General features: G+C 44.9%; 3 protein-coding genes and 1 long non-coding RNA gene across 6 annotated transcripts; 3 read left to right on the top strand and 1 right to left on the bottom strand.

Annotated features, from left to right (window-relative positions):
• Positions 1–4,019: 4,019 nt before the first annotated feature.
• PDLIM4 (PDZ and LIM domain 4) lies at positions 4,020–47,024 on the top strand. The gene is made up of 7 exons (XM_062502556.1): positions 4,020–4,143; positions 15,595–15,746; positions 24,138–24,222; positions 37,566–37,744; positions 41,744–41,901; positions 45,624–45,744; positions 46,641–47,024. Exons 1-7 carry the CDS (start codon positions 4,051–4,053, stop codon positions 46,843–46,845), a joined length of 993 nt encoding a protein of 330 aa, XP_062358540.1. The 5' UTR covers positions 4,020–4,050; the 3' UTR covers positions 46,846–47,024.
• Positions 47,025–55,222: 8,198 nt separating this feature from the next.
• On the bottom strand, positions 55,223–59,282 carry LOC134049426 (uncharacterized). The gene is made up of 2 exons (XR_009933613.1): positions 58,090–59,282; positions 55,223–56,321 (listed from the first exon to the last, which is right to left on the bottom strand). It is a non-coding gene; the product is annotated as an uncharacterized LOC134049426 (long non-coding RNA).
• A 48-nt stretch (positions 59,283–59,330) lies between these two features.
• On the top strand, positions 59,331–83,978 carry LOC134049425 (solute carrier family 22 member 4-like). 3 transcript variants are annotated; one of them, XM_062501848.1, is made up of 10 exons: positions 59,331–59,794; positions 65,833–65,936; positions 67,579–67,733; positions 71,319–71,490; positions 73,420–73,546; positions 75,529–75,623; positions 76,659–76,873; positions 77,534–77,716; positions 80,136–80,271; positions 81,510–83,978. In XM_062501848.1, exons 1-10 carry the CDS (start codon positions 59,402–59,404, stop codon positions 81,583–81,585), a joined length of 1,656 nt encoding a protein of 551 aa, XP_062357832.1. In that variant the 5' UTR covers positions 59,331–59,401; the 3' UTR covers positions 81,586–83,978. The 3 variants fall into 3 exon arrangements, with proteins under 3 accessions (XP_062357832.1, XP_062357831.1, XP_062357834.1); XM_062501847.1 differs by having other exon boundaries at positions 75,523–75,623; XM_062501850.1 differs by lacking the exons at positions 67,579–67,733; positions 71,319–71,490 and having other exon boundaries at positions 59,332–59,794; positions 75,523–75,623.
• Positions 83,979–85,485: 1,507 nt separating this feature from the next.
• LOC134049662 (organic cation/carnitine transporter 2-like) lies at positions 85,486–111,499 on the top strand. Its single transcript, XM_062502241.1, has 10 exons — positions 85,486–85,878; positions 94,307–94,410; positions 96,984–97,138; positions 98,489–98,660; positions 99,609–99,735; positions 104,562–104,662; positions 107,444–107,658; positions 108,924–109,106; positions 109,604–109,739; positions 110,293–111,499. The coding sequence occupies exons 1-10, from the start codon at positions 85,486–85,488 to the stop codon at positions 110,378–110,380; spliced, it is 1,674 nt and encodes a 557-aa protein (XP_062358225.1). The 3' UTR covers positions 110,381–111,499.
• Positions 111,500–121,896: the final 10,397 nt, after the last annotated feature.

Raw genomic sequence — 121,896 nt, 5'->3', positions numbered from 1 at the left:
TACCAATTACCATTCACTACAAATTATTTTCAAATGCAAACCATGAGCCTCTGGTGCACAATTTTAACAGAAGTGTGGCTGTTGGCAAGGCCAACACACAGGTTAACAGCTAGTTTCCTGCTTAAAGCTAATTTTAAATCATAGAACCACAGAATTTGGGTTGGAAGGGATCTTAAAGCTCATTCCAATCCCCTGCCATGGGCAGGGACATCTTTCATCAGACCAGGTTGCTCTAAGACCTTTCCCACCTGGTGTTGAATACTTCCAGGAATGGATAACTCATGACTAACTTCAGCCACTGAAATGGCTCTAAGCAGAAACAGCCAGAGCCCTGATGACAATTTGTACAAGCAAGAAAATCTCCTGACCTGTAGAAGAACTAAGAAGCCATAATGATGCTTTAAATCACTCTCATATGGACAGATGTTGAAAAAAAAAGCATTGAAGGGTCATTATCAGGACTCTCAGATAAACACAGATCTCTGCTAAATATTGGGAGGGTGGCAGATGGAAAATGTGAATGTTCATTCAAAATGGGACACAAAGATCTTTAGTTTACCCAGTTGGTCTGTTATAACAAAGGAAGGAAACTGAGAGTGTCACCGGTGGTGAAGTAGAGCCTAAATGGAATAGTCAGAAAAAGAAATAAAGAGGTGATAAGGCTTTGGGGTGGAAAAATCCTGGAAACAAATATCAAGGAAAATATCAGGGAAGGGCAAGATAAAGTGACCGGAGTGATGAGATTGAATTCATGAACCTGTTTGACCTCCCTTTGAATTATGTGTGGTCTTTGTTAGAGCTTTCAGCACTTAGCTGAAGAATGGGCACATTGGCAATAGTGTATTTCAGATGGGTGTTGAGGCTTGCTGCCACAGCAAGGTTCAGCTGCTGTTGGTCCCATTAATTTCTCTGAAGTAGAATTCCAATTAGTTTGTGGAAATGACCTAAAATAGAATTGAAGAATTCTCACTGAGCAACCTGTTCTAGAAGAATGTGTCCCTGTAAGTGGGGGTTGGAATAAGTTGATCTTTGAGGTCCCACCCAACCTAAATTATTCTGTGATTCTATGATTCTATCAAATACAAAACCAGAAATTTATCAGCCCACTTTAGATGCTTGAAGTTAGGACTGACTGGGTCCTTTGTAGACTGTAGAGTCGTGTTTGCTTTGCTCAAAGGAAGAACAATGTGAAAAGGCATGTGAGCAGCTGAGAGAATATGGGGCACATATGAACCATGGACCTCTTTAGCAAATGTTCTCATTCCCTGCATCCTGAGGAAAAATGTCTATGACAGAGGGGTGCAAAATTAGTTCCTGATACAGTTCTGAATCCTGAGAGCTGCTCTGCAAGTGAACACTTCCCATCCGGAGCAATTCAAATGCATATAGTTTTATTCAAACTGTCTCTACTTCACACAGTGTAGTGTATTCTGAAATACAGTCTCATTTGGAATAAACACACCCACAAATTTGTATCAATTTGGCTAATTTTGTTTTACTTGGGTTGTTTTAGATTAAGACAGCTCTATGAAGAGTGATCTGGGCTGAGCATTCAAAAAGCCTTGAAGAGAAAGTGCCTCAGAGCCAGCAGTTTCCTGTCTTCTTTTGAAATGAACACTCTAATAGAGGAGATTTCTGCGTTTTGATCATCTGTTGCCTCTGCCAGCAAATTACTTTGAACCCCTGAGGCTCTGCTGCACAGCAGAGCTGCCCTTCACAGCAGTATGCAGTTCAGAACCCACCTAGGGAATGGAGCTCCAGTGAATGACAGTGGGAAATGTCTGACTCTACAGAACTCTAGGGTTTTTTATATTTCTTTTCTTTTTTTTTCCCCCCCCCCATATCTTTGGTTTATTGTTGCTACTTTCCAGTAAACTTAGTGCCTTTCATAGAAAGAATTTTTTGTTTTCTCTCCTAAGAGAAAGGAGATGCCATTGCTGACACACTGCATTTGTGCACATTTTTAACTCTGTCCTTCAGAGAATCCTCTTCATTGCTGAACAGCAAGAGCGGGAGAGGTGGGATATCAAACAGTCCTCCAGGTCTCTGCGAGAGGAATTTTACTGTTTGGATGGGAGGATTTTCCATGACAAGCGAGGAAACTTCAGAGCAGCCTACTCCCAGGCTTCTGCAAGCTGGGTGATATCATGCAGGAATAAGGAGGTATGATTCATCCCCCAGACAAAAGTCAGACTGTGTAGCCTCTGTTGGTGAAGGCAGGTACTTGTGAGGAACAAAGAGTAAGGGAAAGCTCTGCTGGTATTGGCTGCAGCTGGACCTCCTCTGCAGGCACCTTTCTAACAAAGCAAACCAAGTTTACTATGTTTCAGGTTTGTGACACAGCATGTAGACTGTACTCATGCTGCTATATCCCAAAGCTGCAGGACAGCTCAGGAGCCTATTTTAAAGTCACAGCTCTGACCCCTGTCCCAGATTAAAGCCAAGCAAATGGGCACAGCAATGAGCCAGTCACACAACCCTTCCCATGTCATGAGCAAAGAGCCTTTGCAGCAAATGGCACATAAATCAAATTTGCAGGAACCAGGCCATGTGAAAGTGCTTAACAAAACTGGACTTTTTAAACAATGAATCCTTTGTTAGGTCCTTTTTTTCAACTGGGATATTCTGCCTTTTCCAGGAAGAAAAGGAAATTTTACAGATATTTTGAGAATTTTTTTCTCAGCTTCTGGGGGACATGCTGAGCAACTCTGCTTACTGCCCCCCCCACCTCCAACCCACCACTCTGTACCTGCAAAGCATCCCATTAAACACTCACTGGCAGCATGGACATCACCATGGTGCTCAAACAGTCACTGATCCAGCTGTACCACCAGGAAACTGAGATCCTCTGCAGTTCTAGGTACTGCTCCAGAGACCCCTGCAAGGACACAGAAATATTGGGGTACAACGGCCATGAAGATGCTCTGAGGGCTGGACCACCTCTGCTGTGGGGACAGACTGAGACACCTGGGAACATTCAGCCTGGAGAAGGCTCTGGGGACAACTAAGAGCCTCTTCCAGTGCCTAAAGGGGCTCCAAGAGAGCTGGAGAGGGATTTGGACCTGAAGAGACAGAACAAGGGGGAATGGCTTCAAACTGACAGAGGGCAGAGGTAGATTAGACATTATGAAGAAATTCCTCCCTGTGAGGGTAGTGAGGCCCTGGCACAGGTTGCCCAGAGAAGCTGTGGCTGTCCCATCCCTAGAAGTGTTCAAGGCAGGTTGAATGGGGCTTGGAGCATCCCGGGACAGTGGAAGGTGTCCCTGCCCACAGCAGAGGGTTGGATTGAGATGACATTTCAGGTTCATCCCAAACAAAACCATTCTGTGATTATTTTCTTGGAAGTTTATCCTTTGCTCAGGTGATGACTGTGAAAGAGTCACAAAATGCTTTAAACCAAATCCCATTATTTTCTTGAATTTCTTTTTCCTCATTCAGGAGACTTACCGTAATGAATAAAACATAACCAACGTTTGCTGACCTATTGCATCATTTTCCTCCTACTGTAGAGGACGAAACTGCAGTTGAGGGGGACTTTGAGCACACCAAACGTATGCTTTACTACTACGTAAAGTACTGCAACTTTATCACTGCAAGCAGCGGCTCCAAACCGCACTTACAAAAGGCTACGGGGGAAACCCGCGCCAAAGGTCCCCCAACGACCCCGGAACGGGTCTGTCCCTCCTTCCCGGCCCGGCCCGGTCCGGTCCGGTCCCTCTTTTCCGGCTCGGCCCTATCTCTCTTTCCCGGCCCGGTCCCTCTTTCTCGGCCCGGCCCGGCCCGGTTCGGTCCCTCTTTTCCGGCTCGGCCCGGTCTCTCTTTCCCGGCCCGGTCCGGTCCCTCTTTTCCGGCTCGGCTCTATCTCTCTTTCCCGGCCCGGTCCCTCTTTCTCGGCCCGGCCCGGCCCGGCCCGGTCCCTCCTTTCCCGGCCCGGTCCCTCCTTCCCGGCCCGCCCTGCGGGCGGGGCGTGCCAGGGAGGCGGGATCGCTCCTTTAGGAGCTGCCGCCGGTGATCGCGAGTGAGACTTGTTGGGAGAGCCTCACCGCCGCTATGTCCCATTCGGTGGTCCTGCGTGGCCCTTCGCCGTGGGGGTTTCGTTTGGTGGGCGGTAAAGATTTCAGCGCCCCGCTGACCATCTCCAGGGTGAGCTCGGAGGGAGAGGGGCCCTCCTCAGGTGATGGGCGGTGTGGCGGGCGGTACCCGGAGTCGGCGGGCTTTACCCGGGCCCAGGGGGTAGCGGCGCTTGGGCTTTTTTGAACTCCAAATTATTCTATATGCACCAAATACACTCAAATAAGTGTTCCCCTCTGAGCTTTACGCTGTTCCAGCTGCTTTTCCCAGTATTGCAGCGTTCTTCATGCTTTATTTTTTTGGATGTTAATTCGTAAGGATCTGCTTTCAAAGTTTTTAATGTTCGCAGGGTTTGGATTCGTGCCCTGGACTGAGTTCATAGGCTGTTGGGATTTTTAAAGAAGGCATGAGTTAAGTCAGCAAGAAGTTTTTCCGTGCAGGCTGCAGTGTTCTGGAGTCTCTGTGGGCTGGTAATAATTACTGTGCAAGTGTACTCACACTTGTGTTTGACCTCACTAATGTGCATTCTGGAATATTCTTTGCTCAGATGCCGCAGATAGCTTGAAATAGGCTTTGTGCGTAGATGTATGTGAAAACAAACCATCCCCCGTGCGGGAAGGGTGGCGACGAGGTGGCGTGATGGGCTGTGTGATGGATGAGGTGCTGTGTGTGAGCTGGGCACACTCCCGCCATCGCCGCCCGGCTGCCCCGGGAAAGGGCTGGGTGCCCTAAGCTGCTTTGCTTTCTCGGCATGTCGGGCTTTGTAGGATTGCCGAGCTCCCCTGGGCTGCTGAATTTCTGGAACAAACACTGAGTGCGTTTGAAAGGAGCTGTAACCTAAAAATACTGTTATAATGCACACAAGCTGTTTGCCGTGACAGAAAAGAGAAAACACATTCATAGTTTCAAAGAAAGAATTATGGAAGAGAGCATGTTTTAAGGAGATTTAGTTTCTTTGAGTTCAAACATGTCTGTCCCATGGCTTTGTTTCCGTTTTTACTTTGGACTGCCCCTTTCCTAGTGCTCCTCAGTGAGGGCTGTTTTGGAGGAGTAACAGGAGGAGATGGATGGAGGAGAGGGAAGGCCAGGGTGGCACAGGTGGGGCTGGCTGTGCAACCTGGGGGGCTGTGCTGTGAGAGGTGGCACGTTTCTTTTGGGGTTCAGCCTGAACCTCTTGGACATGGAGAGTTCTGGTTCTTCCTTGGTAACATGGGATCCACTTTCTGGCAATTGTAGAAATGCTCTTGTTGTGGAAATGAACATCTGAACTTAGTGGAGGTAGCCAGTTTCCTATTACTTTGAAAAAAAAGAAAAACTGGGTTAATATGAAACAAGAAAAACCTAAGTCTTTCTGATTCAGCAAACTCGGGAGGTATGAGGAGGGTGATTTTCCTCAGGACAGTCTTGCTGTGGATCACTAGGAGTTGTAACTCAAGAAGCAGATGTAGGATGTTATTCCATTTGGCAGCCTTTTAAATTGGATCGTTTTAAAATTTTCCTCCCACTGAAGAGGGGGCTGATGCTCTGATGTGCTGTACTAGGATGTAAATATAAATGTAGAGTGCTTTTGCTTGAGCTCTAGTCTCTAAAACCCAAGAAAAGATCCCACTTGGTTTGCAAATAGTACCTGAAAATGTTAAAGCTGGGGAAGAATTATCTTCTGCTACAGCTTCGGGCCATGGGGATGCAGGAGGCAGCTGCTGGAGGGCTCCTTGCAGAGCCTGGGCTTTGCTTGGTGGTGGTCTCTGCAACCCTGCTGCTGTGCAGAGGACTGATCATGGCTGCCATATTCCCTTTTATTCTGTAATTGTCTAGGAAATCTATTCTTTCTGGCTTGAAATATGGGCAAGGGGGCTGGGGGCTTCCTGTCTCCAGGAATGAGAACCTCCATCCACTTTGCCTGGCCTGGCTCACAACAGGAGGGAGACTCTTGCTGATTGTGGAGGCTTTTGGTTGACTTTTGCTTCCTTCAGTTGCATTTCTTCTTTAATTTCATTTTTATTTGTTTTACACTAAAGTGCCATTAAATCACAAACCTCTTTGGAAAAGGAGAAATTCTGCCATGTGACAGGACCACACTCTCAGAATCCCATATCCAGCTGTGGGCCCAAGATGTCAGCATGTTCTGGGTGTGCTAGGCTGCCTGAGGGGATGTGGAATTGCTGCATCCCACTACTTGGCCCAAAGGGCCATTACATGTCACAAGGTGTTTGGGCTGCACAGTTCTGCAAGCATCTTACCTGGATTGGTTATGTTGGGAAATAGCTTGAGTTTGGGATTTGAGGCATCCAAGGCCACCCACGTTCAGTTCTGGGTGCTGGAGGCTGGAAATATTCAGAGGAGCTGCCAGGGTGAGCTGAGGAAGAGGCACAGTGGTGCAGGGCAGGGAGGCGTTGGGCAGGGAGCAAAACTGAAGGTGGTCCACAAAAGTGTCTTGTGATAATATTGTCAAGAGATAAATGATAATATATGGATTTGATAGCATGGGACATGACAACGACCCTGTCCTGCTTTGGGATGGAACTTGCCTTGCTCACAAGGGTTTACTTTGGCATTAGTGCCTGTGAGGTGGCTGTCTGTGCAGGTGCTGATGGTATATTCAGTCTATCTCTTGCAGCTGTCTCAAATAGGTTCATTGCATTAAGCACTGGTCTTTTTTTTCCCGAAAACAAGTCACTTCCCTCTGTGACTTGGTCAGTCTTAAGTGGCAAGGGGTAAAGATTTGATTGCCCTGCTGAGCTGCTGATGCTAAACTCTGCCCTGGGGAGGCCAGGGCTCTGGGTGGGGTGTTGTGCTCCTTAGTATTAAAGATAAATGCAAATCCAGAAGGGCGTGCTTAGGACATCTTTCATGCAGTCACATGAAAAGTTAGGTGTACTATATCCCCTATTTCTTCTTGTATATTCAGGAGTACCCATATTAGCTGGGCTGGAGTTTGCTCAGCTGGTTTTGGGGCACACAGCCCTGGAGGGTCATACCCCGGTGTGTTGTCAGCACAGTGCTAGGGAGAGAGTTGTAGCCCCAGGCTATGCTCTGTGGGGGAGATGTAGTTTGTTTTATACCCAGTGTTACAGTGATCTAACTCTAGATGTAGGACATCACATCATTAACGGCTACTCCTTCTAGGGATATTTATAAGGGTAGGAAATGATCCAAAAGATCTGCTTTGAGATCCTTAATGACTTGATAGAAAGTGGTTTAAAGACTTAATTCAATTTCTGGTAGCTGACAGCTGTTGGTTGAGCAGGCTAATACTGGGTGCTGTGTTTTCCCTCTGTGGGAAAGGGGGTTCCCTGTTGCTTTTAGTCCAGTGACAACATTTCTTTTGACCAGCAGCCATTGCTCAAGAACAGGATGGAATAACTCACTTGGCTGTTTTCAGTGTTGTGCTTGTAACCACATCAGTGAGTGCTGTAGTTCTGTGTAGTTCTGTCACAGTTGACCTACCCCTTGCCTGGGATTAAAAAATAATTGGTCATTAGGTGTAAGTAGAGGAGCTGAATGCATTTAATCATTTGAACTTGCTTGTTCTGCTCCTGGAGCAGCCGATGTTGTCATCTGCCCAGTTCTGCCAGCAGTAATCCATGCACTTGCCGTTTTTGAAATCATAGATAAATTACTTGGCTAAACAGATAATTGACAAATCAACCAATTCCAGTGTGTTTTGAATGAGATTTTAATGCAATTTTTGCTTTATTTGCTGGCTTCGACATTAGTTTACCTGCTGGTCTCTAGTGGAACAGCAACAACGCAGTTTTCAGCAGTGGCTTGGAACTGTAACACAAGAAGGATGAGAAATAATTTGTCTGCAATCCATTATCCGGGTATTGTTTGAGTTAAGGTTGACTTTTAAACTTAAGCAGCGTTTTCATTTGAGCAGAGATGTGTCCTGTTAAAGGTTAGGATATTTGAGAAACAGTTCTGCTGAGGAAGGAGTTCCAATAAAGTAATTTTGTTGACTCTGTCAGGGCAACTGGCAAATGCCCAAGTCTATGCTGTGACCCTGTGTGAATGCAGGGGGAACCCACACAGTGGTATAATATCTGGGGAGGCCTGTGGGGTTTGTTCTTGTGTGAGTAGGGATGGCTGAGCCAGAAGGGGTTCCCCAGAGCTAGGGCTGGGAGTAACAGGTTTGGTTACCCCAGGAACTTCACATATGTTGGTTTGGAAGGCAAGGATCAGAGACAGCAGCAAAAGGAGCAGGAATTTTGTCTCCATTTGAGACAAGTTAGGAGGACTTTGATTTCCCTAAGGATTTTTTTGTTTCATGTAATTCTTATGTATTTGATAATTTATTAGATGGAAACTATGCACTTTCTATTCAGAGCTCCCAAATGGGCTGAAGAAGCCACTCTGTGTTGCTGAATCCCACCTGATTTCTGCTGACTTCTGGTGGGTTTACTGCCTGTGTAGAGCTGAGTGATGAAAGCTGTCCCTCAGTTGGTTGCATAGTAATGCTGTTAGAGGATTTCAAGTGGGATGGTATTTTTCAAGTGGAAGGAAATACTTCTGCTAGTCAGTTTTTGTATCATTCCTGTAAACTCGGGGGCAAGAGGTCTGGGTGGTTAAGTATGAAGCTGTGCTGGTAACAGAACAGTTAGTTTGAGCTACAGATAAGAACTAGCAGAAATATGTCACAAATATATTTGCTGCTGAAGTGTTTCTGTTGCTGAGGCTTTGTTTAATAACTGAAAGAGAAGAATAAATGCTTGTGCTGATTCAGGTGACAGTAATGGTGGAACGTGCTGGAATGAAAACTTAATACTAATTACCGTAATTAAGCACACTGATAATCCCAAATGGGAAAGCAGGTGGAAAGAATGATTCATGTAGATCCATTTAGGCAAGGTCACACCTTGGGGCAAGTTAGCAAAATAAACCTAGCACACCCGTGAAAAACACACCAGGCCTCTGCCAGGCTGGACAAAGCAGTATAGGTTCAGTGTCCCTGGGTATTTGGGATTAGGAATTTGTGGGTTTGGGGTTTTTCTTCCTTCCCCCTTCTTCTTGTTTTAAATGGTAGTGATGTCAGTTTTCCTTGAAGATTGAAAGATTGCCTCTTGGGATGGGTATTCAAAATTATTTTGTAGAAGTGTGCACTTAAATCCTACTTGATAAAGTGGGTTAAAGAGAATAGTTAGGTAACAGGTTTACTAGCACAGACAGCCCTGTTGGTGTAAGAAGCATACAGGAGGAAATATGTGCAATTATTCTTTTTTTTAACCTAAACTTCTTTTGCTGTGTAACACACCTGATGGTTATAATCCTGGTCCTCCTGCAGTTGGATGAGTCCTTGAATTTTAATACAAATATGCCATTATGAATTGTGTGGAACTAATGCATACCAGTGCAGTTTAATTTCATTTTTGGTGGCATGGGGATGAAATACATGTCATATAAAATCCTAGAAGGAACAATATAATATTTCTAACTGAACTTGTTCTATGATTTTTGAGCTCTCAAAATGCCTTGACTTGTGGTTCTCAGATAGCTAAGCACTTAGTAAAAACATTTTTATTTTCTAAATCATCTGTAACCACAGGTGCTGAAGTGAAAGAAAACAGTAGCTCTCTCAAGATCTAGCAGTGTTGATAGAAAAGGTTAAAACAAACAAGTTCACAGAAAACTACTCTGCTTGATTTGTTATCAGTGCCAGATGTGTGGTAGAGCAAACCCCATATCTCACTGAGCTGTTCATGTAGTGGGCTTGTACACAGCCCCTAACACCCCACTTGCCCCAGGCCCTGGTAGATAAGGTTGTGTTTGCCTAATTCTAAAGCTGGCTTGAGCAAAGCTGTTCCCCAGTAGAGTCAGGCAGTAGGCGTGGGGACTTTGCCCTGTTTTGAATGCTCTCCCAGCCCTGGCACCCTTCTGTGGCCAAGCTCCAGGGCAGAAGGTAGAACACTGTGTTTCAAGAGGAAACTTTTCTTGACGAATAATCTTGCTTACTAAATTAGACTGCACGGCTCCAACACTAACCAACTTAGCAACTGCCTTGTGCTTAACCTTCAATGTACTTTATTTTAATGGCCTGCCATTGCCTGATGCCAGCACTCAGTAAATCCTAGTGATCCTCCAGTGGCCAGAGAAGAGATCTGCTGCTGGCTTTGGGATTATTCCAATCTGTTTCATAGCATCAGAGTATCAAATTGGCTGAGGAAGGGAACTGCTGGAGGCTAGCTGCCTTAGAGTAGAGCGGAGAGGTGGATGGTAATCCTGGAAAAAGCAGTGGGGAATACAATTGGAAAAAATATTTCTTAAAAATTGGTTGTATTTGTTGAGCTAAAGTTCCCTGGTGGTTGATTTGGCAAAAGGCATAGTGTGGAGGTGATGCTTACAGGTGATACCATCACTGAACCTTCTGTGATCACTGAAGAGTCAGAGGACAATGAAAAGAGGGCTGTTCACTGGGAGCACTTTCTTTAAATTTGTCTTTTTCTTACTAGAACAATAGAGGGAGTTGAGACGGGCACCAATACTGGACCTCTGGTATTTTTCAAAGCACAGTGCTATGTGGAGGGCATAGAAAGATGTCACAAATGAGACATATCCTGAGGTGATTAGGAAGAATAATGTTCTTATTAGAAAAAGGGGGAAAAGGTACATTCTGGCTTCCTAGGGGAGAAGCCAGATTTGTTCCTAGGGGAATAAATCCCTGCAGGACACACCCTTCACAGGCATGCTGTGTGAGTAGGGCCTGCTCTCTGGGATCTTGAGAGCCTGGAGCTTCTCACCTGGGGCACACGCTCTGCAAACACCCCTTTGTGCTCCGCTCTACAATATCATTGCTGAGCAAGTGGTTTGTTTCTTTTAGTATTTTCTGTTTATAAGCATTCTCAAGCATCTTCATTTTTTTGAGGGAGAGAAGCGAGGAAGCAGCTGCTGCTTTTTGCAGAGGGGATGCACTCAGAGTGCTATATTTTATTTAATTTTAGGAGAGCAGTAAATCTGACAGGCACGCTGCATTCTCAGAGCAGTGGCCGAGCTGTGTGTGCATGCCTGCCTTGGGCAGTGAACACACCAGTGCTTCTGTCAGCATAAAAGGAGCTGTGAAAACACAAGTTACAGTGACCTCCCCAGCACATGAACTGGTTATGTACATATTTCATGCTTGGTTCCTTCCCGCTGAAAATATAGCGGTGCTTAGGTGGTGGGGTAGCACTGTGGGCTCTGTTTAACCATCTCATGAAGAGCTCACCACCAGCTCACTCCAGCCCTGCCATGGTCCCCGATGACAGGTCCATTGCAGTGGACCTGTTCCTTTGAGTTGCTTTGATTCACTCACAGAAAACTTGGGGAAATGGCCTTAAGATGAAGTAAGAAAGATTTAGATTAGATATGAGGAAGAAATTATTTCTGTGAGGGTGGTGAGGCATTGGTGCAGAGAAGCTGTGGCTGCCCAATCCCTGGAAGTGTTCAAGACCAGGTGGGATGGGGCTTGGAGCACCCTGGTCTAGCGGAAGGTGTGCCTGGCCATGGTAGGGTGTTGGAGCAAGATTAGGGTCCCTTCCAGCTCAAACCATTCTGTGATTCTGTGAAACCATCAGATCTTCTGGATTGCATCCCAGGCTGTGCCTCAGAGCCTGCTGAGCACCAGGGATGGCAGAAAGGAAGAGGCTGACTGGTACTCTTGGAATGGGAAGATGCAGAGAGATGACCCACTCCCCTTTCTGTGGGACTTGTCTGTGTTGGGCAGTTTCACCCCAAAGTCTTCATTAGTTGGCTTTGGATTTATGTTGGAAAAATACATTTGCATGCAGGGTAGCAGTAACCAAGAGTCTGAGTTAGCTGATGGCTGGGGATTCACCTCAGTGCTGCTTCAGTGTTTCATAAAGTTACATCTTTGGGAGCTCAGAGCTTCCACAGGAGGTGGGATTCTTGTCTGATTGAAAAATAAAAACCTTTATGGGGATTGTAATAAAAATATTTGTTTCTTTAAGCCTGTAGTGGTTTTGGCTCTTGGTACTGTACGCTTGACTGCTCTGAAGGTTGAAGTTGCTGTCACCCCATGGCACAAGCAGAGGTCTTTGAGAGCTCCATGGCCTCACAGGGAATGAGACTCCACTGTTGATGGCATGAGGGCTTAGAGCACCCCATCCATGCACAGAATTCCCCACCTAAAAGACCAACTCTTGTGTGGGGCCCTGCTGTCCTGGGTGTTAGCAGGATGTGAGGGACTGGGCTGACTCCTTGCTGGTGTGTGATTGCCCTGCCTGAGATTTTTATTGGAGAAAAGGACACAAGCAGCCCAAATCCTGGCAGGCACCTAGCCTGGGCAAGAAGAGAGGTGGAACATGCAGGGTGCAGCATGTGGAACGTAGCCCACATAAGGTCCTGGTGCATGAGCTGGGGCTTGGCTTTACTCTGCCTGTAGTGAGTAGATAGCTTGCACCACCCTGAGTTACATATCCATTAGTCTGGGCTTGGTCTGTGATCATTCAGCACTGATTTTTGAAATGGTGTGTTCTTGGGACAGATGAAGAGCTTTAAAACCAAATAAAATCTTACCACTGTTTTTCTTAATCTTCTCCTGTTCTCAAACATCAACTCCTTTGGAGGCCCCTTTCAAGAACACAGGACTGCAGTGACTTGATGCAGGTTTTCTTTGCAGTGTTTTTAACTTCGTAACACTTGATTACTCTCAGATTTGTGTATGCTTCCTTGATGTCATACACGTTGTGGTTTTGGCTCAGGGCAGACTCGAGGGCTCTCTGGAGAGAGGCACAAATGAGTGCCTCTGATACAAGCTCTATTGGAAAAATCTCTGTGCACTGCCAGGCTCATACAATCACAGAATGCTTGGGTGGGAAAAGATTTTTAAGACCATGGAGTACAGCTGTTAACCCAGCACTGCCAAGGTCACCAGTAAACCATGTCCAAAACAGGCACTACCCCTGCACTAGGATTCAGGCACAGCACTGACCCATAAACAGACTTGTCAGGCTTTCTGTGGAATGTTTGGAGTCAATGGTTTTGCACAGCTGTGGGTTAGGAGAACTTAGTATACAGTATTTTAAATATTATTCACTAAAATAAAAACTTGGGGCCTGACAGACATTACAATAATGATTCCCAAGGTGTTGAGACACCAATGCTGTATCTCAAATGAATTCTTGGAGCGCAGCTTCATTTCAAGCCCTCGGTCATCTCCACAGCTTGTATAAAATGCTAATATGGAAATATTGCTGAAATAATATGAAATAAAGCAGAAACTAAAAATAGGAAACAGCTAAGAGTTCCATTTGTGAGCAGTTTATTTTTCAAGGAAGCTACAACATGGTTAAGATCAGTACAGGGGGAAAAATCTATCAGACATCTAAACAGCACTGAATAGACAAGAGAAAAATACAGCTGTCCTGGGTCAAGTTGAATGTCTGTTAGTCTAAAGCCTGCTGCCCGCCAGGACTGTGGGTTGAACACTGAGGGAAGCAGGTAACAGCAGGCAAGAGCATGGAGGTGCTTCCTTGGAGTTCCTGGTTGAGCTTTAGGTTGGCTTTCTGATGAGTCTGGCAGCTTCTGTGGCTATAGAAAAACCTTAATGCCGTGTGAATGGAAAAAACCCTAACACTGCCAGGGGGGAAAATAATCCTATCTTGGCTTGAAATGTCCTGTGTCAGAACTAATGTGTGTGGAGCCTTCAAAGACATCTCCTGTTGATTGCTCTGAGCTGAGTCATAGGGCAGCCCGTGAGCCATTGGTCTGGGTGGGTTTGTTAGAGCCAAACAGCCCAGCTGAAACTATTGAAGAGCAAATGGCAAATAATGATGTACTCTGACAATGCACCAAAAGCTGTAATTTGGGCTGCCAGTTCTACTTAACTGTCAGTAGTGCTTTGGAGCTTCTCAAACACCTTCAGGTTCGTGTTTCAGTGGTGCGAGTAGCTGTGGTGAGTAGCTGTGGTCACGCAGAGAGCAGTGTAGCAGGCTGGTGTTATGCTGGGGGCTGTCTGCTTCTCACCAGGGACAGCTCTAGTGCAGTCCACAGGGGCTGTTGTTGTAAGACTAAATCCTCTTTGAAATCCCTACAACAAACAAATTGTCCCTGGAAATGTTGAAGGGCAGATTGGATGGGGCTTGGAGCAACCTGGGTGGAAGGTGCTTCTGTGTTAGAGCAAGATTGTCTTTAAGGTCCCTTCCAACACAAGCCATTGTAGAATTATATGATGTGAAGATGAAAGCTGGGACGTGTGCATGCCCCCTTTCTAAAAAAGCCACCTGTTTATTGACAGCCTGTGACTGAGGGGCTTCTGGGCACTGGGGAACTGCCCACTTCTCTGAAAACTGTATCTGGTTTGTCTGGTTGCTGTCATACAATGCTGTAAGCCAAGGGAAGGTGGTGGGTAGAGCAGTGCTCCTGTTACCTGGATTTCTCAAGGAGGGTGGGGCAGAGGCCTACCATCGAAGACAGGGAATTACATCTGTGTAAATCAAGAATAAACAGAATCAAAGTACCAGCTTGCTTTAATTCAGCGACACATGAATAACCAAAATTGGGCTTGTCATAACTTCTCAGTTGAGAAAATGTGTTTGGTTAGCAGATGCTGTGAACAAACTGAAGGAGAAATTAGAGGGAGAACACATAGATGGTAAGAGTTTAACCAGACATATTTAACTGTTCTGGCTATGCCTTGTGTCATTTAAATTATTGTAAAAATTAAAACCACATTTAGGATGATGTAAATGAAATGGTAATTTCTCAGGAACTTCTTTTATGGGCTTCAGGGTTGGTCTTGTTGCTGACCACAAGCAGTACCTGGACCTGTCATTAGTTTCTCAGGAAATAAGTTAGAAGTTTTATAAGGTTCTGGCACTACTGCAAAACCACAAGGAAAGAATTGTGGATGCTTAAAGAGTTGTGTGATATTTATAGAATAGACTCATGGAATCCTTTAGGATGGAAAGGATCTTAAAGATCCTCAATTCCAGCTGTTACCCCACCATTGCCAGGGCTACCACTAAACCATGTTCCAAGTGCCATATCTGCTAAATCCCTCTGGGGTTGGTGACCATGCAGGGTTAGAAAGAGGCAAGTCATTTGGATGTCTGACCAGAAAAAGTGATGTCAAATGTGAATTCTCCCCAGGCAGCAGTCAGAGGGCTGCTGCTTCTGTATGGGTGGTTAACCAGAGAGGAAGGTTTCATGTGCTACTTAGGGATTGATTCTTGCAGCATCATGAAAGGCTCTCAAGCCAAAGGAGTGCATCTCTCTGGAAAGACTGTATTACATTTATTTCAAGCAAGAGACAAATGTGGAGACGGGACCTGGTCACAGAGTGGCTGGAATTGACTGAAATTCCTTATTTTAGAGACTGTTGTAGAGCTTGGAGACCTGGGGCTTACCTGAGAGCTCTGACATCTACCTTAGGTAGGTGCCATTGATTTAGAGAAAATATATATTCTCTAGAAATAACTGTTCCTTTACCTGCATTTCATTCCAAGAAACTGGACTTCTTTTTTTAAAAAATCCCAGGATTCTTGTAAGTAACCCCTTTTTTTTATTTTTTTTAATTTTTTTTTTCCCCAGATTAACCCTGGTAGTAAAGCAGCCATGGCAGACTTGTGTCCAGGAGACATTATTCTGGCAATTAATGGGGAGAACACGGACAACATGACGCATCTAGAAGCACAAAACAAGATCAAAGCATGTGTGGACCAGCTGCTGCTCTCTCTGAACAGGTTGGTTCTCTCTGATATGCTCCTCTGTCAGTTTTGCTCAGAGGACTTTTGGCTGGCCCTAGAGCAGATGTCTAGGTAATTGTCCTGTGTTTTCTAAAACCGTAAAAGAAAATTATTTTTAATGGCTCACTGATAGCAAAAGTGGGTTAAGTTCATTTATAAACATGGATTATTATTTGTACCTTGTAAGGCTTGTCCATGCTGTGGTGTGAGTTAAGTCTTTGAGGTTGTGTCAATTCAAGGAAGAGTAGCATGAGAATCAATCTCCTTTAGACAAACCCTTACACTTTGCTAATATCCACCCATTATTTTAAGCATCTCTTCAATGAAAAAACATTTGAAGGTCCTGCCAAATTATTTTTTTAGGGTATTTCAAAGGAAAATGAAGGCATGAGTTTGGTATTGAGGACTTTGTTTTGTTTTTATTTTTTTTTAGTTGGAGTGTTTTTTGTGTGTGTGTTGTGGTCTTTTTGTTTATTTGTGGAGTTTTTTGTTTGGTTTGTTTGGTTTTCTTGGTATTTTTTTTATTTCTATTGGAATTAATTCTGTAGCAAAATCACAAATTATCCAGGCAAAATGCGTGCTCCTTATAAGGTTCACAAATGGCTAGTACTGTCTCTCGTAACTTTAAATAAGTGGATATAGTTTTCCACTTCAGATTAAAGAGGCATTTCCTGATATAAAGAGCTACCATTTACTGTTTATACTTTTCTTGGAAAACCATGTAGTTCTAACTGGATGCCTGGGCACTGGGGAAGGAGCGCTGCCATAAATGGAGCAAACCCTCCGTGATTCCTCATGGCTCCTCAGACAGGCATCTCTGAGCTGCCTGGCTAAAGCAAAGTCCTCTGAGCTCACCCCATAATGTACAGATGATGTGGCTTCAGTATTACAAAAGAAGGAAAATAAGGGAAACAAGCAAAACCCCTGCACAAAGGTGGAATTTCCCACAGCCATGGAGGGCAGTTGTTTTCCTTTCTGTCTGGAGCAGTTTTAGGGAGACTAGGTGATTTTCTACCCCTAAGAGAACCTGTGCCCAGGGCATGTTCCCTTCCTGACTGCAGGCTACTGGAGCACTCCTCAGAAGAGGTGCAAATGCTTGTGTAGTGACAGGAAATTTTTATGAGCCACCAGCTCTTGAGGTGGTCTGGCAGCAAAGCAGCTTCATTGGGAGTCAGAACCAAGTTTTGCTGAAAACAGCTTTCACCTGCAGCTTGGCAGTGTTTATTCTCATCGATGAAGGTTTCTGCTATGTGAATTGATGGCCTGAATTTTCCCACCTTTACCCTTCACTTTAGCCACTCATGTCAACTGGTGTTTAATTATTGGCTCAGATTAGACCCTTGAATATCTCTGTGAAAGTGCATCTCCTCTCTTAAGTGGTGATTTCTGCCCAGGGCAGAGGTTGTGGTCACAGTGGTCTCACATCAGTGTTGGTGTGTCCCTTGTTGGGGTGAGGGATGATGTAGCTGCTTGGTTTCCCTGAGACATAGAAATGTTTGTTCATGACCTCAGGGTGATCTGAAAGATGCTTATGGAAGGTCTGTGGCTTCAGGTTGTTTTTTCCCATCTACCAAGGTGTGGATATTTTTAACAGTGAGACGTTGTGGTTTGTCCAGAGGAGGTGAATTTTCTAACAGAGATGTTGCTGGTGGTGGCCCACAGCCTTTAAATGGTGCAGGATTTGTGGGTGACATGGTCAGGCTTTGCTAAGCAGTAGGATTGCAATGGTTTTGTCAGGCCTTAAAGTCTTCATAAACACAGATTTTAAAGACATTTTTATCTCATAGGCAAAAGTAAATGCTCAGGGCTCTGCAAGGCAGGAGCAGATGGTGAGGTGAGGAGCTGTTCAGGTTGGGGTGGCTCCTCTTGGAGATCACACTGTTGAGTCAGTTTGGTGGCTTCTCCAAGGGGCAGAACTCACCTTGGCTGTGCCCGGAGATGTCCATGAGAGTGGCATTTCTCTTGTCAGGAAAAACTGAGTAGTTTTTTTCTGCAGTAAGGACGGCAACTCCAGTGGTGAACTATTCGATCTATTTTTAGTTTAGCCCAAAGTGGATGCACAGTGTCTTGGTTCATGGATTTCTCTCCTGTCTCCCAAGTGACCTGTTGAATCCTGTTGCCCAGTTGGTAGTGATTGAAGGAAGCACATGTGGCATTTCCTCCTAGGTGTGAGTGGATCCCTGCTCCAGGATCTGCCTCCAGGAATGTGGGGTGACCCAGTCCTGCTCAGGGAGCCATATCCTAGAGCAGTGATGAGGTGTTTTGTTGGTTTGTGTGCATTTCCAGCCACTGCTGTTTGTCACAGCTGTGGATCAACACCCTGGACCCTGCTCTGAGGCTGAGCTTCAAGAAAGCCCTGGCTGTGGTGGTGTAGATTAGTATCTTTTCGCTTGGGCAGAGGATGCTCTTCAAGCAGCATTTCTTCTGTGCACTGCCTTCAACAAAATGCAGTTTGCAAGTCAACACAAAAAGATTTATTTTTAAATATGTCTGAAATACGTTTGAAATAACAAGCCTGTTGTGTGTCTTTTGTGGAAATGCATTAAATTTGGTGTTAACTCTGTTTTGTCAAAGCAAGCTTCCTCCAGCCAGGCATGAGTGTGAAGGGGAGGGCGGGGAACTGGGCAGTGCAGTGCTTCCATCTCCCTGGTGCCCTCTGGACTGCTTCATTATGTGTCCTTTCTCCATCAACCCTTGACATTATATGTTACTGAGATCGAGAACAAGATGGGTTTTGTTTTCAGACTCCATCAGTAAATTCCTTTAGACTAGGAAGTTCAGAAGGAAAGTCACTGGGGAAGAGAAGGGGGAGTTACTGGGTGGCCTGACCAAGACCAAGTATCATGCATCAGATAAAGGCAGCTGTAAAATTGGGTTGGAGCTGTGTTTTGCTGAAATCACTGCTTGACAGGACCTTGGGTGCGGGATGGAAAACCTCATGGCATCACTGTTCCTGCTGACAGAGACTGCCAGGGAACCTTTGGCAGCACTGTCCATACCTGCCCATCTGTGCCAGAGGGTCAGGGTGAGCCCCACAGCTTTTTCTGAACCTTTTGTTGTCTGCCAGGGAGGATGAAGGCTTGTGCTCCAGCTTTCCTGAAGAAACTGGCCCTATGCCCATGTTGGGAAAACTGCTGGCAAGGGGATGTCACAGCTTTTTAAGCATGCTGGGCTCCATGGCTCTCCTGTGCCCCTGGAGCCCACAGTCAGTGTTGGTATCTGTGAAGCTGCCCCGATCTCAGGCTGGACTAGCAGGTATTTCCTTTTTTTCAAATATCTGTCCTTTATCGGGGACAAATCTCTTGAGGGGGGGGTTTCCCTTCTTCTTCACACCCTTCATTTTCTAATTCCTTTCATGGCCAGACCACCTCTGACATCCCTAAAGTTAATGGTTGATTTGTCCCTGGATTTTTTTGGATCCTACTTTAACCCAACATGTGCAAATCTGTCTTTGGGCAGTGAGGCTGTGAAAGGCAAAGCAGCGCAGTGGCCTTACTGTTTTGAAACAAAGTGGTTGAAAATCCTAATTGGTTTGCAATAGGAGCTGATTAATGTGATTGATGTCTATGTGGGCACTAGTACAAGGTGTGAGGAATTATTTGGGCACCCCTGGAATAAGAGCTGGATGTTCAGACTGTGGTTAATGGCTCCAAAGAGGGGAGCCAGGAGTTCGCATAGGCTTAGTGAGGCTGCAGAGCAGGCAATGATGCTGCTGTTCAAGATTTAGCAGGATGGTTCAGGCTGCCCTGGTGATAAGTAAGGCAGCTGTTTCATCATCATCTTCCCAGCTGTTGAATCTCAAGCCAAGGTAGCACAGGATGTACTTTGCCTGCCTTAGTGCAGGAAGGGTCAGGCCAGTTACATGGCAGCTGATTGAAAAAGACCTGGGGTGTTGAGCAGCCCCATGAACTATTACTCACAGACACCTGGTGAAACTTGTTCTCTTTGCTCACTGTGAAGCTGCTTCCAAGTTACACAACAAATTCCTTAAGAGGCAAGAAGTGTGTTAGTGTGTTTTGCCAGGGGAGGTTTCAATTGGCTGTTAGGGAGAATTTCTTCACTGAAAGAGTTTTCAAGCCCAGGGAACTCATATCCCTGGAGGGATTTGAAAGACACGAAGACGTGGCACTTGGGGACGTGGTTTAGTGGTGGGCTTGGCAGTGCTGGGGTAACAGTGGGGCTTGATGGTCTAAGAGGGCTTTTTCAACTTCCCACACTCTTATGATTTCTAGCCCTTTCTTTTGGTTACAGCACTGGGGCTGTTGTGCACAGGGCCAAGTGGATGCTGGATGACTGGGAGCATCTACCCAACCCCCAGGTACAGCCAAGAGCCCCAGGGTGGTTGAACTGAGTTTATTTCCTCTCTGTGGTGTCAAAGAATAAATCTTCAAAGGTTCAGCTTTGATTCCTTCTATCTAAACTAAATCCTGGAAGCAGTGTCTTCCCCTTCAGTTTGATATATATGCCACTACAGAGTCTACTTGGAGAATTGACTGTGAAGATTCTCTTTCTATTCCTGTTCTATGTAAAGAGATGGAGTTTCTCTGAAAGTTTCTATGTGAGAAAGCCTGGTAATGAATCTGCTGGCTGTGTAGCCCCAAAAGTACCTGGAACCTCACGTAGTTGATGTTCCTCCCATTTTCCCCAGTTCCTGGGGATTTTATTGGGGTATGTTAGCTGTAAGCAGTACAGGCAAGCTGCTGGAAGCTGGGATGGATGACAATGTATGTTCTCAAGTTTTCAGTAAAAGTACAACTGAAAAAGTGAATCATAGTTTCCCCTCTTGAGCTCCTTGAAGTCTAATAGAGAGGAAAACTGGCAGCTTTCCAGAGCAATACACAATGGTTTCAGCTCAGAGGAATGAAGGAGGAGATACCCTGCAGCTTCTTGACATAGTCTGCATGAGCTGGGTTGTCAGCTCCCGTGCTGCTCACCTGCCTTGCAGAGGATTGATCCAACACCTTATGGTTATTGTGGTGAGGTTCACAACCCTGGGAAGTTCAAAGTATTGGCTGTAGCTGTTTCTAGACCAAGTTCAGCTTCTAGAAGGCTAATGGCTTAATAATCAGTTGTGATTGATAACAAACAGTTGTGAGCATACTGATGCCACCATGGGAAATGAAGAGCAGTCAGGAGATGGGCAGGACCCTGGAATCACCCCCCAAAGAAAAGGGGTGAAATACAGCAAAGTGATTATTCTGGTGGTTTGTGGCTGCATGGTAACTGATAGCAGTGACCTGGATCCAGGTTGCGACTTCTCCAAGTGATAAATGTTAGTTTTTAAGGGGATGGAGAAATGAGAATTTTGGTAAGACACAGGAATTCTTGCAACTTAAAAGCAACTCTACAAACATTGAGAGTGAAACTTGGCAATCACTACCAGGTGAAAAAAAAATTGTGATAAACTATATGAGCATATGCAAGTAATCTTTTGATAATTACTCTGAGACCTTTAGAAAGCAAATCGTGGGATAAAAGGTGTCTGCAATTTTGTTTTTTTAAAGCGATGTCCTGTTTATGAGTCCATTTCCTATGAAGCTCTGTGTGGAAGGCCTTGCATTAACCTAGGTCAAGTTATTTTTCTTGGGATTGTCCTAGATGCCATTAAGGGAGCAGAGTGGTGTAAGTGCAGGGTAATGGTTTCCACACAGCTGCCTTTAATCCCCTATAGCACATCTGAGAACACTTTTTCTGTCCTTGAGCTGTATATTAAACATGTATATGCCTGATCTGTTGCCTGTGATAATGTGAAAAATGCGTTGGGTTTTTGCTGTTGCCTAAACACAAACTTCTGACTGCTGGTAGGGTGAACCTGCTACTGGGGGGTCTCAGGTAACTCTGCTGGCCCCCAAGTCCCCACTGCTCTGGGACTTGTTCTGGGATGTACAGGGGATTCCTGTGCTGCTGGTTCTGTTGGGGATTTGAACATGGGATGTTCCTGGCAGCCAGGGTTGAGGCATGAGCTCCAAGCATCAGCCACTCCTGCAGTAGCTGCCTGTAGCATTGTTCTCTCGGGCAGAGTAATCTCTTAATTATTTTGGTTTATTTCAGATTACATGGTATTTTGCTGTTCTCAGGGAAAAGAGTGGGTCTCCCTGTGTAAGCATAAATGTTCCTCAAACTTACAACTTGATTTTCTTTTTGGTGAGGCTGGTGGTTCTCCCTTTCACCTTAGCTTTGCCTTTTAAAGTGCCAAGTGGAGACCAAATTGTGCTGTATCAGCTTGTTTCAGTGTACTTCAAGTGGAAGCTGGGGCTGACATGAGCCTGGCTTTGTTCAGACTGTTGCTGGAAGCTGCCAAAGTTGGTCTGTTATACCAAGAACTTCTGGTATAACCAGAACTGCAGAACTGATAGTGAAGTCTTGAGTTTAATCATTACAGCATTAATAACGAATGGACTTCTCCATGTAAACTGAAGTCTGTCCATGTCTGTCATTAAGTGCAAATATACCCATGATGACTTTTGGAAAGCACAGGTTTATCTGCTTTCTGGTACAGACAGTGTGATCTCTCTCAGGGTGATGGAGAACTGGGAAGTGCTGGCAATACTGGTGACTGAAAGCCATACTTTCACATGGAATGAATTTATTGCTATTGTTCTTATCTTCTGCAATTAGAATCACTTTCTGAAGCTCTGTTCTTATTTACTGGCAGGTTGAGGTCTTTGGGGATATGTTATGGTGTGTTTGGCATGTGGACTCCAGAGCTGAGTGGGGGAAAGTCATCATGGACCCTTCTTGGGGCACCACGAGCTCTCGTTGGGCTAGCTGAGTGCAGGGGAAAGCACAGAAGTAATCATAGTGATCCCTGCCAATGTAATTAGGCATTTCCATTGTTCTGGGTCTCCAGATTTGATTTTCAATGTGGAAGCAATGTACACAGCACCAGATCATGGCAAAAAGCAAGTCAGGGTTGCTGGAAATGCTGATGTTCCTGGGAGGGGCTGTTTCCTTTGTTCCAGTTGGAAACACCAATTTATAAGTGAATTATCCTAGCCTAAAATCAAATAACAATAGTAAAGATAATTTATCAGAACAAAATACCTAGCTATGAGAGTAATCACTCAAGTGTTGGAAAAGCAGTAATGATAATGAGGGAAAAAAGCTGAAAGGCTCAGGGGCTGAATCCAAAGTATGTTAAAGTCAGTGGAAGTCCCTGCATTGGGCAGGTTTTGGGTCAGACCCTAGATTTGGAAAGGCAGCTTTGTATGTTGACTTGTGTAGCGGCAAAATGCCGAAGGTAAAAATCTCCTGGAGAATTCTTGGGTTCAAATTGTGCTCCTTATTTTTCAAACTTAGACTCTGCAGATAATTTAACTGAAAGTGGATGTGGTATGTGTCAGGGGTGAGAATCCTTTCACAAAGGATACTTGGGTGTATTTGTACCCATGGAACAAAACCTGTTTTTGTGAAGTGGTGCATATATAGACTGTGATGATAAACAGAATAGTTTACATGTTGAAAGCTTTATCTTGAACTTAATGGAGTTTTTATCTTCCAACTTAACCTTCTTGCATCCTGAAAGGTCTGTGTATCTACCTGCTGGACCTTGCCCAGGCCCCTGCGGCTCCCTGATAGCCTAAGTGTTGGAGATCTGTGCTGGAGATCACATTCTAGCCTTTGTGGGGGAAAAAATGATCAGGCACATGGAAAATCTTTGGACAGTGACTATTCTGCTCTGACTTGGCAGGACTGAAGATGCATTTGAGAATGGAAACTGTATTTTTAGGGCTTTTTTCTATCTGGCAACCATTGAAAGGGTCAAGATGATTCATACAGGGTGGTGAAAGCCTTCTCCCTTAAAGGTGTTCATAGAATTTCTGATGTGGTCTAATAGACAGGCCTGACAGGGATTGCATGTATATATGTATACATATATCTGTGTACACATGTAAAGAGAATGCTTTCTGGATTCAGGACTGCAATGAAAGGACAACACCAGGAATATGCAAAACAGGAGCCACCAAGAGCCTGTATTCTGATTTCTTGAACCAAAATAAATTTGTCTCTTTAAGCCTAAACTGAAGACCTTGTAGTTCTGGGATGGTTTTGAGCTTCATTTAATAGGTTTTAATAGGATGAAACTGTAATCTTCTCTATATATCATTGTTTCTGAGGATAATTTTGGACAAATGCAAATGTAATATAAACCTGCCAGGGAATGCTATATATGTGTGTTTGGATTTTTTTTCCCCTTGTTTGTCTTTTTTTTTTTTTCTTTTTCGTTTTTTTTTCAAATTTGTTTCATTGCTTTTTTTTTTTGTTTTATTTAAGGAGCTTGCTTCTTTCTTAGGATTTTTGTGGGTTTTGTTTGTTTGGGGGGGAGCAGTTCAGTTTGGGCTTTTTAAAAAACAATTGAAGTAGAGTTAACTTAATTTTCCACTGCAGAGCTGAAGGGAAGACCTGGTCACCTCCTGTCCTCGAAGATGGCAAGGCTCAAGCGTACCTGATCAACATTGAGGCAGACCCACAGGTATGGCATCTGCAGCTTTGCACATCTGCTGCTCTCCCAACTTGCTTTTGAGGAGAGGACATCTGTGTTTGGAACCTGGAAAGCCCTGTGCTCTGCCTGTGGTCCTTCTGGAAGAGAAGGAGTCTCCATGTGTGGTTTTAAAGTTCTGTGCAGGTTTTTCTGTGCTTTTCTTGGGCTTGTACAGCCCTGGTTCCCAGGGTGAGCCAGATCCTGAGCAAAGCTGGCATAATCCCATTTGTGTCATTGCCTTCCACCCAAGCCAGGCTTTGCTGGATCAGCTTATTAGGGACACAAGATGGCTGGGCAACATGTGGATGGTGGAATCCAGCACTGACCCCCATGAGGCTGTGACCAAACTCAGAGTTAATGTTATTTTGGATGGAGCTGTTGGGAGTCCTCTGACTGTCTAGTGCCTGCCCTTCCTGGGGTACAGCATGCCCAGGGTCTGTCTGCATCTGCCTCAGCTAGTGTGCCTCTGCCTTGGCCACTTCCAAAATCTGTGGTACCCCCCCCAGTCCCATTATGGTTTTTATGGATTTTTTTCTTTCTTTCTGTTTTTTTTTGTTTGTTTGGGGTTTTTTTGTTTTGTTTGTTTGTTTTGGTTTTTTTTCCCCTCTGTTTGGTTGGTTTTTTTGTTCCTCTCTCACTCCTCTCTATTTTGCAGCTTCTCTCTTCCCTCTGTCCTCAGCTCTGTTCCCTGGCACCTTCTGCCTGATCCTGCCCTGCCTTACCCTGTCTCCTGCAGCAGCCAGGTGGTGGATGGAGCTGAGCAGGTCTCCCCATCTTTCCTACCTATCTCTAATGGCTTGTTAGCAGGGTCAGAGGTGACTCTTATTCTCCTTTGGCTTCTCAGTGGGAAGATAAATGGGGTTTCTCTTCTCCCTCTCTGCTTATGAGGTACAGGTTTGCCAATTTTTGCATATGTTGTCCATGTTGTGGAGATATCTGGGGAATGAGGAGGAGACCAGGGGGATGGATAGGTAGAGGGCAGCTCCTGCTGTCTGGCTCCCCTTGAATGTGTGCTGAGCTGGTGAACATGCTGCCAACTTTCCTAGGGCACCTGACGTCATGGATGGCAGGGCTCAAGCCTGCTGAGGCTTCTCACTGCTGTAGGTTGACCACTCCTCTCAGGGCAGTGGTAGAGGCCCTGGGGCTCCCTACAGCCTTCAGAACATTACAGTATGTCAGTTCAGCCTCACAGAATCCCCTGTGCTTGCTCCCAAAGCACGTGAGTGCTCTTTGGCTGATGCTGAGTGTTCAAATACTGCTCAGATGGTCTCCTTCTCCACAAAGGTGGTTTATGTCATATGCTGTTCTGTGCTTTTTCTCCAGCCCTTGCAAAGTGCCTGTGTGCAGGATCTGCTGATTCAGCTCAACTGCTCCTTTCCAGAGAGGCTTTTAGAGTGTCCTGATAAGGGTTCCAGGGTGCCCCCTCAGCCCTCCCTTGGCTCAATTCAGAAGAAATACAAGATCTGCAAGGGTGGAAGAGAGGGGATCATGCTACAAGGAATGGTATCTCCTTCTGTGAGGAATGGGGAAAAAGTACAGGCAGCAGAGAGCCCAGTGAGTGATCAGGATGAGGGTGAGATGCTACAAACCCCATGAGAAATGGACCAGAGTGTGAAGCCATTGAGTCTGTTGGCCATTCCAGTGATGTGGGATTTGCAGATATTCTGTGTTTCTGCCCGGGGACAGCAGGCAGAGGCACAGCACAACAACACTGGCAGAGCTGCCTTGGTACTGCACGCCAGCGACACATGGGGCTGTTTGTCTTTCCTGCCCTGACTTACAGCACAGGGTGATGTGTGAGGTTGGGCCTTGCTTTCTGGCCATCTTTGCTTCATTTATCTATTACAGCCATGTTTTCTGACAGATATTTTTTCTTACTAGACTTTACCTATGAGTAATATTAAATGAGGAACAAATGAGCAGCAGTTCCACTGCCAGATACAACTTTGAGGTTTAATGCAGATTGAATTTGAATCTGACTATTAATATATGTTACATATGGATCTTTCAAAAAAATAGACAGTTTAATAGTGTATAATGAAGACAGTGTGGATGTACTAGTCTGAATCCAGGCCTATGCTGAAAATACATAAATCTGGGTTGTGGGTGTGTTAGCAGATGTGTTTGTGGTAGGGCACCAAGAGAGGTGTGTGAACAAGGCTATACAAGTACAGGCAGCAGATTCCCGCTGTATTTTTTTTTTGGTTTTGCTTTTGTTTTTTGGGGGGTTTTTTTGGGTTTTTTTTTTTTTTTGGTGCCTGTATCCATGTGTTGTCTTCCTTAGTGGCTTTTTGGGTTTCCCAGAGAGGAGGTGAAGGTGGTTCCATGCACACCTCCAGGTTGCTGTGCTTGCACCCAAGATGTGTTTGTTGACTCTTCTCCCCCAGACTGCCTGTGCCTCCAGTGTGGTTCATGTTGACAGCCTGAAACAGATGCCAGCATCTCTGCTAACCCAAATGTTACCAGTGATGTCCTCTGATCTGTGTGCAGCTGAGGGTGACCATCAGCAGCACCCAAAGAGAGCCAACCTTTGCTGCAGGTATCCAGTATCCTAGGAGCAGAGCTTCCAGGCTTGGCTGGAGTCCCTGTGAAGCAATGTCAGGTGATGCAGGGCTGTCCTGTCCTGTGTCCATTCAGCCCCTCTAGCAAAGGCACTTACTAGATTGTGAGAAGGAAAAATCTTTGTAAAGTAGTAACTTGGCTCAGTATGTGCAACCTTTAGGTGTACTTCCTTGCATCTGGAAAAAAGCAATCTGCTTTGAAACGCAGGGAAAAATTTCTGCTGGAATTCTGCCCTCAAATCACAAAAAGAAGTTAGGGGTTTGTCCCTGAAAAAGGTTTTGAGAGTTTTACTGCAAGTGGCCTTTGCAGTAATGTGGAGCATATATTCTATCTTCCTCCAGGTTTTACTCTATATGCTTTTTCATCATACTGGGTAAAGATCTGTTGAAAATCTTGACTTATGACTGCAGTAACCCTTGCTTGAAACATGTGAGCATAAGCAGAATGCCTCATTCTGAATTATTTGTAGGAAAATCTGTATTTCTATTATTACAGTTTAGGGGGGTTTTTTAGGTGTAATCTTTGTCTTGAAGGCAATGAAATTTGTAATTATCTTTTTTGCAAGAGAACTTAGAAAGTATGGCATAGCTGGTGAGTTTTCCTCTCCCCTCTTTCTAAATCTGTTGTGGTTTCTCAGTTGAGCTTTCTGGTAAACCCCTACTCAGAATCCAAGAATGTAATCAATCCTTCTTGTTAAAACTTTGATTATTGCCATGACTGTGGGGAATAGCTGCCCGCTACCCTCAAACTGAAGAAGCTGCAACTGGAGAGCTGCTTTTCACATTTAGCAGAAACAACACTGAACAGGATGAGTGAGTCACTTTTGGGAAATAATTTTTTTTTTTTAAAGGAGATTTTGGTTATCAGTTGGTTTTGCTAGATAAGTCTGTCATGGACAGCAAGGACCTACAGAGGAGGCCACAAATGCAGTGACTTGCAACCTAAAGAAGTGGGCTGCCTGTCTGTTGGACTCAGAGGTGGGTGGAGGTGGGACCACGGGGATGCTGGAGACAGCTTGGAACTTTCCCAGCCAGCAGTGAAGATTTCCATCCTGCAGTCGTGACATCGCCACCGTCACATGTTGGGATCCCCAGTCTCCCTTGGCATTGTCTGAGTGTCCTTGTGGGCACTGGCCCCAGCCACTCCTCCCCGGCAGACAGGGGAGAGGGAGCACCTATCCATCAGTTTCTGGAGATCCCAGTGATTTTGGCTTCCTCTAGCATGAACTTGCTAGTTAAAATACTGCCATGCAGTGGTAATAAAAAGAGAGGATGTTTGTTTTCTTGTTCATTCCCACACTGTTGGAATTGGCAGTTCTCTGGCCCAGGGTGCCTGGAAATGTGGGCTTTGGGCTGTGGAGACCCTGTCAGTGCTAACTGACAATAAATCAAGCATGAGGGTGGGAGGATAATTGCAGCAGAAATTAAATTGGCAGCATGTAGCCAGAGCTGGAATAGGATGCAAGTCCTCCCAAACCTGAGTGCTTGGCTGAAGTAGCTACATGGGGTGAAAGGCTGGGTTTCCTCTGGCAGTGCAGACAGGAAGAGGCACATCCCACAGTAGTCAATTGGGAATGGCATCCTGGTGCTGCTGAGCTAGCAGAGCAGCCCCTGTGCCATTCTTGGGATGGATGAGTAAGGTGCACCAGTGCTCTTGGTCCTCTCTTGGGCTGAGTCCTACGCAGTGGTTTTCCCAGCCTGACCACCTGACTCAGAGGGTGAGCTCTGGGCTGTGGAGAAGAGCCACAGCATCAGGGGAATTGCACAAGTACAATGAGAAGGCTGTTTCTGCTCATCACTTAGGATTTATTTTTTTCTATATGTTATTCTGTTCTTGACACCCAGGTCTCAGTCCACAGAGATTTGTTGTTAGTTTGACAAAACCAGGTGCAAGGCACATGGCTTGCTATGTGAAAATGCCAGCCAGAATGGGGTGAAGAGACAAACTGGAACAAACTTGCATCTACTGTAACTGTTTGAGCAGCCTAATCCAGGCAGTGCAGGAAACCAAGGTGGTGCTGGGTGTGAGCCAGGCCAGTGGAAATGCAAACATATCTTTGTTTGCTTGTCGGAGGTGCTCAGGTGTGTGTGGTTGCAGAACATGCCACCTCTCATTGCACATGGCATCCACCCAGTGTGGGCTCTGCAGCATCATTCCTGGGAGTTTTTCATACTTGCCCTGACTTCACAAATAGTATCACTGCTGATGGTGCTTGCTCCTAATTACATAAATCACATGTGGGCTTCAGGGGAGTCTGAGCCTCTGATGTCCCAGCTCTGGGCACCCAGGGACAGCAGTGGTGTCCTTCACTAGAGCAGAGAGGGTAGTTTGCTGCTAACCTGTCCTTCAGCACTGATTTTAACACCTTTAAAAATGTCTTTAATATGCTCATATTTACTTTTTGCTAGGTGTTATATATATATATATATATATAATAGTTATATATATATTCACTATATATAGTTATATATATATTCACTAAGGGTGAATGTCTCCTTATTTAATTAACTGAGTAATGGATTTGATTTACATTAACTTTAATTTAATGGAGTATTTGTTTTAAGTTCTCTGTGGGTTGCTTCCAAGAAGGAAACTTCTATGTATTTCTTTGCAAAACCCTGGCGTAGACTGAGCTGAACTCTGTGAGCTGGGGGTTAAAGCCTCCTAGCTGGAGAAGTGGAATTTCCTTTCTCAAAACGACTGACCATCCTTCCTCCCCTGCTTGCAGGGAAGGATGGGCCATCCCTGCTTCTGGGAAAGCCCTTGCTGGGACCTCCCAGCCAGCTGGGCACCAGTGGCACTCTTCTGAAGGAAAGAGGGAAAATGTCTGCCTCATGCTTTGGGGAAAACAAAGGATGAGCTAATGCCCTGGCACAAACCCGAGTTCCCTTCCATGGGAACTCACAGCTTGTTGTTTGAGGACTGATTTAATAGCAGAAACATGCTAATCTTGACAGCCACTGTGGGTGCATCAGCCCTGAGCTCTGGGTGCTCAGGCAACATTTCACACCCAGATGCTGGGGTTTTACACTACAAAAAACCACTGATCTAATTTACTGGTGAAGAGGTTATGCACACATAGTGTGTGCACTTGTGTTTACTTTTGCCTGTGATATATTGCATCATTTGAAAGCAAAGGAGTTTTCTGAGTACCCCTGTAACATCTTGAAGCTGTAATCTTTTTAATCTGTGTAAAATGTAATCTGTGAAATTCTCTGTGTACGTCTTAGATAAATTATCATCTTTAAGTGAGTTTTGATAATCCTGGTATATGAAAGAGGCAAAAAGCAAAAACTATATTAAGGTAAAGAAGGGAAGAATAGGAATGGAAACTTCAAAGTAGTATTTTCTTCTGTCCAGGTGACTTGAATAATTTGTTCTCATTGAAGGTACATAGGAATTATACTGGAATGATAACAGTGGGGGTTGGTTTAGGACAAAACAAAATGCTGTTGGATTAAGTGCTAACACAGACGTATACTGTGTTATTTTACTTGATAACATCAGTTTCAGCGATGACTCTGTTAACACAGTTAAAGAAACTGCTGCTTCTGTACTCAGAAGTGCTGAGTGTTTGGAAGCACAGGTGTAGCTCAAGTGTTTCTGTTCTTATCCATCAGAAAAACAGCTTATCCCCTTTCATTTTTTCTTTGTCTCTCAGTTAAGAGGAATTAGTTGCTCTTGAAGTTTACTTGAGTAACCTACAGGTGTGAGAGCATGTGGAAAGAGCCATCCCCAGTGGTGTGAAGAGGGTTGCTCACTGTGGTCCCTCAGGATGATCAGGCTGAAGCAGTTGCTTCCATCCCTAAAGCAGCTTGTGCCACAGAAGGCTGGGAAAGGCTGAGATATATTTTTGAATCCACCTGGTTTTTTTTGTTGTTGTTGTTTTTGGGGGTTTTTTTTGTTTGTTTGTTTGTTTTTTTGGTAAATGAGGAAAAACAAAAGGTTGGGGCAATCCAAAGTTAAAAATATGTATCATCCTGTTGCTTGTGCTGTGTTTTCTGGTGTACCTTACTCTGGCTTTTACAGAAGGAGGTGTTTAGATAAGCTATGGAGTAGGCACACCTCTTGGTTTTAAGCATGTAGTACTTGTTGCCAGTGAAGCTTTTAGTTTCAATTAGCTGCTGATAATGATTATGGAAAAAATCAGAAAGTGTGATATGGTAATTCCTAAAAATGCAACAATTCCCCAGCTGAGAGAGAGGACAGCGAGAGTAAGATGGAAAACATGAAATCAGGACATAGTCTGTTAGTGTTAAGATCACCAGGCTTGTCCTATAAGCCAAACACCAGATGGTGAGTGATTCAATGGGAGCATGGACTGAAATGGGAACAGCAGCATCTTCCTGGGAGAAAGGGCGCAGACAGGATGGCAGGTGGACACTTGCTGTGATGGTTTCAGGTTTTTTCCATCTGCTGTGGATATTATTTTCTGTCGGGGGAAAGTTAATCCAACACCAGCCTGTGCATGGTGGAGGCATCCGTCTGACACCTGCATTGAGCATTGCCCTCCTGTTCCTGCAGGTGGAAGGTGACCCTGAACTCTGGGATGTAGAAGGCCTTTCTAGGGTTTAAACTGTTGCTGAGCCTAGCTCTAGTGAGGTAGCCATCTGGCAGGAACTTGCTGCTGCTGGGCAAAGAGGAAAAGTTCAAAGCTCTTCTGCTAAAATATTCATACAAAGCTCTCCTCTGTCTGATCGGTAAATGCCCCTTGCACACTGGATGTTAGAAATGTGCTCTCTGCACTGCAGCAGGCAAGATAAATGCAAACACATGTTAATCTTGACAGTCTTAGGTAACTCTTTTCCATTGCTGTGGAATGTTATCAGACTGCTGGGGAGCCAGGTAGGTTAAGGGATAAAGTCCTGGCATTGCAGCTCGAGTCTCTCCTGTGCTCTTTAATTTGCACGAGGGTGCAGCTTCTCCCTGGAGCTGTGAGAGGAAACCTCCATCAGAGCCTTGCTGATGGCCATCCACATGGCTGCTCCAAGGTGGAGAAATGTTACTGCTCTTTGATTGTGAGAGATTTGTCCCTGGGTTAAATGTGTGCTGGCCTTTGCTCTACAGAATCACAGAATGGTTTGGGTTGAAAGGGACCTTACTGCTCATCTAGTTCCATCTGCCTGCTCCAGGTAGGGACACCTTCCACTAGATCAGGTTGCTCTAAGCCCCATCCAACCTGAACACTTCTAGGGATGGGACAGCCACAGCTTCTCTGGACAACCTGTGCCAGGGCCTCACCACCTTCACAGGGAAGAATTTCTTCCTGATATCCCATCTAAACCTGCCCTCTGTCAGTGTGAAGCCATTCCCCCTTGTCCTGTCACTACATGCCCTTGTGCAGTACAGCCTGTCCTGGGAGTATGGGTAGGCTGGGACTCCACCAGGCTCCAGCTTAAGTCATGTGTCATGTGAACATTTTCTGCAGCCTTTTTACAGAAAAGATCATCTGTTAAGAGTTTGGTCTCTTACTTAGAGAGATCTGAAAAACTAATTTGTTGTTTAGCTGACAGCTGTGAAAGGAGCGTAGTGAGAAAGATGTGATAGATAAGGTTTTCCTTCAGACTGTGGTATATGTTTGTTACGATCCAGTTTAAACCCAGGAAAGTGAGGAAAGCTAAGTCTCTGTGCATAAACCGCAAAGAACTTTGAAGGTTTGAAATATACCCAAAAAAAAGAGATTAAAACCAAATAAGGTTAGATTTTGGGGCCACAAAACGATATATTTTTATTTAATAGTAAAGGAGGCAAAGAGAAGAGAGAAAGAGATAGAAAAAGAAGTGGGGTGGGGGAGGGGGGGAGAGAGAGAGTGATAGGTGTTACGTGGAAGTTTGTCCCCTATCAAAGGATCCTAACAACATCTTGTTGCTCCCTTCCATCTGGTCTTCTTGGTGGTGAGGGTCCCACCACCACATTCTGAAGAGTATAGAATTCAGTGGATTATTATATGCTTTGGGCCAGGTAGCAATGCCCAGGTGCCTACCTTGCAGGGGGACGGTTTGACACTGTCCCTTGCAACACTGAGGATCTGTTGCATCATCTCTGGTGCAGGGTCTGGGGATCCTTTTGGGGGGCCTTTGATGAGCCCTGCCACCCTCTCTGCTGTGAATAAGCTTTCCCCTGGGTGAAGGGCCCCTCTGCACATCAGAGGGTGGGCATTCACTTTCCAATACACACTCAAAGCCTCTCTCACCCCACCCTTTGGTGCAAGGGTCTGTGTGAGCCTGGCAGCTGATAGCCATGGGTCTGTGGTCTCCTCTCTGAAGGTGCTAAGCTTGTGCTTTGTGAATGTCCTCAGTTCCTGAGTTTTATCTTGTCTTCATCAGCGAGCAGTCCAGGGCCTCACTCCAAAGGCCTGTTTGGAGTGTGGTGGTAGTCTGTGCAGCTTTTATAATACAATTCTAAAAGTCCTTCATGAAAATGTGTAAGTCAAAAACTGTAATATTTCAGTCTCTGACAGTGTTGAAAGGGGAGCTTGGCAGAATATTTAAAGTCTGTCTTGTAAAATAACTCAAATTCTGTTTATCCACCATCAGCAAAATAGACCCAAACTTTTTTACTTATCTCTTAATCTTCTGAGCTGAACTAAATAATGGGTTCATACTTATTAAAGCTTTTGAAAGTTAGATTGAAGGCTGCTTAGTCTGGGGAAGCAATATATACACAGAAGATCTGAACTGTGCTTATAGGGAAATGTGTGTTAAAACAAGTGTAGCTTTTAAAATTTATCCTTTTCTCCATGCTTTGGGAACAGCCTTTGTCATAAGCCTGGGACTTTTCCTGAGGTTTTTGTTGAAGAATGAATCCTTTTCCTGTGGCTATTTGCCACAGTGTAAATCACTTACTTGGGTTGAAATGAAATCCATGCGGTCTGCCCCATATACCCCCCACTGTGGGGTAATGATCAGATTTCCATCTCTGGGACCTTTGAACTGGTCAGAACTCATCAGAGAGGAAGCAGTATCTTTACTGTTGAAAACGTGGGGGGAAGGAGAGGAGGGACCTGCAGCATTACAGTTGTCTTCCATGCAGAGGTTGAGTTTTGGCTTGAGCGTGTCAAGATATACTGGGATATGTCTTCAGGCTTAATTGGTTGGCACATTTGCATGACAGAGGACTTGCAGTAATGAAAGCAGTATAACTTCATCCACAGAAAGCCCTCTGCCAGGAGAGGCCAGAATCAGTTGGGACTCAATTACCCAAGCTTGGAGCAAGGGAGAAGGAAGCCAAAGGAGGAGCTCAAGCAGACAGGCTTGTCCTGCTGTTGCTGAGTGATGGATGCAGAAAAAGCAAACACAGTCACAAGAGGTGCCTCTTCCAGGTGACTCTGCAGCTGAGGGATGCTTTACCTCCTGATGCATAAATAACAATGTTTGTGTCTGTAATTCAGTGTTTTGGCAGCAAGAGTTCAGCTGACACCAGCCCATCGTCGTCTGGTTTTGAGAAGAGGGTGAATCTGAAGAACATCAGAGAACTGCTTTGGGTTGAGCCAAGCATGGCTTTTGGCTCTGTTTGAGTCTCTTGTGGTATGTGAGAGCAGGACCAACACCCCCAAGATTAGGGAAATATAAACAAGGTGCAGGCAATTCCTGGGGGAATGGGCACCCACATTGCAGGGACAGAGTTGCTACTGGTCCTGTCTGGGCAAATCTCCTACCACCATTGCACAAGTGGGCAGATGGAGGGGCTTGGAGGCATAATTTAGGAGATATTTCTAGCTCTGCAGCTGGTGAGTTTGCTCCCAGTGAAGGTTTCTTAGCTACACCAAAGCCATCACTGCTCAAAGCCCTTCCAAATCATGCCGTGGGTGGAGGGGCTTGCTTGGAGGTTCTAGGACCCAGTGTTGGCCTATCAAAATAGCAGTTTTCAGTTTTACTCTCTGGTAGTCTGGAAAAAAAGTCTTGTTTGTACTTCTGGCCTTTTAAAAGTCTAATTAATAGCACACTGAAGTAAATTAACTTGAAATGCTTTGGATCAGAATCTGAAGTCTGATGTTCTCTAAATATCTGTGGTCTCTAGAGCTAAGGACCTGAAAAAGGGTAGAAGAACAAATAGGACGTTTTGCAAAATGCATAAAAAAACAGCCAAGTGTGAGAAAACAAATTTGGAGTTTCTGGTTTGCAGGCTAAAAGAGTTCTCCTTGGTGAGAGTTCACAAGCCAGCTCTTAAGAAGGGTTTGCAAACTCAGTTTAAGAAAGGCCATAAAAAGCAGAAGAAAATCCAGCAAAAAAAAAAAGCAAATTAAGCCCCGAAGGGGAGAAATTTGAACTGATCTTGAATTTGACAACTGGAAAGAAATCCATCTGGTTCTGGGTATCTGAGGGTGAATGTGTGAGAGTTTGGCACAAAGCAAAGCCTTGCAGAGGTCTCACAGCCATTGAGGAAGAGGAGACTGAACTCTGGCCTGGGAACAGCTTTTTGTGCTACAGGAGGAGCTTCTTGATCCCTATGGGTGCTGTTTTGTCACCACTGGCTTTGTAACATGGCTGAGCAGGGGAAAGGTGAGCTGCCACCATCATGAACATCCTCCTCCCACAGGGACAGGGAGCTGATGGCAACTGGGGATGCCAAGTAGTACAGGAAGGGCTCTGTTTCTCCCTTCCATCAAGGGCCACCTTTTGGAGAGTGCCCAAGCAATACATTTTAGCTTTATAGCAACATTTGGTCTTGTACAAATTGCTGAGCTTAACAGGGCCAAAAGGGCAGTGCTTTACAAACTATCTTGGATTTAAGCATGTCCATGAAGGTGGTGGTCTGGAAGTCTTTTGCTGGAGGAGGTTTGCATTTTGGAAACAGCCACTGGTCCCATGCTCCCCAGCAAAGGTCTGTATGGCACCAGTGTGCAGGAGCACATGAGGTCAGGGGAGAGGACCTAGCCCTCTCCTCCAGCCACTCTAGACTGAGTGTGGATCTGAGTCATGAGGCCCAGATAATTAAAGGTAATGGCTTTCGAAAAGCATCGCTCTCAATGCTGCCAGCCATATGGGCCATTGCTTTTATCCCAAAAAATGTTTATGATCCTTCTTTTCCTCTCTGCATCATGGTTGAGTGTTTTCTTTATTTCCCTTGAAATAACAATCTAAATCTGGGAATTGGGAACCCATAGCCTGCTTATATATTTTTTCTAAATTTTTTTAAAGACTATAAATTGGGGAACAGTTAAAATTATATTATTCCTGGCAGCAAAAGTACTGTTTTAATAGTCAATTTGAAGTTATTATGTTGGAAGCAGTTTTCCCCACCCGTTTGTGCATGCGTAGTGTGGAGAGAAGTGTGCCAGGAGGGCTCTGGGCAACTTGTAAAGCAGAGGAAGCTGCTGGGAGCTTGCTGAAGGCTGCAGGTTTTCAGCTGATAGTAGGAAAAAAAGTCAAAGGCACCATCTTCCAGTTCTTAACTAAGCTTGATTTTATCAATGTACATTTTGCCTTAGGAAGAATTGAAGAATTGTGCTTTCAAGATCTTTTTCTAGTAGGATCTGGTTTTTTACTTCTCTTAGCTGTTTGTTCTTGCAAGGTTCATGAGTGCCAGTGCATTGTCCTGTGCACCAGGGATAGACATTTGTTTCTAATTAGTATTTGTTGGATTATGTTAGTAAAAAATAAGCTTTATATCAGAGCCTCACAATATACACTCTGTTACTTGTTCAGAGGGTAGTGTTTTCTTTCCCTGCTTGGTTTTTCATCAGCTTCCATCTACTGAAAATCTGGTGGAAGGCAGCTCTGTTGGGGAGTTGCCCTAGAACAAATGAAACTAGATTAAACAATTTCCAGCCTCTTACACAGCATCTATGTCTTTCATCAGTCCAGGCGTGTTTGTGACTCACGTAGCTGGAAATAGCAGCCAGCATGTGTCCATAGGCTATGTCCTGCTTCCTGCTGGTTTTCCCAATAGCTGGAGTTAGCTCCTCTCCCCATACTGAGTTTTTGCAGGTAAAGCCTGGCTCAGGAGACATTAGTGGTCGGTTTTGCTTGGTTTATGGGTGTCAATGGGACTGACTAATAGCACACCCATATACGTGGAATTTCATGTGTGTGGAATAACACATAGATAATGTTTGACATTGGTAAAATGGTAAAGTAATGTGGAAAATGTGTGGTTTAATGACATCCTGAGGTCATATGACTAAAATATTTCCACAGTTTACCTTGGGACTTAAAAAAACAAATGGAAGTATGAATACCAAGCTAAACCCTTGACTGATATGTTTCTCACACAGTAAATGACTGACCTTACTTGGGGAGAAAACCTCCTTAAATGAACATGGATCTGTGTGGAAAAGGGTAGCTGCAAGTGAAAATCCCAGGACAGGTCCCTTGGCCTCAGATGTTGCCCAACCTGCACGTGGAGCTGCCTAGCAGCTTATCCTGTTTTGCTGATAGAAATGGAAGGGATGGCCCTGAAGTCAGGAGCACAGCAAGTGCCCTCAGAGTGATGGAATGTGGAATAAGCAGACTCACCACCTTTCTTTTAAAGAAACAGCAAATATGCTTTTAAATATAAAATTAATGGAAGGAAAAATAAATGCAGAATATTTGGCAGTGGCTCACCATGGAGAAACAGCAAATTCATTTGGTTGGGGATCAAGGGGAGCTATGTAGATTCAGCACAATTTAATGGCAGCTCAAGCCTCAATTTTCCTTTTCCTGCTGCACATCCCTGTTTTCCACAGCACATGTAAAATGTTACTACTGCAAACTGCATGTCCCAACACAACCCCTCCATGTACATCACACACTATAAATTTCAGGTTTTCTACTTTCTTTCTCTTCCAGGACAGTGGCCCTGGCAAGAGCAGGAGGTTGATGCCCCATGGATCTGGGGGCAGCCTCATGGACAGCAAGCAGATGCTGAACATGGAGCATCACCCACCAACCCGGCTCTACACAAACAACAGCTCTGAGTTGGCACTTCCAGGCCAGCTGAGTAGACTCCACATCACTCCTGCCCACAGGTATGACCAGGGCAGGGCTTATGCTCTGTATCTGCTGCTTTTCCTGCAAACTAAGATTCAGGGAGTGCACCGAAGCTGTGATGCTCCAGAGAACATGGAATCTTAGACTCAGTTCAGTTGGAAAGACCTTCAAGATCATCCTCTCTAGCCATTGACCTAACTCAGCCAAGTCCATCGGGCTGCACCCCTGCTCTGTTGGTCAAGTGGAGGGGGGAGGAAAAAAGTAACTAACCAAATGAATAAAACAAAGCAAAAATGAAAAGGTCTGGAGACACCAATTTCTGAACAAAATGGCCACATCTATGTAGGTAACAACTGCAACATTGAATTGAATCTCGTGATGCTGAAGCAATGCTCAGGTGTGCATCTTGAAGGTGCTCATTCTGTAGATCTCTTAAGACCCTTCTATTGCTGATGTGAGTAGGTAGATTAGTGGCCTCTGGGTATGGTCTCCCAGATGGGATTAATGCTAAGGAAGACAAGAGGAGGAAAGGTTTAAATTGGATATTAGCAAAAATTTCTTCACCAGCAAGGTTGTCAAGCCCTGGCGCAGGCTGCCCGGGGCAATGGTGGAGTCAGCACACTTGGAGGGACTTAACAGACATGTGGATATTTCTCTTGGGGACATGGTTTAGTGGTGCCCTTGGTAGTGCTGGGGGAATGGCTTGGCTTGATGATCTTGGAGGGCTTTTCTAACCTAAACAATTCCATGGCTCTGTGAGAGTCACAGGCAATAATAATTTGTGTTTTCAAAGTGTATCTCCAAGGCAGGATGGAGGGTGCTGCCCTCCTAGGAGCGGGGATCACCTTGCCACCAACCCAGGAGCCAACACTTGCCCTGGAAGCTGGAGATATTGGCTGAAAAGATGAACTCCAGTAACTGGGATGTTTATAAGTGTAATATATGCTCAGTGCAGCTGTCCAGGAGGCTGAGAAATGAATAATGCTCCTAGGAAAGAAAAGGCTTTTGTGTAGCCAAGAACAGTTTGGGCAGATAACTCGACTTTGAGACAAGCCAGGTAGGGGACTGGGATGCTTTCACATGGCTTATGAGGATCTTGATTTATGTTCCTCCAAACTAACAAAATATGCTGCAAGAAAGTAATGTCTGTATCACATGCAAAGAGAGTTTATTTTCAGCTCAAGAACTCTGTGTCAGCATTAATCTGTATTTCAGTGATGCAGCAAGCCAGCTTATTCCCTGTGCTGCTCTGGGAAGGTTATTGAATTTGTAAAGAGGAGAACTGCACAAAAAATACAGAACAAAATCCGGTGTTATCTGCAAACGAGCCTAAAGCCAGGAGATTTCCTTGGGTCTTTGAGTAGAATTGGGGCAGGAAGGCATTTTCTTTGAATTGGAGTGCATTTTCTTTGATGAGGTCAGGCTGGTGTCATGGTTTTACATGCTGGCCAAACACCAGGCACCACAAAAATCACTTGCTTACCCTCTCTTGCTTTCAGCTGGGCAGAGGAGATGGGGAAAAAATTAACAAAAGGCTCATGAGTTGACGACTGGGGGAAACACTCTAAGGGCAAAACAGGTTTAAATTTAAAGGTATAAAGTAAACTTATTATTAAAATGAGTCAGGAGGATAATGAGAAGCAAAATACGCCTTTAAAACACCTTTTTTTACCCCCAACCCTTCCCTCCTTCCCACTGACAGCACAGGGAGACAGGGTGTGGGTGTTTTGGTCAGTTCATCATTTGAGATCTTCTTCTGTTTGCTCAGGGAGAGAAATCTGTTCTCTGCTATGCTGTGAGTCCCTCCCACGGGCAAACAGTGTTCCCAAAACTGTTGTGGCTTGTCCATAGGGTGCAGTCCTCTAAGGATAGGCTGCTCCAGTTTGGAAGCAAGGTCCCCCTCTCTGTATCAAGCAGCGGCCCTCTCTGTTCAGGTCTCCCACCATATCACAGCTTTCTCTAGCATCCAGCTGCTGCTCCATGAGGACTTTAACCATGGGCTCCAAGTGGATCTCGGCATCTCCCATGAAATTCCTGCATTACGGGGGGACAGTTTGTTTCATCCTAGTCTTTACCACAGTTTGCAGAGGAATCTCTGCTCCAACACCTGGAGCACCTCCTCCCCCTCTTTGTTTTTCCACTGACCTTGGTGCCACCATGTTTTCGCTCAAACATCCTCACTCTCTTCTCTGACTAGAAGGAAAAGTGCTGCTTATAGATACCATTGCCAGCAAGTTCCGCTAATTCAAAGATTTCTTGCAAGATCCCTCAGTGACAGGAGGTTGCTTTTGTGTAGGTTCTGTGTCGGGGAGTCACTTGTCATGTTCCCACTGCCGGCCAGGCAGCCCTGCTGTCACTGGGCAGGCAGTCACTGCCATGGTGCTGGTGCTATTTTAATGCCTCTCTTCATTGCAGGGCACTGGGAAGGAGTAGCAGTCGCTGTCCCCTGCCCTTGTGCCCACAGCATGGCTGGCCAGGTGTGGCTGGGCAAGCAAGGCTCACCGTGGGCCGTGCCGAGATGGCGGCAGCTGCAGCGCATTGCCGTGTGCCGCGCCAGGGGTGGCCCCTGGAAAAAATTGCCTGCACTGCTTTGATTTTCTTCTTAAATATGTCATCACAGAGGTGTTACCAGCCTCTCTGATTGGGCCAGCAGCATGTCTGTTTTCAGAGCCATCAGAGATTGGTTTGTCGGACATGGTGGAAGCCTCTAGCAGCTTCTCACAGAAGCTACCCTTTTGTCATCCCTCTCTCCTCTTACCAACAAACCACGCTGTGCCAAATTAACAAAGCTTGCCAAAACCTGCCCTTTCCAATGAAAATGTGTGAATTGATGTAGGAGTGAACTGTAGCAGGCTAAAGAAACAGTTGGACCACAGATGCGGGGTTTGGATTGGCTGGGAGTCACAGGGATGGATCCATGACTCTGCACCAGCATGGCTCAGCCCCACCACCCAGGCTGGCCCTCACCTCCCACAGGGAGCAGACCTGCTGGGGAGTCACTACCAGAATATGGAGCTCTAGCCATTCTTTCAAAGTGACTTTTGTCTGGAGGTTTTTTCTTTCTCTTTCTTTCTTTCTTGCTTTCTTTGAAAGTGAATGCTATGTCTTCTGTTTATTTGTTTAAGCAGACATGAATATAACACTGGTGGAGAAAATTATCCAGATGATGGCTAAAGTATGTGAAGCTGATGGAGTTCAGGACTCTTGCTATTTTTATTTGTTTTATAATGGCCTTAATGACCTGCTTTATAAAAAGGAAGAGGAGCCCCTTCTCCCAGAGCTGTGCTTGTGTTGGGGCCTCTTGAGCACAACAGCACTTGAATCCAGTTCTTCACAGCAGGACATTTAAGCATGTACCTGAAATATTTTTTATTCCAGACCATGTTTTTCATGTTTTGATGTATTGACTGGAATAATGGTTTAAATTGCTGTTTGTTGTCTGTGCATCCCAAATGCTCCTCATACAGACCAGGAGCAGCTCGAGGCTCAAGGTTGGAGATTGGGGTTACTGGGCAGCCCCAGTGTCTCCCTCGCTGGTGAGGTGGTTTTCTTAGTTAAGCTGTGGTCTATGTTTGTGATGTACCTACAGTAGCACCAGCTTCACAGGAGGCACTTGTGGGTGGTGAGGGGTTTTGCTGTCCTGCCTGGCACACACTTACAAGGGGTGGGTGCATGCCCTGGCCCTACATAGTTAACGAAATGCAATAATGAAATGTTTTTCCCATTTTTTCAATGAATTCCATAGGTGGCAAAGCATTTTACAGCATTTGCAAGCAGCTGCCCCCTTTCCTGAAGGCATCTGGTAACTGGGCCCGCCCTCGCTCTGTTGCTCAATTGGAGCCCAACAGGGAACAAGTTCAACCTCCTTGGTTCAGCAGCTGTTCCTTGGCCAGACATACCTCCAGGCAGGGAAACACATGGGAACAGAAGTGCTTAATTGAATCTGTGGGAATGTGGAGATTTCAGTACCTCCCTGATGAGCTTGACAGTAGCTGTTTCTGTTTGACTTGAGCCTTTCTTTCTTTGCTTTAAACCAGCATTGAACCCATGAAGTCTCTCCCACGGAACAGAAATGGGTTTGATGTGGAGTCAGATGTCTACAAGATGCTTCAGGATTATGAAAAGCCCATTTCAGAGCCAAAGCAGTCTGGATCCTTCCGGTACTTACAGGGCATGTTGGAGGCCAGTGAGAATGGTAAGGAGGTTTGCACCCAAGCACCCTTCTGTGAGGAGACCACTGGGATGGCTGGTTTCAAATCAGTGTTTCATATATTCCTGCTTACCAGATTTTGTGGCTGACTTGAGCACTATGTAAAAGCTGGATTTGTAACCAGTGTGGCAGCTGTTTTCTGAGATGGTTTATGAAATGTGATGGCCTTAAGCAGTTGTTTAAGATCACTGTTGAAGAACCTGATCTGGTTAAGTAAATGGCATTTGCATAAGGACATGGGATGGTCCTCAGCAAGGCAGGGATAGAGATCAGGAGCTCTTGGCTCTCTTCTCAGGTCTGTCACAGCTTCCTGCCAGTGCTGCTAACACATTAAAATAATAAGATCCCCAATCTATACATTTCAGCTTATTTTTTTATTTTTATTTGCCTTTCAACGTTAAGTATATTTGGGCTTTTATGTTCAAATTTGTAGGCTTTGCTTTACAATCTTACAAGGCAAGACTCTTCTTTCTGCTTCCTTCCAAGGGCCCCATGCTCCAATCATGTGAATCCAGGAATGTGTATTTTATGGGAAAATACCAACTGCTGTAAATCTCATTATGGAGCTGTAAGAGGTAGCAAGTTGGGCTGTTGCACTTCAGTTCCTGTTTATCTAAAATGTTGGAGAAGTCTGTTCTTTGACTAGAATGATGTTGGTTCTTGCTTCACAAGAAGCACAATTGCAGGTAACTTATGGTTGTCATGGAATTCTACCAGTATTGGTTTTCTCAGTGGGACTGAGCCATAGTTGCAAAACATGAGGTAGGATCATCCTCAGAAGCACTGGGTCTGTTATATTTTATATAGTATTACAGCCCCTGGATTGGCAGAAAAACTGATGTTAAATACAGGCCCCAGCTGGACCTTCAGGTCCTTCAAGACTGCCAAGAGCAAGGATAAATCTGCTGCTTCCCCAGTCTCCTTGTTTGGAAGAAGCAATAGGAAGTGACTGTTAATCCCAATTAGTAACACTGCTGCCTTCCTCTGTTCTCTGTGTCAGGGAAAGGGAAAAAAATTCAAGCTTGGCTGGTTTGTTCCTGCCTCCCCCTGCAGAAACCCCTGGGTTTCTGGGCTGGCAGAAGCCCGGTGCTAGGAGGACTGCAGAAAGAAAAGGCTGTGGAATGGGGAACAAAGAGGTGCCAGGACAAGCCCCTGAATCCTGGGACTATCCAGCCAGTCCTGGATGTGTGCTTATCTGCATTCTCTTGGCACTAGCCTATCACCAGTGCAACACCACATGTTCAACTGGAGCCTGAGAGACTGCTTTCAGGTACCAGCCAGTATGGGACAGGCTGGAACAGTCACTGTCACCTGGGTTCTCCTATTCTCCCTCTCCCTTTCAGGAGTATGGAGGGGATATGTGACTGCCTTCAGGCACAGCCTCATTTATGCCTTGGTCATTCCAGTGCTGTTTATTTCACAAGGGATGAGAAATTAGGTGAAAAGCATCTCTGCTTGGCATGAAGCTCTGTGATGTTCCAGCACATTTTCAATCTCAAGTGTTCCTGCTGGGTTTGTTTTACAGCTGCCACCCCTGCTCCTTTTTCCTTAAGCTTAAAATTACACATTTTGACCTGAGCTTGCTCTGCATTGTCCTTTTAAAGTCAAGCTCTCCTCTCCCAAGGAGCTGAGTGTCTTGGGCAACAACCTGTTTTACATGGAATGTGTTTCTACTGGAAGCATTTTAGCCCTATCTTACCCTTAGGGAGCAATGCTTTGTGCTGAGGTGGAAACTGGAGGAATGGAAGTTCCCACCTTTACAGGCACCCGTGACCCAGGAAGGACAAACACTCTGGCCATAACAGGGATGGTATGATTGAGGTTCTGGAGTTAAAGCATTTTGCTGCCCTGCAGAAGACCATAAATCACCATGAGACTGGGCTTGTAAATAGAGGGAAATTATACACAGTTCAAGAAGATGGGAAGCAGCCTTCTCTGCAGGGTTCATTTTGTTGTAAAATCCCTTTTTTTCCCCCTCTTTCTTTCCTTTTTTAAGCAGCTTATCCAAGCACTCTGCATGAGAGGCAGTGACAGCTTAACTGTTAAATGTTGGCAGATGAGAGTGTCTAGTCAAAGCACACTGGTGTCTCATGCTGGGGGAAGCCAGCAGCTTGAGCAGTTGCTTCAGTTTATTCCCAGCAAGGCAGCGGAAGGATTTAACAAGGGGCTTGGCTGGAGCCAGCTGAGTTCTGGTAGAACTCCTGGGGTGGAGTAACCCTCCTTTGCTCTTGGGCAGGCACGCTTGAATGTATGAAAGCTCTTGGCATTGCCAAACACTCTGTTGTGTTTTAGGGAGGTGGGGTCTTATGGGAGGTTGGTCCTTTGGTTTCACCCGCTTGCTTGGAACTGCTGACAGCACTGGCCTCTGTATCAGAGCCATGGCTGGAGAGGGGGGCTGTGGTATGAAGACAGGTGTGCACCTTCCTATCTAGGCCCAAGACAATAAGCACTCCTGAGACACAGTAGACAGGGGGGGAGCAGGGGTTTGTCCTTGGAAGAAAGCTTTTCCAACTAACACCCTTCAAAATCTATCATGTGACCCTGCCCAGGGTCTGTGGGCAGCCAGCAGTGATGATGTATCAGGCTCCAGGTACCAAAAGTTCTCTTTGGGAAAGGCAGAGATGTTTCTGGAGCTGTGGGAAGCATTACAGTGGATTTTGCTCTGAAGTTGCCAAAACTGGCACAGAGTACGTGCAGATAGCTCTGTCAGAAAGTGCTTTGCGCCATACTGAGATGTTCTGGGCATCAGAGCTTGAAGCACATGCTTACAATGGACCGTGGACTGAAACACCTTGGAAGCTCAGGGAGTGTGGCAAATTAGAACTCTGGAGAACAACTTGTTCATGCAAGAGTTCCTCTGCTGCTTCTCCAGACTGTGAGCCAACTGGTCCTTCTTCACAAACTTTTCCTTTCTACAACCTTAGGCAATCACGGAGAAACCATAGATGGATATATGCCAAACAGACCAATCAGTCGTTAGCTGTGGAAAACCATGCAGTCAATACTGGAAGCTTTTGAGTATCCCAGGGGTTGGCAACAGGCATGTTGGTGTTGTCCAGAATCAGAGGGCAGATGATCTATAGGGAGTGGGAGCAGCAACACTGAAAACTCTGCTATGACATTTATATTAATAAAATCTTCATTGCTTTCCTGTTGTTGGACCTTCATGAAAGGAGGCCCGGTGCCTCAGAAGATCTTATCTCTTATCAACTGTATTTTGGTTTAGATTATTTGAGCTTAAATGCATGTTCTAGGAAGAAAAGTGCAAATGATTCTATAATTGGTTCAATTTGCCTCATTGTCTGAAATGCTTTCATCTACATCTCCTTGACAGATGGTGGATCTACCAAGTGTACCTGAAACATTGGTGTGATGGAACCCTCTTTTTTTGGGGGGGGGGGGGGGGGGGGGGAAGGCCTGGCTTTTCTGACCTCTGCACTATTCATGATTCTTAACTCAGTAAGTAGTATTGCAGCCAAATTAACCTCTCATCTGTAGATCACAGTTGCTCTGCATTTTTACAAGGTCCATGTCTGTTGAGCTGGTGCTGTCCTGGAACTTCCAAGGAAGTTACAGGTCCTGTTATGAAAGGCAGACTCATTTGAATCCTTAAGAGAAAAAAGGAAAAAAAAGGAAGAATAAAAAGAAAAAAAAACTTATCCCTGAGGGACCAAGTTTTCAATTTGTGTCTTTATAATTCTTGACAGGTGAAAAACTCAGCAAACTGAGTAACCCCCAAAACATCAAGTCCCCAGTGCCAAAGCTTGCTGGTCCCATATCTGGGCTGCAGATGCTTCCTGAGTGCACCCGCTGCAGGAATGGGATTGTGTAAGTATTGTGCATCACCCAGTGCAGTGGGGACGGTGACACTGGGACATGGCTGGGTTGGGTCCTGCCAGGCACATAGTTTAGAATTTATAGCAGAATACCTTGAATCCCTTTCCGTTTTTTTTTTTTTTTTCTAACCATATCTAAACCTGAGCAATAGGGTTTCGATTGCCCCTTTTTAGGGAATCTTGCAAGGGATGATTTATGGGATGATTTGTGCCCTGCTTATGATAGTAGCTGCCCAGGGACTATGAATAGCACCACGGCACGAAGCACTCCTTCACTGCCTTACAAGGGTTGGTGGGAGAAACACCTTGAGTGTTGAGAAGAGAGCTGTTTTGTTTGTTTGTTAAAGTTACTCTCTGACACATGGATGTTTATTTCAGAAAGTATAGGTGTTTTTCTGTTTTGTTCTGTTCTGTAATTTATGACCTATTGTAATTTATGCTCTGCCGTAATTTACATCCTGCTCAAGCCAAATTTGATGGCTGAGTGTGAGCTGTGCAAGTACCTGCAGCTGTGTTCTTGCTGATGCTGCAAGTTGAGGGTCTCTGCTCCACAAGTCATAGTGCCTGCAAGTGCACAGCCCCAGTCCTTGCAGGATGCTAGCTCCTGATTTTCAGATCCAGGCTAAATGTAGATATTTTGGGCTCTGTTTTGCATCAAGCTGTGGAGCAGTGCAGTTGGGTGTGGAGCATCTCTTCCCACAGAAGCATAATGAAGCCACACCTGGAGTGAGGTGGCAGCTTTGGGTGGGCTGAGAACCCCTGATAACACCCTTACATGTCCTTGCATGCTGTTTTCCTCCACTTACTCTGTTTTACTTGAGGCAGCAGGAAAAGCTGTTCATGCTTGTTGTTTCTCCACCTCACTTGAGCTTTCCCGATCTCTCCCAGGGGCACCATCGTCAAGGCACGGGACAAACTCTACCACCCCGAGTGCTTCATGTGCGACGACTGCGGCCTCAACCTGAAGCAGAGAGGGTATTTCTTCATTGAGGAGCAGCTGTACTGCGAGACACATGCCAAAGAGAGGGTTAAGCCCCCCGAAGGATATGATGTGGTAGCTGTTTATCCAAATGCTAAAGTTGAACTCGTCTAAGCCTGGGCTGCTCTGGAGAGGTCGGGTGGCCACTCACCCACATCCTCCTGCTGGCTGCGAGCAGTGGGGCTGTAATCAACTCTCTTTACCAAAGCCCAAATTAAAATGCTTTTTCCTAGATAAAACTGTTTACACTGTGATCTCCGGGGAATGGTGTTGAAAGCATTCAAACAGGTTTTGCCCTTTTTTTGACACTCTGCTTTTTGCTCTGTTGGGTTATTAGTCTATGCTGTAATCTTATCCAAGATCTGTGTAAATATTGATTAATTCTCTACTCTCTTCTATATAAAACCTGTATTTCTTTTTTTTTTGTGCCCTCCTTCCACTGAAGATGTTTTAGAAGATGTTTTAAAAGTTCAAAGAAAATAAGGCACTTTAACAAAAGAAGCTGTCTCTTGTGTCCAGACCCTAATCTCCTGTCCTGTGGCTGCCCCAGTGATTAAAAACCAGCCCCTGAGAATTAGGACAATACCAGTGGGTACCTTGCTCAGCTGCATCCCAGTAGATGTGTGAGGGAAGGATGGTCTCTTAAAACAGTAATTATAGTGAAACTCTCTGGACCAGGGCAGTGCAGTTTGAGGCTGACAAGGTCTGATTCAAGTTCCCAAGAGATCTCCACACTGAGTGTGTGATGAGGCTTTTTTGTTTCTTCTACTCCTAATTCAGTTATTCTGTCCTCTAACCACTCAAGCACGCCTTGAAAGGGCACTATAATAGTCAGGAGCACCTTTTGATTATCTCCACTTCCTACATTTCTGCCCACAGCTGCCTTTGCTTTGGCCATTGTGACTATTACCTAGTTTTTCCTAAAATTTTGCTGCAGTCCTTTATTTCTGGATCCTCAGACTGCTGGTATCTGGGTCTGCCTCCAGCAGGGAGGGGGTGATAAAATCCCTCCAGACACTTGGGATTCACCCAGGCTCCAGTTACTCCCTAAGTCCCAGGGCAGCAGGATTGTATTTATACCCATCTCCCAAAGCTGCGCTTCCAGCCAGGTCCATCAATCCACTTTATTTGACAGGGGAAAGATTTTTGTGGATCTTGAAATATTTCTTTGTTAGAGAAATGTAGGGTTTTTTCATGTTAATACTTAGAGTTTGGGGAGAGAGAGAGTTGAGTTGGTCAGCTGCTGGGTACTGCTGTGCAAGGTGATGGGAGCTGTCTTTGACACCATGAGGTTACTTCAGCCTCACACTTCTTCCTCCTCACGTTGAGAGAGGAAGGCTGGGGAGAAAAAGAAATGCTTGTGCTTGCTTTCCTTCGATGGTAAAGAAAAACTAAGAAATGGGCTGATGGGCAAAGCACCCCTTCCTCCTATTCATAGCTCTCCATAAGAAGGAAAATAGGGGAGTGGAGGAGGGTTGGGAGCATGATCCTAGTTGGGGCTGAGTAGGTAATTTCTTCCTACAGATTCTGCACCCCAGAAGGAATTTTAGGGTGTTACTTGCCTCCATCTAGACCTCTTCCTGCAGTGCCTTACAGGGATGCAGCAGCTCCTGCCCCATGCCTTACAGGCTCCCAGCAGCCCCAGGCACCCTCAGACTGTTTACCACAGGGATGCTGGCTGTGTGCATTCCTGCTAGCAGCAGGGCAGCCACCTCTCCCTCATTCTGTCACCAGGATTTCTGAATTAATGAAGTACAAGAAACATGGACATTTTTATTACAGTGATGAAGCATGTTCTTGTATTTGCATGGCCTTGCTTGGTCAGTTGGACCCTCTGAAGGGCAACATTTGGGACAAGTGTAAATGAGGAGATACTGTAGCCTGGTGGGAAGCATTTCTGCCCTGATTTGCAGGGCTCTGCTTGGAGCTCCTTAGGTTGCCCTTGTCAGAAACATTTATTCTGAATTACTCTGTTATCCTTATACATTGCTGGTTTGAGCTCTGGTGGCTGTAGGTGGAGAGTTCAGGCTTCACTGAAATCCAGGACTGAATACAGCTTGGCTGCATGATGGAAGACTCACAACATGAGTGGCACAGGATCCCTTTCCCTGTTTTCCAGGCAGACAGTTGGAGCTGCGAGTGGTGCTGTTTGTCAATCCTTGGGGCTCTTGTCCCCATTTAACTATACCTGCATGGTGACCATGTCCTGCAAAACGCCCGCAGTCTGCTCCCTGATACAAGGAACACAAAGAAGTTCCTGAGTCAGTTCATTGCCCTCATTTTAAACACCCAGCTGAGCAGGCTGCTGCCAGGGCACCCTTGGTGGTCTTGCTTGGCTGCCATACCAGTACAGCACTAGGAATGCTGGGCATGGAACTGTTTTTTTAATTTGATCCCAAGTTCCTCAAATCAGTATTTCCACATGGCATCTCATGATAACCTTTCTTAGGAGTAATCGATTCACCTGGTCTCCCTGCAGAGCTTGGAGCTGCCTCACAGTCCAATCCCAGGGCACACGGTTTCCTGGCTTCAGACACCCTGTTCCTGTGGTGAAGCTTGCAAGAGCAGCCACAAGCGAGTGTCACCTTCTCTGTCACCAGATAATGCTGTTAAATGCTGTAAAATGTGGGGAGGGTGCTGTTAGTATGAAACAAAAAATAAAATTGTATTATGGGTTTTGTCTCACATCACTTGGCCTTTGCTTGGTCCATATGTGTGGGAGTCCCCTGGCATCCAGGTGAGGAGGACGCTGGATAAACTTCAAAAAGCATCTTGGAGATATGAACTGTGAATTGTGAATGTGGATTGCTTTTCACATTGAGAGCTTGTTGGAGGTTTGGCCTGTGTTTTGGGGAGAGTTAGTGTGGGGCCGTTTTAACTTGAGACCTTCCTGGGATCCTACATCCTATCAGGTGTGGAGGTGGTGGGAAAGGCCGCTGTGTCTCTGCCTGTTATGTGATCCCCTATTAGTGCCTGGCTTCTCTCCACCAGTGTGACCCAGCTCACAATCCTGTGATTGTCTAGAGCTTTGCTGCATCTGCCCCTACACAAGGCTGATGAATCAGTGATTTTGGTGATGTTTAATCAGCCAGAGTGCCACTCCAAGGGAACCTTCTCCCACCTGATGTCCCAGGCTGACATTAGACTGGGATCCACATTTCTGCAGTGCTGGGGGAATTACTGCTGGAGTGATCTGGGCCTTCTTCCCAAGGAGGAGTTATTGCTGACCCTTGGAGTACAGAAGCCCACTGGGTGGTGGGAGTGTGGAAGACTGGGAGGCGAGGGCAGGGTGGGGTTAACAGCTGTGTCAGAGGAATGTTTGCTTCTGTAGCTCCATCTCGATGAGTCTGGTTTTAATAGCTGATTGGGATTCAAATCACTGGTGTATGGGAGACTTGGAAGGGGTGTGAAGTATGTGCCTCGAATATTTAACCTGAAAGGTTTTATTTGGCAAGTGTTCATATATGGAAATTATTGTCTGTATGTGCCTAAAACATTTAAAAGACAAAAACTTCTGAGGAGATCTGCATGTGGCAGAAAAGGTTTCCATAGTGTGGGTCTGTGTAACTCTGTCTGATTAGTACACATATTCAAATAATTAGTGTGGTTATGACTCCCCAGTTAATGGTTTTTCTCTTCATCCTTGAATACACACATGTTGCATGTATTTCTCTGGTTTAGCCATCACTGTCCCCAGCCCCCTCCTGCCCTGGGCATTGATGCTGGGGGGCTTCAGGCCCTTAGGGTGATCCCCACTGTGAGACTGAGGGGTACAGAGAGCCTGGACAGCACCCCAGTCCCACACAGCTACTCTAAGCAGCCCAACACTGGGAGCCTCCTCTCTTTAGAAAAAAGGAGGCATAAGCTCCACTGTGCTGAAGCACAGCATTTATTAACTACATGAGGTGGGATCAGGGCCAGAATGATTCAAGTTTTAATTGTTTAACTTTTTCCATGTATCATCATTAAAGCTTCCTACTTAACTAGGCAATATTTCCACCACCACACCCCTGTTCTGCTGCAGCTTTTGTTTGGAGTTAACTTTGCTTTTGTTACTGCTGGTCTGCCCCAGGGACTCAAATCTCAGCTTGTCCAGAGTAAGTGTCCTATGCCATAGGAGGGAGATTGAGGGAAAGAGGCTCTTTGGAAAAGTTCCCTCTCGTCCCTTTCTCATGTATGAAAGACACTATTTTAATTACTTTAGGGAAGAAAAAAAATCTTCCCTACACATACAGTAAAACCCATAAAACTGTTCCTGATTCTAGGGAAACCTACCTGCTAGTTTTTTGTGTTTCTCCCCAGCAAATACTCTCAAAGCTCTTCCAGCCAGGACCAGCTTTTCCACCAGGATATACAAATATTCTGAATTTTTTGGTAGTCCTAAAGCAGTTGCTTGTGCAGGGAGCCCCACTGAGGGGAGGCCTGGGCTGGGGCCAGTACTGCTTTCAGAGCAGTTAATTACGGGGTTGTTGCAGGGTCACACGTCACTCCACAAAGATTCTGCTCGAGTCTGGTTCAGGCTTTTTGGCTTTATTAATGAGAATAACTATTTTCTGAAGAAGCACCTTTGTTCTTCACTCCTGAACCTGAAGAGTTCAGGGAGGTCAGTGATGAGTGTGTCCTCCCCAGACTGATGGACTCTGAGGAGATGCAAGCTGCTGGCACTGTGGGACCATGGGTTGGGAGGGCTTGAGCTCACCAGTGGGACATGGACACCATCACTGGAAAACCCAGCTGGAGGGGCTCTTGGGAGACCACTCACACCTCACCCCTCTCCACAGGCAGCACCAGCCACCCATGACCCTCCCAAGAGGTGTCTAATCTGTCCTTGGAATAGAGAAACACAGCTCCCAGGCAGCTTATCCCAGAGGTTTTCCCAGCATCTGGGGGAGTGCAGGGGATGTAGAGGAGGGCATTGGATGCACGATGTGCGGAGGAATGTATGGGATCAGTAGGGGAGATGGTGGTAAAATGGGTGTGCCTGGGATGCAGGAGGGTATTAAGGATGTGTGGGGGCAGATGAGCTGCAGGAGTCTATAAAGGACGTGGGAAGTGGATGAGGGGCAGAACTGTCTGGGTATAGGGCCATGGGGCAAGGCAGAGCTCCATCGGTGCTGTGCTGTCTCCTGCTCCATCTAGTGATGAAAACTGAAATATCCAGCAGCTTCAAGCAGGATGGGACAAGAACCAGCTCTGTGAGGAGTCCCGACATGGTGGAGTGGTTCCCAAGCGAGAATCCAGCCAGAGAGCAATGCTTCAGGAAACTTAAGGCAGTGATCTCTCCGGGAGGGATCGTTTTACACTGTAGTGATGGACTTGAGCATCTCATCTCTTCTGTCACTGACCCAAAGGCTGGGGGCCAGGGAATCAGAATGTGTTTGCCTCGATGTACCTACTCCTGCTGCAGAGGAAGGGTGTTCTGGTCACTGCCAGGGCCAAAGCTCCCTGGCTGGAGCAACATTACATCAGGCAAAATTACTGAAGTCCTTTGTGAGTGGTGGATAGCCTTGGGAAAGCTGACTGCACTTGAATAGGTGGGCACAGGGAGGGTTTGTCCCAAATCCTCACACACGCTAAAGACGGGCATCCTTACTCCAACTCTTTTACAAGATTCCTACCATAAGTAAGATGAAAAATCTTTCACACCAAATTCTTGTCTGTTGGGCTCTGCATAGGAGAAGTTCATTCACTACTACCAGGAACTGGTTAGTGATGGCCATAATGCCCCTAAGAGCTGCAAGTCCCACAAGTTGGATTCAAGGAGGCATCAGGCAACTCTTGGCACTGTTCCGAGGGGTACCTGCACTATATTGCTGAGAGAGCAGAAAGACTGAGATGAGTCAAAAGCCTTTTTAAAGGCTGCCAAAGATAAGTTTTTCCCACATGCTCTTGGTCCAGGGGGATGTGACCCTCAGGGATGTGATCACTCGAGCACAGGCAGCGGGTAGGCAGGAGGGCAAGGCCAGGGTTTGGCCAGAGCGGGGCTGTACCACACTCCAGCAGGGTGGCATGAGAGCTCGAGCATGTGGCACAGAGCCCCTCAGAGAACATACTGCAGGCTGACATGCAAAATGGGTGTTGCTCTGCCCTGTTGATAAGCAAGTTTCCATGTGATCCAAGTGCTATGCTTTCCACAGAACTCTAAATTATTGATGCAGCCACTGGACTCTAGCTAGCCCTTTTAGAACACCAGCAACCATGGCAAGGAATAATTCCAGAATAAATTCACCAGGAGCTGAACTGCAGAGCTGAAGCTCTACAGCAGGATTAGCTTTACCAGCATCAGGGAGAAGGGGGAGTTTGTGTCTCCTCTTCCATCCAACAGACTTTTCTTCTTTTTAGCGGCTACTGCAACATCTTTTTTGGTGTGTTTGGTGACATAGGGTTTAATCTGTTTTTGTGGGATCCACCTCAGGACTAGTGGAGTAGACAAGCAGGCATACCCACATTCCCGTGTTACCAGTTTATAGGTCCTTCGATTTTGGATGTGTGGGTCCTGGATGACGATGGGCGGAGGTTCTTTGTGATCTCTGTGCGGCGCAAAGTGCCTTACCACTAAGGGATTCAGGTTCTCAAAGGAACAGTTTAAGAAGTTAGTAGTAATGAGAGCTTTGCAAAGTTTTTCCTGAGGTGTTTGTGTCTTGGTGACCTCCTGTTGACATTCTAGAACCTGTTTGAGTGACCGGTGTCCTCACTAAACCACGCCTTGACCCGTGGGGGAGTGAGAGGTGCCTGTCTTATGCTCAACTCCCCATACCTGCAGGAATTTGTTGAATCCCTTGGAAGTGTAGGCCGGGCCATTGTCTATTTTAATTGCTTTAGGGACCCCCATTACTGAGAAAGCCTGCAGCAGGTGTTTCTTTGCATGCTCAGCCTTCTCTCCTGAGTGGGTGGAGGCGTAGGTTGCCCCAGAGAAAGTGTTAATAGAGATATGAACATATTTCAGCCTGCCAAATTCAGATATGTGGGTGACATCAGTCAGCCACAATTCGGAACTGCCCAGCCCCCTGGGGTTAATCCCATCTCCTCATGATGGAATGGTGGTTGACTGGCAGCTGGGACAGCTTGCCACAGTGGCCCTGGCCTGATCTCACTGCAGGTGGAATTGGCGGACCAGCCCTGGCACATTCTGATGGAACACCTGATATCTCATCTTTGCTGGCTGGAAAATGTCTGGAAGCCTTACTAGATCTACAGGGGCTGCAGCCAGGGAATTTGCTCTTTGATTTCCCTCAGCCACTGGTCCTGGCAGGTTGGTATGTGATTTCACATGCATGGTGTAAAATGGATGCTCTCGGTGGGAAACAGCACAAATTAATTTTGAGAGTATCTCAAAGAGAGTCTGGTTTGAGACCTCTTTCAGAATTGCATTCTCTGCCCTAGCTACTATTCCTGCTACATAAACTGAGTCAGTAACTAAATTGAATGACCCAGAAAACCTCTCAAAAGCTCTAAGGACAGCAGCCAACTCAGCTATCTGTGCAGACCCCTCCATATATTCTCTTTCCCACTGCTGAGTTTGAGGATCCTTCCAGGTCATTACTGACCTAAGGGATGCTCTAGATGCATCAGTAAAAACTTTCAGAGCCTTGAGTGGCCTCTAGCTCCTTTTCTCTCCAAGGATCAAATTAAACTTTTAATGAAACAATCTGTGGGCAGGACAAATGGACAGAAATCTGTCCTACATAGCTATCCAATTTGAAGGGTCTCATTTTCTCTAAATAGTTGTTTGAACATATCTACTGTCAACCTCTCTGGGGACACTGTATGCACAGAGAGACCGACTGGCAGATAAATACATGCGAAATCGCATCCAGCCAGTTCCAGGATTCTTACTCGTGTTTTCCTGACCAGCTGAGCCATCAGCTCTTGAGGCCTTGTTATACTCTTGGACCCATGGTGATTGAGGAAAACCCATTCTATGATCAAGAGAGGGTCCCTCTGGTCCTGGTCCTATTGGAATATTAAATTGTGTAAGTGTGGCAATTTTCCCAAAATGATAAATTTGAATGGCAGATCTATTTTACAACAGTGGGACTGTCTCTCTGTCAGTGATTTCTCTACTTGCTCTAAGAGGCAAGCTTTGCCTCTGGAGTCAGGGTCTTGAGAGAATTTAGCCCCTCTCCCCCTTTCAGTAAATTGAAGAGGGGGGCTAGGTCTTCTGTTGTGATACCCAGCTAAGGCCTGATCCAATTTAAAGACCCGCACAAGGAGTGGAGGTCCGCTAAAGTTTTGTGATCACTGTCAATAGCCAATTTTTGAGGAACAATGGTTCTCACAGCAATCTGAATTCCCAGATACTTTCAAGGGGGTACCCTTTGAATTTTTTCCTCCTGTAATTCAAAACCTTCAGTTATCAAAACATTGACCACTTGGTCAAGTGTGTGTTGTAGCATATTGTCACTGGGGGCACACACAAGCACATCATCCATATAGTGCAGGATGATGGCTTCCCCCACATTAGCATGCACAAGAGACAGCAACCAGGAGATGTACCATTGCCAAATGGTAGGAGAAGCTTTCACTCCTTGTGGCAACACTTTTTAATGGAATTTTCTCATGGAGCTTCTTGGGTTTTGGTTGGGACTGAGAATGAAAAACACAGGGCATCAGCTGGGTCAAGAGGAATTCTGAAAAAACAGCCTTTGATATCAATAACTGCCAGATTCCAGTTTTGGGGAAGCATCGCTGGGGAGGGCATCCCTGCTTGAAGGGGGTCTCATGTTGACAGTGACTTCATTTATTTTCCTGAGATTGTGGAGGAGCCACCACTTGTTCGTCCCCAGCTTTCTAATAACAAAAACTGGGGAGTTCCAAGGGTTGAATGTTGCCTCAATGTTACCTCGAGTCAAGTGCTCCTCCACGAGTTCATTGAGCGCCTGCAATTTTTCATTGCTGAGCAGCCACTGAGCTACCCATACTGGCTCATCACTGATCCAATTCAGCTTCTGGGTAGGACACTCCACAGTGGCCACTCTTAAAAATCCCAAGGGGTTTTGGGGATTTTAATGTGTACCCCCCATTGTGACATGAGGTCCCTTCCCCACACGGGAACCCTTTAATCTCCAACAGTTGGCCGTGTATTAGCCAATTGCCTTTACAGCCCCTCAAATTATATGACATTTTTTCATATTCTTGCCAATGGGGCACCCCCTATGCCCTGTATTTTGCCTGCTACGTTTTGCAATTCCCAATGTGACAGCCATGCCCTTTCAGGGATGATCGTCACATCTTCTCCTGTGTCTAACAAGCTTTTCATTCCCTGCTGAATGTGGCAGGGAATCATAGGGTTGTCCTCACCCACCATTTCTGCCCAGTAGACTTCTGGTGCCTGATCGTCTACTGGGATCTTTGATGGAATAGGAATAGCCTGGGCAATTACCTGGGCCCTGGCTAGGTAAAATGGTGGGTGGAAACAACGTGCCAAGAGAACAAGACCACTTGGATTTGCTAAAAGTGTCACCGGAACAATCTCGAGCTCAGGTGGTGTGTGGCTGGTATCACCCATGACAATATACTTACCACCAGGTTCTAGAGGCATCAATGTTTCCCCCAGTGGTTTAACATCTGTCAGCATCCAGTTTCAGGACCTGAAAAACATTTTGTCAGATGTTAGAAGTAGCAGTGGTGGCTGAGGCAGCCACACTTTAGTACAACTGTCAATATCAGCTGAGCGTGTGCCACGTCCGGTGTGGGTGTCATGTCCAGTTATGTTACGTAGTTCAGTTTTTATTTGTGCTTTCTTAATCCCCAGCTCTCAAGATGGCTACTGGGAGGGTGGCACAGCTGTCCCACCACAGCAGAGGATCCCTTCAAAGGAGCTTTGCCCTAGCAGAAAGAGCAGAGCTGCTGTGGGCCGTACCACCCCACTCTGGAGCAGAGCAGGAGCTCTGATGCCAGCAGCGGCAGTGTCATAGTGGGTGAGGGTAATGTGGCTGCACATGAGCAGGAACTGAGCTCCTCCACAGCTGGGAGCAGCCTGTGGCATCCAGCAGCCATTGGTACAGCTTCCTGCTTCCACAAGAATCAAGTGCCTGCACTAGAGGTGGTGTCTCAGCCATTCAGAGATTTGTACAATGAAGTACTCCTCCAAAGAGCTCTGCTGGCTCCTTGGCATCTGACTTCAGTTCAAGGGAATCTCCCTGACCTCATTTCCCACACAATGCTCTTCATCTAATAGCTGAAAGTGTGATAAAATGATAGAATTGTTTTGGTGAAAAAAGCCCCCAGCACTACCAAGCCCACCACTAAACCATGTCACCAAGTGCAGTATCTTCATGCATGTTAAAGCCCTGCAGGGGTGGTGACTCCACCACTGCCCATGCCACTGTCATGAACAAATTTTCTCTAATATCCACCCTAAACTTCCCCTGGTACAACCTGAGGCCATTTCCTCTCATCTTATTGCTTGTTCCTTGGGAGAAGAGACCAATCCTCACCTCACTACCTCCTCTTTTCAGGGAGCTGTAGAGACCAAGAAGGTCCCCACTGAGCTTCCCATACTCTAGAGCCCTCAGCTGTTCCTTGTCAGAATTGTACTCCAGCTCCTTCCCTAGTTCTGTTGCCCTTCTCTGGACACATGCACTGACCTCTTTAAGAAGGGTCAGTTGCAAGAACTAGGACTGGTCCTTCCCTTATAGTGAATTTGCTCCACAACAATCCAACCCATACACTGGCCACTGTTTCCATATGGTTTTCATAATTTCCATGCTTGGGTTAAAGCATCCCTGATGTTGGATCACAAGAGGGTTTTGCAAGCTGGGGAGCACCCAGCAAAAATTCTGGGCTATGGTGATTGCAGCAATAGCTTGTGGTGCTGTGGAAGAGCTGGCTAGAACACAAGGGATTTCTATAACTGCTAATTTATGCAGGTTCACAATATAAGAGTAACCCCTGTGGTGTTCTCATGTCACACATGTGAAATTTCAGTATGTTAAGCATGCACCTGCAAACCAGATAAACCTAAGCACATCATCTACCACTTACTGAGTCTGTGTCTACCACTTATTTTGATATGCTAAATTTGCAGCCTAACCACAGTTAATTTGGAGCTCTGCAAATTAGTCATCTGTAAAAAATTACTGTTGACTGAATAATTACTAAGATTGCATTAATATTAATGCTTAAGACAATACACTCCACATCCTTAATTTCCTCATGGGAGCAGGCATGCATTGCATTTCTTTAACTATGGTTCTTGCACAGCCTTAGGGCAGGGCAGGTGGAGGGCTGCTGCTGCCTGGGAACTCCTGATCCATCCCAGCTGCCCCCCACCCTGCTCTTATCACTGGGTACAGCTTAGACTGTTCAGTAGCCCAGGCCTGGCATGAGGATGTCCCCTCCAGGGACAGGAGATACCTGAATCTTCCCATGACACGAGTTCTTCATCTCACATCCGAAGCAGCAGCAGACCGCTGCCTGGCCAGATAAATATTGCCATATGTTTCTCCTCCCCAAGCACCACCGAACCATCGTTCCCACTCCGTGCTTCCTTCCCACATTCCCACGTCGCCCTCTGTGATCTCTGCTGGAGCCATGCTTTCCAGCTTGCCCTAGCACATCGCCGGCACGGGCATCCTCGTCTGGGTACAGCCTGACACAGGCACCCTGCTCACACCTCCAGGGAGCCGTATTGTCCGAGCAGGGCAAGCACTGTGCTTGCTTTAGACACCACCGGATTTCTGAGTGCTCCCTGAGTTATTTCAGATGACAGCGTTGTTCAGATTTCTGAAATGGCTTTGAAAGCTATCCACGTATCCGACTGTGGCAAAGCCAGAGTCACGTGTAGAGCACGAATAGTAAATGGATAGGAGATGGGAATATAAAAAGCTCCTCTCTCGAGGTAAGAGCTGCTACAGGCTCCTTGAGCAGGCACTGCTGACCTTGTCTGTTGCCCAGAGTAAACACTGTCGGGAAAAAGCACTGGGCTGAATTATGGACGGGATTTCAGGGGCTGTGAGAAGGTTTGATTCCTAAAGCTGTGTCTGGTCCTTGTTTTCTTGTGTGTAGCAGGGCTCCCATTATTGACGTCGCGACCTTTCGTGGGATGATCCAGGGAGAGAGACCACGCCAGCGCTGGCAGCCCCGCCAGCTCCCAGCTGATGGCTCGCTGTTCCAGTTCCCTGTCCATCAACTGTTCTCGTGATGACCGGCTTTGCTCCGCTCCTGCGGGAGTGGTGCGATGCTGTGCCTCCATCTTGCAGCAGCAATACGGAGCCTGTTTTGGGTCACCGAAGGGAGGAATTCCCTACAGGGCTCGAGGAAGGCTGGGGGTGGCGAAGCCATTGCCGCGCTCCCACCAGGCGCTGATCCCGCGCCAGCAGCTGCTGCCGCCGAGACAGCCGGTCCCACCGTCACCCGGTCCGCTCCGGCTGCGGCTGCCCAGGCAAATAAATGGGGGAAAAAAGGGACACGCCTCCTAAGAAAAGCTTCCGAGCCGGCGGCGCAGCAGAAGCGGTGCCCGGGGGCAGGCTCCAGGGATGCCGCGGGGAGGCGGGGTCGGCAGAGCCTGGGGCCTCCGCAGTCTCCCCAGTCCCCTCCGGCCGGGACCGCCGGGCCAGGACGCACCGCCCCGCGGGGGCTGGGCCGGGCCGGGCCGGGGCGGAGTCGCCCGCATCGCCTCCGCGGAACGCGCGGCTCCGCGGGAGACCCGCGGACCTCCGCGCTCGTCATGCGGGACTACGATGCGGCCACCGCCTTCCTGGGCGAATGGGGACGCTTCCAGCGCCTCGTCTTCTTCCTGCTAAGCGCCAGCATCATTCCCAATGGCTTCAACGGGATGTCGGTCGTGTTCCTGGCCGGTACGCCCGAGCACCGGTGCGTCGTGCCCCGCGGGGCCAACCTGAGCGGCGAGTGGCGCAACGCCAGCATCCCGCTGGAGCTGCGGGACGGGCAGGAGGCGCCGAGCCGCTGCCGCCGCTACCGCCTGGCCGCGCTCGCCAACTTCTCGGCGCTGGGGCTGCGACCCGGCTCCGACGTGGAACTGGAAGCACTGGAGCAGGAGCCGTGCCTGGACGGCTGGGAGTACAGCCGCGATGTCTATCGCTCCACCATCGTCACCGAGGTGCGCGGGAGCGGTGACACCCCTACCCCGGGCCGTGCCGGGACCTGTCGTTCGGTCTGGGGAAGAGCGAACAGGGAGCAGGAACCATCGAGTGAAGTGCCTGTGGGAAGGGGTCCGGATGGGCACGATGCTGCGAGGAGCGGGAGGGCTGTCGCCATTCCATCTGTGTTTTTCAGGTTGTTTTAATTCCGAGACAGGTTTGTGTGGAGGGGGTCAGAGGCTGAAAATTGAAGTCCGGTAGTTTCCTCCTGCCACACGCTGACCTTTCGCGTAAATTTTCTGTGTGATGGAATCGTTCGTCCTCAGTGTAGCGTTGCATGGGGACATGGACTCTTTCAGGTAAACACGCACCCAGCCTGTGTGGGGCTAGAGCAGAGTGGACCCTCGTTGGCCCCGCACCCTGCAATGCCAGCGGCTTCCGTGGTCGTCAGCGCTGGAATTGTTGGGAGGCAGGTGCCGTGGTCACTCCTGCGGGAGCCTGGGCTGGCTGCGGCCAGGCTGTCCGGTCTGTTTGTAAGGCTCTGCAGTGGCATCATTTGTACAGCGTGTCGTGTGGGAACATCGGCGCTACCGGCTAATGTAAGCACTTGTTTGGGTCTTCTGGCCATGCCATGGTGTGGTGGCAGGGACGTGCTGTTCTGTAAGGCTGGCACAGAGTGTAGAGCTCCGTTAGAGAAGGAAAATTGTTCCTCTGAAACTGCAGGAGTGCTGCTGCTGTTCTTCGTTATGTAAGGGTTTTAGGGAATAACGCGGTCATCCTCATGCCGGGCAATAGCAATTGGGAGGCTCCGTGGTCCTTCAGCCGCGCGTGCCCCAGGTAGCCAGGGGCTACCCTCCTCATGGCTCACCCTCGGGTGCATGGGAGGGAATGGCTGTGGAACCCTCACGAGTCCCTGTGACTCAGCAGCAACATCTGCCACAAAAAAAAAAAAAAAAAAAAAAAAAAAACATCGAAGGATGGCACAGCCTGGAAAGCTTTTCGTGATGAGGCAAGGAGTCTGTGCCCTGAGGACACAGGAGGAGGGTCTGTGCTAGGTAATGTGCAGACATAGGCTCAGCCACACGATAGGCAGGCAGGATGTGGGCAGGAGATGCCAGCCTGCTGTCACCTGTTCAAAGGGAAGTCACTGGCACATGTGACACTTGCCATCTGTGCTGGCACTCCTCGGTCGCTGGAGATCCCTCACAATATCAGATCAAGGCAGGGGTTCATGGGAAGCTTGCCCTGCTCCTGGCCATGAGTGAACTGAAGCAGGAGCCTGGCTGCTGCCCACATAACCCACAGGCTGGCACGGCTGCATGGCAAGTGCCTGGTGGCCACCGCTGGCACAGACAATGCCACAATGCCACTGCCAGACCGAGGTCACTTTATCCTGGTGTGTCTATGAACTTGTAATTTCTGTTTTGGAGTAAATTTTCTGTTTTATAATTTCTGTTTTGTTCTGGGAGAGGCAGTAAATGAAGCAAAATGAGGAGAAATGTGATTCATCTTAATGAACAGTAAATAATTTATGTTGGCAGGTGCCAAACGAGCATTCTGTGCAGGATTCGGATGGGACATAGCAGTGGGGTTTGCCACAGGGCCTGGGGCGTGCCAGAGAAGCAGTAGCACATTCAGAGATGGAAACCATGGGAAACTTACAGGTTCCCATCTGTAAGCCAGATGGAAAATAATGATACTTGTTTTGTTTCAAAATTGTCATGGACATTTGGAAAAAATGCAGAATTTGGTTTCAAAACAAGGAAAACAGGCACTGATTAAATGCTGGATAGAGGCAGTTTAGACAAATTTAAGATGCTTATTTTTGTACCCAACATTTTTTCTCTGCATTAGGAAAGACAAGCCAGGACATGCCATCAGAAGAGCTTAGTGAAAAAACAGCTTCAGTTCAAGAACTCAGTTGAAGAACAAAATTTGATGGTACAGGATTAAGTGCTGGAGACCTCATTTGATTCATTCAGTTGCACTAAATCCTGTTACTAGTGCTGCTTGAAGGGAAGTGGAAGATGCCAGCTCAGCACCTGTGTTACTTAGTCTGTGAGGACATGCTAAATACTGGGAACAGAATCCCAGACTGAGTAATTTTCATGGTCTTAAAATGGATAGAATGGGGAAAAGTCAATATGTGCACAGGCGATCTTTGGGCCAGGATGATGTAAGAAAGGGGCTGTAAGTGTAATGGTGAGCAAGTGGAAATGTGAGTCATTGTGGGGTCAAGAGTGATCCTTTCGCTAAGATGAAGAGGCTGCAGGGTTTCCTTTTCCTACTGGCAGGCTCCTGGGGGCTGTTATATTGGTATTCTTTTCTGGAACTTAATCTGTTTTGCTTTTACTTTCAGATAATGACACTCAGATCAAATACGAATTAGAGACTCAAGGACAAGCATTGATTTTGCCCTTATGTGTAGGCATGAGGATCCAGTTGGTTCCCTTGAGCCAGGCTGTCACCCAGCACTGCTGACACACTGAGCTGCTTTCCCCCACTGGGGCATGGCACATCCATACACCACTTTGAGGCCCTTGCAAAGGGCAGAGTGGGGGCCAGAGGCTCTACTGGGGCTACTGGTCTGTCACCTGTGTCATCCTGCTCAGTCCCTGTCCCAGCCCTGTCATTGATGATAGTGAAGGCAGAAATCAGGAGCTTTTGGGACTGGCAGAGGCAAGAGACTGGATAGGAATTGCTGTAGTTTGAAGGTATCTGAAGGTCTTTTCTGTTCTGTTATGGCTTTTTCCATCAGTGGAGAGCAGCCCTGCCCAGCCCTTGAAGCCCAGCCTGTGCTTGTGCCTTGACACTTGTGCACCAAGCAGAGCTGGTCTCATTGCTGGACCTGGTTCCGAGGGAGCAGGATGGGGCCATCTGTGAATAATTAACACTTCTTAAGTTATTTATCATCAGCTTTATTCTTGGAAACAAGTTCAGATTTTCCCTGTATTGCAGCCTCATCCATTTACACGAGGCTCCACTAGTGTTTTCTCCTCTGATGTGAATGGTTTGTACTCAGGATGTTAATTAGTGATTTCTAATTGACAGGGGGCATGCTTTGGGCAGACAGGGCACCTTCTCCAGAAATTTCAGTTTTTCATAAAGCTCATCCATCTATAGTGTTCCTACCAGCAGCACCTAGCAGAATTGGCTCTTCCAGTAGCTGGGAGCTTGTTGGAAGGGGTTGTAGGGATTTGATGGGCATAAAGTGATTTAGTAGCAGTGTTCATGAGCAGTTCTTATTCCTAACATTCAGAGGCTTTACTTGGGTTCTTACATGAACTTTGCTCCCCAGTCTGCTCTGCCAGGAACATTACAGAATTACTTATTTTCTGGTTAATGTATAATAAGCCCAGTAGAGACAGTTTGGAAATTGTAGCTGTAGGCAGTCCATCTGTGGCTGGGCTGTAGCTCCTGGAGCCATAATGTGCCTGGTGCTGTTTGTGATGGATGTAGCCTCTGAGGAAGGGGTCAAAGAAGGTGCATTTCACTTTTTTTTCCTATACAATGAAGCACTAGTGAAACCTCACCATGTTGATATGTGGTTGTTCACTGTGCAGTGCCATGGCATGAGCCTCAGTCAGAGTGAGTGCCTGTGAGGGGAATGGGAAGCTAGAGTTTGGGAGATGAGGTGTACAGTAGGAATGTATTGCTCAGGTACCATGTGATATTTGAGCTAAAATAGGTGGATTGTTCACTCAGCAGTTTCAGGTATACCTAAAATCAGATGGATTTGATGTGTTTGTGTGTCTTCTGGTCAAATGCAGTGAGTTCTTGTAAACAGTAACCCCTATTTGGAGAGCCAGCTGCTGTGTGCTTGTTTACATATCCCCCAAATCTGAAAGACTTGACCCTATGAGAACGGGTCAAGCTCTTTCAGATTCACCCAAATTCAAAAACTCACCCAGTGAATCTTTGAGGGGTGTGCAGTATGTTGTGGGAGAAAGTGGACTGAACACCTGGATAGGAGGCATTTGGCACCAAGGAGGTAATGCAGTTTAATGGGCAAGTTATTATTTAGCTGGGTTTATCTTACAGCCAAAGTGCCTTTGGCACCATGGAGACATTTTGAAAACACTGATCCTTAACCTCGAGCAATCCAAGTCTGAAGGTCTGGGAGCAGGTGCTGTGCTAGTGGCCCCAGACTGGGTGCTCAGTACCCAGATAATTAACAAGAGTTTGTATGAGCTGCAAATTCTACCATGCTGCTAGTCAACAGCTTTCTGGAGTGGTGAAAGGCAAGCACAGCAGGATGTGCTAAAAGACCTCTGCAGTGTACTTTGAATGCCATGGTTTTTGTAGCTGAATTTTGCTTGGTGTAAATATTGGACTTCTACCAACCTTCTTTATAGAAATGTTTTCTTTCACAGGTGAAGCAGATTCCTGCACCTGTTTTTCACAGCTAGCATCCTTGAATGTGCCAGTGCCCCACTGACCCACATGCTAACCTCCACCTTCTCAAAACAGTGCAGATAAGTGCAGATGTGTGCCCATACAGGCCCACACTTCACCACCTCTCCATTCCCAGCAGGGACAAGAAAATACCTTACAGACAATTCTGCCAGAAGGTGTTTTTTTAAATCTTAATCAGATTTAAGCCTTGGAGGCACATTTTAGTCCACAAGCCTCCTTGTTCGTGCACTGAAAACGTGTGTGTTCCTCGGGATGTGTCTGGTGTTACTTTGCAGGCTGGGCAAAGGGCAGAGGTACTTGACTCCCCTCTGTTGGCAGCATACTTCTGTTTTGTCTGAAAATAGGCATTATTTGCATTTCTTTCCTAAATTACAGTCCAAAGCAAACTGCATCAAACCATGCCACCTTCCCCCTTGTTTTGGGGTTTGCCTGGCTGTTCTGCAGCAGCAGTGAAGCTCATCCACCAGTCCACCAGTGGTTTGTTTTTGGCAGGGCTTGTGGTGCCATCAGACAGCACCTGAGTGTCTCTGTAAGACAAGAGATGCTCCTTGTTGCCTGCAGTTGAGTGAGGAGTCTGAGCAGCTCTGATGGCAGGTTTCTGCTCCATCACCAAGCCTTTGCCTGTGCTTGGCCCATCCATTCTCTGAGCAGAGGCTGACTGCTGGTACAGGCGATGACCTCGCTCTCTGATTGCATGGCTAATTATGAAAATTATGCCATACTTTAATCTGTGATCTAACTATCTTACCATTGTGGTAGAATTATCTGATCTGAGAGTGACATGTTTGAAGCCTCCCACTAAGTACTCGTGGCAGGCATGCCTTAACCAGGAGATTAGTCACCAGGAAGGGAGCAAGGCTTGGCAGAGGCTCATGATGCCATTTTTATTTTTTTTAAATCTTGTCTGAAATTACGAGTAGTTTCAGGTGGAACTTTCCACACTGGCTCCTGTCCTAAGTCTGCAGCCCTAGCCAGCTGCAGTTGTGAGGCTGTGAGTGATGGGTGACAAGTCATTGGTGAAGGTTGTGGGGTGGAGCCGAATTTGGTAACATGTCAGTGCAAGAAAAGAGATTTCATTCTGTGTATCTTCTTACTTATGTTTTGTCAGCCCCGAAGTTGTAGAGATGCAGCAGGTTTTGTGCTGGCAGAGGTAAACTGGAAGCTGTCCTTAGCTGGGATGATTCCTTACCCTTCTCTGTTGCTCTGGTTCACTGGTGGAAGTATCTTGGACTGTGGGGAGTCAGGTCCAGGGGTCTGGTGGGTACGTGATGGGAGGATTGTACTGGAAACAGGTCCAGGGCAGCCCCTGAGCTGCACACATGGGCTCCCATCAGGTTGGCATTGCTGGCTGCTCACCCCCTTCAGAGGTAATGGGGCTGTGTCAGACAGCTGCTGGTGTTTTGGCCTCATGGAGCTGCCTGGGGAGGCAGTCACTTTCCCTTCATTTTCCTGTGCTTTAAGCAGGGTGTTTGACAGTGACCTTGAACCAAGAAAATAGTGCCAGTATAGATGGAAGTGTGGGTTTGGGGAAACAGAATTCCATTGCATGGTAATGTGTGTGTCTCCAACCAGCAGCCCCTGTGCTGGATGAGGCTCGGTGCAGCATTGTGGCTGTGTCTGAGCACAGGCCTTTCTTTTGCAGTGGAACCTGGTGTGTGAGGACAACTGGAAAGCCCCACTGACCACCTCACTCTTCTTTGTGGGGGTTCTCATCGGCTCCTTCATCTCGGGGCAGCTCTCAGACAGGTAATGCCATGGGCAGAGCACAGCAGATCTGGGGGAATTTTTTTTAAGAGACAAAAGGAATGAAACTTCCAGTACTCTGAATTCTGATCAAAAATAGGTAACTGGCCTGGCTTCTTTACAAATCCCATCTTGGTCTACCGCAGGTGAAGGATTTCTGTCTCTTGGGCACATCAGAGCCCAGGGACTGATCTCCACACGGAGCTCATGTGGCTGCTTTGCAGGATGATGCAGTGGGTTTCCCTTCACAGCCCACTTCCCATTTATTTCTTTATCCAGCCTTTTTAGTAATTTAAAAGATGCTGGGTTTTGTGGCACATTAACTGATAAACCCTTGTTAGAGCTGCACGATAGAAACTTGCCCTTTGAATGGCATCTCTGCATAGGAGAAATGGTTTAGTGGAAATAAAGTATGGACTATGAGAGGAAGGAAAAAGGATAACCTGAAAATGATAGCAATTGTCATAGCATCTCACTAAGTAGATATAAATTTAAAAAGATCATTACAGTCATTTGGTAATTGTCTCAGCAGCACTGAGGTTTTGGCCTTACAGATGTTGAATCAGAATATACATTCCCTCTGCTAGTCTATGCTCCCCACTCCATAAAGCCCTCAGCCCCATGTCCATACTCATATGGTGGGATCTTTAATCCTGCTTGGACTGCAGTCTGGGAATGAGGTTGTCATAAGGTAGCGGTGTTCCTCTGGGTGCTTAGTGGAGGGGTTTCAAAACTCTCTGGAAGCCTTAATCTTAAAGCCTCCAGCATTAAATTCCATGTGACCTGAATTTAATCACCTGACTCCTGCCCCAGGCAGAAGTCAGTTGGTGTTACTGTTTGAAAGGGAGATGAGATAATCACTAAATCCCAGTGTTGCCATTTGCCCAGTGGGAGCATTTGAGGAAGTGTTTGTGCCCTGCTGCCTGTGGCAGCACAGCTACTGAGAGCCCCCCTTGTGCCTTCCTGCATGAGTTGCCTTGGGGATTATTTGGGGATTTTGTCAGTAAAGAGTTATGATCTGAGCCTGTAGCTAAGCAATTTCCCCATGACTACTACAGAAGCCTTTCCCAAGTGGAGGGCTGCTGCAGGCAGCAGGCAATGTAGCCCATGCAGCATCTGTGCCCACAGGTATGAAAATCTGCATGAGAGCTTGTCCTGCCTCTCCAGGACTACATGCCATGTAATCCTCATGCAGAGAAACAGATGAGAGAAAAGGTGTAGTATGCCTGGCAACTCAGACTGTAACTAGTTGACAAAGCTATTTAGCACACTCAAAGCACAATTGTGTTTCAAAGTATAGATGCCAGTAGCCTAAAAGCCATAATTTCCTAACTTTCAGGTGTGTGTGGCTTGCAGTCTGCATGTGTCCCCCTATTGTACTGCTGCCTAGTCTTCTTAATCTCTGTCTAGGGGCTCTCTGAAGTTTCTGCTCATAGCTTTTCTTCTCTGTTTGTCTCATAGGTCTCAGAAATTTTATTATTTTCATATGCACTAAAAATATTAAAATTCTTTAAGATGAACAGATCTTCATGTTGTGCTAAGATGCATCACTTGAGATTGGATATTTGTTCTCCCTTGTACCCTCTTACATGGCCCCCACCATAAATACATGCTGTTTCAGTAATAATCTTTTTCTTTACCAAAGGTTTGGCAGGAAGAATATCCTTTTTTTGACAATGGCGGTGCAGACTGGTTTCAGCTTCCTGCAGATCTTTTCTACCAGCTGGGAGATGTTTGCAGTTCTCTTTCTTATTGTGGGGATGGGACAAATCTCTAACTACGTGGTGGCCTTCATTTTGGGTATGAATATGTTTACATTAGATTAAATGTTTGCTTAATGTGCTGTTACTTTTTTTCCCTCTGAACCTGGATTATTTAATAAGACAGTGGTAAATCTTCACTAGGTAAGAATCCTATTTTAGGCCAGTACAAATTTCTTTTGCTCTGCAACTGTTCAAGCCTGTACTTTCTGTAGATTTAAAGAAAAAGAGGAGAGCAAGAAGAGTATGAATAAATATCTGTTTCATTCCTCTTTGGAGAAGACATTCAAGGCAGTGTTCAGGGTTTAGCAGCAGCAGGTCTGAGATAGAGAAGGCATTTGGATTCATCTTTGCCTCCCTCTGCATCCTTTGCGGAGAGGTCAGTACATACCTGAGTGCAAAGTCTTGAAGCAAACCAGCAATTTCCAGGCACAATGAGTGTCAGGGAGACTAGAGCAGAGGAGCTGGGTGGCTGCCAAAGCCCCATTAGCCATAAAGTCATTGCTCTCAATGTTGAGATCAGTGATAAAGTCCTAAGTTTTAGAAGGTAAGGTTTGCTTTCTTTTCTATGAGGAGTGTGGGAAGAAAGACCCAGCAGCTTCATGGCTACAGTTGCTGCCTAGGGGCCCTGCAGGGAACAAGGGACCCTATGGGGAAGGGGGTCCCACAGAGGCTCCCCCTGGACACGGGGGTTTCAGGAAAGGCACCTTCATGGGCAAATTATGGGAATGAGTAATGCAGGTCTCAGGGGGGGAAACAGGGATTTGCAAGCACTGTCTTTAAAGTGTGCACATATATATTTGTGGTAGTTTTTAAACTCCTGGTGTCAACATTACAATTTGTAGATTGTAATGTGAGCTAGATTAAAACTGTACATGACTAGTTAATGGTGATCTTTCCTACCCCATGTGGTTTAACAGGGAAAAAATAGTTCAGAGGAGCGTAATATGAAGTCATTGCTATGAAGAACATACAGCATTGTGTCACCAAGCAGCCACAAGCCACTGTTGCCTGTGGCACAGGGAGGATTAAGGTCAAGCTGTCAGTAAGGACATCCCTTGTTTTCATCATCATTATAACTGTTCCTGCCATTTCTGTCACCATTGCCACTTTCCTGGTAGTTTAATTCTTGTGTGGAGCTGATGGAGCAGGAGCAAATGCCTGCCATGGGAAGACTGGGAGGTACAGCACTGGGTAAAGCTGAAAATCCTTGTGGAAACATATGGGTGTTGTGTAGCACAGAGGTGCCGGTTCTGATCAGGCAGGAATTTAGCTCCCAGCTCCCTGGGAATGTGGGGCACAGCTGGATGTGAATTGGGATGCTGTCTTGGTGTTCAGCAGAAGCAAAGCTGGAAGGGAGCGCCAGGAACATCCCACTGGGCAAATGGTCCTACTGTTGAGAAGGGGGACTGGGTCTCCCCTGTTATCATTAGGTTTGTTTAATTGGTTAGCTGTGGTTTGCTGGCCCTTGCCCCATTTGTGCTGTCTTTTCTGCCATCTTCTCCTCTGTACAGCTGTTGCAGCAGCGATGGCTCCCAGGGAGCAGAGAGGCAGATTCATAGGGCAATTGCCAACAGTGCTGGCCATTTTCCAGCAGCCTTGATACTGGTTCTAAGGGCAAGACTAATCTAAACTAACTTAGACAGTTAGCTTCCTCATTTAAGTGAGCTGTCAGCTGATCCTCATGGGTAAGGAGGGAGGTACTTACAGAGGGTGGTCCACCCCACCCTACACTCGGTAGCCAGCAAGTCCCCATAAGCACTGTGACTTCTGCCTGTGGCACGGCAAACCCAGGAGCTTCCAGGAAGCTGCACACGATAGAGGCACTGAGTAAGAGAATATACCCGTAAAAAGAGAAGTAACTCCTTAAGAAAGCCTATCCTGATTACAGGATGTACTGGAAATGCTCCCCTTGTTTCATCCAAGAGCAGTGACACTAGCAGCTATAAAGGTCCCATTGACCCTGGCTGTGCTGCAGCCCTGACACCCTCCACCCCTAGTGCAGTGGGTTTTTTTCCAAGTTCAGCGCAGGTTTCTCTTGTCATTCAAACTTTCAATATCCAAACCCCTGTTACCTCCTCACGTACAGCTCAGACCCTGTTTCAGCATCCTTAGCCACCCAGGCTCATGCTGCCCTTAGTACTATTGCCCACCTTCATGGAAATAGTTCCTCCCTGAGCTGTTGGTGAACTGCTGTAGTCAATGTTAGGGGTTTTTCAACCACATGCTGTGAAATTTTTCTCTTAGCTTTATGTCTCAGTTGTTCTCTGTGCTCAAAACGGTTGTGTTCAGGTTCTGGGACTGAACTTCAGGTTCTGTAGTAAAACACTACAAAGGTTTGTGAAGGTATGTTGGGATAGTCCAAGAACTGTTACTCCATGGCTAGCAGAATGAGGGAAGAGGAAAGGCAGAAGAGGCCTCATCTCATACTGGCTTTGAATTGACACAAATTATAATGTAACATTTAACAGGCTAAAAACAATGTTTCAAGTATCGGACCTCTCCCAAGAAAGCCCCTCTAAACAAGAGCAAGTCAAGAGGAAGATGGTTTCATTTATCCCCACATGCTCATTTTAGCCCAGCAAATTCTTATTTTCATTTTTTTTTTTTTTTACTGTGACTTTATTTAGTTACTCCAGGTTTCTGAAATGAGAATTCATGTAACTATCAAATAGGGTTTTACAGTCTTGGGTATTTTTTTCCATCTTCTTTGCAATAATAAATGTTGAAGTTCTTGCCATGATACACAGTCCAAGTACTCTCTCCACACTTTGTGACCCTCCTGTTTGCTCAATTTCATTTGTGTTTTAATTGAGTCCAGATCAAACTCTGGCAGTTATGGACCTTGCAATGCTCCTAATTGTGAAGGAGAGCTCTGTAGACCAGGGGCTGAGAACTCAGAGAAAAGTGAGGTGGACTTAAGGGCTTTGCTGGATTCTATTAAGCAGTGGCTGGGTGATTTATTGTAAAAGAATATAGGTACTGTTGAAGGCTTAGAACTTTCTCAAGTTTTTATTACTCGGTATTAGGTTGCTGCATGGTGCCATGGCTGTAGGATGCTTTCCCTGACTGCTGCCTGGCTACTGGAGTAATAATATTACTAGAGCATGGCATCTTCCCTGGTTCTGTCCTTCAGCCCATGATGAGCCGATCCAACATTCCCACCTTTCTTCTGTTCCAAAAAATACATGGGAAATTTGTTTCCACCTCACCTCACTGTAAATTCACATCCTTCCATCCCATGTTAGTTTGCTGTGCTCAGACCTTTGCTCTTCCAGAAGTGCCCTGCTGTGGATTGCATCTTAAATCCGGACGGGTTAAATTAGAGAGCAGAATGTGTTCTAAGTGAGCATGTGGGGAAGGCTCTTGGAAGTCTGCCAGCTGTCCCCCATGCCTGCCCTTATCTGTGTCTGCCAATGCATTAATCAAAGTAAACAGAAGTAGCTTCTTTATCTGAAGGTTCCCAATACTCCCAGCAGCTTTACTGTAAAGACGGGTCTGTGCTGCGCTGCTCTTTTCTAAAATTGTTTAGCTTTCTTTTTTGTTTGTAAATGCAATAAAGTATTTAGTTATGCTTGACAACAAAGAGTTAAAATGCTAATCCAACCTCCCTTGTTTTAAACAGGCACAGAAATTCTTGGCAAATCAGTTCGTATTCTATTCTCTACATTAGGAGTTTGCATATTTTTTGCAATTGGCTACATGTTGCTGCCACTGTTTGCTTACTTCATCAGAGACTGGCGGATGCTGCTGCTGGCACTCACTGTCCCGGGGCTGTTCTGCATCCCGCTCTGGTGGTGAGTCCATGCCAAGGCCACACTTCCTACCTCCCCTCCTGCCCGATGCTCTTTGTGCTAGGTGCTGGGTAATGGCAGAGGGTCAGGGAGGAGGGGCACTCTTCTATTCACCATGTGAGAAGGCTTTGCCATGAGGGGGCTTTTTTTGTTTGAGTTTTTCTTGGCAATTTTAGGTCGGCTGTTACCTAGAGAGCCTCAGTGGTGCTGTCTGTGTATTTGAAGCCCTGCTCTTTTTAGCTGGATAGAGGCACTGAAGAAGGGCATATAGCCCTCTAGTTGCTGCCTTGGGCATCTGCTGTTTTCTGAAGGGGCAGGTGTTTAAAAATAGGAAAGGAAAAGCAAGGTGTCACTCACACTCTTAAAATAAGGATAATTCACATCAGGAAGAGTTCTTTCATATTATTCAGGGAACTCCTTTCTTTCTGCTATCTTGAAAAAGTTATATCTGTAATTGAGCAGTTAGCATCTTTATAACAATTAAGTGATTTAAACATACTCTTCTATAGTCTAGAAGACCTCCTGAATGTCCCAGTCTTGTTAGAAGTATCTGCTGATGGTTTGTTAGTTAGTTAGGGTTTTTTTTAACCTTAGCCTTCAAACCAAACCTTCAAAATGGTTTTGAGCTCCACTTCTGCTGTCATTGGATTTTAAAGACAGTCTGATTCTGTTTAAGGGTCAGTTTGCTTATTTCACTTGAAGTGTTCCAAACTTCTTCATCACAGCAGCATTTCCCTCCGCACCAAGCAGCTGTTTTCTGGGGAGGCTGCATTTGGGTGGGAGCCTCTCAGATGTCTGTTATAGAACCGACACTGTGAGGCACAGGAAATTTGTCCCCAAGGCATGGATTCAGAGTCCTGCTTTGAAATCTATGGGCTGGGAATTCCCAGGCCTTTTAAAAAACTTTTAAAAGCTTAAGCTTAAAAATGCCAAAAACTTCCTCTGATGACAGTTTGTCTGGGGCCTGTAGATGGGGATCAAGATGCACTGGCAAAGCTCTGCCAAGGTAGGCTGATGTCAGCTGGCATTTTGGCATGTGGACCCACTGCTTCCATGGGCCATGTGGCTTGCACATCCCTCTGCTTTGTACCATTATTCCTCTTTTACTCATTTCCCTTCCAAATTCTCCAGAAGGTTCCCTTCATTATCTCTGCAGTCTCAAGATCCTCAGCTTTCCCAGTAAGAAGAACAGTGGAGGCAGCTCATCTTACAGAAAGTCCCATTAGAGATTAATGATCAGATAAAAATAATCGGATGTTTGTAATTATTGTCCTGGCTTTGAGTCAGTCTTTAGGATTCATCAGAAAAGGAGTTTCTGACCTGCTTTTTTCCAAGGAGGGGAAAAAGTGCTGCTGGCTAAAGGGAGCAAGATAGCATCTAATAAGACCAAAGGATTTAGTTAAGAAAAGTTTTCTATCCTGTATTTGGTGCTAATTCATTCAATATGTGCCTGTAATTGATTACAAAATGTCATCAACTCTGCAAGGGGACACTGCCCCTGCCCTCTGCCTGGGAGAATCTGCCTCAGAGCTGTGGTAACATGGTGAGGTTTGTATATAAGATTCCTATGACACAGAACCTCTAAGTACATGCTGTGCATATTTAAAGCATTTCTACATTGTGTGCAGTTTCCCAAGAATATTTTTGATTCACACAGGCTAAGCTACCCCTGTCCCTTCTGTCTACCTGATGACATCTGGTGGACATCAATTATTCCTTAGAAAACAACCAGTGAGGACAAAGTATCTACTTTAGCATGACTATAGGTCCCATATATTTGAATTGCATTGCCCACATGGTTCTGTGCTGGCTGTCTCCTGCTGCAAGCAGTCTGTGAGATCTGAGTGTAACTCATAGGCACAATAAAGATGTTATTTATAACTTGTTACTTTTGGGAAAACATAGAGTCATTTATTCTGAAACTTATTGTAGGATCATTCCTGAGTCTCCTCGGTGGCTGATCTCCCAGGGAAGATATAAGGAGGCAGAAGCTATTATCCAAAAGGCTGCAAAAATAAACGGCGTTCCAGTCCCAGCTGTGCTTTTCGATGCTGCAGAGGTATGTTCCACACATCCTGGTACTTTATCTCACTAGCACTTCCCCATTTGGCTGGTTGACTTGTTGGGAAATGCCAGCAAAAAAACAGTTTGCACCAGCAGCTCTTGGGCTGGCAGTGACTGTTGGCCTGCGGTAAGTGCTGGGTTACTGAGATCAAAGTGAGAACCCAGAAGGAGGTTTTATCTGTTTGCTTTTCACAGTAAAATTCTCTTCCTCAGCAGTGGTTTATTGTGGTTTTCAAAGCAATGGTGACCCAGATTGCTTCATCCTTTGGGCACTTCAAAGACCCAAGTAAAATGTGTATGTGCCCATTTCAGTTTCATGCATTATTAGTGGTTTGCAGTTTAGCAACAGCCCTTTTCAGGGAGGGTCTGTGGGGGACCCTAAATAAGCACCCATATGAACTGGGACTATGTGGAGCCTGAGGGACCCTGCAGACTGCACAAACCAGCCAAAGCCTGTGAGTGCTACAGGGGGCCTTGAAAACCATGATGTGAGTGAAGACAGTGAAGAACATCAAGCTCTTCTTCAAAACTGTGGTTTTTTCTGTATTTCATATCTGTTGGTTAAAAGAAAGAAGTCTAGCGCAAACCGGGCAGCCCACCCAGCCAGGGAGCAGCACGGACACAGTGGAATGGCTGGTTCCTGTGCTCATCTCGCCCTCTACTGGCTCTGCCCTCAGTGAACCTCCTCGCAGAGACACAGTCTTCTTGTGCAAAGACACCTCCAGACTTGTGTCAGCAATAACCGTGTGTCTGTAGGTCGGATCTTCCTCTATTGCCTTATAAGTTACTGCCTTATACTGCTGCCTGCTTTCTGTGTCTGCATTTCTGATAGAGCAGAAAGCAAAGCACTGTGTGTTCCTCTGCAGTGTCTGCAGGACAAAGATGCTCTGAATTTTCCCTCCCCTGGGCAGGATCTGTCACTTGACTGTCACACTTATATTTTGGTTGGAGATCTCTTTCCCAAGTGGAAGTTTTAGTGTAAATTGAAGTGTGTGCTCCAATTATGGGAAGCTCATTCTACACCAACCATGGAAAAGCACTTCCGTTACTTCACAGGCCAGGCCTCAGATGTCTTTCAAACTGTGGATGAGTTTTTTGGATTGCAGCATTTTATCACTCCTGCATATTATGTTAAAACAAGAAGACACTCACCTGCTTCATGGAAATTTTGTGTGCCAAAGTTTCTGTTCAAAAAAGCCTGAGGATAATGTCTGCGTGCTAAGTCTTATGTTGGAAGTATTTTTCAAACGTTAATAGAAAGACACTGCTTGGAAACCATAATCTATTCCCAGAAAAGGGTATCTCCTGGTTAGTCCTGTAGGGAGAAGCAGGGTGGTTTGTTCTTTGGGCCTGAGGGAAGCCTGACCACAGGTTCTGGCTTTGTCCTAGCAAGAGCAAAGTGTGCAGGCAGAACGGCACCCTAATGCCACCCAGAAGATTCCTGCCCCAAGCCTCAAACTAGACCCTTCATCTCCAATCCGAGGTGGTGGATGCTCCTGTGATGCGCCCTGACCACCTCACCAGCCTTTCTCATCTGTTCTTCTCCCTGTCAGGGTGCTGGCAGGGAGGAAAATTGGGTGACTTCCTACATTCCTTTCACATCACTTACAAAGGTTTAAGAGAGTTGAATGCACAGTGCATAGAATGGACAGAAAAATGCCTTTAGTAATGAGGTTACTTCTGGAAGTACTGTGAGAGATCCTTAAGGAAGTGTTAACTCATCTGTCTGGTCAGCTGATAGTCCTTTCTAAGTAATCATCATGGTGCATTGGAAACTCCCATGAGTACAGCTAAGCACAGAGACAAGCTCCACCTAAGGACTGCGCTTCCTGGTGCAGAAGTGGCCCTTGGGCTGACCAGTTATTCCCTAATAGTCATAACTTCGTAACTGCCCAGATTATGGGTTGCAGAGATTCTTATACTCTTAGGTGTGTGGGAATTTTTTTGGTTTTGTTTTCCTTTTTCCTTCAGATGCAGGATTCGAAGCCTCAGCAGCAGCAGAAGGCTATCCTTCTGGACCTATTTCGAACCCGAAACATTGCAACTATTACTATTATGTCATTACTTTTGTGGTAAGGAAATGTGTATTCCTAAAGTACCCAGGCAATAGAGCAGTTTCTGATTTGAGGGCACATGCCACAGGCTTAGATAATAAGCCTGAGCCTTGGAGCCGTGCTCCAGTGGTCCTTGGCTGGTACATGGCCCTCAGTGTCCTCACACCCACACTGCATTAATACACAAGAATTTAGAGACAGTAGCCTTGACTCAGATGTAAAATAGTTTAAAAACTATATGTAACAACTTGTGTATTTTGAAGTAAGTTGCTTTTTAATTTTTAATTTTTTTTAATTTTTAATTTTTTTTTTAATGCTTCCATCTCTGCAATCTCTATTTGAAGAGAAATATTCTTCTTGAAGCAAAGGCAGCAACTCGTTAATATAACAAGAGCCAGACCCATGGCCAACATTTTTATTCCGTTTCTGTACTGTGGCCATCTCAGTGAGATCCTGGTCCTTGCCTGGGAAGCCACAAGAAATGAGGACCCAATAATGCCATACAGACAAACCAGAACTCTTTTCTGTCCATATTCCCCCCAGCAGAAAGGAACTGGCTAGCACATTTGGTAAAGCAGTCCTGAGATTTGAAAGCCGAACATCCAGCTCTCTGTGAAGATTAAATAGGATACAACAGAACTGCTGAGGGTGGGAAATCCTGACACTAGCTACAAGTAGGAATGTAGTTGACTTGGGAAACTTGCAAGAGTTTAATTGTGTTGTTGAGTCCATTGCAGTGAAATGAACAATTTGTTTTGGAATTTTTTTTTTTAAATGTTTTTTGGAATTGTGAACAATTTCCACAAAGCTTTTTACTTGGTGTAGAGTATGCAGGAAGGACAGAGAAATCTGAGGTGTCTTCAAGTGCTGTGGATATGATCACTGAATGGGATGACAGAATTAGAAAGAGGGGATTGCCACTGAGACTTTTTTAAGCCACAATGCCTGTGGTGGTGCTTTGCAATCCTATTTTTGTAACAACATCTGAGGCAACACTGGAGGCGTTCAGAGACTGCTGTTTCTGGAATAATTTCGTTTTATTGCTTTTCTCAGGTTTTTCACATCAGTTGGTTACTTTGGCCTGTCCCTCAGCACTCCAGACTGGCATGGAAATGCCTACGTCAACTGTTTCCTCTCAGCTGTTATTGAAGTTCCAGCTTATGTGATCGCCTGGATTCTCCTCCGCTCCTTCCCACGCCGCTACTCCTTATCTGGCACCTTTTTTCTGGGGGGAAGTGTTGTCCTCTTCATTCAGTTGGTTCCTGCAGGTACAAAATTAAATATGTGACTCAAGTATATGAAACATTCAAAATATGATACTTTGTAATAGTTCTGCAAAATTACTGGAAACTGGGATCAAATTTAGAATTTGAGGTCAAGGTTATGCTGATCCCTTGCAGGCCTAGGTTTTATTATTTTTCATTGGTATATGCTGAGTCACACTCGACTGTCATTTATTGTGTCAAATTACTGACCCTTATATAGTTCAGGGGGAAGCAGCTTCTAAAATGAAAGTCAAAAGTATACTGTGATTTAACTGACTGTGTTTCCAGGCTAAAAAAACCCTGCATCCAGATTCTACTGTGTGTAAATCTCCACAGGATTTTGTGAAAAAGGGATGGGTTCAAGCTTGTAGTTTACTGCTGTGTAATCCAGAGTTTTGTTCCATTTCAAGAATGCTGTTTTACTTGAAGACAACCAAAATCTGAAAAATACAAAATAACCTGAGCATCTACATTATGCTTAGTGTGGAGTTTGGAGTCATCTAGGGATGGGATTAATACTTTGTATAATTAAAAAAACCTAAAGCTCCAACCTCATGACCTTTTGGAAAAACGCAGCAAGGCTGTCTTTTGGATGTAGAAGTAATACAAGTAATAAGCACAGGGTATTGTTTATTCACCTTGATTTTGTTTTTTCTCCTCCAGAACTTAATGTCCTCTCTGTTGGACTGGTGATGCTTGGGAAGTTTAGCATCACAGCTGCATTTTCAATGCTTTATGTCTACAATGTGGAGTTGTACCCAACACTAGTGCGGAACATGGCAGTCGGAGCGACTTCCACGGCTTCCAGGCTGGGCAGCATCATTGCTCCTTACTTTGTTTACCTGGGTGAGATATCATTTTTCATGCCTTGCACCACACAACTTCCCAGAGAAGTTGTCTGAGCTTCTGCAGTGCAGACTCAGCTTTAAGTACCTTCACTTGTTGTCTTTCAGTTCTTTCTCTCAGCTTGGGTGTGAGTTCACTGTCACACATGGTAGAAATTAAGTGGAGTGTCCTGGGCTTCACAGAAGGATCAGGCGCTTCATTCCTTTAGTACCATTCATATATCACTGAAGGGGGTTAGAGCTGGTCCAATACAACAATGATGTTTATAAACTGTGCAAGCAGAGTGGCTGAAATGATAATCACATCTCCGGATGCCAGTTAGTTTCCCAGGAGAGTGTGACAAGGTGTGGTCTTGCAAATAAGGAAATGTAGCAGTAGGAAATTTATTGTATGGTACTGTCCCTGTGCATCCTGAGATGAGTATGTCAGGAGATAAACCATGTGAGAATCCAAACATTCCCAGGATTTGTGCTTTCTAAAGTAATGCATGGAAAACATACAGGTAAAGTAGCATGAAAGTGTGTTTACTTGAAGTGATTTTTAAAAAATTTTTTTTAGTTTCCGAGCCAGTCACCTCAGCATTAATTCATTTTGCTTTTTCTTAATTGCTCAGTATTTCTGTAAGCAGAATTACTGATTTCCTCATAGGCTTTTTTGACATTCAATGCCATCACATTCTGACTGCTGTGCATATATTAACTGACAAATATTTTTAGATTGTGTTGTTTTTTTTGTTTAATGCATAAAAATATTCCCCATATTGCAGACAGGAAAGAATGATAGAGGTTAGGGGACTAAGGGTGAAAGTATCTGTGAATATATACTATTCAGTCTGGGGTGCTCAATCTCCTCTTTCTTTCAGTCACACATTATTTATTTCCTTCTGCCATCACTGGACTCATGTCAACTCTCTGTACCTCTAACAAGTGTTGCTTCCTGCTGACATCTTTGATACAACATGAGCATGACTTTGCTGGCTCTGACAGAACATTGCTAGTGTACTGCTGAGGGCTTAGTGCTGATTCTCCCTGCCAGGAAAGTGGAGATGACTATCTGTAACTAATCAGTATTAGTTATGTTAATGCTCCTCTGCATTCCAGTGTAACTGGAACACACTGTGCCAAAAAATGATGAAAATACCTTGCCGTAGTTTCATACTTGTACAGTGCAAATGTAAAGTAAAAGGATCAGCAGTACTGTGTCTCTCCTTGAGGTCTTCAGTCTCCATTGCAGCACTAAGAGAAATGTACACAAAATAACATTTTTACTGATTGTTTTTTGTGGGTTTGCGGGTTTTTTTTCTCCCAGGTATCCATGGACTCAGTCTTTAAGAAATCTTGTTCCAGACATCAAAATAGTTTCTTAAACTTTAAGAGGTTTTGGGAGAAATTTGTCAGCTTCTGCTATTTGCTACAGCTAAATTAGGACTTTGCAGTTCATCCAGCTTAAAAAGCTCCAGATCACAAACTTCAGCTCTGTGAGACATACCCAGATGTCATTTCTTATAATCTGAGTTTATTCCATACATTATAAAGCATATTTCTTTATCCCGGCTATAAAAATAAAGCTGTCAAGTCCACTTTGGTACTTTCTCTATCTTCAATACTTTAACTCCTAGGTAATCCCTTTTCTGAAAGACTTTTTCATTGCTGTGCTGTTGTGACTTGAGGATCTTGCATCCTGCCTCAACAGTTGTAGTGCCAGCTTGAGGCTGCTGGCAGAGGCTGCTGCCTTCAAATTCAAAATAATTTTCTGAGTAGTCTAAGGTCAGAGCCTTGTGTGTGCCTTGGGAACCCTGATGTTCTCTCCCTTTGCAGTAAGGAAGGCATGAAAACATTTCCCCATTAATGAGCTGTTAGTACGTAACTGACCCGTTCAGTGACTTAATCTCTTCCCTTCTTTTGCGTCAGCCCAACAGGATACATGATCTCAGGCAGTGATGAGTGCTTCATTGCTTACAAGCAATTTTATTCCCTCATATTGTATTATTTAACAGAGGATTTGGTTCTTGATGGCAGCGTGGTACTGAAGGCTCCAGCAGAGCTTTTGCCATGCAAAGATGTCAATTATCCCAGTTGAAAATGTATTTAAAAAAAACAAAACCCATATAAACAAACAAAAAAACAGAAAACCTACCCAAACTTTTATCTGGTACACAAATGCAGGGGTTGACATGAAATGATGGTAGGTGTGGCCATCCAAGAGCACATGTCAAAGCTTTAAAACTGAGAAGTCCCTTTGACTGCTGGCAGGTAACAGATGTAATTCAGCTTTGGATTCACCTTTGATATTGATGAATCTTTCAGCTAATTATTCCAAATTAATTCTGCATGACAGCTATGTCTGGAATATAAACTTAAAATGTGGGTTTGTCAATTGTGGACGTTAATTACTGTTGGAATGTTCTGTGTTCTGCCAGGTGCCTATGACAGATTCCTACCATATATCTTGATGGGAAGCCTGACTGTGCTGATTGGGATCCTTACCTTGTTTCTCCCAGAGAGCTATGGCAATCCACTGCCTGAGAGCTTTGAGCAGATGCTGAAGGTGAAATGGTAAGGCAGCTTTCATTCATCCCATGCTTTACAGGATTTCAGAACACAGACCTTTTCACAATCAGGAAACATGTTTCTTCAGGTCCAGTACAAAACTTCAAAGCTTTCAAAGTACACTTCAGATTGTTTTGTTTTGAGTTATTAGTTCAACAGACAATGACATCATACAATTTCTCTAGAATGTCTGAACCCGAGAGCTGATGTGTGCTGGCAAAGCAAGGCTGACCTTCATAGCACCTTGAAGCTGTTGCTTCAGATCTCCAGACACTTTTCATCCTATTATATCATTTACTCTCCTTAACTCTTTATTTTAACTATTCCTTTAAACTATTTATTTAGTAGGATTATATGCATATCCTTCATTATTCTAGTGTAATTTCTTTAGGTACTATTCTAAATTAAGCATTTAGTAGGATTATATGCATTATAAGACCCTTCATTCTTCCAGTATAAGTTCTTTAGATACTATTCTAAATTAAATGCAGGATTTCAACATTCTAGCCTCTGTCTGGGCAGCCAGAGACAGGCCAGGACAGATTTTTCCTCTGTTTTATATGATTTAGCTGTAAGCAATGACAGTTCTCTTGTTCCACCAACATTGCTATTTAGGGTACCCCGAGCAAAAATTTCTGCTCAAATTTATGCACATCCACTACAGTGTGAGAAAAATTCTTAGAGCACTAGAGGGAAATTGAATTAACCAATGAGCAGCTGCATAGCCACCATTCAGCTCAGTAAGAACTGGTATTGGAAGAGAATTTTCCCCTGTAAGCAATAATAGCTTGAAAATCTAGAATTCCCTGCATCTAATTCCTGGTCAGTATAAGGAGCCGTCATTATGCTTTCAGAATAAGAAAAATTCCTAGGCCAGGTTCCTTGAGAAAGGACATGTTGCTCTTTATCACAATTAGGGACTTCTTACATTTCTCACCTGTGGCTTTTCAGCTTTGCAGTTGACAAACTACCTAGAAATCCTAGAGTCAAAGCAGATTCCCCTCAGAGGCTTCTTGCATCAACAGCCTGCAGTAACTGAATTATAGTTGCTGAATGATGTTCAAGTTCCAAGCGTTGTTTGCTCCACTGCTGCTGCCATGCAGCAAAGCACACTGTACAGAGCATTATATTTCCTCTAATGTTTATATTTGCAGTGTAACATGGTTACTGTAGTGATGCTTATAGGAGAGGGAAGTGTCTGATGACACCCTGGAAAATGTTCTCTGTCTTTTACTTGCTTTCAGTTTCAGAAATGGGAGACAAACCACTGGCATTAGGAATTCCAAGGAGAGTCCTAAAAGTCTGGTGACACCTTTGTGAAGAAAGACACACCTCTCAGAGAGGCTGAAAGAAGAACAAAATCATCTCAAAATGCATTTTCTGCCAGAGGAAAATGAACAAAACCCAACAGCTACTGCACCATAGTTGTTATCCCCTGTGCTGCTGTCCTCAAATTACATAGTTTACTGATCAGATGCTGTCTACCTGTAGGACTATTAGTCTGTAATTCAGTGTCCTATTTCCTGGGGTTTGTCAGCAGACACAGTCCCTACTTAGAAATGGGGGCCTGTCTATGCTATACACAAGTAAACTGGAAGTGAGCCTTAGAAATAATACAGCAGTGACTCCAGGCAGTAAGGTACTTCATGAAAGCTGCTGAAAGGGGGAAAAAATAGCAAATGTAATGCTGGTGGTTTTTTCTCACTTTTTGTGTTGACTGGAGGAAGGGAAGCGGGGTGTCTGCCTTTCAAAACCCTAAAGAAAGATTCTGGCCTCCTTTGAAGTCTGTGACCAAAGCCCATAGACTAAGTGGAGTCAGAATTCATTTGTAGCAGAGCGTAGATTTCCCTGTAACAATATGGGTTTTAAACATAACATCAGAGTGACTTTAGATGTCACTTGCTTTTCCCAGGACCTGGGATCCCCTATTTCCTGTAAAAGCTGCTGCTTTTTCATAAAGCCTGAGCCCACCCAAAAATCCTCAGCTTTGTGAATCTTCGGTGATGTTGTGGAAGGGGGAAATCTTCAGCACTGAGTCAGGACTATAATTTGCTGACTTTTTGGTGGGTCACACCCACTTTCAACAGAAAAGTGAGCTGTAGCAAGTCCATGATTCTGTCCTAACGTGCCATGCAAGTTTTAGCTTTCAGGTTTTTCACTGTATATGGGCATAAACAGGTTTTTTAGATCTCTTGGGGTGTTGTTTTTTCTTTTTCTCAAAGTATTTAATTTCTCCTTTGAATATGTACCACTTTGTTCTGCACCTTCAGAGAACACTTACTGCAGTTTCAAAAGGTTTGACAAAACCTTTGTAGAATTTACAAACTTAAAGGCAATTTGATGCTCACAAAAATCTGATTTTCGGTACTGGATATGTTCACCTGCAGCTATTAAAAATTCAAAAGGACTAATTTGGGACCACAGGGTTTTTTTTAAAAAAACCCGAACACCAACAAAAACAGCGTTTTGTATTTCAAATCCTACAGATTATGCATGTTTGGTTATTTTGGGATTTTTTTAAGTTCAGAAAAACTAGATTGGATGAAGACAAATGTAGAGCTCAGAGTTGTGCTACTACTGTTTTATGAACACTACATTGTTTGAAAAGGGTAATTCCTGTTATTTTTGTATTTATTGGCTGTATGCGCACTTCTTGGTCACTTAAAGTCTATCAGACCTGGTAAACTGATTTTTATCCTCTATAAATAACAATTAGCCCTGATTCACCTTCTATAAGGGCCAAGAAAAGCATAGTATCTCATCTCTAATGCCTGAGTTCAGGATAGGTTGTCTTGTGCTGGCTCTTGGCCCAAGAATGAGGCTCTCCCTGAAGTTCAAGCACAAATATCAAGCTTTATAACAAATACAAGGAACTTGTGCCATTAACTCAATATGCTTTTGGGAGTGGAAATGCTATTTTTCATTTCCTGCAGTTATGCTTTTGCCATCAATGTAACATGGCATGAGGGAACCAGTGTCCTGTGACTCCTGATCTCATAATTTTTCAATCAATTTCTCTATTAACAGCAGTATTTAGTCTTGCTTTTACTTTTACAGAGTTAATCTAAATAAGTACTCTTTAGATGCAACTGAATTTCTCAATAAAGCCCTTTTTATCAGCATAGGACAGGTTTGAGGACCTGAGTTAAACATAGGTGGCCATATTTTTATAAAGATTGTTATTTTAAGTTGAGACTTATTTTATCTGATTGTAGGCTTGGGTATTTCTAAAAGGTATAAATATTTTTGTACTCTTGAACTTTACAGTGTCGTAAAACCTGGTTTTCCCTTTTTAAATAAGAAAAAGTACAATGTTTTTTAAAATACTGTGTTTACCCAGACTCATTTTTTCTTACTTAAACCATTGATCGGAAGATTGCATCACATTTTAGTATTTTTTTGCAGCAGATTTAATAATCTTTCAGAGGAATGGAATGTCTTTCTTAGAAGTATGTGATGTTGCTATAAGGCCTTATGGAGTCTGAGCACAGTGGAAATGAGGGAAGCCCCAGCTGGACTGTTTTCACTGATGGAAGGCCCATCATGCTGTGCCTCATCTGTAACCTCTGTCACCTTTACTGGGGTCTCTGTGTGCGACCTCTGATCCTCAGCTGACTTACTGGATCTGCTAATGCTTATATGAAGCTGTAGTAATTGTCAGACATTGCCTTCTGTCTTCAGTGTAATAAAAGTGTCCACTGACATTGTTTCAACCTGCTTCCTGTGTGTTTTCTATTTGAAGAGCAAGTCTCCAAACTTAAACGCTTGGTGTCAAGAATTTCAAATAAATAATTAATTAAATTTACTTAGTGTGGACAAGGCGTGAAAAAAAAAAGTCCTAAAATAAACTCTTTCACTAATTAAGTTCTTCCATACAGAAAGATTATGATGTTGTGGTACAGTTTTTCTGCCTTTCAGGTGCAAATCCCTGGAAGCTGACCCTGGCAAGGCTCAGGATGATTTTGTGATTTAACACCTGTCATTCATTTATCACCTTTGAGATTTTTCACAACTGTGTGATTGCAACCTGGGATGAAAGATCATAAATACAAGGGTTCAAAAAATGCTATAAAAAGTACACTGTTTTATAAAATCAGTTAGCGGTGGGAAAAACATCAGCCATAAAAATCCATTTGAAAATGTGAATTAACCTTATGAAGAGCAAGACCAAATTTCTGCAGTGATACAATTCACCTTTTGAACTGACATCTGTGGGACTCTGTGAACTTCCTGACAGTCCCACTAGGTATTGAACTGGGATTTTGGGCCTAAGATTAGAATATTATTTATTACATTTATTATTTGTCAAGCATGTAGTACACATTGCCTTAGAAAATGGTGTCATGGTCAGGAAAGCTTTGATACAGCTTTAGCTGGGCCTGCTGAAGGGACGATGGCAGCTGTGGGAAGGTGCCACAGAGCGAAATGAGGAACCCTTTAACTCCAGAACTTGCAGCAAGTGCCCTGCTTTGATGAGCAGAACAATCCATGAAAACTCCTGGCTCATGCATGGTACTGACTCCAGACAAGGTTTTATCGAAGAACCCCAGGCAGGTTCACATGTGTGGCTTGGGGGCTGCAGGGAGCCCGGTTATCATCGGTGGGAATGGGCTGCCCAGAGAGGTGGTGGAGTCAGTGCTCCTGGAGGTTTTTAGGGAAAGACCGGACGAGGCGCTCGGTGACATGATGTAAGTTACAAGGTGCTGTTCGGTCAGAGGTTGGACGCGATGATCTGCGAGGTCCTTTCCAACCTCATTGACTATAACTCACCTCCACCCTGGTTTTTTAAATATTTGGGTAGTAAATACAAGATCCGATGCCTGGGTTAATGCCCGCTCGTGACCACGCGTCACGAAGGGCAGGGAACCTGGAAAGCAGCCCCAGGCCGGGGAGAGCCTCGTCCGGAGCGGAGCCCCGCGCAGGTGGGGCCGGGAGCAGCTCGGAAGCGATCCGGCCGCAGGGACGCGTACCGCAGCCGGCCCGCAGCACAGCCGCGCTCCGCCCAACCCGGACGGCTCCAGCCCGGCCGGGCCCCCGCCCCGCCTCCGGCCGGGGCGCCGGGCCCGCCTGCCCCGGGCCGGCCCCACCTGCGCGGGCTCCGCTTCAAACCCCGCCTCCAGCCCGGCCCATGGCGCTGGGCCCCGCGGCGGATCGGAGCGGCCGCTTCCTGCCCGCGCCAGCCTCAGCCGCGGCTACCGGCGCCCGCAGCTCGGCCGCGCCATGTGCGACTACGACGCGGCCACCGCCTTCCTGGGCGAATGGGGACGCTTCCAGCGCCTCGTCTTCTTCCTGCTAAGCGCCAGCATCATTCCCAATGGCTTCAACGGCCTGTCCATCGTGTTCCTGGCCGGTACGCCCGAGCACCGGTGCGTCGTGCCCCGCGGGGCCAACCTGAGCGGCGAGTGGCGCAACGCCAGCATCCCGCTGGAGCTGCGGGACGGGCAGGAGGCGCCGAGCCGCTGCCGCCGCTACCGCCTGGCCGCGCTCGCCAACTTCTCGGCGCTGGGGCTGCGACCCGGCTCCGACGTGGAACTGGAAGCGCTGGAGCAGGAGCCGTGCCTGGACGGCTGGGAGTACAGCCGCGATGTCTATCGCTCCACCATCGTCACCGAGGTGCGCGGGAGCGGGAGGGGACTCTGGGGCAGCCCCGGGGTGCCAGGGAGAACCGCGGGGTTATGGCAGTACCGGTACAGCTCCGCCGCGTTCTGGGGGTTTCTGCCGGGACAATGATCTGCTATTAAACCTGCCGTGCCGAGTTTATGTTGAGGTCTTCTGTTCACTTTCGTTTTCATAAGAACGAGGAAGGAAATTTTTGTAGTGAGGGTGGTGAGACCCTGGAACACGTTGCCCTGGGAGGTTGTGGATTCCCAATGTTCAAGGCCAGGTTGGATAAGACCTTGAGCAACCTGGTCTGGTGGGAGGTGTCCCTGCCCATGGCAAGGACTAGATGATCTATAAGGTCCTTTCCAATCCATTAACATTCTTTGTTTCTGTAATAAGCTTCCACGTCCGGCCCGTTTCCTTACGCAGCAAAACCGGTCACACTGTGCGAATGCTTCTTGGTTCATCAGGTATCTGTGCAAGGGGCGGGAGCAGGGTGAGCACTGGGTTCAGGTTGCTTGATGTGACAGACATGTCTCTGAGCTCTGGAGATCAACAGCGTTTGTTTTCTTTCTTTAACAAAATAAAGGTGGTAGAACTCATAGAATCACGAAGTGGTTTAGGTTGGAAGGGGCCTTAAGGAACATCTAGTTCTAACCCCCTGGCATGGGCAGGAACACCTTCCACTAGACCAGGTTGTTCCAAGCCCTGTCCAACCTTGCCTCGAACACTTGTAGGGATGGGGCATTCATTGCTTCTCTGGGCAGCCTGTGCCAATGTGTCACCACTGTCACAGTTTAGAGTCATCCTGAGTTGTGCAAAATGCATGGCTTGGGGAGCCCTGTTTTGATGCTTTATTCAAAGGACCCTGAACTTTGCCTTGTGCCCACGATGCCTCTGCTTTGGTCTCTGTGCTCTCCTGCTGGGACAGGCCATGTTTCTATCTGTGCAGGTATACCACTTGAATCAAGTCTGGCCTGTGGGCAGCCAACCAAAGGTGAAGCTGTGCTGATTGTCACTCTGGTTTCAGAAGAAAGCTGTCCAGACCCACAAGGGCAGGTTGACTTAAGAAGCAAGGAAACAGATTTTGAGAAGTACTTTTGAGGAATACTTGAATTTCAGTGCAAGTATAGGCCTTTTTCAGAAGGCTTATAAAGTTTGAACATTCACTTTGCCTGGACATGAGTTTTGTGAAGCTGGAACTCCATAAAAAAATCTGCCATGATTTCTTGCTTTATAAACTGGGTTGTCATCCATTGTTTGGGTAGTGATGGGTGTGAGTACCAGATGACCATAAGCTGATCTGGACACAGAGGACTAAGGTGACTTGGGAACATGGAAGAGGAGCCATGGCAGCACAAGGGAGGATTGGAAATGGGAATACAGGAATTGTTGGAAGCTCAGTCAAGGGTTTGAATGATTCTGACAAGTTGCACAAGGCATTGCCTCGTCTGTTTCTAAAGAATTGCTGTCTTTCTGAAGAGAAAAGCTGCTCAGAATTTCTGGGCTCCAGTCTGTGCTGAAATGCACTGACTGAGTACTCAGAGGGAGGTGTAAGGCAGCTGACATCTTCTGGGACAGGCCTCTTTCACAGGTGGACACACAGGTGTTGCTCTAAGTGCTGTGCTATGATGGTTTTCCTGGCTTAGATTTGGTGTTTTGCCTTTAAAGCTTCACTCAGCTTTGGCTTGATGTTAATTAAAATGTCTTGAGCTATTGGAGTTACCATGAAGGAGTTTTGCAATCTATAAGAAAAGGGAGCTGCACACATAGTGCTGAGACTCCCTGGCCCTGGTGTGTTGTGTGTGTGTGACCTGGCAGATAGCCCGTGTCTGTGGGAGGCAATGTTTGTCTGCCCAGGCATCATGCACTGCAGCAGTATTTTTTTCTCCTCTAATATTAATGGTTCTGAGGGAGTTTTGCAAGAGCTGTGGCCTTTCACACACTTACAGGTTTTTAGTGTTTAACTTGTTTAATTTCTTGGCTTGGTGGTACTGCTTTTATGATTAACTAATCTTGTGTTTAGTTGTGTATTCCTAACTTGTTGAATAATCATGAGGACCTTTGTCCCAGATTTCCATAGCTGACACTGGGAGGGGGGAGGGGGACTTTTTTTTTTAAAGAAAAGTTTTTGCTGAATCTGTCATGACTTTAGAGAAACTTTGTTTATGGTTCTGCTTTTCAGGGGTGACTTAAAGCATTCAGTTCTCTCCCACTTGAAGAGAGACTTTATTTTCTCACAGATGAATAACAGAAGGTTGTTATTAACCAGTCTGCAGTATTTAACCAGCTCCAGTGTAACAAAGTCCCTTTCTTTATTTTACTTTTTTGAAATGCTGTAGCTCAGGGCATAAGAAGGGCTGTATTTTGGCTCAAGAAGCCAACTGTGTCATTCTAATTCTTCCATAAGTCCTGTAAAAAATTAATTTAGGAGTAGTGGAAGTTCATGCATGGTAGTAAAAGGACTAAACAGGGCATAATTAAGGGAAAAGATTAACTTCTGCCAGTCATGGCTGTTATGGGGCTATACAGAATAACTGGGAGTATAATTGAGCAATGGAGTTAAGGGCATGAGTGCACTAGAAACATGATATAATGAAGTGTTAGATGATACATCAGTCCGAACATTTTAATTCACCCAAGAGTACTTAAACAGTGAACCATAAACAGATGCTGAGTTTTGGATACACTTATTCACCCTCAGTTTCTAAAAAGGTGTTGTATTGTTCATCAGTTTGAAATCGGTGCAGGTAGTATATGCCACTTTTGCATGGTTTGTGTCTGTTTTGCTATTGGCAAACTTTAGGGACTGTTGGTTTCTGCAGAGGACGGATGCACATTGTGGGAATTGCCAGGTGTCTAGAGGCTTAGCACAGGGCTGGTTCTCCATCCTGTATGGGTGTTCAGAAAGTTCTGGGCACAGACGAGGGCCCAGAGATTTCCATTCTCTGCACCCCAGGGATTCAAGTGTCCGGCTGTGCTCCAGTCCCAGGAGATGACTGGGTTATGCCAGGGCTTCAGGAAGCAAGGGGAGACTGCAGCAGTGATATGTGGAGGACACAAATGGGCTCTATGACACATCTGGTTATCCAGAGCTTTCGATGTTCACTGTGTTGGAAGGCAGAGGGATGTATTGTTTCACTTCATCAAAATCAAAACACAGGCTTATGCTTGACGTTGTATTTTACAGAGTCATAGAATTATAGAATGGTTTGGGTTGGGAGGGACCTTAAAGATCATCTACTTCCAACTCCCCTGGAATTGGCAGGCACACCTTCCACTAGACCAGACTGTTGCAGGACTGGAGCCAGCAGCTGAATTGTAAATCAACCCTGTGTCATCCAGGTTCAGCTCTCACCCAGCTCTTCATTAATGTTAGTCATCTCCATTATGTATCATCGTTTAAAACAGGTGCTTATTTTTTATTGTTGTAGGTTAATATCTGCTTATCTTTGTGGCTGAAGTTTTCATACTCTTAACTTCACAGCCCTGGGAGCTGAAAAAGCTGTTTGCAGCTTTGCAAAAGCTCGGTATTACTAGTCTTGTCAGAAGAAGGAAAAGAAAATCTGGTTTTCATTTAATAAGTAAATACAAATGTCTGACAGATATACAAAGGTATTTTTAAAATGCTGGGGTTTTCAAGGTATGATTTAAAATCACATCATGCAGTAGTGTTCGGAATTGTACAAAGTACAGATACCACAACATAATGTAAGATTAGTACTGTTAAAAAGTAATAGGCCTGCAGTTAAATGGAAACAGTGATCTTTTAGAGGTACTACAGACAGTTAGTGACAAGGTAAAATTCCCTTTATGTCGCCTCTACTTTTAAATTCAAACTCACCTCAGGTGATGGCAGTGCCCTCTTTCCTTTTTCTCCAGCCGTCTCAAAAACGTGATGTATGGGGAACAGTTCTGTTTCTGCACCAGAATTGTAAAATATTTGGCAATTTCCTTCCTGTTCTAGTCAAGTTTTATCTCTGTAAAAATTTAAAACAACTAGAGGAGGGAAAATTAAGCAGAGTGTTTCTTGAAAAAGAGCAAGAAAGACTTCTGTTTGCTTTAGATAGGAAGTTTCAATGTAACATCTAGACCTTCTAAGTGTTTAGAATATACGAATGTGTTTTTAGAGGAAAGGGTGTTTAATAACATTCACAGCTCTCAAGTAAGCAGAGAATACCTGTATGGATATAAACAAAATCAGATTCAGAATCAAAGGTTTTCAGTACTTGCTTGTGAGACTGAGATTTTTTGAAGAATGTGCCTCTACTTGCTGAGAGAAGCAAGTGGAAGGAGGGAATACACAGTACTGGCCTAGCTTCAAAAAGTCTTGCTAACATGTTGATTTTTAAAAATAAAACATTAATCCATGGAACTAGCCACTTAATTTTTCAATTATGCATATTATTCTCAGCAAGACAGGAAAAGAGTTTAAAAAAATAAAGGAATGGGAAGACACAGTATATTGTAGTTGTAAAAATTGTTTTTTGCCTATAAGGCTTTTCCTTGTAGGACAGGAGTATAACCAGGTGAGTCTCTTGAAGTTTTGTATTTGTCATAGTCCAGCTTTGTTTAGGGTTCTTGTAATGGCATTAGGGAAGGCTCTTGAGTTTGTGGGAGGGGAGGAGATCTGAGGGAGTAGTTTATAGAGTTTTTATTCTTCTTAGTTTTGTCACTGGGCTTGCTTTTCTAGAAAGGGATTTGGAGACATGGTTTCAGGCAGCTGGCATGTAAGAGATTAAGCAGAATTTGGAAAGTGCTCTCCTAGAGAGGTGTGTAAGTGATGGCTGTAAGTGCCTGGGGCTGTTTAATACTCGTGCCCCAGACCTGTGCTTAAGGAGAAACTGCTTCAGTCCCTCTCCTTTTCTGTCCCCTTGCCTTTTAATCCAAGCTGTCCATGTTCCTGGCCATCTCCATAGCCTGTTCTCTTTTTCCCATCCCCTCTTCCTAGCTGTCTTCACCAGTGACTGGTATCAGCCAAGAATCTGCTTACGGAGGTGCATAAGCACACCTCAACTCAGGTGCACTAGTGATCATTCATGCTGGGTGTGAGGCTGCTGAAAGGCATCACCCCAACCTGATTAATTGCCTGTGAAGCAGAAAAATCGCAAAGTATCTGTAAGATGAGTAAGAAGGTAAGTTCAAATTGCAACAGAGGATGTCCTAAAGTTATAACAAAATAGATCAAGAATGCTCTGTTCCATTGCATAGCAGTGTTGAGCAGCTCGATGCTTCACAACATCAGCAGCTGCTCTTCAAAAACAGAGCAGAAATGTTTTTCTCCTGTTTGAAGCCCAGATACCTTGCCGAGGTTAACCTTAACTTGTTCACAAGATAAGGGGCAAAGGCTGTTACAGCTAGCAGGCTAGTTCAAAAGACACTAATAACTGAAAATAGCACATGATTTTAGAGCACTAGGTCATGGTATGCTGTGTCCAAACAGCACTGCTAGCAGCAGGGTTTAATTAGTAATTACACCTGGGACTCTTGCTCTTTGCTATGCTGATCTAGCATTGATGCCTTGGTGACTTCCCCTTGGATAATGTGCAGTTGAGGGAAGGGTATGGTTGCAAAATGGTTCTGGAAGGATGATGCCATCATCGCTGCCAAGTGATATAATACACCTCAAAGGTGTGTCATTAATAAGTTGAAGACTTTGACATTTATTTACTGGGGCAAAGGGCAATGGACCTTAAAATCCCTTTGTTCTAATTGCCATACTTCTGTGGAGTACTGGTATTGTACAACCAAGGTAGTTCTGCTTTGGAAATTTGATGTTGAAGTTCTCTTTGGTGCCTCGTTCAAGTGATCTTCAGCATGACAGCATGAGAGGCCAGTAAAACAAGCTGGTAATCGTTGCCACATTTGAATGCTCAGTAAGTTTCCACCTGCCAATGCAAGAAGGTTTTGGCAGAGCTGTGCTAAACATTTTAATACCATGAACTTTTCCAAGAAAGGTCTCCACCTCAGTGATCTGAAGAAAATGTTTGTTATGGGACACGAGCATGCCAGTGTCTGGAAATCCAAGTGTTGTGCAAGCCTTGTGCTGAAGTGCAGGGTATAGGACAGATGAATAGAGGTGGTGGTCTCAGAGGCACAGGGTGATCAGCTGGAAAGTAATGACCTATTTAGTAATGATAGACTAATCACCAAGATAGGTTTTAGTTCTGTTATTGAGGCTGGCTGACTGCAGTAGTTGATACAAAGATAACTTTTTGTGAGTAGGCAAATCTTTATAATAGCAGGATTTGCATTTGTGGTGTTGGTTTCTCTGGTAGGTGTTATCCTATAAAGACATATGTTAACCACTAAAACTTTTGACCTGTATAAATTAAAAATTTGATAGCAGTCATTTGCTGGTGTTGCCAAGTTGCCAGGTATATTTTACTGAAGCTTCCTAGCTGTCTTAGCCTCTGTGGTTATGACAGAAAGGCTCAAGCTTTCTATTGTCTATAATAAAGTATAGCTTTTGTTGAATAATGCAGTTTTAACTATAAAGGTTAATTATAGTTCATAATCTAAGTGATGTTGATGACTATAGTAAGTTCAATTCCTTACCATGAGTGGAATACATTTGTTAACACATTAGAAAGCTGAAGTTCTGGAAGAAACTTCTGTAATGATGCCTAATTGATGGTGTTGGTGGGATGTGCTCGAGCACTGCCTGGAGCTTCAGGTGCTGTAAGGCTGGAAAGGCCTGGGGTGGGAAATGTTGAGGGCTGTGAAACCTGAGAGAAGGAGAGATTTTTCAGAATAAAACCGCAAACAGGTTTATCAATGGAGAGGTTGTGAAATGACCTGAATACAGTTACAAATTGAAAAAAGGTGCATATTGACCTTAAAAATGATAAACATGGTGACTGTCTTATATTTATAAGATAAGAGCTAACAGCTAAAGTTAGACAGCTGATGAGAGTGTAGCCTGTGTGAATGACCATAATTCATCTCTGGAACAGTTTCCAGTTCTAATTCAAAACTGGATGCTATTCCATTAAGTAAGTGATGGCCCAGTTGAATTTTGACATAGGAATCTGGCAGTGGAAGGCCATTTCTGGTGTTGTTCATTCTGTGCATAGTTTTAAGTGATCCTCCAGCCTTAAATCATGGACTAGGATGTAGTTGTAGGCTAAGGGCTGTGACATTACTAGAGTCAAAGGCTTACTGCTGAGGAGATGGGGCTGGCAGATGATGAAACACCAGCATTCCCACATGCAGGACTACAAATGAGATGGATGGGGGAACTGGATCACACAGCAACTGCTGGGTGTTTATTGTGAAGCAGATCAAAGCATTAAAGGGTCTTCCCTTCAATGAATTGAAAAAAGTATAATGAATTGTTTGTAACTGGGGGACAAGGAGGATTAAATATTTTCAATTTTGGTGTTTTTAATACAGATTAAAACCTAAAATTTTCCATTGCTAAAACATTGGAAGGGGCCTTGAGGGGGGCTGTTTGAATAACTAAACTCAGGAGGGTTTGGTCTCACATCAGAAGCAGCTGCCTCCCAGTTCCTCTCCTGCAGGGCTGCAGCACCTGCCCTCTGGCAGCAGGTACTGGGAGAGCTCTGGGAAACTGGTTTTATGTCCTCCAGTTAGAACATAGCTCTGAAGGAGGGCGTGAGGGATCCCTGCTGGGTTTTGTGCTTTCTTCTAGTATTTACACGCTTTTCCCCCCTCAGATAACCAAAATAGAACTAAGAGTTTTTTAATAATAGTTGTTTATGTAGATGGAAAAATAACACAAATGCTGTTTCAAAAGCATCTGAGTGAACTAGGTAGGATCTTGAAAACTATTGAAGACTTTATTTAGTCAATATTTTCTTTTATTCCTCATTTTTGTTTTAATTCTGGAAATCTTTGTTTGTTAGGTGTGTATTTCAAAGATTCTAATTGAGGCTAGATTCCCAGTGAAGAATGAGCAGTCTCTTGCCTCTCAAAACCATATTAAAATGTAATAAAGAAGCTTTTTCTTTGTATGTTGTTGTTTCTATAGTTCAATTTTTCTTAAATTAAGAATGTGAATTTTTAATGGGAAACATTACTATATGCAGGGAGATCAGGTTTGGGAACTGTTTACGAGGTCATGCAGTGACAAGGAAGAATGGCTTCATACTGACAGAGGGCAGAGTTATATTGGATATTAAGAAGAAACTCTTCCCTGTGAGGGTGGTGAGGCTGTGGGACAGGTTGCCCAGAAAAGCTGTGGCTGCCCCATCCCTGGAAGTGTTCAAGGCCAGGTGGGACAGGGCTTGGAGCAACCTGGGATAGTGGAAGGTGTCCCTGCCCATGGCAAGGGGTTGAAATGAGATTGTCCTTAAGGCCCCTTACAGCTCAAACTATTCTTTAATTCTGTTCTCACTCTTTCCAAACCTGGCTCAGCAGAGATTAGGAGGGAGGGGAAATCCAGTTTATTAAAATTTCCAATTCTCTCTCCCTGCAGTGGAATCTCGTATGTGCCAACGACTGGAAGGGACCCCTGAGCACCTCCCTGTTCTTTGTGGGTGTCCTGCTGGGATCTTTCATCTCAGGACAGCTCTCAGACAAGTAAAGTATATACACCAGAGCTGCTGTCTCTTTGATGCTCATTTGTAGGCATTCATTGTACGTCAGCTTTCCTACTAGTGTCTTTCTGCAACTACTAACATGTCTTCGTTCTGTGACTGGCTAACCTGAGTCCTGAGTGTACACAGAATGTGCAGAGAAATGTACTGAGACAGAGCAGAATTTTGAAAGATTGTTAGTAGGTGTTATCTACATCTATTTCTTGCAACGAAATCACTCTGCAGTAAACTGTTTTGGTTTTTTAATGACAGAAAACAGGTGTAGGAGATAAGTTCTGTGTGGAAAAATCTCATCAATTACATTCTCTTGTATTTATTTTAGACTCTGTTCAGAGGGATCCCTGAGGCTTGTTTTCCTTTTTTTTTTTAGGTCAATTTGGGACTTTTTCATTTTATAAACAGCTATATCTGCTGTTTCTCATCATCAAATACAGCATTTAAGTCCAATGATGTGTGTTTGTGGAAACATAAATGCTGTTCGGCTGTACTCAAGAGAAGCAATTCTTGTTAATCAGTACAAATATTAAAAAAAGGAAGACATAATTAATTTTTGTGATGCCAACAGTTGTTTGTATTTTCTAGAGCTAAGTTTTTCTGATTCTCTCCCTGGGATTTACTGTGCAATGCATTGTGTGCTGTCCTCCAGAATCCCTGAGAACAATGTGTGGTCCTCTGATTTGCTAATACTTGCAAAGTTTCTGTTTCATTGAAACAAAATTTCTAATCTTCAAATCTTGTGGCATCATTTAGGGCCATTCCATGGTTTCCTGCGTGTCAGGTTGGACCAATCTCAAGCTTAGAGACAGTGATCTTTAAACCAGGCCTCATGTACCTCCAAAGATATATGCCATGTTTTTTTTCCCAAAAAATCACTGGGCAGGCCAGTGTTTGCTCTCTGTGATCCTTCCTTCTGCCTTGTTCCTCCCCTCCCAGTCCAGCTCTTTCCCACTGCACAGCCAGCAGGCTGCTGCCTGCCCTCGCACCCCCAGTCACTTCACCCTTGTTTGCAAGCGTGAGCTCCAGCAGATTTTCCCTTTCGGCTCCTCAGCCATCTGTGTTAGCAAGTCATCACTAGTGAGCTCCAGAAACCTCCTGGGTTTTGTCCTTTCAACGAGTCCTAGAGTGTTCAAAGCCCTTATGATGGCTAGTGCCTTTGGCCATGAGGAGGTTCCTGTGCTGCTGTGCACCACCCTGCTCTGGTGCTCTGTTTGCTTTTTTCTGAGAAGCTGGCTGTGGCAGACACCTACCACCCGTGTTGGCCTCCCTGCTAATCCCAACCCATGATCTCAGATGGCTTGTCACTCATCCCCAGGCAGAGCTCCATGCTCTTCTGCTGCCTTCCCATGTGAGGGGTGATTCCCCTCCTCACTGTGGGGAGTCTCTCACCACCCTTTCTTGGTGCTGCTGCTTCAGAAGGTTCAGGTGCTTTCTTCTGAAGAGCTCATTGTCTGATACAAGGGTCCTGAGTGTCTCCCGTGGTGACTACCTGGCAGGTGAAGCTGGAGCTGGTCTGGTGCAGAATCCATGAGCTTCTTACCTTCACACTCCTGGCAATCTCCTGCTCGTAGTAAAGAACCTGGTAGCAAAGATCCTCACCAGGTGCAGGTGAGGAGACCATTGATGCAGCCCATCCAGTTACTTGTAGCCACTGAAGGACAGCAAGCTCATGGTCAAGAGCTTCTTCTCTCCATGAGGAGAATGCTCCAGCAAGGCTGCCTACAGAGTTCTGCTGCCTGCAATGAGCCTGAGACACGAAGGTTGACAAAATATTTGGGGGTTTCGAGTGACAGTCTGTTCTTCGTGTGTTGTGACCCACCTGGTGCCCACGACACCAGCAGTAGACCTGCAGGTCAACACAGACTTTGGAGCTGTGAAACCTGCACTCACTAACAGTGTGGGGCTGCCCTGGGCCAGGACATCAGCAACCACTCTTACAGCAGCTTGATGGGTTGAGTTTAGTTTAATTTCTTTTCTCTTTGGTTTTTTGTTGTTTTTTTTTTTTTGATACTTCATCGTGAGGTCTTCTAGAATCCCTTAATTTTTGTTCATTTTTTAAACCAAAGGGAATGAAGATTGCAGCATGGGACAACTGACTGCCAATAGCATCTTCCAAATCTGAGTTTTCCCTCTCTTTCAGAAGCCTTTCTTTTTTTTTTTTTTTCTTTTTTTCTTAAGATGATCTGCCTCATGGACTGTGTGCTCCTTGGAGGAGGAGAAGCATTGGGTACTCTTGCACTTTAAGTAACTTGTTCCTAATGATTTGTTTCACTGCTCATCCTATCAGTAAGAAAGGAATAATGTTCCAGCACATAATTAAAGACAACTTAACTAGCAGCCCTTGGAATATTATTTTCTCTTGGCCAGTGATGTTTTTAATGTGTTTGGAATAGTTGTGCCTTTGTTGCATTTCCTGAACCTCTGCTTTTTGCAGAAATTTTGTATCTCCTTAAGTATGCATAGAAGTAATTTTACTTTTCTGTTTCTGCAGATTTCATTTATGATGTTTAATTATATTTTTTTCCCCTTCTCTTTCTTTTTTTAATCTGTCCGTGGAAGGTTCGGCAGGAAGAATGTGCTGTTTGCAACTCTGGCAATGCAGACTGGCTTCAGTTTCATACAGGTCTTCTCTACCAGCTGGGAGATGTTTTCAGTGTTGTTTGTGCTGGTTGGCATGGGACAGATATCTAACTACGTGGCAGCATTTGTTCTTGGTATGAAAGTCCTGCTGGTCACTGCATGTGTCCTTTCATTGTGTGCTTTTCCTGCTCCTTTTCAGTACTGACTTAGGGTTGATTTGTTTTGCCAAGCAGCATCGTTAAGAATGTGGCCTTACCATGCATGAATAACTTCTCTTCTCCTTGGAAGTTTCCAGCTGATAGAGGTGCAATTTGAACTATGATTTACCATCCTAAAAGAGGCAAAACTCCATAAACTGACTGTTTGAAATAGTCCATCTTCTAGTTAGGAAGATAATACATGTGAGATGTGATTTTTGGGGGGATTGGAACTAGATGATCTTTAAGGTCCCTCCCAACCCAAACCATTCCATGATTCTATGATTTTTCAGGGATTTCTGATGTTCATTTTGGGACCTAAATACCTGTTTAATTTAAAAGTTGCAAAAGAACCAAGGTAGGTAGAGTAATTTTTGTGAAGTCTTCTTTAAACAGCGTATAGTAAAAATTTAAATTACTTTTGCTTTGTATACTTTCTATACTACTACTTTGTATACTTCTAAGACCATATTTAATCGTGAATGTGAATTACCTCATGAATCTGAGATTTTTTTAAAAAATGCTATTTACAGTGACCTCACTCTCCAAAGTACAAAATGGTGGCAAGAAATTATTTTTGAGCCAAGGAAGGCCAGTTCAGGGGTAAAAGCAGTGCTTAGGTAACCTCACTGCACACAGGCTGCTGCAGCTTCTGGTATCTTCTTTGATTTTCATGGAAAAAAGAAAGATTGTGGTTTTTTTTTTTTCTCTGTCTCTTGATTTGCAGGTCCCAAAACATTTCAGAGGGGGGCACTGACACCTGTTCATGCATTTAATTCCTCTAACAGTAGTCTGGTCTTTGTGATCAACATGATCTACCCCAAGAGACTGTGAGGTTTTTGGGCTAGTTTTTTTTAGAGGTGATACAGGCTGGGAACTTAGTTTAGGCAGCTTTGAATTATTCCTTAAAGAAGCTGATCACTCTTCATAAGATGGAGAGGATTCTGGAGATCAAGCTACAGTTAACTGTTGAGAATGTCAGGTGATTTCAGCTCGTCAGGTAAAATGTGAGATTCTAAAAGGATAAAATTACAAAAATGTGACCTACGTATTGAGTTACAGAAATGCTCTGTGGCCCAGTTCTTTTACACATATAATTTCCTCTGTTGATGCAGAATCACAGCATGAAGCAGCTGTGTAGTGCCTCTCCAACTAGACAGCAGAGTGCTATATCCTGCAACTTTGCAGTGCAGTGCATTTCAAAGCCAATTGCTGGGGGTATTTTTATTAAGCTACTTGGTTGCTATTAAGTTAAAATGCTAATAATCCCTTTGCTGTTTTGAACAGGCACAGAAATCCTTGGCAAATCAGTCCGTGTGCTGTTCTGCACGCTGGGTGTGTGCATCTTTTACGCGTTTGGTTACATGTTGCTGCCTCTCTTTGCTTTCTTCATCCGAGATTGGCGGATGCTGCTGCTGGCACTCACCCTGCCTGGGCTGCTCTGCATCCCACTCTGGTGGTGAGTACAACTAATTTACAAGACTTTAGTCTTTAGAAGGTCCTGTCTGCAGGTTTTTAAGATGATGACGCTAATGAAATTCAGGAGTGGATAGGTAAAGAATGGATGTTGTGTCCTTTACTCTCCCAGTTGTTTAGTTGTGAATCCATGGTGTTGTATGTGATCTGACTAATGCCCAGAAACCCTACTCTTCATTTTCTATAGGCTTTTGTAAAATTTTTAAGTCTTGCACATGCAAAGAGCAAAAAAAAGATTGATAAAACTCATACTTCTGCACTGAAAGCCAGGCTCCTAAGTATAGGTGTGAACTAAGGGCAGAAGGAAAAACCAGTTGTTGTGGGCATTGATAGGGTGACACAGATATGACAAACTATAAAACACTACTTGCACAGCTGTGGCACTTCCATGTTTTCTTCTGTAGTTGTTAAAATACTACTTTTGAGTGGCATGTAAAGCTGAAATAGTCCACGTGGTGGTGGTGTTCCTTCACTTACAGTAGCAGTTGTGTTTGTGCTTCCATCTCGGTTCTTACATAATCGAATGACTGTGGAATTCTGCTCTCTGACTTGCCTTTCTGTGACAGAATTTACAGTTACTAATTTTATATGTGTTAGCCTCTAAGGATATGCTTCTTAACCTACAGCACGCTACTCGTGTGTTCACATTTCTGAATTTCTTAAATTAATCCCATACTTGGAATGTTTGGATTGCTCTTTTTTCTGAGTCAGTGCTAATTCTTTCAGCACTTCTGGAATCCGTAAGGGCATATTTGTCTGGTCTTGTTCCTTACGCTAGTCTGCTCTTGTAAATCTGATTTCTGTTGTCACTGTACTAATTCCTGGAAGATGTGGTACGTTTGGAGATCTTCCTGCCTGGAACAATGTGTCGGTCCCTTCAGCAGTGCTTTCTATGGAAATGAAGGCTTGTTATTCTGAACCTTCTCTGCAGGGTCATTCCGGAGTCTCCTCGGTGGTTGGTCTCCCAGGGGAGGTTTCAGGAGGCAGAAGACATAATCAGAAAAGCTGCAAAAACTAATGGCATTACAGCCCCAGATGTAATACTTGACTCTAGTGAGGTAAGACTTGTTTAGCAGTCCAAGTCTGGTTACTTGTTTGCTGGACTTTATGTAAAGCAATTAATTCCGTACAGATGAATGCACTGCACTGCATTATGTGCTTCTCAAGTGGGTGAAAGATCACAGTTTTCTGCTGAAAAGCACAATACCCTTTCCCTTCACTGAGATTTGCAAAGCCTTTGTGGTCCCATTCCCATGGGAATGCCAACATGCATTCTAATGCAAACATCTTTTTCATCCAGTTTACAGCCAGCTACCCTTTTTCCTTTTAAACTCTATTTTTCAGGGGAGGATAATAAATTTGAGGTACCTATTGCTTAGTGAACTAAATATTTGCACCAAACAGATTCTGTGCTTATTGAGTCTATAACTCTGTATGTCTCTAACACAGGTCTAATCCTGGCCAGTGACATTAGAAATACTGTTAGTCTCGTTCATACTCTGCTTCAATTTCTAATCCATGTTAAGGAAAGCAAAACTCAAGCCCCTTTCAGGTGAAGTAGTGACAGGTATCTTTCCCATCTCTTTTTTCCTACATACTCCTGTTTTTTCTGGAAATCTTCCCTTTGTCTGAGCTGAGGGTTGCCCTTGAGGTAGTTCCATAGAGGAACTTAGAGGCAGTTCCATACATATTCAAACATAACCTTGGAAAGTCAAGACAGACCAACTGTTTGTATATTCCAGGATAATGGACACCTTCCATGACAGATCTCCAGAATCCATCTGGGCAGTTGCTGGTTGACAACTGACAGTGTCTTGTCATCATCTTGGTTTGAGGCTGACCCAATGTCAGGCACCTGCAAGAGTCACTCTCTCACCCTCTCCTGCTACAGCTGAGCAGTGGAGAGGGGAAACAAAAATTAACAAAGGTTTCATTTCATGAGCGAGATGAGGAATGGGAAAAATATTTCAAGGGCAAAGCAGGCTCAACTTAAAGTTGCAAAGTGCATTTATTACTAACAGAGTCAGAGGAGAATGATGAAAAGTAAAATAAACTCTTAAAACACCTTTTCCCCCCAGCCCCTTCCTCCTTCCCACTGACAGCACAGGGAGGCAGGATGTCGGGGTTTTGGTCAGTTCGTCGCTGATGTTTTCTTCCACTGCTCTGGGAGAGGAGTCCTTTTCCTGTGAGGCTGAGGAGTCCATCCCATGCGAAACAGTTCTCCATGAACTTCTCTGGCATGGGTCCAGTCCCTCAAGAACCTGCTGCAAACATGAACTTCCCCCACGGGCAGACAGTCGTCCCAAAAGTGCTGCGATGTGGGTCTCTTTTCATGGGGTGCATTCCTCCAAGGACAGGCTGCTCCAGCCTGGAACCAGGGCCCCTCTCTCCACTGGGTCACAGCCTCCTCCAGGCATCCACCTGCTCTGGCATGGACACCTTCCCCATGGGCTGTGTGTGGATCCCTGCATCCCCTGTGGATCCCCATGGGCTGTGTGTGGATCCCCATGGGCTGTGTGTGGATCCCCACGGGCTGTGTGTGGATCCCCACATCCCCTGTGGATCCCCACGGGCTGTGTGTGGATCCCCACATCCCCTGTGGATCCCCATGGGCTGCAGGGGCACAGCTGCTTCACCATGGTCTCACCACAGCCTGCAGAACAATCTCAGCTCTGGCACTTGGAACAGCTCCTCCCTTCCTCCACTGACCTTGGTGTCTCCATGTTGTTTCTCTCATGTGTTCTCACCTCCTCTTCTCTGGCTAGAAGAAAAATTGTGCATGTTCCACTTTGTTTGGATTTTCTTCTTAGGTATGTTACGGTGTTCCCAGCCTCTGTCACTGGCCCAGTTTTGGGCAGCAGCATGCCCATCTTCAGAGCCATCAAGGATTGGCTCTGCTCAACATGGTGTGAAGCTTCCAGCAGCTTCTCACAGGAGCTGTCTTTGTAGCCCCCGCCCCCCCCCCCAATGAAAAACCAGGCCATGCCAAATCAATACAATAATTTAAGTGAAAATACATGTAATATATATCATGAGTATAATATACTCCTTTGCTTTACAATGCTTCTGTTCTGGGCTAAGGAGAATGGGAAGTCATTAAGCTGTAGGTGTTTGCTACTGAGATTGAAACAGTTTCCCTTGTGTTGAAGTCTGCTGAGGGGCAGACAAAGCTGTTTGTCCAGACTTCTTAGTAGATAGTAGGGCAAACCTCCTGGTCTTACTGGAACGAAGTAAGAATGCCAAGAAAACACACTCCTTCTGATACCTTTTCCTTGGGATCTTCATTACAATACATCTTTTCCTTTTTCTTCTTCTTCCTCATGCTGTAGCCATGAAAACTCATCTGTTGCCAGTGCTGCAGCAGCAGAACAGAAAATAAGCTCAAACATCTGCCTAACATCACTGTTCCTGGAATCTCCTCTCTTATTCTTAGAAAGAAACAGTGATGTGTTTGCTGTCTCTGAATGGGGTTGGACAGTGAAGGGGCAGAAGGCAGGGGCAAGAGTAGGGATTTAGTCCCAGGAAATGCTGGACAAGGGGATATGGTGATGTTGCAGTAGCGTGGGCTGGAGAACATGGTATGTATTTACAGACATTAGCACATCAGCTTTCAAAAACATACTGACTTTCTGACCATCAAAGGAAAATTAGCTTGATGAACATGCAGAGCTCACATCTCTTTGCTTTCTAAGATAAAAATAATATTGTGGCCAAAAGATCTGTGCAAAACTCTGCATCAGTGTTGTGTTTACGCTGTTCTTGTGTCTGCTGTCTGAAGAGCTGGAAAGCAGAAGGCTTACATCCTCTTGAGGGTTTAGGAAGCATGTTTATGCTGCAGAGAGGTTCTCAGAAATCTGGCTGGCCCTTTGCCTTCCTGCATTTGGAATGTGTGTTTTGGATGGAGGAGCCACCCGAACCTATGGTTGGAGAGTCCCTCAAACCTGTGCAGCTGGAGAGCAGCAGTTTTGACTCCAGAGATTTCAAGCCAGTTGAGGTCCAGCACGTGACAAATCACAAACCAGCTGCCAAGCACAAATAAGGCCTGGTTGGTTAAGGGGGGGGGTAGAAATGTTTGGATGATAGGTTTAATTTCAAACTGTCATTTTGGTTTCTCTGCCCGTTTCTCATAGCTTCTTGTTTGAACCTGTCCTGGTAAAGATTATGTTGTCTGCTTATCCAGCTCTTATAAGGTGAGGACCCTTTTTCTCATCAACTGACTCAATTTTTCTCTTCATTTTGTTTTATGGTTTGCTTGTTTCTTCTTTGTTGTTTTTTTTCTCTTTTTTCTTTTTTCTTCTTTTCTTTTTCTCTTTTTTTCTTTTTTTCCCTCTTATTTCTTGGCAACAAATAGTGGCAGAACTGGAGAATACTTAGGGTCAATCAGGTGATTTATGAGAAAGTGAAGTGACTGAAGTTTGTGTGATAGAAATTTGGCTTCAGGGAAAGTGAAAGCCATCAAGGGTAAAGGACTGTTCTCCTTTTGTAGAAAATGGGATTTATGAAAGCAAATACACAGAAATTTGATGTATACCAGACTGCTATTTCATTATACAGATCTTCAGAACCAATTGTCATTTGGAAAGAATTTTCAAGTTATTGCAGAGGTTAGGGAAACTCCAAGTTGCTTTATCAGAGCTGATAGTATTAATCAATGGAATTTGTTCTCTTAAATCACCTTTTCCATATTTTGAAAAATCTTTCCCTTAGTCCCCTTCTTTAGGAGTCTAAATAAAGTCCTAATAAAAGCCAAAATAATTCTTTCTATTTTTACAGTCTTGCCAAGCACAAAAGTTGTTCTCATACTTTGTGGGTGAATACCCTCACATTGTTTACATGGAATTGATTTATGTTAAGGGGCTGGAAAGTTTAATGGGGAAGGGAGAAGTGTGTTGTCTTTTTGTTCATATTCTTAGAAGATAATCTCAAAAACAGACTAGATAATGTTGGGCACTCTTCAGCTCCTTAGCCAGTTTGTCTCAATTTAAATACATTACTCTTAGGTCCAGCTTGAGTAGTCATTTACTAACTCTGCCCTGCTGCAGTTAATTGCAGCAATTCTTGTTAATTGTTGCTGTGTCTGCAATGGACTTAGAGGACAGTTTATCACTTTTTTTTTCCTGGTATTTGAAGACTGTTCTGTGTCATTTAAGATGTCCTTGGTCTTCTGGCCCTTAAGCTAAAGCTCTTTATTTCAAATGTCTCACCATCTTTGTTACTCTCTTCTAGTCTGAGTGCAGTGGATTTGCCTAATTCTCCAGGTGCAGTGCTCAAAACTGGATGTAAGAACCCTTCCAATAGTGACATATAAAGCTGTTGCTTTTTAATTCAATTAACAAAAAGCAGTTGTTTTGTGAAGCCTCAGGCAAAGGAAATTATTACCAGAGAATCATAGAATGTGCTGAGCTGGAAGGGACCCATCCAATCCAACTCCTGGCCCTGCACAAGACACACCCCAGGAGTCACACCATTTGCCTGAGAGCATTGTCCAAATGCTTCCTGGGCTCTGTCAGGCTTGGTGCTGTGACCACTTCCCTAGGAAGCCATTCCCTAGGGAAGTTCCAGTGCCCAGCCACCCTCTGGGTGAACAATCTCTTTCTGATACCCAACATAAATTTTCCCTGACTCAGCTTCATGCAGTTTCCTTGAGTCTTGTCCCTGGTTGTGAGAGTTAAGGATTTCAGCCTAAATTTTAAGTTTAAATTAGAGAGGAGCTTTTACTTTCACAAATAGTTGGCTCTTACATATGTTTTGTTAGAAGTCGGGCACCTCATTCAGCAGATCAAAATACTGAGGTATTAGGTGGTGGTAGGACTTAGTTTCATAATAATTATTTTTGCAAGAATTTAAAGTTCCCATGTTTTGTTTGTTGTTTGCTCTTTTACAGCTACAAGATGTGAATTCCCAGAAGCAGCAGACATATACCATTTTGGATCTAATGAAAACCCGAAATATCCTAACTATCACAATTATGTCAGTGCTTCTTTGGTAAGCAAGTGTGATTCAGGAGTATGTAACTTTAAATATTAAGGTATTCTGAAGAGATGCAGACAAAAGCAGCTCAAAAATCAATGACTAGCTGGATGAAACAAAATTCTGGTTACATAGATTCTTCATTTTGGTGACAGTGTAGAAACACATCTAGGTTGGTGTTCCTTTCTGAAACTTGCTTATCCTGAACTGAGCAAGAATCTAATTAGCTGGCAATGGATGTGTGGGAATGCTGCCTGATCTTGGGCCTTGGGGAATGCTCTTCTGACTATAACAAAGTCTTTTTAGAGGAATGAGTCATGCCCTGCATGTCAGAGAGCATCTGCCCAGAGATCTGACCATGATGCCTCACTTAGAGGAGAATCTTTCCATTTCTTTTGTATTGGCTCTTAAAAGGATAATGCTGCCTTTTAACTTCTCATCTGAGATTTCCCTATATTTTCCTGCTGTCTGCTTGTCATCTTCAGCTTGGTTTTCACTAGCTGAAGCCATACTTTATGCTCAATTTGATTAAATGGTTGTTTTTTTCCTTTACTAGAAATCTCAGTAAAGCTCTAAACAGAGAGGGTAACTTACAACCTGCCAGAGGCTGTACAAGTGTGGTTTAATTAGTGCATGTACCTATTGACCAAACCAAGAAGGTCCCTCAAGTGCCTGGGAGCCAACTAAGTCTATATGCTGTCTTTTTGAACGATGTTTCTGTGTCTTAGTGAGTTAGAGCCTCAGTCCACTGACCTGCCAGCACATACAAGATGATGTGGCATCTTAGGTCAAAGGATGGTTAAGCTTATATTTAAGCCAAATTCTCTTGCCCATCACAAAGCAGAAGGCCACAAACACACTGAGAAGGGAACTTGTGCAAAAAACAGCTCAAAAAGAAGAGTAATGTTGGTTCCTTACAGAAATGCCAGTAAGGTGTCTATATAATGTCTTACTGCTCAAGTCCAGTCACTGACTCTCATGTTTGATTGGAAGTGAGACTGCCCTACTCCTCATCTGCTTGATGTGGGGCAGTAGCTCCTGGGCAAAGCCAGTTTTGTGTGTGTGGTTGTAGAAATCAAAGGCAAAACCTATTTGAACACCATTTCTGGTAGGATGAAGCAGCTGAGAGAAACACTGGCGTGACAGTATGTAATCCATTCTGCTGGATTCACTAACCCATACTGAAGGGCTTTTTGCCACATCAAAAATCAAGTTTTATGATAGGCAGGAAGGGTCAAATAGGTATAGCTGTCTTGCATAATCTTACCTCCTCCTGCAAAAAAGTATTCTCTTAGGTCGGGCAATTTTTTCACAATTCTAATTTGTCTATCAGTGACCTAATCTCCTTTAAATTAATTTCTCAATATATAAAGATATAATATCTTGTGATTCCTCACAGCACATGGTTTTCCAGCCCATGGTATACCGATGGTATATTCTGTATCATGAATTAAAAGTTCTCACAAAAAAGGGCTATAAAAGAGCATAATTGCAGACAGCAATGTATCACATTTACATAGTGCTGAGTATTTTGTTAATTTTGGCTAAGTAACAGGCTGCTAAACTATTCCCTATGCAGGCTTTGCACCAGGGATGAAGAAGTTTGGCTTCATGGCACCCTAGAATGTGAAAATATCACTGAAGTTTTCCTCCAAAATATATAACTATATTAAGGTTCACCAATGTAATGAGCTAAGGCAATCCATTACTAAAATGGAGTTCTAGCATTACAGTTTGTATATAAAAATAACTCCAAGGAGCACAGGGTGTGAAAAACATTGCAGAACTACTTCTGAGAAGAATGGCTTAGGGCATGGCACCACAGCAGCAGGGGTTAACTCCTATACTAAACAGCTTTATTTTAAGCAACTGGACCATGATGGCTCTTCCAGTATTCAGTGAGGAGGAGGAAGAGCTAATCTTTTGTCAGTGGTGTACTTGGGGCTGTGCAGTGATTTTTGCTCCAGGTTCTGTTATAAGGTAGATGCTGGTGGAGATGAAGTTCCAGGTGTTCTGTGCCTCATGTTTGCGCCTGGACATGTCCTGATCCACTGCCCATTATTTCCTTATTTACCACATAATACTTGTTGGTAAAGCTTAACCTTCTCTACCCAGCATCTCCCAGGACAAGGCAGACTTTGTCTCCAAGGTGAGCTGTGTATTTCCCTGGCCAGCTCTCATCTGGCAGGGAATTAAGATGGCAGTGTTACAGCCACCAAGCTCTGTCCTGATGCACTGACCAGCCCAGGCACCCAGCCATGGCAATGTGATATGGATGCTGCCCAGCCAGCTTGGAGCATGACAGAAAAAATCATGTTTGGGCCTGCCAGCATGCCATACTCCTCCTCTCTGACTTTATACAGAAAGCAAGGAGCATAATGACCCAGAAACAATGCTCTCCACCCAGAGCTCCCGGGTAAACATAATGGAAAGCTGCTGTAGGCCTCGGCAGCAGTAAAATGGAGTAGCTCAGACTTCCAGGTTAAGGCTATAAACTATATTAATGGCAACTACTGCATTACTGCAGTGTGAATGATCATCACTTTCCTCCCAGGGTAATATATTTTTTTCCTTTGAAATCAAGAGCAGTCTGAAAGATTGCAGTAATCCACATTGTTTAATAGTTAACCTACTGTTTCTGTAGTCAGCCCTTCAGCTGCTTCAGACGTGAACAAGTCCACCAGATGCTTAATTTGCCTTACACAGCCATTTCTTGCTTGATAGAAATGTGGAAGAGGTTCATGGCAACCTGAGGAAGAAGAGAGATTTGTTTGACCCTGCTGTTGTTTCTTTCAGGATGATAATCTCAGTTGGCTATTTTGGACTTTCTCTTGACACGCCTAACTTGCACGGAGATGTGTATGTGAACTGCTTCCTCTCAGCAGTGATTGAAGTCCCAGCCTATATAATTTCCTGGCTGCTGCTTCGCAATCTCCCCCGACGGTACTCAATGGCTGCTGCATTATTCTTGGGAGGCTGTGTTCTTCTCTTCATTCAGCTGGTGCCTTCACGTATGGAATCGTTAGTTGGTCTCACATATGTATGATGCGTGACGTGCAGTACTGTGCACGGGGCAGATGTGGAGGAAAGTGGCCTAAGGAGTCTAAATACAGATACTTGTGTCCTATCTTTGCCCCTCTTCCTTGGTTCTCAGTGCTGCTGCACAAGTAACTGCCACAACGTGTCATTCAGTTACAGTTTGAAAGGTGGATCATTGGTTTTGTGATCTGTTGGGATTAGAGGTGTAGTCCAGTTTTGCCTCTGAACTACATCTCTGACAGGGTGTCCTGATAAGGTCCAGGTGTAAAACCAGGTCTAGACCAACCAGAATTTGGTAAGTGGAAGTTTCCAAGGGGCTGCAGAACTCACTTCTCAAACAGCTGTTGACGAGTTTAGAGCTTGTTTAAAGAGTTACTTTCAATGGAGTAATTGTGGAAGTAGTTTTGGTAAGCAGAGATGCTTGCACTGAACTGGTATTGATAATTGAAATAATATGTAGCTACTGGAAAGGAGGGCCAAGTAGCATTCATTGGATCTCAAACCATATGTATTTTTAGTCCAGTTAGATTAATAGGGCTATGAAGTCATTACTGATAATAATATTGAATATGAGGGGAGGAGTTGTTGCCTAGGACGTTTACAAATCAAAGATATACAAAGGAGAGAACGTGCAAGAACTGCCTTGGTTATTTTATACAGGTAATATGTGTGCTCCATTCCCAGGTTTGATGGTTTTTTTCCCCTGTTCTTTGAGTCATTTGGACACTGATATTATCTGTTTTGATTTGCAAATCTTAACTGTCCCAGTTTAAGTCAACCCAACTTCCTATAATTAAATTATTATAGCTAAGATTGTTAATGAAACTAAGAATGTAGCTAAGAATGTTAATAAAAAAACAGGTTTTTAGAAAAACTAAAATAAAATAATTTGTTTCAAATATTTTACTTTGTTCACTTTATTAAAAAGGGATATATGGCATTTTTTTGCAATAGCAGAGGTCTGGCCCCTGAAATCTGAGAGGATCTCAGCAGTTCTGGCTGTGTTCTCCTTATTTTTCACTTGGCAGGAAACCCTGTTCTCAAGAGAAAATAGAAATGTTAACTTCTAGTAATTTAAAAAAGAAAAAAAAAGAATGTTGCTTATGTTTGTGGATGTTTACAGGGAAAAAAGACACCAGATACTGGAGTTAATTAGGCAGGAGTTATATAAACACAAAATAGTTAAGGATACAATGAATTTGCAGGAGCCTAAGTCCTTACTGTGTTTGGATTTCAGATATCCGTGTACTGTCTATTCTACTGGTGATGTTGGGGAAGTTTGGAATCACATCTGCCTTCTCAATGGTTTATGTTTATACGGCTGAGCTCTACCCAACAGTAGTAAGAAACATGGGAGTTGGAGCAAGTTCCATGGCCTCCAGACTGGGCAGCATCCTCTCACCTTACTTTGTTTACCTTGGTGAGTTAATTGGTCTGCTGGAGAGATGCTCCAGAGACTCAATTCTCTAGCCTCAATAAGGACACTTCTTACAGCTGTTTATTGCTGCTCTCTTGAGTTCCTACAGCCACATTTATAACAACATACTCTTTGAATGTCAGGCTGTGATGGGGGTTGCTTGGTTTTGTTTTTAGTGAAAGCACAAATCTTGCACAGGTAAAACCCTGTACCTTGGGACGAACGTTACCACAGAACCAAAGAATGGTTTGGATAGGAAGGAACCTTAAAGATAATCTCATTCCACCTCCCTGCCATGGGCTAGGACACCTTTCATTAAGTTGCCCCATGCCCTGTCCAACCTGGTCTTGAACACTTCAGAGATGGGACATCCACAGCTTCTCTGGGCAGAGACTTAGAGCTGATGCTGCTTTTTTTTTTCTTTACTTTTTGGGGGGTTTTTGTTTGCTTTTGGTTTTGTTTTGTGTGTATGTGTGTGTGTGTACGTGTGTGTTTTTTAGGTGCCTATGATCGATTCTTGCCTTACATCCTGATGGGGAGCCTGACTGTGCTGTCAGGAATTCTCACACTATTTCTGCCTGAAAGCTATGGTATGCCTCTTCCTGACACCATTGATCAAATGCTGCGGGTGAAAGGGTAAGTGGCACCTGATCTTAACACTTCTCTGTTCTGAGGAATGGACTTGCCTAGCTATGTCAGAGGGAGAGGCTGCTTTTGGCAGCAAAGGTAGTCACTCTATTGAAAATACAAAAGCTTAGCTGAAGTCTTAGTACCTCTTCTCAAGTGTAGATGTTCATGTGTACATCTCTCAGCTCCAAATTTATCGTTTGACTCTGATGACTTAATGAAAGTACATCTGAGGAATGCATTTTAAAAGTGTGTTGCTTTATCAAGGTATATGGACATGTTGTAGGTCCTGAAAGTCATCCTAAGTGCTGGGGAAGAGCTGAACTTTTCCAGTTTAGTTCAGCTGATCTAAAAGGCATTGAGAGCATTTGGCCTTTTGCCATGGCTCTGATTGAAGATGACACATGAGCATAGACATGGTGTAAGAAAGGGACCTTTTCAACTGAAGTCAACAGGATATTAAAATTAGGAGGTTGTAATGTCAGACAGGACTCAGATTTTTTTTTTCCTAGGTTCTCTCATCTGTTTTTAAAGTTGTTTTTTTTCCTTCTTCAACCCCCAGATTAGAATACAGGCCTCCATCTAGTAGCACAAGGGATTCCAAGGAAGAAGAAGAAAATCCAGAGATTTTTAAAAGCACAGCTTTCTGATGGAACTCCTATGTATTTCCTGGTGGACTGAAAGTTAAATGGACTTTTCTTCTAAAATTTATTCTAGAAAGGGGCTAGTGGTAACACTTTGTTTTCTGTAATTTAACCTTATTTATTAATTTAAACACCATTTTCCTTACATTCTCTTTTTATAAGAACATAAATACTCTGTAGCCTTCAATGAGATTTTTTCAGCCACGGTTGTGTTCATGCAGTAGTACAATGGAGCAGAATCTGATCAATCCTTTGTAACTTTATACCTATAGTTCAGCTGAAAGATACTTGAAAATTATTTCAAGGGCCGGCAGGGTGTCTGGATTCTTCAGTGAACCTCCTCCAGAGCTAATGCTTACATCAAGAGGTAAAAATTGCCCTAAAAAATTGCTCATTGCTTTTGGTTCCTTGACTTCTGTTTCTGGACAGGAAACTTATTTATTACAGTGAAGGTTTATGAGAATGTGCCTCTCTGTGATCTTACTCAAATGACTTTGCCTGTGCTGAATTTGTAACCAAACTGAGAAAGATTTTGAGAATTAATTCTAACCTGATGTGTTTTAACTCAGCATAGACTGAAAGGATCATCTTGCATAAAATATTTAGCACTGAAATTCTGTCACAAAATTCTCTTGATTCCAGTGCTGGATTTCAACTGTGCCTTCTTGGTGAAGTTGTTTACATCTGACCTTGGATGTTGCCTTTGTTCAGGCTGAATTTATTCTAAATAATGCAGATGGTTTCACCAATGTGTAGAGGGAGTGGTGTTAGTTTGGGATTCTTCCTTTCCAGTGTGTGGTGAAAGTTGCATGTGTAAATTGTTTTAATGTTTTCTGTGCAATTTGTCAGATGGAAACAATTCTCCTGTCATTGTTCTGTGTTTTTCCCACCCATGTACACATGCACACAATTAGTATATTTAGTTGTAAATTTTTATGGTAATCATGCCACTGCATTTGACCTCATGGTAGAATGTACTGAGAACAAAACTCAGAATGTATCTCTGCCCACTGGTTCTCTGTCTTCAAGTGTCCACTATATGATTGCTGTGAGGTCTGTTCATTCTAAGTGAAGTTTCACTTAACGTATGTAATCAGTGAATTGCTTTTAAATTTTTTTTAAAAACCCACAAATCTTGTTGACAGTCTGACAAGAAATTGTTCCTTGTGCTATGGAAGTCTGGCATTACCTGTATTTCTTTAAATATACAATATATATGTACACAGTCTCATTTGTATTATGCTGGTTACAGTATGACAAATGTGGGTGGTGAAAGGTTTCTCTCTCATGGCACTTGTGTTTTGTTCTGTCTTGTTAAATTCAGACAATAATAATAAACAGCCTAAACCTTTGTAGCCTGAACTCTCAGGGTCCTTACTCTACTGCAGCAGCTGGTTGGGGAAGTTTTGTATTTTCCTATGGTGTTTAAATATACTGGCTGATTCCAGTCTTTCATTAATCAATATCCCAAATTCTGATCTTGGTAACAGACTCCAGCAGTGGGACTGATGTGTACCTTGAACTGCTTGTCACAGGAAGAAAGTAGAAAATGCTGTGTAGACTATACATTTTTCCTAACAGTGTCTGGAGCTTTAGGATTTGCTTCACTTTTCCTGCATTTTCTTACCTCTTTATTTAGGATTTTAATTTACGAATGCAGGAGGGAGCTGACCAATGTCACTGGGTTAGAGAAAGATACCGACATAGTGTTGTCAGCTTTTCCAAGGAAATAAATCCAAAGCTTAGGGCAGGTTCAGTGTGACTCTGTTTAGTAGGTTGACAAACCCTGAGCAGGCGGGTTTAAAATACAGTGTGTGATTTGATGCTACTGCCAAAATTGAGAATCTGGATTTTATAAGCCTCACTGCACATCACAGAACAGCCTTGACATGAACAAATACAGGAGTACATGTAACAGCCAGTCCCTCTTGCCCAAAAACATGACCTGATGTGTTAGGCTTACAGCCTTTTTGAAATACTCATTGCAAATATAAGAGCATGTTCTAAAATATAGTACAGGTAATTTTCTTTGTAAACCTTGTTTAGGAACTGGAACATTGAGAAGCAGCTTTTTTTGTGTGCGTTGTTGAAGAATGATCTGATAACCACAGGAATCTGAGGCAAAACACATTTAGCTACAACTTCTTTGTAATGAATTTGCCAATGTAAACAACCATGTCCCATAAGGCTCTTCCTGTAAATGGCTTCAAAAAATACCCTGAAATGTAAGATATGTGCTTGCCTGATACATGATTCAGTCTGGAAATTCCAGTCCTAAAGTGTAGTGTCCATTTAATATCTAATTTACCTGTAATTTCTTCCGCACTGTTTTATCAAAATGTGTCTTGAAAGACAGAATTTTGTTCTTGAATATTTAAATACTTTGATGTTTACTAAAGGTTTTTGTGAGGTTTTCTTTTTTTTATTGTCAGTTTGAGGGGGTTTTCTAAAAATTCAAATTGGGGAATTTCCTGGTTGTGACTAATACTACAAGAATCAATGGCAATCACTTTGCATCAAAAAAAGTTCTTTTCCATCGTTTATGTTTTTAAAAACATAAAGTCTGAGTCAGAAATGTGGAACATAATTGATATAGCCGACTGAGTTATTTTGTACTTTTGTACTTTGTTTTATCCTACTCTTTTAAAGTTCAGCTCTAAGCCAAGGATCTTGTTCTAGTGGGTAGGCAGAATCCAGCTAACAGGCATCTCCAAAAGAAACTGAGGGAATATTTTAATAAACAAGATATAGATAAAAGGACCTGATACAGTCATGGGCAAATCTTAGAGTGGTGTCTGTGCTGACAGCTGATAAGATCTGCAGCATAGATGGTGACTACAGGTATACCTGCAGAACAGGGAGAAAGGACAGAATTTACCTTTGGAAGAGGAGTTGTGATAAACCTGTGAGCTTGTGCTGTGGAAGAAGAAGATGAAACAGACTTTGACATTCAGAATGACCTTAACCTGGGAAATCCTGCATGGTTTGGGTGGCTATGGTCTGTATCACAGGAGCAATACATGTCATAGTTATCTGGTTAGGGAGGATTCCCTGTTGCCGGAGAACAATCACACTGTATATCTTCACCAAGGGAAACAGCATATGGCCTTGAGGACAAGGATCTCTTCAGCTCTCAGGCTGACTCCTATAATCATCTCAGGCATGTCAGATGTGACTGAAACTGTGACTTCAGTTTCTTTGCTTTTGAGTGGAAATGCCAGTAATGCAAAAGGTACCACAATTACTTGTGGTGTTTGTGCTCCCTTAGGGCCACAATGCCTTACTTAGAAATGCTTTTGGGAGTACCTTAAGCCAGTAATGGCCACAGCCTTGTATATAGAAAGATATAAAGATTTCTTCTAAGAATGTAAATATTTCTAGCTGTACCTACATTGACTCTTGCCCTAGTTTTCTATAGAGAAATGCTTGTTATTTGTAAAATTAAGAATAAAACATCTGGATTTATCTTTAAAATGATGTATTTTTTATGTTTAGAAATATATCCTAGTATCTATTGAAAGGCTGTTGGTATGAAGTTCCATTGTTTAACAGCCAGTCTGAGATCTCGTGGACTGTCAGTACCCTGGATCGTTGTGTAAGAGGTCTCTGTGTACATCCAAATAGTAACAATCCTGCAGTGCCCAGAAACCCTGCAAGAGGTGCCAGCAGCACTTGTGCAACCCAGATGTGGTGCCTGGGATCTGAGCAAAATGAAACAAGCCCTTTTAAGATAACCAGCAGGTCAAAACACAAGATTCTATTGCTCTACTGTGCTCTTGTGAGACCCCACCGCTGTGCTGTGTCCTGCTCTTGGGCCCCCAGCATCAGAAGGACACAGAGCTGCTGGAGTGAGTCCAGAGGAGGCCCTGGAGATGCTCCCAGGGCTGAAGCCCCTCTGCTCTGGAGTCAGGCTGGGAGAGCTGGGGTTGTTCAGCCTGGAGAAGGCTCCAGGGAGACCTTAGAGTCCTTCTGGTGCCTAAAGGAGCTCCAGGAGAGTGGGAGAGGGGCTTTTGACAAGGACATGGAGTGACAGGATAAGGGGAAATGGCTTCAAACTGCCGGAGGGCAGGATTAGATTCAAGATTGAAAATAAATTCTTGACTGTAGAGAAGGCAAGTAGCTGCTGGAACAGGTTTCTCAAAGAAGCTGTGGCTGGCCCATCTCTGGAAATATTCAAGGCCAGGTTGGATGGGTTTAGAGCAACCTGATGTAGTGGAAGGTGTCCCTCTCCATGGCAGGGGTTGGAATGAGATCAGCTTTAAGGTCTCTTCCAACTCAAACCAGTCTGTGGTTTCATGCAAAACCCCTGGTGCCTCTAGTAGCCTATCCACTGTGGTTTTTCTTACATTTGGGGTCATTCTTCTGAACAGAGTCTGACAGCAGCATTCCACAAATTCTTGTGCAGAAACAAGTCCTTCTGAGGAGAAAAAAAAAAAATCCCCCAAACCAGAGACTGCACTGTGTAGATCCAGTAGTTTCTGGAGATGGATGTCCATAGCTTCAGGGAGACAGTTTTTCTGTCTCAGTTGCACTGTAGATCTTGGACCTCTTAGGCCAACAAGTCTTACCTCTGTGACTTGACTCTTTGGCTGCCTTCTGACAAACTACAAGTGTACTGGCTCCTAGGTCAGCTTTACTTTGAGGCAAAATAAATAACAAGTGATAAGCAGCAACTGTCCAAGCAGGTATTTGGTTAAATTCCTGAAGAAAATACCTTAAAAGCCTTCAGTCATTGAGTGACCATTCCTGGTAGCAGCTGTTGCCTCTTGAAGTGAGCAGCTGTGCAGGAGGGGTATTGTAGACCAGCTGAGGAGGATGTTTCTTCCAAGCACTTCTGAGAGCCCCGGATTTTCTCCCCTTGACTGTGTTGGTGTTAGCTTTCTGCTAGAAGTGAGACTTCTTGAAGGATCTTAATTGTGACCATCTGCAGGGTTATTTGACCCTGGGGTGAGCCAACTTAATTTCCTTTTTATTTATTCATTAATTGTTCATAGCCATCAGAACTCTTCAGTGCTCCAACAGCTTTATCCAAGCCACCAGAGTCCATGTAGCTCTTGCTCTCAATTGCAGAGAGGGTGCTGGTCAGAGGGAGCTCTCTTGTTATGGGACTGCTGCTTTCCCATGAAGAAAGTCGCTCCCAGCACCCCAAACACCTCCGCTTCAAGTCCCAAAGGGTAAATGACCTTGCCGGAGCTGCGTCTGCCGTATCTACAGGGACTCATAGAATCGTTCAGGTGGGAAAAGCCCTCTAAAATCATTGAGTCCAACCATTTCCCCAGTACTGCCGAGCGCACCACTAAACCGTGGCCCAAGTGCCACATCTACATGCCTGTTTAAACGCCTCTGGTCCCTTCGGTGGTGATCCGAAATGCTGCTTCACCTACTTGTCCTTCTCCAGGCGAAGGGAATATCGCGATCGGGTGTCTGGGGAAGGGATAAACTCCTCGTGTAAGCGGCAGGCTGGGGGAGTCCCCGTGCTCGCAGCCCAGGCGTGTCCCCGGCCCGGGGCCGGTCCCCCTGGGCTCCCCCCACCCCTGTTCCCCAGACCCTTCCCCGAGGGCGGCCGGCAGGCAGGGCCGTCCCTCCTTCGCCTGGAAAGGGAAAGCGAAAGCAGCGCGCGGTGTCGCCGGGAGCGGGGCGGGCCTGGGGCGGTGGGGAGGATGCCGACCGCGGTGGGGAGGATGCCGACCCCGGCGGGTCGGGCAGCGGCGATGGAGGGAGCGGCTGCTGCCGAGTCCCTTCCTCGCCCCTCGGCGCTCCCTTTCTCCTCCTCCTCCCCGCTGCGGGCAGGTGCGAGCTGGGGAGGTGCACCCGCCCGTTCGGGGATGACCCTACTCCATCCCTCCCCTCCCCTCCCCTCCCCTCCACCGCCCTGCCCCTGCACCTGTCCGGTTGCTGCCAGGTCCTGCCGGCTCCTGCACTCTAGGGGTTGGGTCCTGTGAGCTCCCGTTGACGCCTCTGAAAGTCTGACCTTCGCATATATTTATCACTTGAAGGCAGTAAAATACTGGCGTGGATGTCCTAGAGAATCTGTGGATGCCTGTTCAAGGCCAGGTTGAATGTGGCTTGGAGCAACTTGGTCTAGTAGGTGTTCCAGCCCATGGCAGGGCATTGGGATTGAACGAGCTTTAGGGTCCTGATAACCCACACCATTCTGTGGTTCTGTGATCTGCTGGGGGAGGATGGGTTTGGTACATGTGTTCCCCAAAGTGCTGGGGAGCTGCTGCCCAATACTTTGATAGTACAATTCATGCTGGATCCTACAGCAAGTTGCTACCTTCAAGTTTCCAGTTGCTTATAATTCTGCCAACATTAGTTGTTTGAGCTGAAAATGTTCTGTCCTGGGTGACTGCCTCAGTTTGGCTTTCCTTTCTGTATTTATTTATTTTCTTCCCTCCAAGACGGAGGCAAGGACTGACCCTTGGCTCTCAGATGGCCATTGTTCTGGTGACCTTTCCTTTGAGCAGCACTCCCTGCTCAACCTCCTTCTTGACTCCAGCAAGGAATTTATATTTGGGAAGGGAGAACATATTTTGTAGAGATCCGTTGCCCAAGTATAAGCTGATTTGCACAAATTATAATAAACTATAAATTTAATTTCCTTCTGTTCTATCTCAAGTTGAGTATTGACAATAGCTCTGGTAGACATTGCTGCTGGTAGAGCCAGAGTGTGAAGAAAAGGTCAGGCTGGAATTTCGTAGGGAAGCCCATGTGAGGTGAGGCTGGAAGGAGAGGACAGAAGCAATGTCTTGTGTGGAGGTGAGCTGTGCATTCCTCTGGGGACAACAGAGGGCAGTGGTGCCCACAGGACCTGCAGGTGGCCCTGGATGCTGGCTGGAGGAGCTGCCCCAAAGCAACCCCAGGCAAGCTGGGAGGAGGTCCTGCCATCCCCCTCCTCTCCCACTCATTCCCAGCCTCACCATCTACGCCCCCCCCCCTCTCCCCCGCCCCTTTCCCAAAAACTGGACATGGATCCATTTTGGGTTTGTCCATTATTATTTCTTCTGGAAGCCAAAATCAGCCCCCAGCAGTGGCTTTGAACTGTAGGATGGGTGTCACATCTCCCAGGTTGGGGCCTTTTCACAGGTTGCAAGTTGGAAGAGATGGTCCGAAGTTTCCCTCGTTTGCCTCACGACTGTTGCAAGGAGACCCCGGTGAACCCCACTTGCTCCAGACAGGAGTTTTCTGGCCCAGCCGAAGTAGATGTTGTGTGCAGGTGTGCTGTGTGTGCTGTGCTGTACCATCATGGTACACCACTCTTGAGCAGACAATAGCCTAGTCATACCAGCAGCTGCTCCTCTGAGCACACAATGGTCCATAAATCTCCCTACCCCTTGACCAGACGCCACTTGCTTTGAGAAAAGACTATAAAAAGGTGACTATTTGGAGAAGCCCCTCGAGATCTCCCCATGGAAGGAAGAAATGTCTATTGGCTGGAGACCATGAGGACGCCATCCCATCCGTTGGTAGCTATTTCCCTTCCCCTCTTTTTCTCTATCTCTTTGTTTCCTTAAACTCTTCCTTCTATCGCATAACTGAGTTGTTAGCATCAAATAAAGTGCTTTGCTGTGAGTACACTAAAGTATACTGTTGTCCCTCTGCTGTGTCTTTTGTACCTCGAGATCAAAACAAACCATCATGACCCCCTGCTTGTATTGGTGAATCACGACACAAGTCAAGCCATTGAATTCACCCATGTTGAGTTTATCCCCAGGGATCTAGGTCAAGACCAGGTCTGTGGTGTGGCAGCAAAGAATTGCAGCATGGCTGAAAAGGAAGATGTATAAAGATAGGAAAAACACAACTGGCTTTGGAGCTGTGTCACTCTGGGAGCCATGATGTGTGCCAGGCAGGTTTGCAGGGCTTCTTTTCTTTCGTGGTCCTGGAGGTCTGTGGACATCTTTGTCAGTGGCTCTGGTTCATCAGGAGTTTCAGTCTCCTGTTTCGTGTTTGTCATGGTTTGTTCTCTGACACCCATCCCACCCTTTCCTGTCCCATATTGAGCTGCTGCAGCTGCTGCACTTATCGCTTCAGAGCAGCCATGGAGATCTGCCAGACACAGCCCTGTCCTGGAGCCAGCTCGCCTACAACAACTAAAAAAAGCAAAAACAGTATTTTTTTCTTTTAATGCCTCTGATTTTTAGTGAGTTTGATGGACCATTGTGGGAAAATCACTGTACACTGAGTGCAGGTACACATGAGGCCTTGGAGACCAGAGGAAACCTGGAGGTGGGGTTATTTGTTGAAGAGAGATGCAGAAGAGGGGTTTGCAGGAGGGCAGAAGTGGGCTGAGTCTGGTAGACAAACAGCAGGTGGATCTGATTGAAGAAACAGGCAAAGGGGAGGTGAGGTGTCCTCCCCTGAGGGGCAGTTAAGCTGCTGCTAAAAGTGCTCCATCACCATTACTTCAGAGGAATTTGAGTCAGTCTCCTTTGCCTTATAGAGCCTTTGCATTTTCATTTATTTTAGCAAAATATGTCTACAACTTATTGTGCCCAAGTAAACCTCTCCCAGCTGAAACCATGTCCCGGGAGAAAAGGGAACACCTTGTGTGATTTTATTGACTTTCATGGTTGTGGTGAAGAGCCTCAGGGCAGCCTCTCCTCTCTCTTTACCTCTGCCAGCTGTTGGGAGGGACACTCTTGGAGTGAAGATAGTTTCATGGGTGAGATGTTTTCATTCTAAGTGAACCCTGCTTAAGGAGATTTATACACTAGTTCTAAAACTTAAATGGTGCTCATCTCCTATACAATTAACACAATGATTAAGCTAAAAAAAGCCCACTTAACTGGCTTTCCCTTATAAACACTTTATTTTCTATCAGCAAATTAGCATGACTGAAAGGCTGCAAAACCAGTTTTCTTAGACTGTTACAGGGAAGAGATGTTCTTGAATACCGTAAACTGTATGGAGTGGGTCAGAGGTTGCTGCTGACCACTGGACATGGCTCAGTAACTTTGTCTGCTCATGGCTCCACAGATGGAACAGCTTTTGCCTTTGCACCATCTGATGATGGAAGGCACAAAACAGGAATATTTGGAGGTGACAAACTTTAAAACTTTCTGCCTTCTTCTCTCTGGGTTTCCCAAAAGACCTGTTAAAAGGCATTTTTTATAGTCTGGCCACCTAAAGCATTTACCTGGTGACCTCCATGTCCTGCAAACTTAAAAAATGTCCTTCATGGGGACAATTGAAATATTTCTCCTTCCTGGGTAATGTGGGCTGTGAGCCTTGGAAATTAAAGATGCATTGGTCCTGGGTTTCATCCTACTCCAACCCTGCTAGGCCATGATGCTGAGGGACAGGCTGCATGGTCCTGCCAGCATCAGCATGTGAGCCTGGGAAGCCTGTTAATTCCATGCTTGTCATTATTGAGGCAGTGACACCTGCTGATGGGAAGAACTGAACTGGCCTTTCTGGAAGTGTGAAATTGATTTTAACATGGTGTCAGTGTGCCTTTAATTTATTAGACTATCACTATCCTTGCCTGTCTGGACCAAGCCCATGAAAAGCTGCAGGAATGTTCATCCTCAGGAGCCCAAATCCTTCTGCCATCCTTTCTTTGTTGAGGGATGATGTAATATTGTCATGGCATGAAGTTAATGATGATGGAGGTGGCTGGAGCTGATAGAACTGAACTGGTTCTATGTCCCTGTAAGAGAAGGGTAACTGCAAGCTCCAAAAAAGAAAGCAGACACACATTATAATTCCAAATGAATTATTTCATGGGGCAATGTTCCTTTCCTGGGAGAGTGTTGCCACCTCTGCCAGCAATGTCAGTGGAGGATGGATCAGTCACCCCCAGCTGTATTTGCATCCCAGGCCATGCTGTGGCTGCTGTTTTCTCCAAGGGAATTTAACTGAGCAGTGAAGAAACCAACTGTGTTAGTGCTAAGATAATGCAATGGACAAGAGATAAGACACAGAAACTGATTGTCTTATCTGCTCAACCCTTGGAGTTCAGCCTCTGGGAGAAACCAGAATGTATACAGAGGAGAAGCCTGAGTCAGGGACAGTCCTGCTCAATTTCTCCTCTTCACTACCATACACCAATTTTCTCGTCCTGATATTTTTCCCTCCCTTAGAGGAAAGAAAAGGCACAGCGAAAAGTCTTCTTGAGGTCAGTAAACATGGCAGCAACCATTCCATTCTGAAAGTTGCTTTTCTGAAACAATAAACAGCATTGCATAAAATAGCTGCTGCTTCCCATACAGCTGTTACATAATCTTTCTCTGGACAAGTGGTGTGGTTAATAAAATTGTAATTTGGGATAGCCTGGTGATAATGAGCATTAATTTGGGAGGTCCCTTGGCACATGAAGGAGCTTTGGAGGAGCTGGCTCCAACAGAACTTTAATTTATATCAAATATGCAGTGCAAATAAAACCAGTTCCGGCTGTGCAGAAACCAAGGCAGTGACTGTCTCCCTGGGCTGGGCTCTGGTGAGGTCACACCCCAAACCTTGGGTTCAGTTTTGTGCCCCTTGTGACAGGAAAGATACTGAGGGGCTGAAGTGTGTCCAGAAAAAGGCAACAGAGCTGGGGAATGAACGGTCTGGAGTACAAGTCTGATGAGGAGCAGCTCAGGGAGCTGGGAGGGGAGCCTCAGCCTGAAGAAAAGAAGGCTCAGGGGGGACCTTCTCACTCTCCACAACTCCCTGGCAGGAGGTTGGAGCTATGTAGGGATCAGTCTCTGCTCCCAGGTAACAAGTGATAGAACAAAAGAAAATAGCCTCAAACTTGGGGAGATTTAGGTTGGATATTAGGAAAAATATCTTCACAGAAAGGGCTATCAAGCCCCTGTCTGTGTCCCCAGCACGCATCCCTCCCACACATCCAGCACACAGAGCAGCAGCTGTTTACGGTGCAGAGTCACAGCTGCTATTTTAAGGCACTGACACCCCAAGTGAGTTTTGCAGCTAGGAAATTTCTTTCATTTTTGGAGATGAGTAGTGAGCCATCCCTTCTCTCTTTGAACTACCCTCTTTCCCGGTTGGGTGTAGCCTAAAAGAGGTGCAGCAAAGTCCTGGTTTCACCCAGGCGGAGCTTTGCTGCTGCAGCACAGCTTTCCCTGTGGCTTCCTCTGCAGGAAGCACTCAAGATGACCCACAATGTTTCCAGTTTTCCTCTTTTCTTTTGAAAGAAAAACGTTCCCTAAGTGCTTTTCCGCCTGTTTAGCAAATTATTTAAATTGTTTATTCTTAACCCACTTTAAATGAAGTTTTGAGTTCTGCTCTGGGTACAGCATTCAGTGTCTGCTCCAGCAAAACCAGGCTTATGTCCTTGATTGCAGGAATAACATTATTAGCTTAAGGTTGGTTTGTTGCCTGAGGAGAATGGAGGGTACTGTTTCCCAGCCAGTATAAATAGAATTGAGACAGTTTTAGGAAAAAAATAAGTATATCTATTTGTTGAGTACATCTTCCTCTATAATTTACCTTGTCTGCTTTCCTTCATTTAGAACTAAGAACTTATATGGAGAAAGGGACAAGAAAGACTATAGGCTATTTCACTTTTATAGTCA

The sequence above is a fragment of the Cinclus cinclus genome, chromosome 14 (assembly GCF_963662255.1).
Source record: "Cinclus cinclus chromosome 14, bCinCin1.1, whole genome shotgun sequence".
In the NCBI taxonomy this organism is placed as follows: domain Eukaryota; kingdom Metazoa; phylum Chordata; class Aves; order Passeriformes; family Cinclidae; genus Cinclus; species Cinclus cinclus.
Note: the sequence above shows the minus strand (reverse complement) of the source record. Positions and strands in the feature narration are given on the sequence as shown.

Bases quoted from the DNA above. Each gene is read 5' to 3' on its own strand.
- PDLIM4 (XM_062502556.1), top strand. From the start codon at position 4,051: ATGTCCCATTCGGTGGTCCTGCGTGGCCCTTCGCCGTGGGGGTTTCGT. The intron at 15,747-24,137 runs GTTGGTTCTCTC...TTTCCACTGCAG, and splicing joins CTGCTGCTCTCTCTGAACAG to AGCTGAAGGGAAGACCTGGT. The intron at 37,745-41,743 runs GTATGACCAGGG...GCTTTAAACCAG, and splicing joins CACATCACTCCTGCCCACAG to CATTGAACCCATGAAGTCTC.
- LOC134049425 (XM_062501847.1), top strand. From the start codon at position 59,402: ATGCGGGACTACGATGCGGCCACCGCCTTCCTGGGCGAATGGGGACGC. The intron at 73,547-75,522 runs GTATGTTCCACA...TTTTTCCTTCAG, and splicing joins TGCTTTTCGATGCTGCAGAG to ATGCAGGATTCGAAGCCTCA. The intron at 77,717-80,135 runs GTGAGATATCAT...GTGTTCTGCCAG, and splicing joins TCCTTACTTTGTTTACCTGG to GTGCCTATGACAGATTCCTA.
- LOC134049662 (XM_062502241.1), top strand. From the start codon at position 85,486: ATGTGCGACTACGACGCGGCCACCGCCTTCCTGGGCGAATGGGGACGC. The intron at 99,736-104,561 runs GTAAGACTTGTT...GCTCTTTTACAG, and splicing joins TAATACTTGACTCTAGTGAG to CTACAAGATGTGAATTCCCA. The intron at 109,740-110,292 runs GTAAGTGGCACC...TTCAACCCCCAG, and splicing joins CAAATGCTGCGGGTGAAAGG to ATTAGAATACAGGCCTCCAT.